This window comes from Diadema antillarum, unplaced genomic scaffold (genome assembly GCF_040938485.1).
Source record: "Diadema antillarum isolate AM-2024a unplaced genomic scaffold, OU_Dant_1.0 seq00000720_RagTag, whole genome shotgun sequence".
Classification (NCBI taxonomy): domain Eukaryota; kingdom Metazoa; phylum Echinodermata; class Echinoidea; order Diadematoida; family Diadematidae; genus Diadema; species Diadema antillarum.
This window is the reverse complement of record NW_027271624.1, coordinates 247,286-391,464: the sequence shown is the minus strand read 5'-3', so window position 1 is coordinate 391,464 and position 144,179 is coordinate 247,286. Positions and strand designations below refer to the sequence as shown.

Sequence of the window (144,179 nt, the reverse complement as noted above, 5' to 3'; positions counted from 1 at the left end):
CTATATCGACTCGACGGCTTTGCCAGATATCCTTGCGGACCTCACAAGGGAAGGAAAAAAATGCCAAAATGAATAGATAGATAACTTAATAAACAATAAAAGTCATCTCTACAAACTCTAGAGAGCAACAACGTACTTACATACGCAAAACTGCCTCAAAATATGAACAAAATTATAGAATATGAACCTTGAACAAACTCGTTTCAATCAAAATAATTACCGGTATACAAAATATCCCCTTTTCCACGAAGTTACCACTCTCCCCCCCCCCCCCCCCCCGTCTTGCCCTCCATGAGAAGAATATGAGAGTATAAACCCTTTACTGACTAGACATCAAAACCTCTCCACCTGGTGTTAATGAGCACACAATATATCGCATTATTTTCTGTGAATAATATCTCTAAATCTACATCGCAGATTTCGCTTCTGACCATGTATGCAACAAACATATTCCATATGCCATAACTAGATCAAGTGTTTAATACAGCTCTACTGCAAACTCACGAGACCTCTTGTACCGTTGCTGTTGTCTCCATATCCATCATACGTGGGCTATTTGAGTTATTCCCTCCTCTTGTTGGGGTCCGCATCGCTGGCGAATGCAGTTCCCGGCTTTCTGGTGGTAATTCCCTCTCATCGCGATCTCGTTGCCGGGCCCGCGGCTCTCCTGTGATTTCCATGATGAAACTTTCCTGATGTTCTTTCCTTAGCAACACGCGATCTACATAGAGCTTGGTTGGTTCGCTTCGTGAGAAATATGCCAATTTCCCCGCGCTTCTCGCCGCTTTCAGGGCTGGAATTTGGCTTTGTCGCTCCTCTATTCCACGTTTGGGTATGATAGGTCGTCTGTGATGAACATCTTGTCCCCGTTTCCTTTAAGATTCCGTGCATGCTTTTGAATGAGCACCTTGTCAGCAAATTTCACATATCTGGCTTTGATGGGGTTTGGTTGTTTCGCTGCGGGAACCCGATGAGCTCTCTGGTGTTCAATTCCCCTTGCTACGTCAGGAGGAATTTTCAGCTTCTGGACGTAAAAGTCATGCAAAAGTTCATCCACATTCTCTACCTCCGATTTCCGTGGAATGCCAAGGAAAACTAAGTTTTCCCGTGCTACATATGTTGCTAGTCGGTCGATCTCCTCATGTATAATTCTGTCCTTCTCCTTTAACTCCTTCTGCAGCCCCGCCATTTTCTCCTTTAAAACTTCCGTTTCCTGACTTTGGTAGTTGAGCGAATCTCTGATTTCTTGCAGGCTCTCCGAAATTTCTTTCCCGTGGTCTTCCAACTTTTTCTCAAAGTCTTGTAACTTTCCGTCTATCTTTCGAATATGATTTTCAAGAAGGGCACGGATTGACGGCATAGACTCTTCCGGGCTATGGGGTGAACATGGTGAATTCGGTCTCGGCCTCTTCGTCACTGCCGTGGGTTTCGGCGCTGTGGCTTTGGGCACCACCGACCTTGCAGCAGACATCTGCGTACCTGTTGCCATGTCTACCGTAACTTGCATCAAAGTCTGTGGGGAGGAGGAGAAGACTCGTTTGTACGTCCTTACTCCTCGAATGTCATAGGGTGCGTTTATCAACTCCTTTTCTCGGCAGAAACAGGTTATCCAAACAGCTTTCAAGGAATTTTCACGAGTTGATAAACGCAAAGCTGTTTTGAAAGCCCTTTAGGAAAGCCTTTTACGAAAGGGTGCGTTTATCAACTCTCCTTTCTCGGCAGAAACAGGTTATCCAAACAGCTTTCAAGGAATTTTCACGAGTTGATAAACGCAAAGCTGTTTTGAAAGCCCTTTAGGAAAGCCTTTTCGATAGCCCGAAATTTGTGACGATCCAAACAGGTTTCCTAAACAGGTTATCAGAAACCTGTTTGTAAAAGCCTTTCGAAGTTGATAAACGCAAAGCTGTTTTGAAAGCCCTTTAGGTCGCCCTACTGCGGTTACGCAACCATGCATTTCCAGTTTCTGAAAAGACGCGCGCCACGTAAAGTGCACACGAGTACGTGTATCACACAGGTGTATACATACAGCTGTGTGTAATGCACGCATATGCTTGGAACAAAGGTGTTTCTTTCACTAACAAGGTTTGAGAAATAGAGTAACAACAGTCTCATTCCCTTTGATCCCATGTCTCATGCCGCCACTCAGAAATATTTGAAGTATGTGCTAAACTGGAGCTGCCTCACATATAAGAAGACAATGATTCATGTGCCATTGTATCATGACTCGTCACTCTCAAAGGAAGATATGTCTTTATGATGGTACAGTGTAATTGCTTTTCGCCGTCCCTTCTTAGAAAACAAGCGGCACATTAATAGTACAGGCAGTCAGGGCTTTGGAAAGGGCTCTCGAAAGGGCTATCGAAAGTTGATAAACGCAGCCGACGAAAACAAGCGGCACATTGTTCAGGGAGTGGACAGGGTTTTCGAAAGGGCTATGGAAAGGGCTTTCGAAAGGGCTATGGAAAGGGCTATCGAAAGGGCTATCGAAAGGGCTTTCGAAAGTCGTTTAAACTGGGGAAAGTTGATAAACGCAGCCATAGATAGTCTCATTTGTGCCTTTCATGATCGATGTTCGAAGCCGCCGCCTTGCTGAGCAATCTAAAGATTCATTTTGAACGTTAACATAATATTGGCCATATTTTGCTTATTTATCAAATGAAATGAAATTTCACTTGATAATACATGTATAGCATGTAACACAAAAATCAATCCCGTGCAGAAATTTGTGCATAAGTGTAAATCAGAGCTGTATCATGTGAAAATGTTTAAAACTGTACCATCCTGGAAAGCCGGTTTTATCACTTTTCCGCTTAATTCCGACAAATAAAACTGACCTGGAATAATCTTCAAATATAATTCTTTATTGATAGATATATCAGATTAGTGCCCAGGTATGCCCAGTCGAGTAATTTTCATATCTATTTCAGCATTTTTTGCGCAATTTCTATTCGCACATCCTCGTGTCTGTACCACCTACCTTGTATAAGAAGGGATAGCGAAAAGTAATTACAATCACAAAGACATATCAATCTTCCTTAGAAAGTGGCTGGTGATTATGCAATGAGACACGAGTCAATTGTCTTCCTATCTGCGTGGCAGATCCTGTTTGGCACATGCTTCAAATATTTCTGAGCGGCGGCATCGAATATCTAGTAAAGGAAATAAGACAGTTGTGACTCCATTCTCTTGAACCTCCTTGATATAACGCCTAATATACTGTACAGTATCTCTTAAATGATGTCAGTGATTGTTTACATGACTTTAGCTCGTGCAAGCAGAACCACACACATAATGTTACATTGCATGGGGAGTCTCCAAATGCTACGGTACTACGTGTATACAGGTGTACATATTTTGTGCGCACTTTCAAATTAACTTTGTAAAATTGTGGCGATATGTTATCACATGATAGTGGATGTTGCAACAACAAAAAAGGTACATAATGTATATTTAGTTCGACAAACAAAGAAATTGATAAAAAGCAAAAACAAAAAATCTTCATATTTCTTCATATTTATTTTTCTTAATATTTCTTTACATTTTCTTAACCCACTGAGGATGGGCTGATTTTGCTACAATACGCATTTCCCATAGACACTTGCCCGAGTATACTTGGGACTCGTCCTCAATGGGTTATCATTCATATTTCTTTATAAGAGTCTCTCTTTTATTCTTATTATTATTTCATTTTCCAGACAGAAAGAAATATAAAGCATGATATACTGAGTAAATTGACACGTCAGTTACATAATGTAATTTTGTGGATACTCTTGTCACATAGGAACAGATCACTTTCAGGATGCATTCAATAGATGTCATCCATAGATCAGTACCAAAGGTTGCCATGACAACCCTGCATCTTGCTCATTTTAGCAAATGACAGTTGTGTATACGTTGTATTCCATGGCAATGTCCAAGCTTGTTGAGAGTTTTCTTCGACCTGTGTCATACACATACAATAAGAGACCGGTCTACTTACATAATTATACATGTACTGATGTATTCAAATTTTATACATACCTTAATCACAAAGGTTGTCCCTGACAACCAGGCAGCTTGCCCGAGGCATACCCAGCATAGCAACAACTAATGTATGCAAACTAGATTCAACATTGCATTGAGGATGTATAGGTTAATGGAAACCTGTTTCTAGATCTGCATAAGGAAATATATTTATTTATTGTAAAGAAATGCACCTGTACATGCGAGATTCTTGGTAATGTTTGTGACTAAGTCAGAGGAGAATAAAATTATTTCATCTGAATTCACTGAGAAACTGGCTCTTAAACGCACACGTGTACACTCAGATATTCCCTGAGAAAACAACAAGTGTTCATATTGCTGTACAGCATTTGAAATGCAATCATCACCATTATCATGATGACAAAATACTAGTATATGACTCATTATTAAAGATACACTCTCTGGCTTGGTATATTTTTTTTTCATCGTCTTTTACAGTTGTGCTGTACTCTAATTCCTAGAGTCTTATTCCACAAAGTTTTGCTAAAATTTGATAACTTAATCTGTTACATGCCACTTACAAACATAGGCAGTGTTGTACATACATACATACACACACACATGCATTCATACATTGTACATACCAATACATATGTACTTATACTCATACATGTACATACATTCATACATTGTCAATACACTTATTAATGTTGATTTGTGCATTGCCATGCATGTACAGGCAATACAATACAGACTATATATGTGCTAACACAGTTTAACATGAGCAAAATATGCACTTTAATTACTAAATGTCACTACTGTTAAATCAGCTAAAATTATTGTTTGAAAGATATTGTCTGCTGTATTTCTCAAAATAGTCTTATACAACAATGTACTTGTAAAATGTGGTGAGATTCTTCTATGTACAAATAAGGTACAAAAAATAACAACACAGCTTCTTTCACATTCACCTAACATTCAACCATGTACATTGTCTCTACATACCACTGTAAAACACAATATTTTCCCGGCATGAAATTTTCGCGAGTTGCCTCTAACATTCAATGCATACAGTGTAGATAAGAACTTCTGCATGCATTTTAACTGCACAAATCTTGGCTCTTGCAAAATTCGCAAAATTAAAATGCACACGAACATTCCTCGTAGTCAATTTGAGCGGTTCAGTTGTAAATTATGACCACTTCTAGGGATTGTCACAAAATAAATGATTGCCAAACATTCAGACTGCAATGTATTAACCCATTCTCTGCATGCTTCTGATAAAGCTTGAAGTGGACACATCAGGATCCTGTACGAAAAGGGTTAAAACAGAAGGCCTACCTTCATAACTACGGAGACTCAAAGGCAATGAAGTATTCTTGTAATAACTTGACACCCAGACTTCTTCTCTAAATGGGAAGAGGGAGATAGTGGGAGGGGGATGTGGTCCAAAGCAGACTCCTTGAAATTACCAAAATTGTCATCATTTTTCAATCTTATCCTAGCCTAGTTTAGCCTAGTCTAAGGCATGGATTCCATTCAACAATCACGCTACAGTACAATTGGCATGAGAAATACAATCAACCTTGCCTATAAGTTGAATCTATGAGGACTTAAGAAATAGCTTCGAAACAGAGAAAATTTGACTAATGAGGGATTAAAATCAATAGAATATAAAGAGAAGAGGACTTGAAATACCTTTGATTTAGAGGCAATTACTCGACTTGTGCGAGGTTGACTTAAGCAAGGTTGATTGTATTCATGAGTAATTTTCAATAATGAGTTGTTGGAATGTGTCACAAAGGAAATAAACAAAAATACACACTTGTAGGATTGCTTTCACACTGTATATCTGAAGCACCATGCAACCATGGTCTGAATTTGACATTTTATACATTAGACTCATTATTATAAAATCCTTGGGACTGGTAGTTTTTGTTTTTGTTTTGTTTTGTTTTTATGTTATATCAAAACTTTGCTGCAGTCCAGTCCAGAATAGTCCAGTACATAAACGATATAATATGGATGATAACTTTGTGTCCTGAATTTTTATTGCATTTTAAAGAGAATTTTAATCATATTTATTCTAACGGGAATGCACTGTAGTATCATAAACCAACTCTGTGCTCAACTATGTTGAGGGGTGGGAGGGCTTGTGGGGAAGGAAGACAATCCAATTCAAGTAGGGCTCCCTCTCTAGACGAGTGCAGCAAGGGCGCCCCCATCAATGGGTAAGGTGATGCCGTTGATCATAGCGCTCTTGTCACTCAGAAGGAACAGGACGGGATTCACAACGTCTTCAACCTCTGTTGTTTTTATTCATGTTGTATATCAAGCAAACCATGAATAAAGCAAGCAAACAATCATAACAGTGTCAGTCATGGATCTCACAAATAACACAAATGGGACAAAAGGAGGGATATTTCCAACAAAGATAAGTTTAGATAATTATCTTCACCAATAGGATTCAACAGGTAGCTTTAATCCGTGTCTAATGAGAGAAAGGATACCACACCCAGTAAATGCTAGTGAATCATATATTGAATCTTTCATTTTCATAATTCTTTAAGCAGTAATCCCTGTACATATATGCAAATTTGGAATTAAAAGAATCAAACTTTATCCTCTTTTTCACATATGATGAAAAAAAGTGGAAAATAAAATCAGTTCAAATCTTGCCTGTACTCAGCACTAGTCATTAGCCATCAATGCATTATCTGGGTCAACCATGTTAGAATACATCTAGTTACTAGTCAAATAAAAATAAAACATTGCTAACTCTTGGCAAGCTGTTACTACCATTCTGCTGCTCAAATGGAGCCATCTCAAATTTCCTGGCTTAGGATTATATAGGAAACTCATTAGTGAGAGTGAATTTGTGTGGGAAGGTACATTTTACAAAAACTGGATAAGCTCCTCAAATGACTAGTTAAGTATTGGTCAGCAGTAGGGCAAAAACATCTTTAGAGTCAGCAGAATCAATGCCCTTTTGCCAGATAACTAAAGACAAGGGATTGGTTACCAAGAAATCTTCCAAGAGGAATTCTGGCCAGCATGCTGTCCCTGGTTTCAGATTGCTCCCAGAATTTCTTGGCCATTGGAGTCAAGACTACCGTTGGGTTCACACAGTTCACTCGAATCTGGTATCAAAAGATAAAGCCAAACACACAGTGCTCTTGTTTAGCTATGAAACTCACATGATGAATGATATAGCAATCAAGGCTGAGCTCACTAGAATTTGACTTTCGCCAACTTTATTCAGATGCCCTTATAAAGTGAGTAATTTAAGAGTTTGCCAGCCAAGTACATACTCTATTAAAATCTCATGTCCGATTGATATTTTGCATTGTTTAATGACCCATGCAGTTGACCACGGAAAAAGGGATGCATGTCCTGCTTGACTGCTTTCACACTGGTCGATCAGCTACCTGTCAATTCTTTGACAATGGGAATCTCGTTTGAGGGCATCAAAGGTTTTCAGAGAATTGCGGAAGAAATGTGTTAAATCAAGAAGTATAACCTTCAGTGCTTTGCATCGTAATCATTGTTGTTGTCTTGCAATAACCAGCACAGGTGACTTCAGAAGGGTAAAAAGTAATAAATCATAAATCAAGTCATGTGAGAGCCAAAGAGTGTGCACGACAGGTGGAGTGTGGCTGCCATTCATCTTATACATGAGAGGTAAACCTAGGAGCACGAATGAGGAGACATTACAGAAAGAAGCTTTTCAGTATCGAATTGTGTTGAAACCTGAATTCAGAGAAAGACTTCACCTTGTGCTGTGCAAACTCCAGTGCTGCCACCTTGGTGTACGAGTCCAGTGCTCCTTTTGTTGATGCTGGAGAACAAAACAAAATGTCAACCACAGCAAAAATATATTAGCCAAATTAGTTTTAAGCCATTGGAGCTGTATATGCAAATAGTGTGGTTACTAACTACAGCAATAAAATCATCCTCGCTATGAAAGTTTCTGCCTGTCTACTGGTTAATGCATTCAGGAAAAGAAATGTTTCATCCTTGGTCACAAGCAATAATATTGGTATTCATGGAGAGATAGATAAAATGAGGACGAGGATGATACAGATGTCATAAAAATTATCATTATGATGACAGAACCAACAACAGTCTACTCTTTCTGCTACCACGGACTATGGTGGTAACAAAGCTAACTGTGCTGATAAAAGAAATATGATACAAATTACTTATCATTACAATATCACTATTGTCACCATTACTAATATTACTATTAATATCATTCATTATTATTGCTCTAGTATTTATGTTATTATTGTTATTTCTACTACAACCTGTATCATCATAATCACAGCAATGATATGAATTGCCACAACCATCACAATCGTCACCATGCCTCTTTGTTAAAGATAACACATGACAGATGTGGATCATCCGCATATTAATCTTTCTAACCCTTAGAGTCAAAAGAGGGCTTAGACACAAAGTAAAATGTCTTGAAAAGGATTCTTGAAATGGAAATGACTTGTGCACACTCTGTCAGCATTATACTGGTTATTAAGGTTCCACACGAAAATCAGGCATGCCCTAGGAAATACTGCTTCTTGGAAACTGCATACACATCAATTCAAATTGACTCTAACATATATGCTACAAGAAATGATCCAGAAAATATTGATCAAAGTGTGGCAAAAACTAGCTGTAACATATCAACACAGGTTTCAGCAGTAGCATGGTTTACAATCTAGTTTTGGTTGATTTGAATACTTTCAATTTGCATTCAATGAAAACAAATTCAGACTCCAAACTAATCTGCACCAACTAAAAGTGACTTATCTACTCCATTTTTCCAAGTTTATGTTTAAATAATGATTCAATACCAAATAAAAGTGAGTAATCTAATCCAAGGTTAGTTTGTCATTTATTAGTTTAAATAATAATTCATCCATGTCTCAGTAGAAGCAGTTTTCATAACTGTGTTGACAAATGATAGTGACAAAGCAATGTTAAATCCTCTGGACTTCATCAACACCTGTTAACTCACTACAAACAAGCTTCTGAATTTCCATAGACTGTTTTGTTTGCATCTATTCTGTTTCTCGAGTTAAGACAATATTTTGTACAATATCAAGTAGGATCAGATACACAAATGGTTAACAGTCCGGACTTTCCATTTTGAGGGCCCCATTCCCTCCCCCATGCTGACAAGCAGGATGGTTTTGGGTGTTTGCTTTTGTCTGCCATCATTTTGTTCAGAGCTTACCATAGACAGCATGGTTCTTGAGTCCTTGTAAGCTTGCAATGCTGGATAGGTTTACGATGGAACCACCCTGTCCCTTCTCAATCATTTTCTTTGCAACAATCTGAAATGAAAGAGAGAAAGCAAGCGTGTGTATGTCAAAGGCAAAGGAGAGTTGGTGGTAATCTATGTTGTATTTTCATTCTCAATTGGTCTTCTCTGTAACTCTATAATGCCATTTCACCACATGTTCTTAGATGATAAAGAATTTGCAACAACGTTTTACTACCATTTTGAAGCATTCAAATGTTTAATGATTGAAAAAAAAATCCTACTCCTTTTATACCCTATTCTTTCAGATTGAACTGAAAACTAATTGCATTATATGTAGGTATAGAAATCAACCTTTGTCTCCTTATTCTCCTCTCAATTATGGTTATTACAATAACTTTCGGAAACTTTGCAAACATTGCTATGATGGTTCGCCAAGCTAAACAGGCCTCTAAATGAAAAAGATGATACCTGGACTGGGATGTACCTACCTTAGTGATTTGCAGGCTTGCTCGGTGGTTGATCATCATAACGCTGTAAAGATCAAATATTATGCAAAGTTATGTAACCTTATAATGTTTGTAAAGAAATTAACACAGGATAATGTTCGTAAGCGAGAAAAGATCATTGGTTATAAACAATTATGCCATTCAAAATATGTTGAATGTCAATATGATGGCATACATTTGTACGTTTAAGAACAATTTGATTTCTCAGTGTATTAGGTGATGGTACATTGATATTATTCAGGACAACAGACAAACAAACAAACATCAATTACCTGTTCATCTTGCCCAAACAATTACTATATGAAACTCTGGTGATAAGTCCAGTAGGCATACAGAATAAAAGCGTTGACTCTTATGAGGCTAAACCCATAAAATTCTTGGCTGGATCCTTCAAGGGATGGTATAGAATTTGGAGGAGATGAGAATTGGGCTTTTAACTTTTTGCGAGATACCAAGAAATCACTTGTGAAATAGTACTGGAGCATACCATTTTAAGAGGAATTCAAAGTTTATTAGATGAAAATCAGTTCTGGAATAGCTGAGGCACACAAAAACAAAGTAAAACTAGATATATCGCTATGGCTACTGATATGCCTCCGCCATAATGCATGGTTCTCCTAATAGGTCTATAGTACAATGTCTTGACAATGTGTGATGACAGTTTCACACAAGTGGCAAAATATTAAAATAACAGGTTTGACACAAATGTGCTGAATGTTCACTTTCCTAGAACTAGGTTCAATTGGATGAATGATTAAAATGTCAGAGTGCAGGTATTTGGGGAACTGATGATTTTTACTTGACTTTTGACCCTTTCATAAGTTTATGCATTGAGTAATTTCCAAGGTATTGAGAAAAAGTATAATTTCAGTATCAAATGGGAAAATAGCATTATCTAAACCTGGCCTTTGACCTTTGACCTCACAGTTCCAAAGAGAATCACTGTTAGGTTGAACATGCATAAATATGTAAGTTTCATGATGATACCTTGAGTTACTTTCGAGATATGGAGGAAAAAGTGCAATTTAGCACTTTCACTTGACCTTTTACCTTTTGACCTTTGACCTTCTGGCTTCCCCAAAAATATATATTGGGTAATACATGCCATACATCAAGTTAAAAAAAAAAAAAACCTTCAGGCATATTGCATTTTAAGGAAAGTAGTGATATTTTGAGGAGTTGACCTTGACCTTTGACCCCCCTGACCTTTGACCCATGACCCCCAACTTCCCTAGATAATCACTGCCCATCGGTACAAGCATATATACTAAGTTCCATGAAGATACCTTGAACCATTTGCGAGATATGGAGAAAAACATGAAATTTCAATTTTTTTTTCACAAAATAACCTGTGACCTTTGACCTTTGACCCAGTGACCCTAAAATCCACACAAAGTATTATCCCCCAAGGATATACCCTCATACCAAGTTTGATGTAAAACCACCACACCGTTCTTGAGATATCGACAAAAACAAAACGGGACGGACGGACGTACGGACGGACGTACGGACGTACGGACGTACGGACGGACGGACGGATGGACGACCCGAAAACATAATGCCTCCGGCCACTTCGTTGCGGAGGCATAACAAAGCAATCCTGATGAAGGGTGGGTCCCACCTCTGATTTGGACATTTCAGCCATTTTATAACCGATTTTCATCAAATAAATATTGAATCCCTCTTGGAATTACATGCTCTTTCATATTTCATGAGAGGTTTTTCACTATCTCATCGAAAAATATCAGAAACCTGAAGTTAGGTCTCAACCAAAACTATACGCATCAAGTTTGCTCTAATAATGGTGGTGCAATATTTTACTTTTAAAGTTGTGTTTATTGCCACAAAACAATGACCTGAAATCACCGGAAACAAAGAGAATTTTGCTTACTCGTCATATGCTTCTGGTGATATTTCAAGACAAGATTCCGCACTGGATACACCTGCACTGTTGACGAGGAGGTCAAAGGCTGAAAGAGGGGACAGAAGCTTGTCGGTCTTGTTCCAGTCATGTATGTCTAGACATATTGTCTCTACTGACGGAATCTGCAGGGAAAGTCATAGAACATTGGCCTGCTAGACAAGCACATCATTGTGTCACCTTCAGAATAATTGCATGACACCTTTGTATCCTGGGATATCATATCATTGGTATGAAAATGATCAATGAGAAGTAAAGTAAAATACATATTGATACAGTGCCTGTCAAACTTTCAACATCTGCATCATGAACAGGCTGAAAAATTTTGAAAATCCTACTTCACTTCTAGCATAGACATACTTGCACATTTTTTAACCTCCAAAATAAAAAGCTGTTCTTTCAAATAATTTTTTAGTTCTTTTGTGGCACAGAAAAAAAAAATGTCAGGTTTAGAATATCTGACACAAACTGCTTGGAAAAAAATTGTTTTCCTTTTCCGGAAATGCATGATATTGTGTCTTGGTGACACTGACGGAGCCTATGAATATTTGAAGAAGTCTGGGGTGGTGGCAAAACTAGCTCAGTGTAGCTGTGCATACCTTTCCAATGACAATAGCACCGATTTGACACTTACCTCTGCTTTCAAGCTGTCCAGATCAGCCTGTGACCGCGTCATGGCAGTAACAGAGGCACCGCATTTTGCCAGGGCAATTGCAATTCCTCTTCCAATACCTGAATGTACATTATGTAAAAGTCAGATTAAAATGAGAGTAAGGGGTAACGTTAAGTCTTCACATACTGCAAGGAGGTATTGAGACACAGACTCTTAATCTTGATATTCTTGGTTCATATTAGCGCGCTGCAAGCACTCGGTCAGTCGGTGAGTAATATGCCAATATGCCTGAGGGCAAGTCACTTTATCCTCAAAAGCTGTCATTTAGTGTCGATTCCCCATTCCTACATTGTAACAAGTTTGGCTATCATTGGCATTACACATTGAATTGCTTCCTTTGTCAATGTTTGTAGCCACTTAAATCAAACTTAAGCTTGAAATCAAAATAGGCCACCACATAATTTAACACATGTATGTTACACTACTATTACTAACAGTTGCATCTATGGAATATGGGTAGCCGTAGCTAGCGTAGCAATAGGGCCTACCATGTACCAGTACCTGCCAAGCCTTACCAAGGCCAGGCCTAACTGATAGTGTCTAGACTATATGCCCAACAATCCTGTTGAACATTTGGTAATCATGTAGAAATGCACACCTACCGGTTTCTTCGCCGTATATCGATTAAATGTTGCGCACCTGTTGGAGGTGCTCAAATGAACCATGTGAGAGTATTTTCGTGGAATTTGAAAAGTCGAAAAGACAAAATTAAGAGAGAAATCGGAGTTTGGAATTATGTCGCTCGTGAACTGGGCAAAATTGTGAAATCGACCCCAGTCACCGCAGTGCGAGTGCATCCGTGCGTTAGCAAGCAAGGCTAGGTTAGGGTTAGGGTTTAGGGTTAGGTTAGGGTTGTATTTAGGATTAAACTGGCCATTAAATTAGTCGAGGGACATTAGGGATTCCCTCAAATACTAAAAAGTTGAAGACCAAAGAAAAAAACGGGAGGATGAAAGATGCTACGCTGTACAGCCTGTGGAACTCAGCCCCGCTGCTGTGTATCAATCTCGCGAAAACACCATTTGTGGGGGCCGCATTCACAAGTATTAATTATACTGTGGAAGAAGGCCCCTCTGCCGTGCTAATGTACCGATTTCACGAGTATGCCGTGAACTGCGCATGGGGCCTGGGCAAGATCGCTGCACTTTTTAGTTGGAATCCGGAATTTTGTACTTCCTTATTAATTAAATATTGACTTTCAAATTCCATGAAACCGTGGTACCGAAACCGTCTGATAAAGTCCATCTTATTAACATTAGCATGTCTGATAGCCATAAGAAATTTCATGGACAAATCATTTAGGGAATGGTAGGTACCCATGGGTAAGCATTTCTACATGATTACCGAACAAATAATACAATTAATGCCTTAATGGCCCCCTTGCCCTTTGAACTTTTTGAGAGATAATTACAACACCAATTATGAACTATTAAAGAGCATACAAGTCTAGGAGGAATTCAAAGCTTGTATGATGAAAATCGGCTTTAAAAAGGAAATCAGCAGAGGTAAATTTAAATTTACATACAACGTTAGCTTCCAACACAACACTGACACAGAAATACATACATGGGACCCGGTAGCAGACTGAACATCACACCCCGCCTCTCCATAAACAACCATGCCTCTCCAATAGGAATGTGCCCATTAAAATCTATATTGTGTAAGTACTCTATTCAAGCATTGCGTCTACCTTTTCCAGCACCGGTGACAAGGGCTCTCTTTCCATCGAATCGAATTTCCATGTTTTCTACGAGTTCCGAAATTTTCCTCCAGCAGCTCAGCGAGATCTCGACTTCTAGTTCCAGGGACAATTGTAATCGCGACTCAAACAAGACTAGACTGTGCCTCGATTACACATTTTGCATGTGATCGATCAGGCAAAACCTCGACGCGGGGAGCGATCCCTAGTTTGCAGGCACAAACCCTAGGCCTTGTTGGTCGTATTAGGAGTCTGCATGTGCCAAGACTAATACACGCAAAACTGCACTGCAGCCTCTCCTTGTTGGGAGAAGCTACAACACAGGGCCTAAGTGCCGAAGTGGTGCATATAGTAGTCTTGGCGCAGACTCCTCTACGACCAACAAGGGTTTGTGCCTGCAAACTAAGCGATCCCCGCCTTTGTGCATGCCTGGGTTGTTCCTTTCAAGAGAAACCTCACAGGGATCAATATTCACCACATTAATTTCTAACATGATGTTACTGATTGTTGTGAGTTTAGCTCGTGCAAGCATAACCGCATACATATTGTTATATTGGGAATCTCCAAATGCTACGGTACACGTTCTTCATAATCCTGTTACAAATACATATAGGCCGGCCCTACATAATCATCTGATCTTTTTTTTTTTTTCATTCTTTTATTTTTACGCATTCAAAATCATACATTACATGCAGGGGTACATTAATATCTTTGTGTTTTTACAATAACTGTGCAAGAAACGTTCTTGCAAACATGTACCTGAATTTGCTTGAGGTTTAGGCTCTTGTGTTTCGGATTGAAAGAATGTTTATGTTGTCTTTTAGATTTAATTATTTAATTTTTTTTATTTATTTATCTATCTAATGTACGCAGTATATACCGTACCTTCATCTACCAGGCACATTCAATCAATATAATTAAGCTGTTGCAACATCATGGTTGTAGGATTCCATAGATTTCCACTCAGATATCTACACAAAGATATGGAACATAGGCCCTTGACCCATTAACCGACAACAAGCACTACATGACACAACACCACACACACATATAGGCCTACAAACAAAAAATAAGGGTCATATAAATATATAAGAAATTAAGTGGGTCCTGCCAAGAATGGAATGGAATTTGGTGTACTCATTCCTACAGACACATCACCATCAGAACAGTTTTCCACACATGGATCATAATCCATTTTGATTTTTTGATGACACAAGATATATTAGTAGTATGTAATACACAGTACACCCTTGTAATACGAGTTATCTGTTTGGCATTATAGATATGTCTGTGTATTTTTTTTTTTTTTGTTATTTTTTAATTCTTTTTTAATTCCATTTCATGTACAGGTCTGCACGTGCCCATGCATAGACCTTGTTCATTTTCTTGCCTGAGAACCAGGAATGTTAAATTAATAATTTTCAGTGTCTGCTGCGGGCTTACATGCTGAAAATATTTCTGGATTCTGGAGAAAGATGACTAAAGGAATGACTGCGGACTCTATCTCCTCTCTCTTTTATTTTTCACGCATTTGTTACAAAGAAATACCACTGCAGACAAGCTTAGAACATTATTTGATAATCCTAATGTGTTGCTACATTTTTTCATCAGGTGCCTTTCCAGATGATGTATGAAAAAAAAGTACCTTCTTTTTTCTGAGTCAACTTACCCATTTCAAAGGTCCATCATAGGGTAACATGTTTCTATAAGGACCATATAAACCCATTTATGTATGTGCACAGTACCCAGGAACTACAGTTGTGTCAATTTCAAGTTTGGGGCTTGCTCATCAGGTTTAAACACTTTTCAGAAAACAATAATCTCTATTCAAGAAAACAACATTACATCGTAAATATGTACCCCTTCTGCTCTATACTGTTCTCACCACAAATCATATCATGACAATTTAATTTCTGTAATTACATTATAATCTATAATCAATCTCTATTTTACAGCACTTGAAATTAAAGAAGCAGTATTATGCAATATGTTTTTATCAGGTAGACATTTCATTTAATCTCTAATTTCACACATAAGACATGAAAATAGATGTTAACTTCCGTTAGACATAGAGATCTGTTGGTGTATAGCCCTACATCTGTACTGTGGAATTATATTGCACATTGTTACATTCCAATTGATATTCTGTCCCAATAATAATTATTTAAAAAAAGAAACAAGATAAATATTCAGTTTCATGTGATGAACCCACATGCCAAGATTAAAAATAGAGAAGTTGTTCAAATTGCTTTCTTAAAAAAGAATATATACAAATAAAAAAAAAAATAATTAAAAAAAACCACATAAAATTTAATGGTAAAGACTAGTGTTTTATCATACTGGATTTGCTTTATCTGCGGCATTCAAGAAAATAAAGTGTGCGCCCATACATATGTGATAAATTATCATTACAATTTCCTTTTTGACACAATGGGTTTTACTTGTAAGCTTTACTCATACACAGATTAATGTAGGTACATAAAACTTAACATCTTATTTTCTTCTCAACAAAAACAAAAAATTGCAAGGTGTTTGGGTGTGGAGATTGTTCTTGCTGTGCATGCATCATAAGCCAAACTGATATCAACTGGTTTATGAAAGCAATCCTCAACTTTCCATCTAATATTTCACAAAGTTGCTGGTTTGGGATACATGTCATAAATCTTAACAACATGTTTTTAACCCAACTATGCCCTATCAGTCTTAAAACCATCTTCCTTTGAGAAATAAATCTATTTGCAAATGACAAAACAATGACATTGAATTGTTTACTCTGACAAATGTAGGAGATTTAGAGTGGAATCCATTTATGATTGAATAATGTTTAAAAGATATCAAACTATCTGGGACTATTTATTCCTGCTCTAATGGTACACTGTATTTTTATATCATATAAGATGAACAAAGGACTTCATACAATAACAGCCATAATATCTAAGTACACTATAGTACTGATGCTATGCACAAAATCATTCCACAATTCAAAGCAAAACAAAACAAAACAACCCCCCCCCCAAAAAAAAAAAAAAAAAAAAGTGTTCGTAGTGTGCAGTTACTCAAAATGGGTGTTGCCAGTTGTTAGAGAAATGGATATCAATACACATAATTTGAATATGTCACTTTTACATCAATGACTCACAGTGTACATGTGCACATTTAAACATGCAAAGACATGAGAAGTATGACACAGGTACTGTGTGAGTGGAGACTTTCACATGATTACTTTTATCACTGAAATTTGTTGGGGAGAGTAATTTTGGACAAAATTCAATATTTTCAATACATACGTTTGTTTAATTATCTTAGTGCTAGCTTAGTAGCTCAGGAGATTTGCCAAAATTTCTCTACTGTCTAATGTGCCATCTTGACCTTTTATTAAAATGTCATCCTCAGAAAAGAGCAACCCTTTCCTACTCACTTTCCCTGCTCTAAAAAAGAATGAATTGTGGTATATGATATTTATGAATCAAAATGCAGCTCTTGAAAGTCACTCAGATATGGAAACTGGCAACTTTCTTCTGTTTTTGACAATGGACATGCTAGCACAGATGATTCCATTACATCAAGTAGTCTGCAAATCATTATGTTACAATGATCCTCCGTTTGCTGAGTTTGGCATCATCCGGAGACTGATGCTCCTTGAGGTAAGACTCAAGCAGGCGCATCATCTTCTCTGTCTTCTTCTCAATCTCCCGGCACTCAATCTCCACAGGGTCTTCATCTATGTAAATTAGGATCAGAGGCAAGAGGTGACAGATGAGATATACTGCACTGACGGATACAAACCAAAGAACAATTTGTCAAATGTCAAACATTTTAATAGTACAGGTGCATCTTCAAAATGCATCATGTCTCTCTTCTCCTTTTATAATACTAAAAACTAGAAATGTCGCTATGGCGACTGGTATGCCTCCGCCATAATGCATGGTTCTCCGAATAGGTCTATAGGATGTCTTGACAATGTGTGATGACAGCTTCACATAACTGACAAAATATTAAAACGACAGGTTTGTCACAAATAATTTGAGTGCTCACTATCCTTGAACTAGGTTTATTTGAATGAATGGCTATACTGTCTAAGAGTGCAAGTATTTGGGGATTTGAGGATTTGTACCCAACTTTTGACCCTTTTATAAGTTCAAAGAAGTGAAATTTAGCACTTTCCCTTGACCTTTGACCTTTGACCTTTAGGTAAGAAACTTCCAAGAGAATCTGTATTGGGTTATATATGCATACACTAAGTTTCACACACAAAAAAAATCCTGTAGGCATTGCATAGATAAGAGAGAAACAATGACATTTTAATGAGTTGACCTTGACCTTTCACCCCTGACCTTTGACCCATTACCCCTAAATTCCCTACATGATCACTGCTAGTCAGTACATGCATATATACTAAGTTCCATGAAGATACCTTGAAATATTTTTGAGATATGGAGAAAAAAGTGAAATTTTAATATTTTCACTTGACCTTTGACCCTTGACCTTTGACCTCATGACCCAAAGTTCTCTATGGGGAATCTTTATTTGGTAGTTTATGTATACACCAAGTTTCAAGAAAATAGCTTTAAGTACTGCATAGATATAGGGGAAATAGTGAAATTTTTAGCATTTGACCTTGACCTTTTCACCTTTTGACCTTTAGCATATAAGCCCAAAAGTTGATAGGCACAACTTCGCCCACTAATACATATACATGCCAAGTGTCATTAGGATACCTCTAACAGTTTTTTAGATACGCTGTCCACAAATTGATTACGGACAGAAGGACGGACGGACGGACGGATGGACAACCCGAAAACATAATGCCTCTGGCGACACTTCGTGGCGGAGGCATGAAAAACAAACTTTAAAAGCTTCACTTTTAATGAATCCATCATATGAGATATAGGTAAAATGAAACCTTCCGTACATTTTTTTTATACAAAGATCAAACATGTTAAAAAGTGATTTCATGAAATATTCCAGTTCCTTTCAAAATTGATTTCCTTTAGACCTTCTTGTCACAAGAATTAATTCAGTGTACTCCCCGTGGTTATAATAAAATTTTTGTCAACAACTAAGTAAGAATTCAGTTTCCTAAATTTTTATCTATATACATATCTCTATACTTGATTGTTTTTGCTTGGTTATTGCAAATTGTTAAAATAATGAAAGAAAACTGACTGTCCTGAGGACTTTGTTAGAACAGAAGTTGCGTGTCTGTGCTCACAATTATCACTGTGATTCAAGTCAACTGAAAATCTTCCCAATGCAGGGTAAGGGGCTTTTACATTGTCACTCCCATGGGAATTCATACACTATCCAGAGACTCCAACTCTCCCGCTTTCGACGGGAGATCTCCCACCGAAAGCCCATTTTTGCAGAATCTCCCGTTCTCCTGCTTGAGATTTAATTTCTCCCGCTTGAAATGATTTCTTACTTAATTTTATTGTATGTTGAAAAACAAGCCTTAGATAGCACAAGAGAGCATCTAGAACCCTAGACCGCAAGGAACCTCGTGCTCGTGATGTGCGCTTTGCGCACATCAAGTTGGAGTCTCCCGTTTGCTAGGGGTTTCAGGCGGGAGAATCTCCAGATCAGAACAATCAGATACGCTGAGATAGGAATTTAATCGTCATATGCAAATATTTATGCGCATTTGATATATACATGAATGAATGAATAAATTTTGTCAATTATTGCCACATTGTTATGAGATTCAACTGGATAAAAGATACATTGTAAAGTATATCAATTGGTCTCTCAGTCCCTAGCTTTATTTACAAATTTAGATAATGGCATACTATGGACTGGAATGTATGATACTGAAAATGTATTTCATGTGGCACTCTAAAGTCATAGGGGTCTATATTGTTTTGTTTGTAAAGTGCCATCATTCATTAAAACGTACCTTCAACGCAGTAATACGGAGTCTCCTCCTCCTTCTTTTTCTTCTTCTTCCTCTGGGCTGCTGGTCCATTGGACTGGCCCAGCCCAACCCACTTCTTGAAACGGTCCATCATGAAGTCGACGATCTCGAGCTCGTTCTCGGCCCGGGCGTTCTCCAGTCGGACCTGGGTGAAGGCCTCGTTGATGATGGAGAGGAACATGTTGAGGCAGATGAACATGATGACGACCACGTAGCAGAAGAAGAAGACGGGCCCCAGGTAGCGGCTTGCCTGCAGCATCTCATGGAACTTGAACTTTCCTGCAGTTTGATACAACAAATACTCAACACTGATGAAATTGGGAGTGCCAGATCTAACTTAGTTATTCTAATTTTCTAATTCAGTCTCTTTTAATTCAATCTATCATAATCTATTCAAGTTTATTCTAAGTTTATCTTTGTCACTGATTAACCACTGTTTATCAATTTGCTTGGTTATTGCAACTTTTATTTGCTATCTCCAGAGACTCCAACTCTCCCGTTCTCGACGGGAGATCTCCCGCCGAAAACCTATTTTTGCAAAATCTCCCGTTCTCCCGCTTGAGATTTGATTTCTCCCGCCCTGGCTCCGTGTCTCCCGGTGGAAAGGATTTCTTACTTATTGCTATCGTATGTTGAAAAAAATAAGCCTTAGATAGCACCAGAGAACGTCTAGAACCCTAGGAACTTCGCGCTTCACACACATCAACTTGGAGTCTCCCGTTTGCTAGGGGTTTCGAGCGGGAGAATCCCCAGATCAGAAGGTGCTTGGGGTTGGAGTCTCTGTATCTCAGCAATCACTGAATGAGTTATGATGTACTATTCCCTAACTAGGCCAGGGGGGGGGGGGGCCTCCGAGGCCCCCCCTCGACGTTCCGCGCGATGTATCGCAATCGCAAAAAGCTATCGCCGCGACGTTTCATGACTTTTTTCTTTCGAGTCTCGCGCATCTTTTGACACCAAATTTGCGACGCCCGGGCACACGGTTGTGAAGTTACGCATAAATATGTACATGCATGTCAGACCAAAAATTGCTCAAAAACGTGAATTCGTGTACAATTTCAATGCAAACTGCGCTTACAGGCAAATTTCATAAAAGCATGATTATTTTGGTGTTTTATTGATTAAAATCAATGAATAACATATTTTCATGTTCGGAGCGATGTCGCGGACAAATTTCATCGAAAAAACAATGAAAAACATAAAGTCGAAAAAACAAAGAAATACATAAGAAATTCAAAAAAACAATAAAATACTTAGGAATTTTTTCTGATATCACAATTTTTTTTTATTATATTTGCTAAGAACACTAAAAGGAATATTTACACAAAAAAATGTGCCTGTTTTGAGCTTTATTTTGTGATTTATACCATATAGTCTGATTTCATGCATCATTATGCATAAATTAGCATAATTTAGCATAAATGACAATTTTTTTAAAAATCAACTTCAAGATATTTTAGATTACATCATAGGCAATGTGTGTGCCAATTTTCGTCGCGATCGCGCGGTCGACGGCCGAGATCTGGAGGGGGGGCCTGGGAGGCCCCCCCCGGCTCTATCAACTACTTGTAAATAGCTCGGCCTAGTTAGGGTTAATACACAAAGAATTCACTGAAATTTATGTGTTAAAATAACTAGCTGCACAACACACATCAGATGTAGAATGATGCACTGTAGAAGAAAATGACAGAGTTGAAATTTTCTTATATACCAAATGGTATGGCTAAACCTCTCTTTTCATGATATCTGGCATATTTGTCATGTGACCCACCGAGAAGCGTTGAGAACAGAGTCTCAATGGTCGCTCCAAACGAGCTGAAACTGACGAGGTAGGCATTGTACATGGCAAAGGCCATCGTGCTGAAGGCCATGAAGACAATGCCGAAGACGACGAGGTAGTGGAGGATGTCGTAGCCTGCGCTCTTCAGCGTCATCGAGAGCAGGAGGAGGCGCTGGTTGAAGCGCAGCAGCTTCATAAACTTGAGGTTGGCGATGAATACCACCAGGCCTGTCATGTATCCATACATCTAAGATGACGAGAGAATGAGTGGGAGAAAGAGAGAGAATAAAAAGAGTGAGAGATAGATATATAGATAGAGAGGGAGAGAGAGCAAAATACCAAGAGTGACACAAGAAAAAAATTTGAGTTTATGATAAGATAATAAATCTCCACATCACATAAACAAACTTACGTATAACACTTTTATAGTCTCTACATACTCTACATAAGGCTTACGTTAAAGAAGGTCATTCCTTTTTATATCTTGTGACCTTAAAGACATTGTCAGCTCACACATTTGCATATTCATATTGACAGTTAAGGATCTGTTTCATCAAAATTCAGGAAACTTTATTCTTTCATATCTTCCCTAACTTTTACCTTAACTCTATCTGAATCTTTATTTTTATTTAATCAAATTCAAACTGTTTTGCTTTGACTTTTAGTTTTTCTTTTCAGAATAACTTATAAGTGGTAAGTACAATCATCAAGTAATAGCAACAGATATCAAGTTGCTGAATTTCAGTAGTACACTTACATGATTATTTAGCTCAATTTATAAGTAAAACTATCTGCCTAGTTTTAATCAACATGCTACTTTGAAGTGACAGCTCACCAGATCCCAGTGAGCAATGTACTGGAAGTTCATGAAAGACTCTGGGTCCTCCCTGTACTGGTTGACCAGGCGACGCCCGATAAAGAGTCGGTAGAGATAGAATGAGATGGCGGCATAGGCCAGGACCAGCGTCACCACCTCAAGGAGGTTCCAAACACTGCCAAAGTAGTCCTTTTTCTTCTTCCATAGCTGCTTCCCCTCACGGTATGTGAAGTACAGCAAGAAGGCCACATAGATGACCTCTCCCGCCAACACGAAGTAGGCAAAGTTGCCCTGGTAGCGGTCCAATCGGATCGTCCGAAAGCTAGTGTAGGGAAGGGCACCTGTGTCCAGATGATAAGAAGCAAGCAATGTCTTTCTTTGAATCTCACAGACTTTGATGCATTTCTGGACTGTCTGCCATGGTGTGAAAATATGTCTTCTTTGATAATCATCACTTTTCAATGTTGATATAAGTAAAGATCAGTATGATATTGCATATCATATGACTTGTAATGATTCATAAGTATACAATCATTATAATGCTTGTGTCAACTTGTCTGCCAGCATAAACAAAGGTATTGATCTTTTCAGTTAGTTGGCTTGATTTACTACATTCCTCTGGCATGCTTATTATTGTAAATGATTTTTAGACAAGAAAAGTAAAGTAGAAGCCAGTTAACCCATTAAGTTCTGGGGAATTGCACAGCAGAAGATTTCATCCTGTCCTCATTCAATTAACATGTCTGAATTTTACATTGTTATTTTGGAGAGAGAGTAAATAAACTGGTTGAATTCATTAAATTGGCACAAAATCAGACAAAAAGTTACAAATCCTCCACTGTCTAGTTTAAGAATCAGTTATGAACTCTGTGATATAGAGGCTATCACTACTTTTGCAAATGGTAGAAACAACAGTAGGCCCATATGACTAACTTATGACCATTAAAAGTGAAAAATGATTGTACTTCTACTTTAACCCATTGAGGACGAGTCCTGAGTATACCAGGTAATCGGGCAGGTGTCTATGGGAAATGCACGTTATAGCACAATCGGTCCGTCCTCACTGGGTTAACAAATACTAACGAACAACTGAAATCATGACATAGGGGCAAACTATAAATCCACACAAATGTGGCTTCTGGGACTCAATCAGTCAAATATCTTCATCTTTTGATAAAACAGCTCTAATATAATTTCCAGAACATATCTCTCTATTCTAAAAATAATCAATTATCATATTGATGACTATTGTATTGCAAAGACATAAGTCACTACTAACATAGATATCTATGTGAGATATAGTGGAGCGGCATAGCTTGAAAAATTAGAGGAATTGTGCATTTTATGATAAAAGCACCAAATTTCACACACATGTTGACAATGACATTTGAAATAAATTCAGATATTGGGCCATCGTAAATAGCGCCCTCAGCGGCCATGGCAGCCATTTTTCAAAATGGCCGTCATAAAATGCCATTTTTCATAAAAATTTCAGAAGGGAAAATCAATAAGATTTTGCAAACGAGTGGGAAATAACATTTGAAATAAATTTAGATATTGGGCCGCCGCAAATTGCGCCCTCAACGGCCATGGCAGCCATTTTTCAAAATGGCCGCCATAAATGCCATTTTTCGCAAAAAATTAAAAATTTCAGAAGGGAAGATCAGGAAGATTTTCCGAACGAGTGGGAAATAACATCAAAAATAAATTCAGATATTGGGCCATTGTAAATAGCGCCCTCAACGGCCATAGCAGCCATTTTTTTCAAAATGGCTGCCATAAATGCCATTTTTCGTAAAAATTTACAAATTTCAATAGGGAAAATCAATAAGATTTTGCAAACGACTGGAATTTAGCATTTAAAATGAATTTAGATATTGGGTCATCACAAATTGCGCCCTCAACGGCCGTGGCAGGGATTTTTCGAAATGGCCGCCATAAATGCCAGTTTTCGTAAAATTTTACAAATTTCAGAAGAGAAATCAGTAAGATTTCGCAAACGAGTGGGAAATAACATTCAAAATAAATTTAGATATTGGACCATCGCAAATTGCGCCCCATAACGGTCATGGCAGCCATTTTTTTTCCAAAATGGTCGCCATAAATTCAATTTTTTATAAAAATTAATTTCAGAAGGGAAAATCAACAAGATTTTGCAAACGAGTGGGAAATAAAATTCAAAATAAATTTAGATGTTGGGCCATTGCAAATTGCGCCCTCAATGCCAATGGCCGCCATGTTTAAAATTGACTGCCATAAATACCACCTTTTTCTCTGAATTTACTAATTCCAGAAGGAAAAGTCAATAAGATCTTGCACTCAATTCAAAAATTCCGCTTGAAATATATCTTGCGCCTATGTATTACATTATTGTGAATAGCGCCCTCAATGGCCATTGCAGCCATTTTTCAAAATGGCCACCATGAATTCCATTATTTTTTATTTCCTGATTTCACCAAAGGAAAAGTCAGTAAGATTTTGCACACAATTTGAAAATTATGTTTGAAATAAATGTTTGTATTAGAAAACTATAATACTGCTCTCAACGGCCATGGCCGCCATATTCCAAAATGGCTGCCATTGTCATAATCATTTTGTTTTAAAAAATGGTAATTTCTGAAAGAAAAGTTAAAAAATGTGTACATAAATTGAAAAATCATGTTCTAAATCAAACAATATATCTAGATTACATTAACTCTAGAAATTGTTCCTTCACAAATTTTCAAGAAGAAAAAATTGCTAATAACGGCAATTGCAGCCATTTTCCAAAATGGCTGTCATAGATGCCATTTTTTTTAATGAAGATGTCCTAATGCCGGAAGAAGACAATAAACATTTTTTTTTTTTTTTTTTTTGCGCAAGTTGACAATTACAAACAAAGAAGTTTAGACATTTAGCCATCATAAGCTGTGTTCTCAATTGCTATTTCAGCTATTTGTGAAAATGGCTTCAATACACTCTTCTTTTTTCTATCAAAAAGAAAAGAAAAAAAACCAGACATCCATGGCGGTCAGTATGGCCCTTGAGGGCGCCTTCTAAGAAGACCTTATACTTAAATCTATTTTTGAGCATAATTTTTAACTTGTTTGCAAAGTCTTATTGACTTTTCCTTCTGACATCAGCAAATTTTTGCAAAAAAGAAAAAACCAAAACGTGGGGGAGGGGGGGACATCCATGGCAGCTGTTTTGAAACTTGGCTGCTACGGCTGTTGAGGGTGCACTTTTGGATGGCCTATTATCAAATTCAGTTTGAATGTAATTTTTCACCTTTGTGGAAATTCTGATTGACGTCTGCAACACTTTACGAAAAAAAAGACATTCATGGTGGCCATTTTGAAAAATGGCTGGAATGGCCATTGAGGGGGCAATTTGCAATGGCCCAATAAGTTTACTTTTTAATGTAATTTCCCATCTGTTTGTAAAATCTCGTTGGCTTTCCCTTCTGATTTCAGTAAATCTTTTCGAAAATATAGCATTTATGGCGGCCATTTTGAAAAATGGCTGTCATGACTGTTGAGGGCGCAGTTTCCGATGGCCCAATATGGAGATTTGTTTCAAATGTCATTTCCCATTAATAACCAAAATTTCATTGACTTTTCCTTTTGAAATTAGCATTTTTCTTTTTAAATGAAAAAGTGACACTTATGGTGCCCATTAACTCTTTATGTGCCACGTTCGCACCTCTGACTCAGTCGACGGCGTGCCAACTTCGCATATTCTACTCAACAAACAAAGCCGCCAAGACCGATCGATAAACCGCTAATTACTGCTAATCCCGCGGCACAATGAAAGCGTTTCTCGTGCTTTTGTTCCTCTCATATACGGCTTGCATTCTATGTGGTGATCGACAATCAAGCGATGTTCCCAATTAGATTTACTCGTACATTCTATGTTTCTGTCACGGTTGTTCATTTTCCATCTGTGAAGATGGCTGGATAGCCCATATTCAGCTACACTAAGCTGGTCTTCCATGGGGTCCAGTTGGATGTGGGGTAGGACCACTTCACCGGGTTAGACACCCTGCTCTTTGCGATGAATGAATGAAGCGGGATCTTTTACGTGCATGAGCTGTGACTCTCTCATACACGGGACCTCCATTTTATGTCCTATCCGAGGGACAATGTTTAATGTGCGAAAGCCATGCCTTTATAGTAATGTAGCAACTAGTCATTAAAAGAAAAATTTGAAAATAGAGTGGGCATACAATTTATATCGAAACAAAGCTTGGCATTCCCCTTTAACTTTGCCTACTATTACGCCCATCTTAACAGAAATTTGTAGAAGTTATACAAATTATAAAAACAGAATTCTTTCTCAAAGCATGACTACCTTCGTGTCTCAGAATAACGTGGCACACAGGGGGTTTCCACCATGGCACATAAAGAGTTTTAAAAAAATTGGCTGCCATAGCCATTGAGAGCGCAATTTTCAATTGCCCAATACCTTGATTTATTTTGGATGTAATTTCCCGCTTGTTTGCAAAAAAGAAAAAAAAATGGCTTTCCCTTCTGAAATCTGCATTTTTTAACGAAAAATGGCATTTATGGCGGCCATTTTGAAAAAAATGGCTACCATGGCCGTTGAGGGCGCAATTTCCAATGGCCAAATATCTAGATTTATTTTGAATGTAATCAACATTTATGGGCAAAATCTTATTAACTTTTCCCATCTGAAATTTTCAAAATCATCGAAGAACTGGCACATTATTCTGTTATTAGACAGATGGACGTTGAGGGCGCAATTAACAATGGCCAAATATTTAAATGCATTTTGAATGTAATTTCCCACTTGTTTGCAAAACCTTACTGGCTTTCCCTTCTGAAGTTAGCAAATATTTTGAAAAAATGACATTTATGGCGGCCATTTTGAAAAATGGCTGCCATGGCCGTTGAGGGCACTATTTCCGATGGCCAGATATCTAGATTTATTTTGAATGTAATTTCCCATTTGTAACCCAAATCTTATTAACTTTTCTCTCCTAAAATTAGCAAATTTTACGAAAACATGGCATTTATGGCAGCCATTTTGAAAAAATGGCTGCCATGGACGTTGAGGGCGCTATTTTCGATGGCCCAATATCTAAATTTAATCGAAACGTTATTGTCAACATTTGTACGAAATTTGGTGCCTTACAAAAATGCACAATTGTTTGGCTATGCCGCTCCACTAATATGAAATTAATGTAGCACGTGTGCATAAACCAAGAAACACTGGATCAGAAAAAGCTCATAATGCAGGTGGTATATTTTCAAAAATACGTAAGTGTCAGGCATCAACCAACTTTAACTTTAAAGTAATTCTGTTTAGATAATGAATATGCAGTTGATAAATATTATGCCACTTGCTATGATTTTTCATCCTTTTAACAAACTGCATAACAGAATATATCTCTCACAAACATGATGATCCTCACCACCAATGGCAGGAAATTCAACCAGAAGGAATGAAATGCAGAACATGTTGATGACTGGGTTGTAGGCGACAAATTCTATGAACACTGCCCTCGTGTACTGGTCTATCCAGAGTGAATTTCGAAGGTACCTAGCTTCATCTGAAAACAAAGAAAACGGTGGTGCATAATACTGCAATGCTAAAGATTGTATACCAAAGGAGGAGAGACAGAAATATTCTACTTGTGTCTTCAGGGTCTATAAAACACTTTTTAGTGGTGTGATAACATGCAAAAGTTTCAATATCTCATTGCAATCAGCTGTAACTTGCGTCATCATGTACACTCTCAAGGACCAATATTGTAAACAAACTCTAAGTGTATTGTCACAACAGTTTGTCTTCCAAAGAAATAAAGATAAAATTCTAAAGTAAGACAAGGCAATGTGAAATACATGTACATAAAACAACGGAATGATGAAACATTGCCAAACATACTGAAATGAAGACTATAAAAAACAGAGTATGAAGCAAAAATAAATCAAGACAAACAAACTGAAAAAAAAACTTAAAAAGTTAAATGAAATAATATATTATACAATAAATTGACATAAAATTAATTTAAGTATAATAGGATATATAAAATTAATTTAAGTACAATAGAATATATAAGATAGATATTAAATGTACAATAGAACAGAATTGAATAAAACACATAACAATCAAATTAAATTGAATCAAAATAAATGAAACTGAATTGAATTAAAACTCAATAAAGATACCTAGAATGAAATGAAACAAAAACACACTATATCACAATCATGACACAAAACAAACATCTGTAAAATCATGCCCCATTACCCAGTGCAGACTGTGGGGTACAGTCAAGTGGGGCCAGATAACCCCCTCCTTTGTAGGTTGCTAGGATGCCCCAGTACGGGAAGGAGTCGATGTCCGCCCAGTGATGGTGCTCCCACACAGAGTTCTTCCAGACAGTGTAGTCAGGAGGACCTGTGGATAGTAGAGGGCAGAATACTCTAAATTACTGAAGAGTTCCATTGTACAGAGATGGGGATAACAAATGCCAAGACCTCAAAACTCTCCTCTTGACTTTGTCAATGATGGATAATCTGAAAATCATGTATTGTTTCTCGATCACTGATTTAGTATCTTAAACATTTACTAGTGAAGAGGCATGACAACTCTAGAATAATCTGGCATAAAGAGTATCACTACAGCATTTGTACCTCCATTTCAATCAATTCTAAAAAATACAAAATTTGATACAGATCATGCAATGGTTACTATGAGAGATGGAACTGCATATCAATTCATTCGACTTTGATTCAACTTTAAACACTCATGTGGTCACAATTACACTTAAATTCAAGTTTGCAATTAAAAAACAAAAAAACAAAAACAGAATTGGGAACAACACCTGGCTGTGGGCATTTGAAATAGACCATCAAATGTTACAATGAAACAACAATTCAGTGATACAAACATTTTACTAATAATGGTCTATTCTGAACATGCTTGCACCTGTTGTCTACAGGACTTTTCATTTTTGTTTTGTTTTTTTCATGATATAGTATAGCTGAGTCCTTGAGCATAATTTGACTTCTACCATGGACACCAGGTGCTTCTTCTACTCAAGTTCACCTGATACATTGGCTGGTATCCATCCCTCAGAGAAATCCCTCTCCTCATCGTTACTGAAGCTGTATGTTCGCCGACACCTCAGATCAGACTCCTTTATGGCATCAGGCACCTCACATGGCTCTAGGCCGGTACAAAAAAGTCAGGTATTCAATCAGGATTTTTATTTTTCACAGCAATTGTGATAACTATGCACAGGTTTAAGTCTGAATTAATTTCAATTTTTGAAAAGAAAGTAATCATTGGACCAAAGGCTTACACAACAGGGGCGTCACCAGCTTTTTTTCAAGGGGGGTGCGTTTTGACACTAAATGTAACGAGATATTTTTTTTTTTTTTGACACACATTTGGAATATAGGAAGCTCTCAATCCCTAGACTTTAACTGTTTTTTTTTTTTTTTTTTAGGGAAACCAAGCGGGGAAAGGGCACCGGCGTATCTAGGATTTCATCTTGGAGGGGGGGGGGGGGGGTGGGGTGTTAGTATGCGAGGGAGCGAGCAAGGGGGGGGGGGGGGAGGGTGTGGAAGTGCCTGTTGTCCCCCCCCCCCCCCCCCCCCCCCCCCCCCCCCTCCTCCCACGGTGAGAACTTTTTGCATTTTGATGTTGTAAATGGTGCAATTTGATGCAGGCTTTTTGCGTGTCACACTTGTTTAAGGTAGCAGTACATTTTGATGGAAATTGTTGTTGAACAAATTACTGGCAGCAATATCAGGAGAAAGGCATAACGACTACATGCGAGCGAGCGGAGCGAGCGAGCATGAAAATTTTGACATTTTACAGTCCAAAAACAGCCATTTATAGCCGTATTTTTTGCTTTGGAAATTAAGGGGGGGGGGCGCACCGGGCGCAACTGCTGGCAATTACTGGCAGCAACATCAGGTGAATGGCATAACAATTAAATGCGAGCGAGCAGAGCGAGCGAGCTTGAAAATTGTGACATTTTACAGTTAAAAAAAAACTGCCGTTTGTAGCTATATTTTTTTCGCTTTGGAATTTAAGGGGGGCGCATCGTGCGCAACTGCTGGCATTTACTGGCAGCAATATCAGGAGAGCATAACGATCACATGCGAGCGAGCGGAACGAGCGAGCTTGAAAATTTTACATTTTACAGTGCAAAAACTGCCGTTATAGCCATATTTTTTCGCTTTGGAAATTAAGGGGGAGGGGGACACCGGGCGCAACTGCTGGCAATTACTGGCAGCAACATCAGGTGAATTGCATAGCGATTAAATGCGAGCGAGCGAAGAGAACGAGCTTGAAAAATTTGACATTTTACAGTAAAAAAAATGCCGTTTGTAGCTATATTTTTTCGCTTTGGAAATTAAGGGGGGGGGGCGCACCCGGGGCGCAACTGCTGACAATTACTGGCAGTAACATCAGAAGAATTGCATAAAGATTAAATGCGAGAGAGTTTGAAAATTTTGACATTTTACAGTCCCAAAACTGCCGTTTGAAGCTATAGAAAGATCTTTTTCTTTTTTTGCTTTCGAAATTAAGGGGGGCGCACCGTGCGCAACTGTTGGCAATTACTGGCAGCAACATCAGGAGAATTTAAATGCGAGCTTAAAAATTGTGACATTTTACGTCCCCAAACTGCCGTTTGTAGCTATATTTTTTCGCTTTGGAAATTAGGGGGGGGGGGACACCGGGCGCAACTGCTGGCAATTACTGGCAGCAACATCGGGTGAATTGCATAGCGATTAAATGCGAGCGAGCGAAGAGAGCGAGCTTGAAAAATTTGACATTTTACAGTTAAAAAAATGCCGTTTGTAGCTATATTTTTTCGCTTTGGAAATTAAGGGGGGGCGCACCCGGGGCGCAACTGCTGACAATTACTGGCAGTAACATCAGAAGAATTGCATAAAGATTAAATGCGAGAGAGTTTGAAAATTTTGACATTTTACAGTCCCAAAACTGCCGTTTGAAGCTATAGAAAGATCTTTTTCTTTTTTTGCTTTCGAAATTAAGGGGGGCGCACCGTGCGCAACTGTTGGCAATTACTGGCAGCAACATCAGGAGAATTTAAATGCGAGCGAGCTTAGCAAGCGAGCTTAAAAATTGTGACATTTTACAGTCCCCAAACTGCCGTTTGTAGCTATATTTTTTCGCTTTGGAAATTAGGGGGGGGGGGGGGGACACCGGGCGCAACTGCTGGCAATTACTGGCAGCAACATCGGGTGAATTGCATAGCGATTAAATGCGAGCGAGCGAAGAGAGCGAGCTTGAAAAATTTGACATTTTACAGTTTAAAAAATGCCGTTTGTAGCTATATTTTTTCGCTTTGGAAATTAAGGGGGGGCGCACCCGGGGCGCAACTGCTGACAATTACTGGCAGTAACATCAGAAGAATTGCATAAAGATTAAATGCGAGAGAGTTTGAAAATTTTGACATTTTACAGTCCAAAAACTGCCGTTTGAAGCTATAGAAAGATCTTTTTTTTTTTGCTTTCGAAATTAAGGGGGGCGCACCGTGCACAACTGTTGGCAATTACTGGCAGCAATATCAGGAGAATTTAAATGCGAGCGAGCTTAGCAAGCGAGCTTAAAAATTGTGACATTTTACAGTCCCCAAACTGCCGTTTGTAGCTATATTTTTTCGCTTTGGAAATTAGGGGGGGGGGGACACCGGGCGCAACTGCTGGCAATTACTGGCAGCAACATCGGGTGAATTGCATAGCGATTAAATGCGAGCGAGCGAAGAGAGCGAGCTTGAAAAATTTGACATTTTACAGTAAAAAAACCTGCCGTTTGTAGCTATATTTTTTCACTTTGGAAATTAAGGGGGGGGGGGGGGGCGAACCCGGGGCGCAACTGCTGACAATTACTGGCAGTACACGTATCCGCGCAGCGCTCACTTAGTTCGGCGCGACTGGAAAAAAAAGGAATGCTGCGCGCATGCGCACACTGCACCTCTTTGTTTACATTCATTTATCGTCAAGTCACGTTTTTGTTGTTTTTCAAAGCAATTCTAAAAGGTGATCCTTGTCCAGTTGAGTGATGAACCTCGTACCTACCTTTTCACAAACTCCCATTTTTTCTATTTCACTATAATAACATAAAAATACGTACTATTTTATTATCATTTTCGATATTTTTAAATACCCTTACTTTCGTATATTTCAAGTTCATGGAATTCTTGAAATTAACTTTTTTTTAATAATCTTCAAAAACCAAGAAAGGAGTTTTTCACACTAAATGAGTAACATATTCTGAAAGAGGAGGAAGTTTGACGTCGTACAATGCATAGGACATGTAATCCTACATTTTTTGCGTGTTCCTGAAAGTGTTAGAAGTCTACCTGAAATCGTCAAATATCGTACTGAAGGTAAACCTGAAGTGCACGGGAATCTGTGTTTTACTGCACATCAATCTCACATTAGTAAGTCTCAATGACTATTTTCATCATATATCGTCGAATTTCATTTATTTATTTTTTTTTTCGTAATTAACGACTTCGCCTCCCATGTCTGTGTATCAGCATGCAGCAGTACAGTTGCATGTTCACCGGTACATTGCGTATCGTACATGTACAGTCAGACCATTATGTTATGTTACTCCCGCACGCAGTGCGCACGGGGCTGCTTCGTGCGGCTGCGTGCAGGTTCGTGCGATCTCGCACGGGAGCGTATGGCTCCGTGCGCCCCTGTACGCGCCCGTGCGTAGTCGTGCACCTCCGTGCGGATCTGCACGCCCCCGTGCAGATCCGCACGCCTGCGTGCGAATCTGTACGCCCGCGTGCGGATCCATACTCCCTCGCACGGGCCCGTGCGAGTGTGGCGCACGGACCCGTGCAGCTCTGCCGCACGGACCCGTGCGGCTTTGGGGTGCGATTTCGCACGGCCCCGTGCCGCCAGTGCTTGGTTCCCGCATGATCCCATCCCAACCTCCCTGGTTCCCGCGCAGTGCTTACATGGTACATGTACAGTACGTGTGTGTTATCAGGCGTGTACCGCGTGCGAGTCCATGCGCCATTCCCCTCGGTCGGCATAATTATGAAATGAGACGATTCCCGACAATATGTGCGTACAAGGGTTGTTATTTGCGCATTGCCAGTCAGTTGGCAAGCCGAAAACCCCGTCTAGAATATCCAAGTTCTCGCACGCGTGACCACGAGTTGACCCCGCAGAAGATGATCAGTGAATTACGTTTTCACATGATTTTTTTTTTTTTTTTTTTTGATTTGACAGGTTACGGTTAGAACCTGAATGCAATACTGTTCAAATTTTCCACGAACGACATGAAAGACCATCAACTTCGAGCATGGCAATTACATTGTATTCATTACCGATGTACGGCACCGGAAATTATGGGTTCTCGTACTCGTCTAAAATTCTCCCACAAGTCTTCTTTTTCATCGTAGGGCACCAACGAACGTATATAGTAACATGTAAACGGAAGATTATGTAAGATGATACCTACAAGGTGTGACGTGCGTGATGATTAGATGGGTCAACAGCCAGCTGAAATCATAGGGATATCGGGATATCATGCCTTTACTCTGCACGAAATCGCGAAAATATCGTACTGTCCCACATATAGAAATTGACGTTTTCTGGATGCCCTTGTTTGTGTGTTATGAGCGACCCCAGCGTAACTGACATGGTCAGTTATAAGCGTCTACTAGCTGTGATATACTGTACTTGTGTCTGTGGTTGGGCATTATGTACAAGTAGCCTACTGCCTCTTTCTTGGCCTCTCTCTCTCTCTTTCTCTCTCTCTCTCTTTCTTCGATTGTTTGTCTTCCCTTGATCTTGTAATTCATAATACATTGTATGTTTATTTGGTTTGTTTTTGTCAATCCTGATGATTTCTTCGACTGGAAGTGCTGTCTGATTCTCAGTTTCTTTCTCCACGGTGAAAATCCAATTGAATTCCCACTGAAAATAATGCCACCAATCATTCAGTCCACCCTCTCTCAATTCAAAGCATCCTAGGCATACACTCAATTACCAGTATACTATAACTACTAGTTATACCGTTCACTTCCGTGAACACAGTTACATTACCCGTATATCGAAATTCCGCTTACATTATCCACTCTGTTATTGTTTTTTGTTTTGTTTGTTTTTTCTCGGTGAAAACAACATTTTGACGTAGCAAAAGAAAACTGCTGATCCCAAGGACTGGTACTATGGGAGGCCATTGTATCTATTCTCACTACATTAGTAGGCCTACATATGAAACTAGGCAAAGAACCTTTGATACATCATTACACATACCTTTATCATTATTTAGTAAAATACCAGTACATTCTTTTTCATTATTATTATTAATAACAGAGAAAGGAGCACAATCGACGAGTTGTTTTCCTTTATAAATGTATATACATACACGTGTATCCATATATTTATTACATGTAGGTGTTGAAAGAACTACATTGTAGTAAAGTTTCAAGGTATCCATCAATCTTCATGGCAATGTATCATACCAGTACACATAACAAAAATATGTATAGTATGTTACCAAAAGTAAGAGCTGTATAAGCAGTTTTTCTTACTCTTTAGCAGCATAGTCAAATGTGGTTTATACTATTTTATTCATTAATTGATTTACTCATCTATGTATTTATTCATTCATTTATTTTTGTTGATTAATTTTTTGGTGGTGGCCTTGGTCTCAGTCTCCAGCTAAGTCACATGTAAGACCCTTATGCAATTAAGGTACAACTGTCGGCGATCTTGTGAGTAGGAATGCGAGTAGGAACAGTCTGTCTCGACTACGACAGTGATGTACAGTGAACATAAAAAAAAAAAAAAAAAAAATATATATATATATATATATATATACACCGTGTATATATTCGTCTGGTGCAGCTCATGTAAAAGGCAAAGGCATGTACCAGCTAGTTTGAACAATTGCAGAGCTACACTGTGTCAAGCAGATCTATGCAAATAATTTGCCATCAAGTTTTCACACTGGCAATAAACTACACTATATCATGTTACACAAACAGGATTCTGAATATTGCTTGAATATTTGTAAGTGAAAAATAAAGCTAGAATATCACAAATGCTTTTGAGGCAATACCATGTAAATTACAACATTGTACATGCCATCTGCACTTTTGGCAAGGTTTTACTTAATTGAGACAGAGATAACTTCAATAACAGTCCAAACTGCATAAAGGTTTGAGGGGGTAAAAATGCCCTTGAGTACTCTGAAGGCAGGTATGTGTATCTACTAGTACAGTGTATTCACACCCCCAAGGTTACACATATACATCAAATAGAGGGTCACATAAACCAACAGCTGCAAAAGAAATTTGAAGATGTGCATGACTACATATGAAGTGTATTTACTGTAAAAAAAATAAAACATGTTCAAAAAATATGAACTTCATCAACAGTCCAAACAGCAAAGAATTTTTGAAGGTGTTGTCTGTAATATGAAGCATGCTTATTGGAAACAAAACGGATATAACTTTGAATACACTTCAAAACATCGATAATTACTAGAAATCAAAGGAGAAAAATTTCAGTACAAGTGACCCTTATACGTGTAGCACCTGGCAAAATATTTATGTGAAGAGATCTTTCATCCCAACTTTACCATTATACTGTACACAATCTTATCTGAAATGTCCATAGGCAATCTAATCGTCCAAACATCTGTATTAACTGAATACACATGTACTGTTAAAGTGAAAATTTTGTGGTTCGAAATGTACACGCTTTCCGCGCAACCAGAAACTAGCGCGAAAATAAAAGCATGCAAATATTTTTGCTTGCCATATGTTTCTGTGCCTGATGTCCTGATTCCACAGATTTAAAAACACGTGAAGCTCTTCTTATCCGGCCAAATGCGAACAATATGTCGCTAAAAAATATATATCCACTTTTACAGTATCAGTACATGTGGACAAGCAGTATCAGACACATTTAAAATACATGTATACATGTACACAATGAATGTGTGTCATTTTTTCATGGACCTTATGAATAAGTGAATGATATTTGACCCCGTTACCAGTAACAACACTCGACTTGTGGAGTATTAATTGGCCTACATAACTGATAAGAACAAGTTCGTTCATGCGAACATACAGGCAGATTTGGTGGAAACTTTTTGTACACATTTGCACATGTAATGTATTATCATCTGTCTAACTGCTGTGTCAGAATCTTCATTTTCCTTATCCCTTCTTGACCGTTCAATTCCTTTTGGTGACAGACCTTGTGTATTTACCTGTTAAAAAACAGAATTCTTACATCTTTGAAACCTCTTCTGAAATGGGTCAGAACCCAGATATCAACAATACAAGATGAATACTCACTAAACCTCTTATAGTGCTTCATTGGTGATGTACAAACATACCTTCAGCGGCAATTAAGACATGCCCCCTGTTGAGTATTGGCTGGAAGTGCAGCTACTACTTCATATACAGTAATGTACTCGCTTTCATAACGTTTATCAAGGATATCATAGTTCCATGCATTGAATATCTGTAATGGTCGAACTTCACATTTACTACAACACCCTTTTGCTTTTCAAAGGACATAAATGTACCATCGTCTTTACTAAAAATTTGAAAAAAAAAGTAAAATAAATGTTCTTGTAAAGATGAATGAAGAATTAAGTTGATAGAACATATATGTTTTATCAATTTCATTCTTCTTGTTGTATCATACCACATATTTAGCACCTTTGTGAGGTAGATTATCGTGATCACATACTGTTCATGGCCGGTGCAGCCATGGGGGCCGTGGGGGCTCAGTTTTTGTGCACCATACAGAAGGTGTCAGCACTTTGGGCCCCACACTTTTTTCAACCCGGAAATAGGTACCGGTAAGTGGCACTAAGAAAAATATAGATACACCTTGAAGTATGGTGGTGGTAAGGTTATGTTCTTTCTCTGAATAGCTTTTTCTTGCTTGTCAGGCGAAAACACCTGGAAGTGGACTGGTAGAGGTGAGCCGAGGACCTTTTTTTTTTTTTTTTTCGCTTGTCAGCCGAAAAAACCGGAAGTGGATGGTAAGAAAAGATATTGTGTGTTTTTTTTGTCATCTTGTTGTTGGTTGTTTTTTTTTTTTTCCTGCTTGCTAGCTCATGAAACCCGGAAGTGGGCCCCCACACTTTTTTGAAAATGCTGTGCCGGCCATGCTGTTCTAGGTTTTTCAATGAACTGACAAAGTCTCTTAATCAATGTTTCTGTTCTTGTTAGAAAGTCATTAAGCGCTTGCAACAACAGTGCTCTACGGTACTTGATAAAATCTGTCAGAGATTGAATGGTGTTCATCCAGGGAAACAAAATATAGCAGTGTGCAATATGATAAGTAGATCTTCTCGTTTATGTCCTGCAGGTTATCCTGGAGGCCATAAAGAGGAGAATCATCATAAATATGCACGGTCAGGTACCGGTACTGTACTGTGGTAACCGCAGCAGCGACCCCAACGCTACTGGTTACGACGCCCCGCGCCGGGGTTAGTACTGGGGATACCTACATGCAAGTGTACAATGCGACACAAATAGAGAAAGGATTAGAAAATGCATAACAATTTTTCCAACCATTACTCAAAATTAATCATAATTAGATGATATTCTAAACCATTATTCATAATAACATGTCCCTAACATTATGTTGGAGTAAACCCCAATTCAAGCAGAGGCAACTACAGACAGACATTGTACAATGTACATGTACTAAACATGTACACGTACTATACACACATTTACCTACAAGGAGTGTGATCTGAGAATTATCAATCATAACATATTTTTTTTTTTATCTCAGTGTCATTGACAGCAAAAAAACAATCAAACAAACAAAAGTAATAATTGATAACTCAGCTCACACGCCTTGTAATTGAAACCTCTACCAGAATAATTCAGACTACACTCTCTTAAACCTAATTGTCACAAGTGTGGAAGACTCTACATCTCTATGATTTACTGCAAATATACCGGGTACTTAAAAATTAAAATATGAAAAATTAAAAAAGCCCACCCAGTTCTCAGTCACTATACGTCCATTGCAACAGGGACAGCACTCGATGATTTCCTGAAAATTATCTATACCGTTAGTCAGGGCACCAGCTTGCCACATCTACAGGTAGGACCCAGGTTTCGACGCCCAGCAGATAATTCTTATTAAATTTTATACTCAATACAAACGTCTGACTTCAACAATCAACAAAGTTATCAATCACATTTCTAGTTTTTATAAACCCTGTTTGTCACTTGTCATCCTAATCTGATGGTGGAATATTTAGGGGAAAAGCAACACAGTGTCAGCAGAAATGCTGATATCAGCCATTTTTAGGGGTTCAAAACAATATGATGCATTTTGTATGACAACGCCGTAAAATGAAATTCACTCATGACCATTATTTTACTTTAGTATCAATTTGTTTGCCATATCCTGATGTTTGATTTCTGTAATCGCCTTAAGCAATTGCATGACTGAAATTCGTAATTAATGAGCAAACTTGTAGAAGGCGTTGGCTTTGAGAATGTGGCACCAGATTTCGACAATGAAACAACAAGTTCTTGCGCTGGTGTGATTGCTGGTTTGCGTTTACAATGTAGTGTATGCGTACTGTATGCACCATGTGTTTTATGTGTGATGCGTGCTGCATGATTGTGCGAAAAATCGCTTAAAATTGAACAGGAGCGCATTCAAATGGGAATTTGTTTAAGGCATATCATTATTGGCCTTTTAAATAGCTCAATTTCATATCGAAATTCTCAGGTAAAACGGTGCAGTTTTGATGGTAAACAAGGAAATGTGCTAAAGTGTCGAAAACTAACTACGACAAGCAGCCCCATACGCATCTACGCTGTGCATGATAGAATGGGCTGCCGGTTGCAGTTACGAAAACTGGCACCCTAGCTGTATACTAGTATACAGCGGCAGCGTAATTCTGATCATTCTTTCTTAGTATAGGTGATCCCGATGAGCCGTAAAATCCAATCCATAATCTCAGGGCCGCCAACATTGGAAACTAGTAGTAGATCTAGTTGTAGTTCAGTGTTAGACTCCCATGCTATAATTTGGGTGTCAAAATGAGTGAGATCAATAGAAATGCATGCAAATGAAATGAAGCTTTAGACGTGTAAACTGAGCAGTCAGTCTGAGGATGATGAGGTGAGTGAGCTGTGAGAAAGGACCAAAATGAGCAGAGTTGAGCGAGTCTCACTCTCAATGTGAGTGAGAGTTGCAGTTGGCATGAAATCTAACCTACTACTACTAGTACTAGATTCTAGTACATCTTTGCACACTGTACGGCTAATGAGCAGCGCTAAAGTAATTGTAAATTAGATGTTCGGTCATGCCATCGCCACATAGATTACACATGTATGCAAATATCACACATGATGTCCCCTGTCCCCCTATTCCCACATCCTCTCCCCCTATTCCCAATACTGGCAATAGTCAATTCTGATGTCTGGATGTGGGATGAGCAGTAATTAGGCGTACCAGCCTGTCTGCCTTGCCTTTTTTTTTTTTTTTTTTTTGAACTGACGATACAGTGTAGATGAGGATAGACCTGGAAGCTCGACTGCTGCTATACAGCAATCTTCCAGTATCTTCGGTAAAGGTTTAGTAGGTAAATGATCACGGGCATGGCACCACGGGCCACGGCCATCGCCGGCCACGGAGTTTCATTTGACGAATTAGCAACGCTAATTTCAATGTATGGGACTACCTCCGCACAAATCGTCATCATCAGCAGCAGCACGGATAACTACAATACACAGCAACAGAACGAAAGTTCCATTACGCTGTGGTCAGGTGGAGATTTGACTTACAACTTATTTTAAGCGGCTTTGAATTTATCTGTGGATGGCATTGATGTATCATAGCAAAGGGCAGATCTGATCCAGAGTCCCGTATGGTTTGCTAACGGTGCATTTGCGGTCAGTCCTAAAGTCGACCCGCCTTTTGTTTTAGACGGTACAGATTGGGGACCCTAACTCTAAACCTAACCCTAACCATCAAACCCTAACCCTAACCCTTATCCTAACCCTGGCCATAACCCTAACCCTAACACTCAGACTCTTAGGCCCTAACCCTTAACCCTAAACGCTAACCATAACCCAACGTATTTCCCATAGGTCTAATATGCGCCATGCCCCAATCTGTGCCGTCTAGGGGAAAAAAAAAAAAAAAAAAAAAGCAGGCGGGACACAGAAAAAATGCCTTCGTTCGATCCAACCCGGTACCCGCAGAAATGGTTTGACTGCATGGGGTGGTCGGTTGGACCCTCTGGAACACCCGTAGGCAGTATGTGATTCCAAATTATGGTGTTCATGAAATTTTACAGTCCACTTAGAAGCGACAAGATCAAGATCTTATTGTTCGAAAAAAAGGTCTGCGCATTATAAGACTACTACTGTACACACAACAGTGGTACCCAGTGAACCGTTTTTTTCTTTTTTTTTTCTCTTTTTTTTTTTTGTCCTTGTCGCAATCACTGGCTAGCTATGCGCCCTCACTCGGCTTAGAGCAGTTGATGTAAGAACAGAAAACTGTTGATCCCAACATGGACCTACAGGTCCATGATCCGAAGGACTCCTTTACAAGGTTACAGCTTGTTATTCCAAAGGCTCTTTATTCCTAAAATTCGTTATTCCAAAGGTTCATTGTTCCGAATTTCATTTTCGGATTAACCAATCTTCAGAATAACGAACCTTCGGAATAACGAACAGCACCCCTTTACAATGGGAGGCCATTGTACACTTTCTCTTTTCTACTACAGGCAAGAACTCTAGATACATTACTACACATGCCATATTCTCATAAATTAGTAACTTCCATACCGTTACCTTCTTTTTTCATTAATAACAACAATTATCTAATACATGTAGGTGTTGACAGAAATACAGTGCAGTTTAGTTTCAAGGTACCCGGTACTAGAGTCTATCCATCAATCTTCATGGCAATGTATCACACACATAACAAGAATAATACGTACACTACTGAAAGTAAGAGCTGTATAAGCATTCCACAGTTTTATCTATTTTTTTTTTTTAGCAGTATAACCAAGTGTGGTTTAAACTGTTTTTATTGATTGATTGATTGATTGATAGATGATTGATTGATTGGTGATTGATTCATTGATTCATTGATTGATTGATTGATTGATTCATTCATTCATTCATTCATTCTCATTTACTCATTTATGTTTGGTGGTGGTTTGGGGCTCAGTCTCTGGTCAAGGGACATGTAAAAGACCTATGAAAGGTACAACTGTCAGCGGTCTGGTGAATAGGACAGTGTGTCTCAACTACAATAGTACTGAGTAATGTATAGTAAACATTTCAAAAGATAGTTCTTCTAGTGCAGCCCAGTATCAAGACAAAAGTAAATGCTTGTACCAGGTAGTTTGAACAATACCATTGCAGATCTACAATATGTTGAGTAAATACATGTATGTACCAATAATTGATGGACTGCTGTTTATGTGGATCCCCGATCACATGTTTTAGGTCCACCACATACACACACACACACACACACACACACACACACACACACACACACACACACACACACACACACACATACACACACACACATGCGAAAAAATCCATGCTGAAACACATACACACATGCGAAAAATCCATGCTGAAACACATACACACACGCATAGAGACAACACACAAAACAAAATGTACATAGCAGGTGTTACAATCTCAATCAAAATTACAACATTACTCCAAATTGGTTGGCTGCAATGTCTCAAATTTATTGTTAGGGCAGAGACTTAAGCGATGAAAAGTGTTACAAAAGTTCACACATTATTGAAATCTGTAAAATAATCTTCTTCATGACAATATCATTTGACAGATCAATGCTCTCCTCGCTGCTGCAAGACAGGAACACCATGTCAATTTTTCATACAAATTGAAACTGAACAGTCATTATCCCACATATTCTCAAGAACACACAAATATATATAAAAATAGTAAATGGTAACTCTTTTTGTTTAAGGATTAAGGAATGTTGAGGCTTTTCCATTACAGACACTTATTAATGCATTAACTGTGAGCCACAAATTCAGTCACTGCTGAAAGAGCTAGGAGACTACTACAGTGTATGATGTCACATGCGTATTAACTATCCATGAGGAAAATAAAAAGAAAATTTCACAAAACTTTTTGAGTAAAGTTCACATTTCTTCAACATGCTACTGACGTATGTTAAGGGTAGTATATTACAAGCTAGTTCGGAGTTCCACTCTGCGCATGAGCAGAAAAAAGGTCATTCGGACCAACAGGCACGTTGGTTTTTAAAGTCACTGGGATAAGCGTCTGTGATGTATTATTATGTATAATGATTATTCATGTAATCCGTATAAATGCTGCTTGCCAGCACATCCACCTGACAGCAAAAGTGGTATTTGGCAATATCGATAGAAAGAGGTTGTTCTTACATTCAATGTAAGATAATGAAACGGATGCTTTCCCAAGTGTTAATTGACGGATCATTCTGGCCATCTGGTCTATGCGAGTTCATTCTTTGTTTAAGCAGGATTGATGAATACCATAAATCGTTGCGTAAAGCTTATGCATTATGTCGCTCTGAAAACGAGTGAAGAGCCCCTTAACCGACTGAGAAAAAAGAAAGGTCATTCGGACCAATGTGCCCATAAGCTAACTCCGAAATGGCTTATTCCCCCTGCCTTCTGAAAGAGAGAAGTTGAGTGTTGTTTTGTTATGCGAGAAAAATGGAAATATGTTGAATTTTCTTTATTCTTTCTTTATATTGTTGCACTCATGTGACATCGCAAGCTATAGTTGTCTTTTCATCCAGCCGTGACTGAGCAGAAACTTCAAAAATTCATAACTTTTGAACGGATTATCTTTGTATCGTTGTACTCATGTGACATCACAAGCTATAGTTGTCTTTTCATGCAGCTGTGACTGAGCAGAAACTTCAAAAATTCATAACTTTTGAACGGATCATCTTTGTATCGTTGTGCTCATGTGACATCACAAGCTATAGTTGTCTTTTCATCCAGCCGTGACTGAGCAGAAACTTAAAAAATGCATAACTTTTGAACGGATTATCTGATTTTGCTCAAACTCTCACTGATGTGTTCTACTATTATTGCTGCATTGTTCACTCAATCCACATGCCTATGAAGGTGAACTTGTCCTTTAACTTTTGTACCTGCTATAATGGGAGCTGCTTTTGTTCCTCGAAGCGAGAGGGTCAGCTTTCTTCTGGTGGTCAAGTCTTTTATGCTTTTTCATCTTGATGAATTTCACTAATCGTCCCCGATGCTATAACACAAAAGAAGAAAACGTTTTGTTCTTGTCTATGCGTGCCACGCGTACATTGAACAGAGCAGAAAAGGACCCTTGAACTATGCCGCCAGTGAGGTGGTACCACACGCACAATGTATATTCCCCAGCTGTGTGTTCGTGTGTTGTTGTCGTCAGTGTTCGTCTCCTAAGTTCGAAGAATAACTGAAGTCATTTAGACATGTAATCGATCAGGGTAACATAATATTATGGCATTAGTATAGAGAGTTGAAGATTGTAGGCCTAGTTATTTCGCTAGAGGCTAAGTATCAGAATAAGGCCATAGGCAGTGTTCGCACCAGCAATAAGTGTATGCACTATTAAAAATCAACGCTGGTTTTCACCCAAAGCCGATTTGGCTCACACTTACTATAAAGCACTTGAAATAATGTATGTGTATGTACTCGTATATGCATATGTATTACTATACATGTATGTGTACATCGTCCATTGTGTTGGACTTGGAATAGCTTTATAAGAAGAGGAAATCTCGAGTAAGGCATTAATTTTGTAGTTCCAGAAAAGTTTCCAATAACAAAACTTTCTAGAAGGCTGGACGCGAATGACGGCTTTCAGAGGCGTAAACCCGCCTTCATACAATGTATCGCACAGGGCGTTCTTTTAGTGAGGGTTAGGTAATATCATTAAGATTGTGTCATTTATTTATTTATTTATTCATTTATTAAGTCTTCTTTAAAAGCAGGTCAAGTAGTCCCATTCAGTGCCACAAAGGCCTGCTTTACAAGGGAGTCCTGTGTCGCTGTACATCGCAACATTACATGTGCACACACGTGGGTAAATTTAACAAAACGAACACACTATAGTAAATGGGATACGGCTAAATAGCAATCGGTTTGTAAGAACATAAAACACATAGGAAAGAACATAAAACGAGCAGAGGAAAAAGATGTATTCAAAGTTCATACACTTTGCTAGTGCAAAGGGTTCATATCAAATGAGACTTGAGAGATTGATGTTGGCGTACACGATTCATAAATGTTTGCAATGAGGAGGCTTTTTGAATACAAATGGGTAACTCATTGAATAATTGTTACTTGCAGCACGTGATAGAACATTTCTTTATTCATATTCATGATTAAGTTTGGGTATATGTAATTGGCAAAAAAGGTATAAAAATATCAAGATTAGTGGCAGAGTCAAGTCAAGAGAATAAGATGAGATCCAGTCTCACGAAAAGCGAACAAAGTAAAGAAGGTTTCAAAGAAAAATAATTTGCGTATATAATGTATGCCCCCCTTTTTTTCATTTGTGCACACTGAACATTGTCATATCTGTCGAAATCATTGATGAATACTTGTGCTGGCTAGGCATATTGTATTTCAAGAAGGATTCATGTTCAAATGGAAGTATTGTCTTGGACAAAGCGCACGTATACATTGGACTGTACATGTAACTTCTCGACGGAACGGAGTGTATAAGAGAGATTCTTGTTTCCTCTCATTTTTTAGAGGGGCAATCCTGACAATTTTTTCAATTTCACATCATGTATGTACATAAATGAACAGATCAATGTGATCCTTGAGCAGATGAGCCTATACTTGGAAAAACAAAAACAAAACAAACCCTAACAAATTACAATGAACAATGTGGGTGACGTATAGACTATAGGCAGATAGGGATGTCTACGCGCAATTCCGAAATGAGAACGCTTGTTCTGTGTGTGATTATGATATGCATAAGAAACTGAAAAACTCGGTTCCTAGCTGAAGTGTCATGTATCCAAAACTAAAAACTAAAACTGCAGTTAATATTTGTATGCCATTACCTTATTGAATGAGCTTATGAAAGAGTGTGGAACACTGACAGACGTGAACAGCGTCATCTCCGCATATAATGGCAAATGCATGTGTTGCGTTGTTGTTGTGTTGGTGTTTTCTTATTCTTGTTTTACCAATTTTGGTGCCATAAAGCTTGCTCTTTCATTTTAAAATTTGTGAATGTGCTTGTGTGTGTGTGTGTGTGTATGTGTGTGTGTGTGTGTGTGTGTGTATGTGTATGTGTGTGTGTGTGTATGTGTGTTTTTTCGACTGGAAATACAGGTCCTACACAATATTATTCGTCATACTTTTAAAGACACTCAGTCGTGGCGAGTGGTTTGTGCGGCACGGAGACGAACGCAACACGCTGCCTCCCCCATTCTGTATCAAACGTAGTGACCCCCGAATGAGAATAGCGCTGGCTCAATGGGTCAGCGAAAATACGGTAGGCTACAAGAGAGCTCCCTGTGCTTATCTCCCAACCCAAAATGGCTGTCCCAGCGAGCCACGAGAGCTTCCGAATGGACGCACACTCTCAGTGCGCATGCACATGAAGAGAGGCCGAAAGAGCCACGCGTCTTCTGGCCTCTCTCCTCCAATCACCGCAGCTCGCGGTGACAATATTTGTGTATGATGCGTACACACACACGCACACACGCACACACGCACACACACACACACACACACACACACACACACACACACGCCGCAGCGTCTTCTGGCCTCTCTCCTCCAATCACAGCTCGCGGTGACATTGTTTGTGTATGATGCGTACACACACACGCACACACACACACTTGTCTCAGTGGTAGCATTGCGCAATTGCATGCACAAACTTCGGTCGTTCGGAGTTTACGTACCATTACGGATGGCGATCGGCTGCCTTTAAAGCTTGAAAATCATTCTCAATGATTTTAGAACGCTAAACAGTATCAACACCCAGAGTAAAACATGGGTATGGTGATCGTGCTTTTTCCGTTATGGGACCAAAATTGTGGAATCAGTTACCTCTTCAGTTAAGGGAACTGTCATCGACAGAGTCATTCAAATCCAAACTTAAAACTTATCTGTTCCTTTCATACTGAGGACTGTAATTGCTGTATGTCATTAATATTGGATCAATATTGTATTTTTAATTGGTATATGTTGTATTCTTTATTTGGTATATATGGGATTGTTTTTGTTTACCATTTTCTTATTTGTTGAAATGTTTGAATATGTATATGCATGTAAATATATGATATCTTTTCATTTTTGAAGCGCCATGAGCACTGAAAAGTGGACCTGTGCGCTATACAAGTAGCCACTATTATTATTATTATTAGTAGTAGTAGTCATGATCATGAGCACACACTTACAAAGGGGATATTTATGTACAATGCATGCACGCACGGCCCCCAATGGATTCGCACGCAGGATGCTAGTCCACTACCAGTACCTGGACTGCCTTCGTATACGGTGTGTACTAGTATGGTGTGTATGGTATGAGCAATATCGCACACGGAAATACCGTCGTTGAGGGCGTGTAGTATAAGGAGAGACCCCGTGCAGATCTTTTTTTTTTCGAGGGCAGCAATTAGGCCCCCCCCCCCCCCCCCCCAAAAAAAAAAAAAAAAAAAAAAAAATTGTTGTATTGGCGTAACACACCCGACCCTACTTTCTTTATTATTATTTTTTTTTGCTATCGATATCAAGTATCTTGTTGATTGCGATCACGATCGCAAAAACCCGGAAGTGGAAAAGGCTCTGGGGACATCGGATGTACGAGGAAGAGATCTAGCTTGCGACTCGACTCGCATAGCCTCGCTTGATCAGTACTAAGTACTAGTATGTCATCTGTTTCCCACACGGACGCGTATCTATATATATAATACGCGAAGTTGTTGTTGTTGTCGCGACCTTATGTACATTGTATTTCCTGTTTTATTCCGGCGTTGCTGGTTTGTCTATCTCCTCCCGAGCCGTCGGCTCCGGGCAGCTGCGACCGGTGCCGTCGGCCGCAGGAGAGTATCCTGCATCGAATGGCGCGGGTTTCGTCCCCTCTCAGCCTCCGTGTCGACGTCGAGGATGAGAAAGAAAAATTAATCAGATAGATGCATAATGCATTTTTGTGCGTGACGAAAGAGCCGAATGTTTTAATATTCACCAATCCTGCGCTGGACTCCTACTTTCTCGATACACAGTAGTGCATCTTTTAGCTTGCAGAGACAGTGGGATACTAAAGATAATGGGTGCAGCGAAATTTCTGACATCTTCCGGCGGACACGCAGGCATGCACACAATGTACTCTCGGGTGGGTACGGTATGCCAGTGTGTGGCCTGCGCCTGTGTATGTATTGACGATGGTCACACGAAACACTATCTGGGTGCGCGTGATATGTACACTCATTATGGTATAATACACGGCGCGGTCATACAGGTACAAGGGCATTTACGTACAGCGACGTTCGCCATTATTGGCGTGCCCAAATGAAAACAACGAACGCTGTTATTTTATTGTATTTTGCACAACTGCAGGATACTATGCAGCTCAGGTATGTCATTTTGTTCACTCTCAAGTCGGGTATCATTGTACTCAGACTGTTCAGGACGGCTAAATATCCACTTAAATTTTGTCCTTGCCGATCGTACCCTTCCATATCAGAGTACACGCGCCGCTGTTCTTTCGTTTACTGCATGCATGCATGGCTGCTGTAAACATGAATATTCATGAGACAAGCGGACGCGGGGGAAACCCTCGCTTTGCTGACCGCCAATTTTTGAAGTTACAAGTGGACATCAAATGTGTGGTTCTATGGTGCATCAAACCAAGTTTTGGTGACAAAAATAAAAAAGAGGGAGCAAATGACGACAAAAATATTCTTCTTTCTCCCATAACGTGGGAAAAGAAATATTAAAGAAAAAATATGAGGCCCTGAGACCCACGGATTCCAATGACAATGATCTCTCCCTCCTCAAATATAACAATGATGATTATAATGATGATAATTATCATAATAATAAAAAAAAATGATAATAGTGATAGTTATAATACTAATAATAACAATAATGATGATAATAATGATGATAATGTACAGTCTGAAGCAGAAGAAGAAGGACATTCATGATTATGATAATAATGATAACAAAAATGTACAGTCTGAAGCAGATACGCGGGTGGTTCTATGATCCATCAAACAAAGGTTTGGTGATAAAAACAAAAAGAAGAGAGCAAACGAAGACGAAAATATTTCATTTCTCTCAGCACAATAGTAACAAAAACACTAGGGGTCTATATATGAAGTAGTCCTCAGCACAAGATTACGTATGTTAGTGCAGTGAGCAGTTTTGGACAGTTTGCGCAGGACTGTCTTCAGAAAAGCTTTTTATCAAGAGCAGAAAAATGGGGGATACAGATTTTTACAATTCTTAACAAATTAACATTTCCGCCTCCTTTGGTTGATCATTCCTATGTTATGACTCTACCATCTGTCTACTCTCTCCTCTCCCCTAAATAATATTAATAATTTTAGTAATAATAATGATAATAACAATGACAATAATACACTGAAATAATGATGATAAAACAATAGGCCAATGCAAATGAACTTGTGGGGAGGGGATGCTATGATCTATAACTTAAGAGTGGGCGGAAGAGACACAAACAGGTACAGGATTGTTTTGATGTTTAAAATGAATTTGCAATGATAATGAAGCTATTTGAAATGTATATCAGTCGTAGAGTAACCTTGACATGACGGAAAAAAAGATATTCACTATCCTTGACCGATAAACTTTTTTCCTTAATTCCCTTGATTCATCCCCATGTCAATGAATAATATAAAATGATAAAACCGAATGACTATGATCTCCCCTCCCACAAAATAACAATAGCAATAACAAGAACAATAATAATAATAATGATAACTATGATAATGATGGCGGGAACGATCCCAACCAATGGACTGGATCGCAGGGCACGTACTACAAATGTAATATTAAATTTTTGGGAAGGGTGGTCATTTAGAGGACAGCGCGTCACAATTAACGAAATGAGAAAACTTTCCTTTTTCAATTTCTTCAATAAAAATGTACAAAATCGTATCATGAGAAAAAAGAATAAAACCACTCAGACCCGAGGATTTCCACGGGTGCTGCTATAATAATAATAATAATAATAATAATAATAATAATAACAATAATAATAATAATAACAATAATGATAATAATAACAACAATAATAATAATATAAATCGTAACAATAATAATAATAATTACAGTAATGATAATGTACAGGGTGAAGGAGATAAACGGGTTAGAATATGTAGACATACATATTCATAAGACATGTGCGGACGTGGGGAAAAAAGGGGGGTGTTCTATGATCTATTAAACCAAGGTTTGGTGATAAAAACAAAAAGAAGAGAGCAAATGAAGACGAATATATTTTATTTCTCTCAGTACAATAGCAACAAAAACACTAGGGGTCTATATATGAGGTCCTGCTCAGCTCAGCTATACCGTTTTGCTTTTGTCGTTTTGGTTATTTTTCTCTGAATATTTGTTTTTGTATTTTGTTCGGGGGGGTGGAAATGTGTGTGTGGGGGTGGTGGTCATGGGTAGAAGAGAGCACACTTTACCAACGAAAGGATGAGAAAACTTTTCTTTTATTTCATCAATAGAAATGTCCAAAATCGTATATAATCCTTATTATGAGGGGAAAAAATAATAAAACCCCTAAGACCCGTGGTTTTCCACGGGTGCTGCTAGTTCTATCAAGATTTATACAGTGTATACTTTGCATTCAGACTGCAATGTACTAGTATTGTGCAGCGTTTCGCCATAGGTTCTTCTGTGGAGAACTTACGCGCATCTCTATATGTGGGACTGTATAGAGATCGCCGTGTGCGATGAAAAGATCGTACACATGAGGTCAATTTGCACCTATCTTATCTCATTCAAAATAGTAAAATATGAAGTGATAACATTCAGGATAGGGATTTCAACATCTTTTAATTCTGTGAAGGGGTATAATTCCAGTAAAATCGGCCCCATAAATGATTTGTAGAATAGAGGAACGCAGCACATTCGGTGCGGCAGTTGTAACTGTTTACTGAGCACGAGTTGTACACGTAAAATGCACGTAAAAAAAAAATCAGCCCGCCCGACCCTATTTGAAAATCTCATGTTACGCCAATACAACTTTTCTCTCTCTCTCTCTCTCTCTCTCTCTCTCTCTCTTTTTTTTTGGGGGGGGGGGGGGGGGGCCTTAGTGGACTCGCGCGATGCGAGGACTGTCGCGATCGAGAAGACCTCGCGCTACCGCCAATGATGGCGTATGAGAGAATGAGAAAAAAGAAAAGAGTCCCGCATCGGGACTAGCAGGATGCTGGATTCGCACGGATTCGCACGGTAGCGTGCCAACACCACGCACGGTACCGTGCCAACACCTCGCACGGTACCGTGCCACGCACTCGACGGTGGCACGCAGCTGCACGGAGGCGCACTGACTGGCACGCAGCCGCACGGAGGCGCACGAGGGCGCACGAAGGCGCACGAGGTCGCACGGGGTCGCACGGGGGCGTACAGAAGCGCACGCACCCGCACGAGGCCGTACGAAATGGCACGGAGCCGCACGCACCCGTGCGAAACCGCACGAAGCAGCCCCGTGCGCACTGCGTGCGGGAGTAACATAACATAATGGTCTGACTGTAGGCCTAGCTACCTATTGACTGATTGAAAAGCGCTCGATTAAGTTAAACTGGCCACCCCTGCGTCTCGGAGAAAGATCAAATAGGGTCATCAAGGAACAATTGACAAGTAATTGAGCAGGAAAGAAAGAATATTTGTCAACTGTTAGTTTTGTCATCGTGTGTGTCGAGGTTTGTAAAGGGTTTCTTTGTGAGATGCTGCCTTGAAAAGTGTCGGTGCTAATGATCTGGGGTGACACTTGAGTAGTTGGGAATCAATCCACAGACTGTGCTACCTAGACACCAGTGGCCATGGGGTGATCAGGGTCACACCCAGGTAAGGCAGGAGAAAGTGTTAGCGTGCTTATCTAATTTACTGAGCTGTAGGTTGCCATTCTCTACCTCCAAGCGAGCAGCCTCTTTGCACGACACGTTGTCCAAATGGTTGGCTGGCAGTGATTCAATTTGACGCAATACCTGAAGTTACCTGCCATGAAGCTGGGTTGTGGGATAGCGTCTTCCCTTTTCGTTGTTTTGTTTTTTGTCCGTTTTCAAATGAGTGCTAGAGACTCGTATGTGCAATAGACACGAATCTTGGAATGTCACTTAATGATGAGTGCTCAAAAGTGAATTCTCCATTAAACTGTGCTCCGCTTTGATGACAAAACTAGCTGTTGTTGTTGATTTTGAACTGTCCATTTTTACAGCAAGAAATAGAGCAGTAAAAACAAGAAATTGCGTTAGAAATACGTCTGCGTGCACCTTTCTCTCATGTTCGCCTTGAGTCGCGTCTGACTTCAAACGTTTGACTAGCAAAGGACATAATTTTTCAATCATTTTCGTACTTGTCTGATTCTTATACACCATCTTTCATTATACATAAACATACCGTCCCCTCTAGCAAGAGGCAAAACACTCTGTCCCTCGGATAGGACATAAAATGGAGGTCCCGCGTATGAGAGAGTCACAGCTCATGCACGTAAAAGATCCCGCTTCATTCATTCATCGCAAAGAGCAGGGTGTCTAACCCGGTGAGGTCCTACCCCACATCCAACTGGACCCCATGGAAGACCAGCTTAGTGTAGCTGAATATGGGCTATCCAGCCATCTTCACAGATGGAAAATGAACAACAACAACAACATTAGCGGTGGAATGAATTATAGGGTTTAAAAACACCTTTCTTCTCTCTCTCTCTCTCTCTCTCCCTCTCTATCACCTGCATACACACACACACACACACACACACACACTCTACCCTTTCTCTCTCTACTGGAAAGAACACAGTGTCCCACAGTGTGTTCACAGTGTGGTCACATAGTCGACATGTGAAAAACTCGAATTTAACAGTGTGAAGACGATTTCACAATGTGGTTTGGTTTTCACAGAGTGTTCATATGGTAATGTTCTGTGTCACACTGTGAAGTGATGATTCACAATGTGTTCACATTGTTAAAACGCTCGAATTAAATAGTGTGAAGAGAATTCACACTGTGTTCATAATGTGTTCACAATGTGTTCACACTGTGTTTCTCACACTGTGGGACACTGTGTTCGTTCCAACAGGTTTCCCTCTCTCCCTCTGTTTTGTTTTGTTTTTTTTTTTTTTTTTTTTTTTTAAGGATAAGTCTGCTTGCGCTAAACTTGTTTTTGCTTCTCTCCAGAACAACAAAAATGAGTTTGGCTCTCAGCGGCCCCATCACTTTCCCATCTTACCTGTCCGCAATACGATGGCATATCATGGCCAAGCTGAACCTCACAATATGTTTCCCTCGAAGGCGACCAAATTCTAGATATTATTATCGTTATAAGTTTTTGACGAAATATCTTTCGTTTGGATGACAGAGGGTGCGATTTTTCTTATCTATAATATACTCGTTTGGAATTTATTTTCAATCAATTTGTTTGTTTTGTAGTTGTTTATTCGCTTGTGTTTTTTATTTTCATTAATGTATTTATTTTCAGGAAAAATAAAGCATGCTTCTTTGTTACGCAGAAAAACTCTCAGTTAACAGTGGTAAAGATGATTTCAAAATATATAACTGACAAGAACAGCTCTCCTTCAGTCGACTTAAATCATCAATGTCATCTTAAAAACAAACACACAAACAAATAAACAGATGTACATTTCCAGAAGCTTGCAAGTACTCTTCAAATTATTGCATCCAATTAGGAAGATAAACATACCGTGAAATACATCTTCAAGCCGAAAGTGAAGATTTTCTCTTTTTTTTTAAACACTGGGAAGGCAGCACCTCCACGAAACGCTCTGTCTGAAAACGGTCTCTTTCCAAGTCGCCTTCTTCTTCGGATATTAATCATTGTCGGAATCTCTTTCGCCCTCGTGTATTTCTCGTCTAATAATATATGTTGAAACAGGCGATCCATCGCGATCGAGTTCTACGCCTTCATTCTTTGCCAGCCCGTGAATAAAATGAATCGGGGAGTCGAATTCAAATCGTGCATATTTACGGTCAAAATTCTGACCTGAATTTTCTAGAATCCCTCAAGGGTGAAGGCTGCTGCAAGGATCAATCAAAGCGTCCCTATCTCTTCTTCACCTGTCTCGATTCTCGCTTCTGGATTGTTACAAAAGTCAATTTACGTTTTCAGTAAACCACGGTATCAATAGCAAAAAGGTGAGCGCATACATCTACTATTGATATTACGGAAGAGTCAGCATTATTACTGTAGAATTCCAAATTTTAGTCATCGTTGTGAGAACACCCCAGTGGCAATAGACTTGACACGAAATCAGCAGCAAGAACCAAACATCACCTAGCTATTGTAACTCTCGATGACACGTGTCTTTAACTCTCTAAGTCTATCAACTTCATTCTAGGCTGGTGTTGTTGTTTAATTTTTTTTGTCTATTAATGCAATACAGGACAGCTAAATAATTAAAGATATTGTTACATCATGGCCAAGATGTCTTTGATTCAAAAAGTACAATCACACGAATAGAATGGTAGGCTACATCAAAATCAGACACAAAATGGGCAAATGAAAAAATAAGAACGAAATTACATTTTTATGGTCTTTCGTATTTTCCACGAAACAGAGATATTAGGAACAACCCCATACAACATAGTACGTATATATTCAAAGAGGCGATGACGTCATAATTTGACATGTCTCTTACTAACCTGTGCATTAATCTTGACTAACTTTCCTTTTTGACATGAACCCAGTGAGAATAAGTTGCATCATCAGCCCCCCCCCCCCCAAAAAAAAAAACGTTTGTAGTCGTGTAGTCGTGTAACAACGTTGCAACGACATTTAATTTCAAGGGGTATAAGGGTTGTATAGTTGCTAAAGTATTTACCAACACAACACGGCTTCAGTTGGGTAACGACAAATATTCGAAATATTACCCCCCCCAAAAAAACAAAAAAACAAAAAAAACAAAACAAAACAAAACAAAAACAAAACAAAACAAACCCCCCCCCCCAAAAAAAAAAAAAACCCAAACAAACAAAGAAAAGGTACGCCGACGGTATTGCAATCAGAGAACACATCTGATCGTGGTTGCTACGCAATATTTTATCAATAATCGACAAATCGGGCCATTTTTTATTTGTTTTGTCTAAAGATATTTTATTCTTCATCGATGACACAAAGATTGTACAAAACAGAATTAAATATCTTAAATTGGCTTCCATGATTATTGCAATTTGATAATCATTTCGCAATCATAACCGATGGAAGTGATTTCTGCAGAAGATATTGAAAGGGACAGCGAACTGCGGCTTGCTATGTTTGTTGTAATCGTATATTCTAAGGTTGTGATTGAGGAATAATGCATACCTTAAATGCAAAAGTGCTCTCTTTTGTCAAAGCAATTTATTCATACTTACGATAGATCACACAACTTCTACTCTCTATGGGAGAGATTTTGATTTCTTCACCTCGCTGGTTCTACCTTATCCAATACTTCAACTATTTCTGTGTCTTCTTCAGGTATTGCATAGGGCTTTACGTGATGTCTAGCTTACTTGTGCTGATTGTCGAGGCAGTGAAGTAGTCATGACACCGCAATGCGACACGTTTATCTTTCCTTATGATTAGTTGCTTTGTTAAATATGTGACGTTACAAAACGAACATCGCCCACCTGAGTAATGGAATACGAGAGAGAGGCGTATTTGTTGTAACAAAGCAGCATGTGAGACTGAGATGATCCATTTGGGTTATTGGTGGCCGACCGTAGGCCATATCCATTACGTCGTCTTCATTTACACCTACCTCCTTCACCTTGCTTTTATCCGCGCTGCTTAAGTAATTGGAAATCTCCAGCTTGAAGGAGATTATGGAACTTTTAAGCAGAAAATGAATTTTCTCCTTCTCTCTCTCTCTCTCTCTCTCTCCTGCTTTTTTTCTGCTGTTTGTTATTTCTATGCATGAAATCGTTACTTAGGCAGATGTCAGTCTGATCTACATAACTGCATGCAACATTAGCGAAATGCGAGGGCAACTTTTTTTCATCAAGGTTTGAAAGGATACAAAATACAGATATACTGTTCGAGTTTCCCTTCCATTCTTTTCATCGCTGGGTTAAGCGAAAATTATAATTCAGATAGACGAATATTTGTGTTATACTATCCGTTCTGTTGTTTGTTTGTTTGCTTGCTTATTTTTGTATAGTGGAATTTCCATTTGTTTCGGTGTTCAGCTGTACACGGATGGGTGAAACAACATGTGGAGGGACTAACAATTCTCGTTGCACGAGAAGAAAAGTACAAAGATGAATGGGTCACGCTGCATCAGTCAAACTGTGGGAAACATCCAAATGATGGATCACAAACGGTATGAAATACTCCACGAGCTAGCCCCATTCGTTAACACACATCTTGTGTTCTAGCAAGGTTGTGCTCTATGCAGATGGAAGAAGAGGAAGACAGAGTAAGATAGACAAGAAGTGTAAACAGATAGAAGAGAGTGATAGATTGATGAATTAGGAGGAGGATAGAAAGATAGGCAGAAAGAAAGAGGGCTGGAAAGAAACAAAGAAAAGTATGCGTTCAGAGACAAACGCCTAGACCCATCTATAACTCAGAAACGGTAAAAATACAGACCATCAGATTTTGAGAAAATTGGCTTTGGGGTTCAAATGAAGTCAAGCGTTTAACATAAGGTTTAGATGTCAATTCTAAGCACCATAAAACATCTTTATAACTCAAGATTTGGGTTACAGAGTCAAGCTGCATTCATTAACGATAATGTGTGGAGCTCCTATGCCGTGCCTCCAGCCACATCATTTCCTTGTGTCTAAAAAGACTTACGTCCCATACCTAGTGAAAAGGGTCAGTAATGATAATCTTTTGGGATATCAAATTGATAAATGGTGCTACAACCGAACGAAGATATAGGTCTATTGATATGGCTACATGCGCGAGGATCATTGTGGAAGGCATGAAAATGCGACTCGATTTCACAATGTGTGACGAGGAAGCATCTGCTTTTTTGTAGGTTTTCCCGCACATTATCTTAATTTCCCAGTATGGATGTCACGTACTCTAGCCTGATTTAAATCCATTCAATATCATGTAATATTATCTATAATCTATGTGCACTGAATTTTCAAATATTTGTTACTTTTCACTGATCTCTAGGTGTTTGTTACAAAATTGTGTGGAAACTCAATAAATGAAATTAAATGAAACGAAGGAACAAAAAGTTAAGCCTTATTCAATTTGACAATAAATAGGAACAGGTGAAACAAAGCCGATGTCATCACAGTCACAAAAGATTGTATCTTGTTTTGTAACAAGAATTGTAGTCATAGTCACTGCATCTGTCCAATATCAAATGTGTTACCAAACCTCTCTCTGTCTCTCCCTACATTTTCTCGTTCGACGTAAAATGGAGGTACATCACATGCATAGATTTCATTTTGTACATCACCTAGAGTGTTTAACTGATAGCCTGTGGTTCCTGTGTAAAGTGTACAAGGATTTGATAATTTTGCAGGGAATGGGTTAAGATTCTTCTCTTTCCACTGTCCTTCATGCTCACCGTCTGTTACTTGACTTTTTATTGTTGAACTTTCATCACATTTATTTCATCGCTAGAACAGCTCGCACAGTTATTAATTCCTGATACATAACAGAGGCCCGAACGCGCAATGAACACTTTGAATTACTTTGTCATCTAAAAGCTTTCGAAGGCCAGATGCTCCAAACAGAATGTTGCAGTCATAAATTTCGAGGGAAGTGTTTGCAAGATTCCATGTGATTTGCAGATAACATAGATATTTTCCCCCCCTGGCTATAGGTAAACTGAGCTAACTACTCAGTGTTCATGTAATTTACCATTAAAGGGATAGTACAGTATTGGTGGAAATGAGAATTGGGCTTTTAACTTTTTGTGAGATACCAAGAAAACACTTATGAAATAGTACAGAGCATACCATTTTAAGAGGAATTCAAAATTTATTTGATGAAAATCGGGTTTGGAATGACTGAAACATCCAAAAACAAAGTATTACAAAGCGATCGTAATAAAATGTGGGTCCCACACTTTATTGAATCGCTCTGTTTTGGATATCTCAGCCATTTCAAAACCAATTTTAATCAAATAAACGTTGAATTCCTCATGGAATTACATGTTCTTTCATATTTCATAAGAGGTTTCTCATTATCTCACCAAAAAATGTTAGAAACCTGAAATTAGGTCTCAACCAAAACTATACGATCCCTTTAACTTATTTTTATATGCGTGATCTTTTGACCTTCGCATATAGGTTGCGCGACACACGTCTCATAAAGTTAACATCTTCTCTTACTCGACGACAGAAAATAAGCCTAAGGACATGACCAAAACTCATGGGAGCCTATTCAAAGTATTGCGGTGGAGATGGAACAGATCCTTAGTGGATGAGGTTTATATATTATTGGTAGCTTTGTAGATTATCATGTCTACTAGAGGAAAAAATAAGGTTTCTATCTCACAGAACAGTCTAATTATAAAATGGACACAAAGGCCTACTACGAGTAACAGTTTTGATGAATACTCTCAAATTCTCACAAAATTTCCACGGTTTTCACAAGTTGTAGATGATGAACAAGCAAACACTTTCTTCAGATTCTGTGTTTCAATGGACTAAAACTGCCTCCAAGTTTTGACGTTGGTCTTACTAGAATTATGTTGTTAGTTGCTTCGGTTAACATTCCCCATCTCCACGATTTATAGGGGGGGGGGCAGATGACATGCAAGACAGGGAAACGAAGTCTCAAAGGCAAGTACATGTAGAAAAAAAGACAATATTGTAAAAACTATGGAACCACACACGCACATGCAAACCGTGACAGATAGCATCCAGGTCGCACGAGTACCAGGTCTCTTGTCATTACAAAACCACCTGTACACGATCATATTCCATGGTGTTTCCCATACAAGCACGGGTAATGCGATGCAAAATCAATTCAAGGAAAAGTTCCATCAGGAGGAGTTAATGGCGTTTGGTGTTCAAATCTGATGGATCCGACGAATCATGATTTTTATGGTTCATGTGATTCAACCAGTTGACAAAGAGCGCAAAGCTTAAAGGTACTCATTACCATTGGGAACAGTGATTGGAAAATGTTCGAGATATCACAGTTGATGCATATTATGTGTAGGTCAGTTGTATCACAAAATATCCTACCATATACAAATTTCGTAATAAAGCCTAAAAGATAAGAAGATGTTGCTATTTTTTCCACTAAACCATATTACTGTATATAGACGGTTTAGTCTACATATCTTTATTGTAATTATTGTTCACATTTTGTATATTCAACAATACTTAACATTGATTACACTGACTCAAAATTTTACATTGGTTGTTTCTATCCCTAACTCACATTTTAGGACTAGCTTGAAGAACTAAAGCTGGGTTTTTGTTTCATCTACAAAATAATGGTAAAAAATGTCTTTCAGGTGAAATATTTTCTGTTTACTCCACATCTATGAGAAGGATGAAGACGATCTATTCTTCAGCTTACTTCGTATCCATTCTATAATCATTGCTAGCATCATCAATTTTGTTGTCATGTGATTTTATGTTTTCTCAATCCGAAACCTGCTACTCATATAAAAAGTTCTGTTACACACTACTACTTTCTTCCTATTTCTCTATCATTAAGTTACATATTGTTATTGTATTATCTTTTTATATTATCATTTTATCTATCTATTATGTTATTATATTATCATTATATTATTCAACTGTTGTACGGGTCAATAAATATGATCCATAGTTAAGAGGTCTGTAAATATATACATATGTATATATGTATGTATATAGAGTACACAGTTACTTTTTACACATCTTCATAAGAGAAAACCTTTTAGTAACAATTAATGTGACTATAAAACCAGAGAAGCTGAATGTGTATGATCATATTACTCTCTTATTTCAGCGCGAAAAGCAGAAAACTTTCTAAAAAAACCACGATGAATTCTCCACGAGCAAATGTGATACATTTTTTTTGTTTATGTTTGCCTTTAAGAAAGTTAGGCCTATGATTTGGGTGTGAGATGGGGGATTGCAGATTTTAACTTTTTGCGAGATAATTATAAACCACTAATGAAATACCAAAGAGTATACAGTTCTAAGAGGAAGTCTAAGTTTATTTGATGAAAATTATAAAAAAACCAACTAAAAACAAAGTGGTCCTAATGAAAGGTAAGGCTTTTATTAGGACCTCTCTTTTTTTTTGATACCTCCTCTTCGAAATGAATGCGTTTTCATATTTCATAAGAGGTTTCTCATTATCTCACAAAAAAGTTGGAAAACTGAAGCCCCTTCTCAATCCAAACTACACCATCCCTTTAAAGTTGGAAACCTGAAGCTCCATCTCAGCAACTACATGATCCCTTTAAAGTTGCAAACCCTTAAAAGTCGGAGGATGGAGCCCCATTTCAAACAAAACTACATCATCCCTTTGTGATCCCTTTAAAGTCGGGGATGGAGAAACTTTACCTTTGAAGAGCGGGCAAATCTTCCAGACTCCGAGACCACCAAGACTGAGGAGCTGACCCAGGGACGTCTCGAAGAGGAACACCGGGATTCCAGCAAAGATCAGGGTCAAGAGGTACGGCACCAGGAAAGCACCTGTAATGATAACGAGACATCAGGATCATTGCTACATAATGATATCACTTTATAGAAGAAAAAGCTTAAGATCCGCATATAATCATATGAATGCACATATATCACTTATTTGTTTATCTGTCTTCGCAGACCTACAAATTTACAGTAGTATTTCTAAATTATTGTTTTCCGTCCGATTTCTACTATTGTGCTATTAGAATTATAAAATAGGGCGGTTAGTTAATCAATCACGATCCAAAGGACCCCGGTTCGATTCCCTGGTCCCACTGAGCAATGAGAGGCAAAACACTCTGTCCCTCGGATAGAACATAAAATGGAGGTCCCGTGTGTGAGAGAGTCACAAATCATGCACGTAAGAGATCCCGCTTCATTTTATTCAACGCAAAGAGCAGGGTGTTTAACCAGGTGAAGTGGTCCTGCCTTACATCTAACTGGACCCCATGGGAGACCAGCTATTGCAGCTGAGATACGGACTACATTTTATTGAAACTTATGTGATTCAAAGTTCCTTAAAATAATATGTACTCATGTAAGCGTTATGTATATTATTTTGTATTACTTTAAATGGAAATAAAATCATTTTGAATTTGAATTTGAATTTGACTATCCAGGCATCTTCTCAAATGGAAATGATACAAACAAACAATTAACAAGTCTGTTACGCATCTCAGTTCTTAACGAATCAGCAGTTGTTTTTGTTTTTTGTTGTTTTTTTTAACACAGAATGATAGATGAGATATTGAGGAAGAAGCTGAGTATGGACATATTTTATCACTTTGTATTCCTCTACGCATGAACGTTTTATTTGGAAAAGCCACACGCAACTGTTATCGCATGTCGGATTATTTGAGCTTTCTCTCTACCAGCGGCCTGATTCTACTTCAAGAGATTGTACAGATGGCCTTCGGTAATGATCGTGAGAACGGACTCGACAAATAAATGTTTCAATCCTGAGTTTCGATACACGTGGTCCACCCCAGAATGAATAGAATCCTTCCTTTCCATAGCCCCTCCTACATTCCCCAACTTATTCCCAGCTTATCGCACACACCTACATCGTTATAGACATGCACACACACACACACACACACACACACACACACACACACACACACACACACACACACACACAAACGCACACACACACACACACACACACACACATGGTCATTGCATATGATATTTACAAATTTCATATCGATGGATTTCTGTCAAAGTTCAGGTCTCCTGGTGGGCAGAATTGTGGCAAAAGATAAACATTTGCAATGTCAACCGGCTGCTCCCCAGCTCACCACGGGACGACTCCTGCCGACCCCGGCACTCCCCCGTGCGGCATTGGTAAATCAATGATATCTATAATCCAATTTATCGAATCACCCATTCTAACGGGATGTCTTCAAACGGGGAGTTGACAGATGATGGACTCTGCTTTCATCCCCGGATCGTTCGAGAAAGGTAAAGAATCGGAAGGCATTTGGACAATATTTGCACCTCGAGGTAAACAAATAAAATAATTCATCTAGACGCGAGTGCTTCACAATTTGTTCTCACGGAAAATTTGAGACAAAATTGGTCTCGCCTGCATCGCTTCTCTGAAAAAAAAAAACCACACAAACTGAAAAGGTTTGACAAGAGAGAAAGGGGGGGGGGAGCTAAACGACGAGAGAGGGAGAGAGGGGGAGGGGTGGAGGGGTAAGGGAGAGAGAGTCACTCTGACGTCTGAAGTTAGTGTACATGATAGCACCAGGTGAGTCAACAAGCTAGTATCTAATGACTGTGGTCTGTTTGGATTATTGTCCAAGTAACTGTGAATTGTGTAGCTAACTTCAGCATATCGGTTCTACGTTCTCTTAGCGTGGAATGTTGTTAGAAAAAACTTGGTGTGATCATAAAGTACTGAAATCATCTTCGTGTTGGTTTTGGAAAATATTTCTTCCATCTAAGAGCATAGTGGAAAGACTTCTGAGACATTCGGACATGAATTCACAAAAGCCTCCTCGCATGAAACAAAATGGTCAAATACTAAAGCACTTTCAAATATGATTGCTTCGCTTTCAAGTTACCGATGTATAAGATGTGTCGATAATCTATGCAGAGGTTTACTACTGTTGACAAGTGAGGAAAAACCTTGATGAGTGAAAAAGTTGGGAATATGTGTTACCGAGTTCATACTGCGTAATCTCAAATTCATAGACACCCCAGCACGGTTTATACATGTATCATGAAATGCTTAGAAGTTCGCTGGTGACAACCCATATGGATAACAGTTCTATGGGTCGGACTTCCCCTTCCTACATGATCTCTCCCCCCCCCCCCCCCCCCCCTCCTTTCCCCCGCCCCCTTTCTCACTCACATGTGGAATCGTGACAGTAATACTTTGGAGAAACGATTTATGGCGTATAAGAAACTGCACTGAATTGTAATCTTTATTTGCGCTACCCTCGAAGAGTCAAGGTCGAAAATATGGAGTCAATCATGAATGCAGAGAAGCGAGTCTCTGGAGAACAGGCAATGTTCAGAAAGAATAAAATACCATTACTGTGCAGGTCTTTTCTTTTCCTTTCTCTCTGGTTACTCCAGGGAGGAAAAAAATGAATTGAGATGCATGATGTTTGTTTATGAATGGAGAAAGATCTGTTGAGAAGAAAATGCTGAATTCAGCGTTTAGTTTGCCGCGGTGAGAATGATGTTGGTCAACATTTGGTTTCAAGACTATATTGATCCTCTGATGTACTGAAATTCCGCGCAGTTGTGTTGTGGACGAGGGTATTCATACCATTTATTTGGGGCAATTACCTATTTACCTTTGCAAACGCTCGATTTGCTCCCTGATTTGTTGTACATTTTCATACAGGTGGTAACATGAACGCATAAAATCATTCCAAAAGTTTACAATTTTTTTTTTCCTGTGATCGGTTGGCAGGTTTCGATTTCTTCTCTTATCATCTGTCATAATCTACTCATAGAGTTTGTCATAGCACTTTGATAATAGGGTATACACTATATTAAATTGTGAGCATAGCCAAATATTAGGGCTTACACTCAACTTAATCTGGTGGAAGAGATGCTATGCAGATATTTTCTTTCTAACAACAATCGTTGCGATCTATGACAAACCAATAATAGGTTGCTGAAAATCATCCTAGTGATGGGTTCGGTAGATAAAACGAGGCAAATCTTCTGCAAGGCTGAATTAATACAATACAGAGCACAGTCGTGATAGGCCATTGTCAATCGTATTCTCCGATTAGTACACATAATGTATAGGCCTACTGGAAATGTGTGTCGCTGAGGTGAAAATAAATGAGTCATACACTTACGATTATGAGAGGGTAAGTCTACGATACTATACGTCATATTATAACCAGGTCTATCAAGAGACACGTTCACTTCAGCACAGACAGAGCTTTTCGATATCTCATAGAGAAAAAACAAATCACTCTGTCTATCTTCCAATATTCCTATTACGCAACTCTGACGCCAGTGAGATATAATGATTACGGTATAAGTTGTTAAAATGATCTGAGATATCATGAGATATTATCCAAGAGTCGTCACGCATCGAGCAGTTGGGCGAAAAACACATCATGTCATGACAAAAACAAGATGTCCTATCGAGAAAGATCTCTTGCCTGACTTCCAAAATGTTTCTACAAAGCGGTATCCTTTTCCAGCAGGTTTCTTATTTCTATTTCCATTGATCTACCGAGTGACTTGCTATTGAAAAGAGGAATGATTGGAACAAGGACGTTAGATCGTTGATGCAATACGCTATTCTTGTAGTTTTAGTGGTTGCGATGACAACTGCACAACGATAAATTTGCTGAATTTTATTATTTTTATGTTACCATTGACTGACTGAATATCACCATTGCTAAAATCTTTACGAAACTATTTTATGCAGAATATTTAACTGATTAGGTGAACTGCGATAAGATAGGCCTACACAGCTTCAAGAAAACTGTTTGACGTGAACAAAATAGGTCAAATCTTAAGTGGAAAAGAGGTTGTGATCTAAATCTCTAAATCTTCCACAGACCGCGGAAAGCTTGAAAACATATTTCAAGTTTTGTGATTGGAAATATATAAAATACACAACAGCTGTAAGCATATTATACGCTTTTATCGTGCCCTTTCTCTTGTTATTTTTATATTCGATATAACCAATCCTTTCATATTCGTTATTCAATTCTCCCATAGCAAAATATCTATGGATAATAAGTTGTCGTATACGAAGAAAACATCAGATAACAGCATAACCAGAAAGAGGCCCTATTGTCGAAAAGGCGCCATTTTACAATAGATCCCATTAAGTATCACTTTACCAACTGATTGCACAGCACGTCGTTCTAACCGACCGATGTCTTCCATCACTCTTTTTAACGAATTCAACTCTGCGCGCTTTGCCCCGATTATCGCAAATAGCCATCTAATCCATCGAAATTGATATCGAACTATTGTCAAAAAGCGCGGGAGAGCACGAGGGAATAGGAGACTGGAATCCCCTCTCCAGTTGGCCATTCAAAAACGTCACTGATATATCACTTGGGCTCAGTAAACCGATCAAGAACACTCGATCAGGGGCTGAGGAAAAAGACATTGGTTCAATTACAAAACTGTAACGCACAATGCTGCGGTTGAGGCCACATTATTGTATAACTGAAGTAACGACATTAGACGATTTTCAAACTGTCGAGTTGTTATTGGTTTTGATTGATTGTCAATCCTCCACGAAACGAATGAAATTCACTGCACCATGTCAGATTTCACCGTGTGCAAACTCGACGACTATTATTTTAAATGAAATTTTGGAAAATTACATGATATAAACATGACTTTTGAAAAGATCTGCTTATGCCGACATGAATAAAATCAGTGATTTATTACGCTGCAAGTGAGTGGTGTTTAAAAAAATCTTCCCATAAAGGCAGTGTAACAGAACTGCCTCATGAATGCATGAGAAATTTCAACAAAATATTCCATACATTCATGTTGCCGCCGATTGTGCCTCCGTACACCGGTTTGTACCGAAATGGCGTCACGTCGCGTTGATCGGAACCTCACAATGTATCCATCCTCCTCTCCCAACGGTTTTTCGGAAAAAGATTTCCTCGTCTTAGATAATTTCAAATACATTTGCCTGACCTATTTCACCAGCCTGTCTCGCAGTCAACCATTTGCAATGTAATAAGAGATGCATGCCCACTGTAAGGTGACAATGTGACATATGTATGTCCATTTCTAAACATATAGGTATCTAAATAATTGATAAATGTTGAAATAACATGAATGTACTATAACCTTTGACCTGCAAAATGTCATCACGTTTGCTGTCATCTTTACACATGTGTCAAATTTTAGCAGAGACTTTAGGTCGAATACTCCTTGGGTTATTCCATGATCAGGGATTGCTTGGAATAAACTGACCTTTAATTCCGACTTCGCCTAAATTGAAAATGTGATCAAATCGTCATGCCATAACACGTCTTGATGAAACCTATAACGTTGTTTATGTTTTGCATTAAAGAATATACCTTTGACGTACACCCATGACCCGTAGCTTTACATCAGAACTGCCCAAATTTTCCTAAATGAATAGCACTGTCGTTCAAAGTCCATGTCCAAAAGTTTGAGTATAATCACATGAAAAAAAAAAAGAATTCAGGATCTGGTCACGAACATTGGCCTAATGATTTTGATTGCATTTTCAGCAACTTTGATTCCTTTATTGACCTCGGTTTGTGTGCATCTCATGACGCAGGCTCCATTCCCTTGACATTCATTTTCAAGTCCAAGTACAAGAAATGTAGTTGCCTTATTCGTTCAGACGCGTTTGGTACAAGTTAATGCGTATACGTTTGAGATCAATGATGTGTAGAGAGTGTGTAATCAGCAGGACTTTCTGTATCTATTTAGTGTGTGCGTGGTGGTGGTGTGCATGCATTGAGCCTGTACGAAAAGTGACAAAGAGCAAAAGGGTGCGTGTAAGAGGCGGTGGAAGAGGGAGAGTGAATATCGCACCCTTATCACATGTGTATTTGATTTCATTTGATTCGATTTGATTTGATTTGATTTGATTGATTTATTCTCTGTATGACCATCACTTTACTATTCGTTATTTTCAGCAGTTTCATCGAACATAATATACACATAGGGGTTGCCTATATGAAGAGCTTATTTGCAAAAGGGGCTAGATCCAATTTTAATGAAAATTTAGTTATTAGCATCCCCACACAGAATTCCATGTGAGTTAGTTACATCGAAAATTTCAACTCCAGACGACCGTTTGATTAGAGATTGTTGCAAAATTAGATTTAGATTTTCCATACACTTGTGTACAAATTCTCACAAACAAACCAATTTTTCTCCAAAGTACTAAAAGTGGATCTAGCCCCTTTTGCATATAAACCCTTCATATGGTGCTACACACCAAGGTTATTTCCTGCAATTTCAACTACTTTCATTACAATACATTACATCTGTGACATGATTACATGCGTTACAGATTTCCATACATAACGGTTGTGGTAACCAATGATACATAGCTTTGATAATATAACAAGGAGGTCCAACATGATGCTCGTGGAAGAGAAGGATAAGAAGAGAGAGAGAGTGAGAGAGAGAGAGAAAGAGAGAGTGAGAATAAGAAAGACAGGGAGGTGATAGAAATATCCCGATAGTCACTGCCTCGCAATACATTACAGTGCAGTGGCGGATCCAGGAATTCCGTAAAGGGGGGGGGGGGGGCGTAAAAATATTTCTGGTGCCATTTCCGGATTTAGTCATCTGACAAGCAAAAAACCCGCAAGTGCCCCCTTCATTTTTCTCTTTATCCTTTTATTTTCAAGGGGGGGGGGGGCTGGCGTGCCCCCCCCCCCCCCCCATCCGCCACTGCAGTGATGTATTCATGTACAGCTTGACATAATAATAGTGGTGCTATTGTCAAGTAAAAGTTATCTGCATTGAATTTAAGAAGAAACAGCAACTAAGAAACACACACAATTCAAGATAGTATATCGGCCTAGTAGGCAATGGCAGGGAAGAGCATTACTTGGTTGATATAACAAGAATAACAAACAACAGAGTGAGGCGAAATGTATCCTACAGTAAGAGGGGCGCAATATAGGCACAGGCTGGTGCTATGTATTGTGAGAGAACATTTTATGATTTACCCCATGATATTATCCTCTGTGATAGAATCTAGTTCTATTCATGTGTGTATGTATATCACTTTTTCCTTCGATACCAATACTTTTTTGTAACCATCCTATCAAATTTTCTTTTTTTATATACTGTGCATTTTCTTGGCAATTCATTCTTGTGACTGTTAGACATGAATATTTCAATAAAATATGTAAGTCATTTGTACCATGCTCCTTCTTGATAGATTGAGTCGTTAGAGTAAATACAGGTGTATTTGAGGTTTGAGTGAATCGTTCTGTTTGATGTTACAGAACCAAAGCAGGATGGTATCCTGGCAAAGAAATTTGCAATAGGTTCAACTGTAAGTCTGCATGTGTCATTGAAGGTCCAGTTTTCCTTCTTTTTTTTTCGTTGTGGTCATGGTGCCAATGCATTTATGTTTTATTTGCTCTTTATAGCCCCGCAAATCTAGATGGGTGGAATTTCCATAGTAAGCCCCAAAAGCTGTCTTGACCTTTGAGCGTAAAATGAGAAGGTGAGAAAAAAAAAGTCCTATGTGTAAATGTGACCAGACAAATTAAAAAACATTGCGACCAGGAGGCACCTTCCTGTTCGTGCCCTTCAAAACAGATGTGTGTTGCGATGACATGATTCATGCTGCTAGAAAGTGTTTAATCTTGTGAATGAAGCATGCATGTTCACATCTACCGAAATTACGCCTGAAACACTTCTTAGTATTGTGAAATCAACAGAACACCGACGAGTTATTATAAGATGTTATAGTGTTTCTTTCATTGAGTATCATAGTACACCGGGTTGAATATTTGCCTGATCGATGATAATGATTATGATCATATTCATTCAGTATGATCATAATCATATTCAATCCGATCGTTTGGGTTGAAAATCGAAACGATCCATTAAAACAATGTAAAGCTACATTCAACACGTAAAAATAATCCATTACACAATAGAGATGTAGCACCATGCACACCTCACACACGAATGAATACAAAAACTTATAAACACTTTTGCATAGGCAGTAGATAATACCCCAAATCGTAATAACACCAACAAATTGTGTATTCAATGCATGATTTATCACATGGTTGGTGTTTAATCATGTCCCTTGAACAACTGAGGACACGAGTTTGTCCACAGTCAGCAAATACATTTTCATGATAAGTATGATCCAGATTTGCCAGTGTATTTTATGTAACTCGCGGCCCACAATACAAAAACAAGCACCACGAGCAATGAGTAGTTCCTACATAGAAATACGTTCAACTTTCCATTAGTCATGTTTCTCAAAGCCATTAGCGGAAAAGAAAGAGTGGAGGCAGCGTTCTCGGATTAGAGACGCCACAAAATGTGTGTGTGTGTGTGTGTGTGTGTGTGTGTGTGTGTGTGTGTGTGTGTGTGTGTGTGTATGTGTGTGTGTCTGCGTGATCAAATGTTTGCATCAGTATAGCGAATAACACATTTGTCTGTTTACAATGATGCAAACATAAGTCACACATGAGAAATCGTCTTGACCACTATCAGTCAATTCATGACATAAATGCGAACAACATGAATATCAGGGCACTGTTTTATGAAGAGTTAGAATTGATGATAATATATAGTTGATTTCTGTCTATGGAAGCTTGCGCAGTAAGGGAATTTACAATCGATTATATCTTTTGATAAAACGGGGCCCAGGTTGACACCACGACCGAACATCAAAATGCTGACAGAAGGATAGAAAGCTGAAAGCCATGAGAGGACCATAATCATCCAGAAACATATTTGCAAGGAGGAAATTCATGACTCAATATACAAATCGCCATTATGTACATAATGAAATTTCTTTCTACATATTTAATATGCCTCAAAAACAAAGCAGGAGTTTTCACCAATAACGCTGTAACACTGTCTTCATTTTGTAGTGAGGAGATCTAAATCTCGTCTCTTCGAAACCTAACACCTCTTAGTTTGAACCAATAAACGAGACCAGTCACCCTCAACCAAATTATCGGAGGGAATTGAATTTTCATCTTAAATGTGTTTAGATTGTCATCCCCAGGGTTTCGGCACCTGCTTCGTTGCCTTCTTTCAGACGCTGAAAAATACGCGAAAGAAGAAGAAACACTACTCGGAGACTCTGTGAATTTATCTGTGAAAGCTGGTCTGATTACTTCGTATGTAACCCCCCCCCCCCTTTTGCCATTTTCGATACTTGTTTGTATTCTGTAAAAATTTTTTTTGCAATTGTTATAACTTTCTTACGTTATGTCCAAAGTATATTTGTTTTTGCCATTCATCGCTTGCCTAGGTTATAAGAGCTCACAAAATTCTTTAACAACGATTAAGTTGTCGTCAAAATATTACCGATGAAATAAAAAGAAAGTGCACAAAATAACAGGCTTACTATAGTAGACACAAATTACTGAAAAAAACACTTCCACACATTATCTACTTTAATGATTCACACAATACAAATACAAACTTCTCATCAATGACATTTATATGCCTCTTAATCTTAAAAGCGAAGAGTTCATACCAGTCTTCTCTTCGCACTTGGTACCAGCTTGTACTTTTGTGGAGGCAACTTTCCGTAAAGATTGGTTGATAGTTTACCACTATCTGACACGAAATATGAAGTTTATCCAACTCTTAATTCTTTTTTTATTCCAGTGGTGATATTGGTTGCAAGGACAGTTAAGCAAATTAGCTGATGTGATGATGTCATCAACTTAAAACTCTTCCATTGGTTTCTAGACAAAAAAAAAACAACAACAACAAAACGCTTCAACACTTTCCTTCAATAGTCATCATCAATGTCAAGAAAGAAAAAGAATAAGTCCTTCTTTTTCATTCCATGTAAATACATATCATAAAGTGAAGATTTAAACGTGTGTAAATATATTGGAAATTTGGCAAGCTACGAAATCATCACCATTTTCTATTGCATAATATGTGATCGCTATTTGTGTCATGGTTTGGTGAAAACGTGTGACCCTTTGAAATTTGGTTTGTTTACTTTCTTTTCTACTTATTTTAGCCAGCCTGAATGACGTGTAGAGTTGCGCTTTCAAATATCGTCCACGTTCTAGGTCATTGGAGAAACGGCGTCAATAAGCTATGATTTTTCTTTCTCCAAATACCAACGACATTACTACGCTTTGTATAAAGCCCACAGGGGGAAATGAGGGTATTACGCTACGTCAGAAATACACCATTTATTAACAATCATGGATAAGAGAAAATATTACATTTTCTCTAACCTAGTCATGCTTTCTTTTTTTTTTTCTTTTTTTTTCTTTTTTTGGTCATGAAAGTATTACCTTTAATGGTCTTTAAAGCCCTTTCATAACGAAAAGCTGAACAGGCAAGTAAAACGTATACGTTGTATCAAGAGAGAGAGAGAGAGAGAGAGAGAGAGAGAGAGGGGGGGGGATGCGCAACCGAACTTTTGTTCTACAATGTGCCTTATTTAATGTGAAGAAAAAAGTCCTGTTCCAATTTCATACCATGAAACTTCAGAAATCTGGCGTCGACCCAATCTCTAATGTTTAACGAACTCATGGGCGCATTTCATTCAAATGGTATACCAAACTTGGTACGCGTATTACTCGTCATGGCGGAATCATGCGGTTCCCAGCTTTAAACGGGCTAAATTTAGCCGTACGGTCTTCGACAATCGAAAGCTGGGATTCAAGCTCCTCAAACTCTGGAGAGATTGGTGTGGAGCTCTGCGTTTGGCAAGGATGACTTCTGCAAACAAGGTGATGATTCGGAGACTGCGGCTCCATCGATCAGTGCCACATTCTTTCACTGCCTCCCGTCGATTTGCGCGGATGGTTTCCAATAAAACAAGGAAGAAAAAAGGGGGAAAGTTCCTGCCTCATGGAAAGAAGAACAGTAGGAAAGATCAAACGAGCAGAAAGACACACCTGGTCTTATGGAGGAGAGCATGCAGTACAAAATAACAGCCTACGTAACAGACAAAAAGGAAGAATTGAGCACACAGAAAAATGCACAAGACAGGCAGTGACACGGTGACCAAAGGTTTTATCAGAACTGGTTCTCTTGAAAGTGGGGGGGGGGGGGGGACAGATTCAAAGATCAGGGTGATACTACTAGATACAAACATCAACAGTGTGATCGAAAGAGTTGAAGTCTCGTCGAGTGGTTATGTTGAGAGCATACAACATCACAAGCTGAGAGAAAGGAAGGAAGAAGTACGTCGAGGGTAGTACCACAAAGTGACAGCTACGAACGCATTGCAAAGCATAGAGAATGGAAGAGAGACAATCTCAAATCATGAGGGGAGAGGAAAAGGGGGAGAAAGAGATAGAGGCAGAGGATGATGAAGATGAGAGGGCAAAGTGATTGAATTGCTAGAGATGGAGAAATGGTTTCTCTGGTTGTTTAATCAGCTTGTGCTGGCTAAACTCGATTTCGATCGCTGCAAGTTTAATCAGGCTTCGTTCGATGCGCCGCAAATCGGTTTGTTCTGAGCGATTAGCGACATTTTCTTCTCCCATGGAGGATCCAGGCAAGACGGGGTATAGAGGTCCCCTTTCCACCACCCTCTCCTCCACTCCTCCTCCTTGCTCTAATATTGCCCTTCGTTCTTCGTCTCTCCTTACCGTATTCATCTTTTGATTCTCACTCTCTTTTTCTTAAATCTTTTTTGATAATCTTCTTTTGCTGAGGTATCATCTTTCCTCATTCCGATTTTGCTGTCAGACCCTTTTACTTATACTCTTTATCAATTTATATATCATTTTTTACATGTTTTCTGCCGGTTAATAGTTTGCACCTATTAATGATCGCGTCACCTGTTACAGTAGCTTTTCATCTTTGTTCTTTAAATTTTTGTCAGATATGAAGATGTAATCAAAGAGAAAAATAATCAAGATTGATTCTTCTGCTTTAGGAGCCCCAACCCATTGTTGAAATTGATGAGTAATGTTTGTCTGTTTCTAAGTAAGAAATATTGATTTCCATCTTTGTTGAGGGTTTGACCTGGTTGCAGTTTTGACCTCCTTAATTGGGTATGGGATCGTAACAGGAATTTTGGAGCTAGGAACTTCTCCTTAATTCCAGACCTGCATTCTCATCATACAGCAAACCTTGGCAGTTCCAAAACGACTTTGAGTGTACATAAATAGTGTGATACATATACCCTATTTCATGCTGTCAGTTTGAAGATAAAAACTTACGAAAAAGCCCAATATGCAAATTTGGCATCTTTTTTTTTCTTTTTGTATATAATCTCCAGTGTATACAAAACAAGACTGCTTTCTCATAAAATATCTATAAAATCCCCTTATTCGTCAGACGTATCAAAATAATGACCAATATTTTACTCTACCATCAGTGACATAAATTATTATTAGTGCAAGATAAATCCATAATGTCGTTACAGGTGCATGAATGTTGTGCACTGAGCGAAACACGGATTGCCTCCGAGGGAGCGGCCATTCTTCGAGCACGAAATCCCCCACCGTAGACGGGTAGATGGAGGTTAGAGATTACGAGTCGTGGTTTTTAGTTCAACCAGACCTAGATTCCGCTTTGCGTTCCCAGCTTATCAGCCAACAATAGACATGAACGATGTGACTTTGTTGCGATCTTTTGAAAAAAAAAAAGAACATTGATTTTTCTGTAGGATGCGGAATTCCGGAGGATATGGCTTGTTATAATGTCTCTGTTTTCTGGGTAATCAATACGATATTAATATCCCGCAACTCTGATATCAAATAAAGCGCAGTAAAAAACTCTTATGTAAAACGTTTACTCATGGTTTGTACAAAATAGTCTTGCACAATCTGTATGATTCATATTTCTATTTGTTTCCTTGGTATGTATTCACTAATAAATATGTATAGATATAAATGAATAAACGTGTATGTTTGTATTTCATACATTGTCTCAATGCGACCATTCATAAATCATGACGTTCAGGTGGTTAGGTATTCTACTATCAAAAAAACGGCATTTTTCTCTACGATGGACGGAGTTAAAAAAAAAAAATGTCTCCACATCTTCATAAGATCCTGCCTCCTTGAAGTACATTTTGAGCAATGCCTTTGTTGTCATACACCAGTGATCAATAGATATGTTCAATAAAATATGAGGAAATAAATATTCTATGAGTCCCTCACGGGAGTACGTTTTAGTTGATCTTCCTTGCAGACTGGTTTACGGACAATGTGCTGACGCAAATGGCGCCGCCACTGTCCGTACAGGTACATTATGGTTATTCTAGTCAAAGAATTAAATGGAAAAAGAAACAAACAGCATCTTGTGTGCTACCCTTTAACGCCGATCACTGGGAAATATCTCCCGAGGAACCAGGAGTGGGAGGGGGTATACCATTGCCCTTTGACCCCTCCTTGGAATAAAAAAGAAGACGTTCCGAGGATCCTGTAATGTAGTGTGGGGAATAATCTCGATTCTTTGCCAAGTAATCTATGGTTAGATTCCCTCACTCTGCACTGTATGAACATATTATACTAGGACACCTTCGTATCTGATCCACGATGTTCTTCTTGAATTTGATACAACAATGGTCAGCTGTCAAAACTGGAGTGTGACCATGAAAGAGCCCAGAGGATTTGAGACCAGTTTTAACACTGGTAAGTTTCGCGGGTCGTGCTTCTACATATTGCCTTTATCATTATATGATTTAGCGTATGTATTAACAAAAGAGGATAACTTTTTGTTTCATCACGGAACTCCATGGTTCCATCAGGGGTGGACAGTGGTCCATTAACTGGTCTCATTGTTTCATGGGTTACCATGGTTCCCTACATGAATCATAAAGGCATATCTCTGGGTACTCGACAATAACTGAACTGTACCAGACAAGTTTAAATGCATTATTTACCATTCGCAAATGGAAACAAAAACCTAGCTTTAGTACTTCAAAATAGTTATAAAATGTGAGTTAGGGATAGAAACATCCAATGTAAAAATGTTAATCAGTGTGACCAATATTAAGTATTGTTAAGTACTGTATACAAAATTTGAACAATAGTTTTAATCCATTGTTTCTAGAAAAAACCGTCTACGATTATGGTTTATTGAGAAAAAAAGTGACATGTCAACATATTTTAGGTTTTATTGCAAAATGTTTATATGGTAGGAGGTTTTGTGATACAACTGACCTGCACATATGCATCAAGCGTGATAACTCGAACATTTTTTAAATCACTGCTCCCAGTGGTAAACAGTACCTTGAGCAAGCAAGCGTGTGTGTAGATATGGTATCAAAGTTTTAAACATTGTTAAACCCCGAAAGAGTTGAGAACTTTCACCTTAACTACAGAATAAATGTGAACATAGCTAGCGAACAGAAACGTTACCAAAGTGGTCAAACTTTTTTTTTAACATTTTGATGCTGGGTATAAAGGTAGTGGAATATGAATATTTCGATATTACTTCCTTAGCTGGGGTGTTAGCTACATTTGAACATTAAAACCTGTCATTCTCATCTCGTTCGGGCTGCTAATATTCTGACTTCGAGACATCTTGGGAAAGCTTGAAGAAATTGTTACCTCAAATTGTGTATCAGTCGTATATCCTATACATGGCAAACTTTGAGACTTGTTTATCATGTATAAATCTCTATCGCACGCTTGTTCAAATCACTCTGCCTCGTTTTGCCATCACATCGAACAGTTGGTGTCATTCTCTACGTTACCCTCTCTGACCTATCTCATCACTTGCTACAAACTACCTCCGGCTAAGATAGAGTGTTCCTTTGTAAAGAAAGAAGACGTAGTGGATGACAAGATCCTGTCAAATCATGAGAAAGACCATGAAGACGGTTAAAAACGAGAATTAGAATGACAGCAAGTGAAAAAACCACCCAAAACACGTGGGAAACCTGTTTGAATGTGCCAGAAATGTCTCATACATGTCAATGGTTTCACTGTGTGTGTTCTAAGGATGACAGTTCGCAATTGTGGCTAGCTGTCATCATAGGATAACCTGACGTCATCTATATCCACGTGGTTCTCTGTAGTTCACCATATTCAAGAGCTGGAATATCTTTGAGAATAATTCCAGAAATCGTTATCTTTTTCTCTCTTGTCATTTTATGCTTGCTTCTTATTTCTTTTTAGGGAGTCAGTTTGTGTTTCAAACAAAGAAAAAAGTTCGCCATATTTAAGTGTTTGAATGTTTGCAAACATCTTTCAAAAAAAAAGTTGTCTATTACTCTTTTGTTTTTCTTGATGAGGGGTGGGGATAGAGCGGATGGAATCCGTATCCTCTTACATTGTTTAGTTAAATGCGTATTCTTTGTATTCTTTCGCACCGTTTCGTATTGCAGGTGTGGCCTTTTGTTGACCTCTTTTACGAAGTCTTCCACTCAGCCTCTAGCGGTTGAGTTCTCTTCGAGGAACCTCGATGTTTCTTGGTACAGTTAAGGTATTCCATCTCGGCGGGACACTCGATTGAATTCGACTGACAGTGCCTGGCTGAGACATCAAACGGAAGCAGTTTATCCAATTAATGGCCAGAAAAAATCGAAGAAACATGGCAGGGGATTTGGACGTGGGCGGAAGTGGTGGTGTATCAAGACCTCAGTAGTGTGGACTGGTTAGCTATCACGGTGCGTGAAAGGGGTGACAAGTAAATGTTAAAACAATACTGGATAACTCGTATATAAGAGTAGAAAATTTAAACATTTTCAGGAGGGTAAGGAAATGTAGGTTAAACTCTCAGGAGAAAGAATTAAGGGTTCTTTTGCTCCTGTTAATGGATGAATAAACCCACAGAACGAAATCTGAATTTGGGGTAATATGGGCACTACTGTTTCCTTCGCACAGCAGTGGGAATTTTTACCTTCGAGTAGAAAGTAGATTGGGGCCCTGCCTCCCTCTGCCTTGTGCTCAGCTATTGAATACATCACTAAGTCAAAGAAATATCTTTTTGACAAAACGTAGTGATAATTCATCTTTGAATGTAAGGTTTTCAAATATATTGTAGAGAATGAAATTAATTCTTCTATCCAAGTGAAATTACCAGGCCTACCTCAAATGGGGTAGGGTGAGCGATGCAGTACGATTTCGTTTTATTCATTCTACCAATCTCACTAACTCTCCAATCTGTACGACAGTCACAGATGAAAGAGCTCCAATCATTCAAAACCCATCACTACTCGAGTCAAAGATATGACATGATACACACACACAAACTCAGATTTTATTGAAATGTAATGGTATTCAGGTATTTGCGTGAACGATTAACAAGAAACGTTTCCTCGCTCCACGGTCAACATTTATGCGATTCACTTTGGAGGCTTAAGGAAAGCGATTAATCTTACTCCTGTAGGAGATTAGAAGTTAGAAGTGACAAGCGAATGCTTGCTGTCGTGAATGCTTTTCCATTATGGGATTTCGATTTTTATACCACTGTGAGTACCAACTACTAACATCTGCACGATAAACCGACCCATACTGAATACTGCGTGCCTGGTGACGGCCTGCGCTTTTCGAGTACATACGGGGATTTCGTTCCTAAACGTACGCTGATCACTAATCGAATATCCCCAGGTTCGTTAGAACAGGTGCAACAACTAGATAGAGCAAATAAAAATGCACACAACAAAGAAAGCTGCGAGCGAGAGTAAATGTTGCGTGTGGATTAAGTGAAAGTCCACTGTATGTGCTAGCGCACTGTGATACTCGGAGTAAATTCAAACAAAATGCAGTTTATTCAAATCGGGCATGTCCGATTTAATGAAACACGTACCTCCTATTCTGCTTGATTGATTTTAGCTATAGCTCAATATGGAATGACCTTCAACTTCAGTTCTTTATATGACTAAGCACATGGTTAGGCTTAACAATTTAAAAGCTTGTGTGTATCATATCTCTGTGGATCAGACCGACATGGCAAAGAATCATTTCTACTGTTGTTATTTTCCTAGCAGTCCACTTCGTTATCCTCAATCTATTTATTTATCTATTCATATCACTGCGCTCTTTTGAAAGACATCTTAGTATGATGATAACATAGTTTGTATTGCTTCCAGCTTTATGCTTACCTCAATAATGGACACAGTGCTCACTTTGGTCAATTCGGATAAAATACTGGACTTTTAGTGAGGTACGTATTCTCCTGTCTCAGCAATAAAACTGTTGTCTGTACTTTAATGTTCGTTGCTTCCGACATTAATAGTTATATTTGCATTCCAAATGACTAATCATATACTCAAGCGCTGTTACGTGTCACTTGCTTTTGGTTTCGGATTCAGTTAAAACGAATGCATTATGCATGGCTATCATAATTTCATGCAAGATATTATGCATCATTTGAATACGAACTCACAATGAAGGAGTTTCTCAGCGGTCCGTGTGTGCCCTTATAAGGCACCCCCTCCCCTCAACAAAAAAAAAAAGAAGAAGAAGAAGAAGAAAGAAGTGATACTAAGAATACATATCGTTAGTGCCATGCACTATTTAGTTTCCACTAACCATGGCAGTGTCTACCAATGATATAACGGAAAACATCTTTCCATAACTAGAAAGAAATATACTTAAAGGCAAATGACAGGGCCTATCAGCGATGGGCACGACCAAACTTTGACTTCCAAAGCAATGAACTTTTCATTAAAAGTTCTTAAAACGGAGTTCCTAAGACAATGTCTATGAGAACTCTGGAACGCACGGACGAATGACAGCCATAGACTGATAGAGAGGGTACCCAATGCTCTCACCTCGAGTATTACCATCTGACTTTACTAACAACCAAACTCGAGTTCATTTGCTAGTTATGGCATCTCTATTCTAGCAAAAATTCAACATCCGAAATCATACGAAACTAATTTACATTTTTTTTCTTCCTGCTTTTGGTAGACGTTAACCTTTGATTTCATGAGTGACAAAAGATTAGAATGACTTTCAATGCATAAGGGAAATATCGTACAGCTTTTTGGAAACAATTGTTGAGACAGCGGTTAAAGTGCATGCACCTACATTTTTGTAATGCAATGAAAATGGCAATTTCATGTTCAAAGAATACATACCTATTACAATGTCTGTACAACAATAAAAAAAAAACTGACGAGGTCAAAGCTTTGTGCATGTGGGAAACAGACTATTTGAAAGGGCAAGATTAAGTGGAAATCTTTCAAATAAAGTTGTCAAAGTTGGACAAAGAGACAAGAAATAAAACAGATCTTTGTAAGAACGCTAAAAAAACACTGCACATGAAGAAAGGAAAAACCATCATTCTGACTCTATGGCTCGTGTCATTTCGAGGTTGGTAAGGCTTCTTTCTCTTCAGATGAGCAGCAATTTATCTTACATTCTTCAGCAATAGGCAAGAAAAGAGAGAGCTGAAAACTATTCAGCTGCTGATCATTGAATACCCTCGAGTTTCTCCACAATCACGAAGGAAAAGAGTGGAAAGAATCCCCATTGCTGCGGCGAACTAGGTTCCAAGCTGCGTTAAGTACAATTTGTTCAATACAGAAGAGGACTTTAACAAATCATGTATCTCCTAGGGCTCTTCATTATTCAGAGCTGAAAACGCATTACTCAAAAAGGTAGTTTATGTCAGGATCTGCTAAGAGCTCTCCCCTGCTCCTTACCCCTCCCTTTCCCAGTCATTTGAAAGGTTAGCTTCTTTGGGATAGACGTATTCTGTTTGAAATTCATATCCTCGTATTTCATGTTGCCTTTACAGGCAACAAAACGATTTACATTGATAGAATTCTATATATGGCTGTGACGATTCCCAGAATCTATATACAAGATATACGGACAATAAAATATCTTCCTTGTAGATATATACACGACAGCTTGGTAGTTTGTTATCGTCTCTCTGATAAGATCGGCACAATCTCATCCCTATATAGCACGTCACCATTGAGACATTAATACTGTTACATTAACAACTGCTACGAGTTAACAATCAATATGCAAACATATCTCGCGGTGTTTCTAACATAACGTCTTCTTTTCCTTTTTGAGCATAATCGCACATTTATTTCAGGTTTAGCTCTTGATATCGCTTTTGCTCGACAGACTTCGTTAGTTTTCTTTTGTCCAGATATCGTACGTTTGTAAGAAAGATATTCCAATAGCACAGAATCAGGACGCTGGATTATAGGTGAAATTGAGTGAAGGGGCAAAGGTTACGTGCAGTATTGAGCAGAATTGTTCTATGGGAGCCGCTTATTAATGGATGAATGCTGCTGGTTGACATGATGGAGGGAAAAGAGGAAAGTTTGACCCGTCAACCTTGATGATTATTGTCGTGAATTTGTCCTTGGCTTGTATCACTTCGACACAAGCATATACGATTTCACTACACACTCTCTGCGGGAGTATAGGTCATTGTAAAAGACCAGGGTGGTCTCATGATATTGAATTTCAAGCCCATTCGTCTTTCGGAATATACGTGCTATGGGAGAGATCGGGACTGCGATGCCCTTGGAAATTTTCGCATTTCAGTTAAAAGTTAATCTCACAAATACTAGTTACCAGATGGCTTCTCCATTCCCAATATCGGGGTCAAAACACCTTCAAATCAAATCAGCATAATAATCAAAACTCTGTCAAAACTTTCAAAACAAGATTATCTATCAACTGTCGTGACATTCACCCTATTCTGCTACTACGACTATAAATTTGTATGAAAGGGGCTATCAACTATATCACATAAATATGATTCATATTTGCGTGAGTTCTATTCCTATAATAGGCTACATTTCATCTCCTTTATTTAGTTCGCCTGATGTTAAACTTCACAGAGGGGATGTTCTGTCGAAAAAGACGTTACCCGGACAAAGGATTCTGGAAAAATGGGAAAAAATCATGATATCGGCAAATGTATACCTTGATTTGGTATTGCCATGACCTCTGATTACAGACGTTGCTGAGTATCACGGTTTGTGCCTTAAATGTCAAGAATAATCAGGAACTCGGGCCATATTCATGTGAATCCCCGGACAGACCCCCGTGGATCCAGGGATCTTAATTCTTCTCCCCAGGGCTACGAGGGCTATATTATTAGCCACAACCAACTTGGCATATCGGCATCCCCTCTAGCAAAGTTTGGTAAAGACTTTTCTTTCCTTTTTTATTTTCTGATTTGGTTGGTTGTAGTATTTTGACTCAAGTTCAAGATGAATTTTATTAACGTAATTCGCTCCCACTCCTTAAGGCGAAATAAGAGGTGGTGGCTAGATAAGAGATGCTTCGATGACCATGTCACTCCAGTGTGCAGAGGCGATGGGGAGCAGGGGGAAAAGAAGCGTGACATGATGTAGGTCAGAGGTACTGCAGAATATTGACACAGCCTCGTCTGATTGTTCTACGGGTGAAGTAACAGTTTATTCATGGTCTGTCCAGGGAGGTGGAAGAGCCACCTCTCTGGTCTCTCACACATTTCCTCACATTACGGACGTTATGTACTTTGCATCCTTGGCTCTGACCAGATGCAAACTTAATTTCAGAAAACAAATATACGACTACAGTTTCCATGGACGGTCTGGACGTGTATCTTCAGCTGATTTTACCAAATACAAACTAAAGACGAAACCTATACTCAGTGGTGAATAAGTAAATCAAAGCTAGCTGAACTACACTGAGGGCTTAACGAGCTTGACATTCCCGATGGTAATGTTAGTTTAATCTCTCCATTTTCTGTCTGTTTCATTTTGAGAACATCACCTCCACGGGATCTGACATACAGGGAAATGAGGTATCACCAAACGTTGCCGGCGCGCTGTGGCGTTGTGGAGAGTACCCCGATTCTTCAAGTAGACTTTATGAGTTTATATGCCCATTGAGTACTTCTATAACTTTAACTGTGATTAATTCTGACGTCACCATCGTTAATCAAGGAGTGTCATTATGAACCTAATCATCATTACAATCTTCCAGCGTCCAGTGATGATGCATCTGATGATTGGTCAAGGATGCAGCAGGAATCTGCGCGAGGCACTGAGCTTATAGACAACTACACATCTCATCACAGATTGGAGGAGAGTGAGCATTCGAGGGGAAGGATGACATATCTGATAGGAAGACAACCATTCTATCCATCCCACTGAACGTCGTCTACTTCTCCTCAACAGCCCGGATCGCAGCGATAGGGGTATTGGGATGCACCTGACCTTCCCTCCTCCTCCACCTCCTCCTCCTCCTCCTCCCTTCTCGTTTTCCTCTCCAGCTAACTCTTCTACAGAATGCTCTTCATCTGATGTTCCATCTCTCATTGATCCAGGGTATGGGTCTGAGATGAGCGGGGATCATTTAACGATTTGCCCTATGACGAATCAACAGTCGCAGTTGACATTGAGTCCCCCATCTGTGCAGGTGGTATAGACTAGCTGCAGCCAAGCTTTCACACGCCAGGACCCTGTGAGGACGTTTCTGCATCTGCACTGGCTCTAACCTTGCAAGATTTCTCTCATGTTCGTGGCTGCCATTGACACGAGTACATAGACATCGAAGGAAAAACCACGCCATATTGAGGGGGAAGTATGTAGAACTGGCGCTACACAGAGTCTCTGGGGACCTCTGGATGTTTGCCCCTGACCGAGTTTTGGATCAGACACCATTTGACAACCACCCCCCCCCCCTTCCCGGCCTGTCCTGTGCGTTAGTCAGTAGATCGACAGATGTTATCAATCATGAAGTAAAAGATCTATATTGAAATACATTGTACCTAATATCTTGCTGTATGTTTTTTACGTTTATCATATTTCTGATATAGCCATGAGATGGAAATGTATTACCGTCAGTTATCTCCAGAATAGCATAATATGAATGATTTTATTCAGTGCTTAAATACTTGAAGAACAATTCTTGTTCTCTGAGAATACCAGTACGTGTACAACCCTTCCCTTCTCATATTTCCTAGTGATATTAGGATCTTTCCATCTAAAAAAAACAAACAAGAAAAACCACGAAACTCTACAAGTCTCCGAGGGAGATTCAAAAGCTATTTAGCAATATACTATAGATATAGAACACTTTATCATACGTCATAATATGGACAAGAGACACATTATAGAAAACGAGCCGTCGATTCAAATTTCCTGGATCTTAGCATATAAAACTTAAAGAGATTGCACTAAGACAGCAATTTAGTAATAAAGTGTGATAGCCCGTAACAAATCTGCCTTCCCTTTTACTTGTAGGAAAGCGTTAAAAAATTCATATTTTCAACTTCTGTGATTTTTTGTTAGTTTAGTAAGCTGTTCACTGTGCATTCCTATTTGTGACCATTCATAATTATGATCATTACAGTTATTTCTCGTGATTAGATTTATAAAATTATGACAGCCATTATCATGGGGAGGCAAGTGTGTGCTTGTGTATGTGTGCGTGTGTGAGTGTGTGTGTGTACATTTGAAGGAGCAAGACACACACACACACACACACACACACACACACACACACACACACAAGAGAGCTAATACAGCGTTGTCTGACATGGGTCCTATACCTCGCTGACAAGCATGTAGGGCGTTAAAAATAATATATCACGCGCATGTTTGGGGGAATGGCGTGTAAGTAGGCCTATACAGCGCAGGAGGAAATTACTGACTTTCATGCATGATTGTTTTTAATCTAAAATGATATGTTTGTTTATTTTCATCCCACTATTCATCTACTGTAACTAGTCACCATATCTGAACTCTCTCACACAGGAAACGTTCAAACATTATTTTGATTAAGATTATAAAAGCGATGCACATGAATCAGACCAGGAGTCTGAACTATTGATTTAGTTTTGTGTGGAAACACATTGTTAAAAATGGGGGTGGAAGGAAGAGAGAACAAAATTCCCTTACTTGCTAGTCGGTGAAAGAGGCTTTCAGTTTGTGCGAAAATACATGCACCAGAGATTTGCTTTCTTTTTCTCTCTCTCCTTTAAGCGTTCCAAGGGCATTCTTTGATTAGGCGTGAGCAATTCAACACCATGTCGTATTGCATGTAGCAGAGTGATACGATTTGAACCTGAGAATAATGGAACACTAAAAATTGCACACGGGTGCAGAGGATATCGCTAGTAGGTGTTACAGGAGCAAATTATTGAATTATGTCTCCGTTTGTTTGCACATCGAATATTTTGACGTTTCAGAAGAATGGCGTAATTGTGTTTCCGACACGAGCTAGGTCGCTGAATGAGAAGGTCGCCTGCTGAAAGCAGACCCCTGCTATGTCTGATGGCGTGAGTGAAGCATTAACAAGCTTACAGGTGGTGAAGTGTCCATACCAAAGTTGTGATTCTACTAGAAGCTTTGTGCACACAGACGTGCGTACATATCTGGTGTAGGACCTGCATTTCCCTCCATGTACACACTGCCTGTTTCATTTTGAAGTTTGTCAATGATTTTCTTATTTCAGGCTTGTTTTTCAATTCTTTACGAGAACACACGATCATAATAGACTTGAATCAAATATTTCGAGTCGAAGAGTAATATCAACCCGACTCTACAAGTAAGATTCCCTGCGAAATGATAACAATCCCCTAATTGTCCAATTCAACTTTGTACACATATCCTTTTTCACGTGTACACCCACGTGCTTTATCAACTCACTTTTGCTGAAAACAAGAGTGAACCTTCATAACTATCCCTGCGTCTTTACCATTTATGACCAGAGTATTATGAAGCTCTGTCGGTCAGTTAAGGGATTACTTCAGTTTGATTATGACGCACTTATAACTTTGTAGTACTGTAACGCAAGCACAGTACCTCGATTCATTATACTGAAAATATGTAATACTAGTTGTTGTTGCATCCGTGGAAAAGGTTTTTACATGACGCCCACACATTCTGTCGATCAGCAGTTTCGGTTGCATGTGCGTTTTACACTCTTTGACAAAGGTAACAAACAATACGAGCCCAGGAATTCCAAACACATGGGACCCGTTCAAAACATCTCAACTGAAGCTGCCTTTAGAGAAAACGTTCGCTATTTTTTTCTCTTACATGTAGCTAGAGTCCAGTAATCCTAATCCCTTTTCTTAATGGAAAGTCATTAACAACTCACTTGAGACTGCAGATTGCATAGGTACAAGTTGTTCTGCCATTATTTAGAATAAGTCAGGCGGAAAAGGAATCCATTCCGGTGGAGTTATACAAGTAAACTCTTTTTTTTTCTGTGTAACAGAACAACGATGGGCATGAGAATAATTATGTAACAGAAATTACAGCAAACGTTTCCCGATGTCGTCACAGAAATGAAAGATCATATTCGTGATTCAGATTTTTTTTTACATGTAACGATGACGTCTAGCACACAAACACAACAGTCCCAGTTTGATTTTTTGTTTAAAATTTTCCTTCTCGTTTTCTTTCCTTTTTTTAAATCGATTCTAGCATATATTAAAACAAAAGCATGTGGATCAATGTTGTCCTTGTTCTGATCAAAATTTTTTCTGACAAGTTTTACACTGTCTCCACAAGAAACAACATAAAAAAAGATCGTTAAATGTCCATTAACGTTAGCTCTTTATACCCCATTGCATTACAAATATATAGATTAACACATTTGATATGGAAACGTTGATAGGTTTTGCAAAAGATACGTGGTATTTTGGTATTTTACCCAGTTTCAGTTTAGTTCATTCGATTACGACAATTTGCTTCAGCAAAGCTGTTCTTCTGCAACATAAATAGAGCAGAAATACATACAGACTGAGCACAACAATAGACTAAGTGACAAGAGTCAAGTAATAACAACAAATATTAAATGTACAACCAAAAAAGAAAAACAAAACAAATATCTAAGCTAACAGTAACATTGAACAAGATCAAAGACAGAGAAATAGAAAGAAGGAAAATAAAAATCCTGGGCAGTTTCTTAAACTAGCAGAGATATATCAAGAGCTCGTTTGAAACTGAACAAAGAAAGCTTACTTTTGAAATCATGAGCTATCTGATTCCAACTCTGGACACCTCTAAAAGAGAGTATTCTTTTTCCAAATTACTTACACAATTCAAATTTCTTCATACTGTTTCTCAAAATATAATTCGTTATGGGTTCTTCAAATTATCAGTTTCATTAGAAGTTACTACCCGATGATCTCATGAGGGTCTCGTAGTAAAGAGTCGCAACTATTGTCATGCAGGATCATTAGAATGTATAACGATTATCCATGTACAGTTCCATGTGATTCAGCAAACGTCCTCTATAAGTCGAAAGGAAATTATGCTAATTATCAATTTTTTGATATATTGGCAAAAAGACAATCCCCTAGATGCAATACCTCCAGCTAGGATCAAAGAGATACTTCGAAGTAACCTTTGACCTCGTCCAAATTACCATGCATGTACCCGGCATTATTTTCTACTCCATGGAATACGAGGTGAAGAAATAATAATTGGTCCCGTTTCTTGCTCTTGACAGGGATTCGTTGAGTATTGAATAGATAAATACCTTAATCATGAGGATAAAGTGATTGGGAAGACATTGCTACTTAAATTGAATTAAATAAGAGACGTATAAAAACAGTGGATTTACTACCCCCTCCCCTTATGGGGAAGACAGAATGACTACCGTGTGATATTAAAACACTGCGCGCAAATTGTGTACAAACCACAGTAAACTTTGTGGTATGACAGTTTGACCACAAAGAAAACGACATTTTACCCTCCTCCTGTTGTGTCAAAGGAAGAAAATTGCAATATCTCGTCGTCTGGCGATGTGAACATAGCGTGGTCGACTAGATTTACACACTGTGATTTACACACTGTGAAACGTGGTTTCCTTGCCTTTGTTGCTCGAATACGTCCTTAAGTTTTTTATGATTAAAACTCCTTGAGCTTTTTTGTTTGTTTTCACACAGCTGCAAAAACAAGGTCAAATTATTCTTGATAAATGAAGTGAAAATTGCATTTGTGAAGTTAAGAGGTTTGAAAGAAGTGAAGCTAGTGAAATCCCATCTATATACAACTATTAAGAACTAATCCAGTAAAATAATCTGAAGGAGATTAGTCATAGTCAAATCATTAATTTGATGTAGTGTCAATAAATTGAATATATTTTCAAATGTCAGATTTGGGAGTTCAAGAAGCTTAATTAAAACACGGTCGCTGAAAAAACATTGAAACACATAATTGCATCTATATTTTCATCCGCTTCTCTCAATAGGCTTCGCTATGGCTGTCACGTTCACCGAAAGTGTCTGATACTATGAGTGTAGATCCACTTATTGCATAGACAGGATCATGTATGAAACAAGAGTGTGTCACCTCACACAGTCGATGTATTGAGATCCAAGCTGAGAATAGTATCTTCACTCCATGCAGTCCTCATTTCTATCAAATTCAAATCTCAGGCAGCAATTTCCAATAAAATGACAGGTGTTCTGTACGGTTTCAGGCTTTTAGTACCAATGTAAATCATCGTAAATATATACTTAGTTTTGGAATGTATACTAATCACTTGGTGTAAATTCTATCTGAAAATATCGACTTGAGATATATGGCATGTTTAAGACAACAGACATTAGCCAGTTAGTTATGACTTCATTAAATCAAGTCCTGTTTGAGATTCCTGCAAAATTCATTTACTACAACAGATTTACAAGAAAAAGAAAATGAAAAAGACGATCAAAGCGAGGATCAAATTAAACGCTGTAACAAGTGAATCACAACTGCTGATCCAACAATCCTGATTATATTCTCCATAGCACAAGATGCAGTAGCAGTGCCAATAAGATTATCTGCGTGTCACTTTTTTGTTCATAATGCATACTGGCAGAAACTATAAATATCTTTTCATTCTGATAAGCATTTTTTTCTTCTTCTTTTTACTTCTTACGTTCTAGACGAATGATTTCTTCCCGTGATCTTTTCCTTTCTCCATTCATATTACGCCTCAATGGTCGATCTACGTTGTTGGTCCAGCAGTCTACCATTCATTGCCGTGGCAAAGACGTCAAAATTACCCTCTTTCTCTCTAGTCGTCTGGCGTAATTCCCAACCAATTTCACATGACTCTAGCCGTAATCAATATCGACAAGTATGCCAGCGGGGGTGGTAGAGATCTCGCAAAGATAACGATGCATCTGCTTTCTAGCCGTACCATGAACGAGTCATGGATTTGGGGTTTTCATTGCAGAAGATCTAAAATGATTAAAATGCCTCCCTTTGTATCATCAGTACATTAAATGCGCACATCAACTCATTTGAACACGCCTTTGACGAATCAGTGGAGTAAATTTCCTGGAGCTCAATTTGGCAAATTTGATTTAGATAATAGCATAATATTTCGTGCAAGTTAAGATGCAATACACCGTGAAGAAACATACAGCTTACTGTCAGATAATGAGGAAATTACATTACTGGGATATTTTACATCACATAATAATTCTATGATAACACGAATACTGGTTTGGGATTATAAAGGCCTAGCTGTATTTCATAATTTTGCTAATCTGTGATAAAATGGTACAATTTTAGAATAATAAATGAAGACATTCATTAATATCCTTGCATCTCTCAACATTTTCTTCTTTTTTTCATTTTCTTTTTCCTAAGAGGGGCAAACTTATTTTGGTTTTGGATCATATCTTTTACTCCACATATTAACCTACATAGTTGAATGAAATGAATAGATAAATCAAACACAATCCTTTAGTCAATGTTTGACGTTTGTGTCCATGAAAGCTTGATCAATGGATTCCATGAATTCAGACTTCAGTAATATTTTGTCTTCTGAAAGAAAGAAAAAAAGATGGATAAACAGCGGAATGCTGTGAAGGATGCCTTGGTAAAATTACAACGACCTAAAAAATTGCGCTATTTGATAGATTACCCATTCTTCTTCCATTAAGATAGATTCGCATCAATATTTAATGTGATTTGATTTATGCGCACTGTTATAGTTTCACTCTCAATCTTGTCTTTGACTCTTTTGAGGATGAAATGCCTCAATGATTTTTCGATGCACACCCCTCGAGCATAACCACTTAGTCCAATTCATTCCTTCTTCCTACCTGTCCAGTATGCATTGCACCTTTTCATGATTTTAGGAAGACTTAGGTTTTTGTCATTCACATATAGGACTGCAATCTCGAGGAATCGGGAAACATAATTGCAGCACAAATTGCTGCACGATGCAGCCTCCACTGTGCATGATGTAATGTTCTAAGACCTTGACGTACTTATGATTGTGAAGATGATATGTTTGTACATTATTTTATTAAGATGATATTGATTCTGATGTTAACAATTAGTGTGGACAATTGTCTTATATTGTCGATAGGATACAAAGTGATGACAACCATATGCATGACATACTTTAATAAGAAGGTTGTAGGAGTCATCTGTTACATCATGCAACTATCAAGTCTGTCTTGTATTGTTACTTTACAAGCCTGTCAATGTTAACGCTTGGTAAAAAAAAAAACAGTTATCCACTGATATCAATGCCACTCAATTTGAAATCTGAAATGTGAAAATAACGTCAACCTATGTCACAGTGAGTCATTAACAAGATTGAGAAACTCAATACTGATAATAATCCGAGGAAATACACATGCACAAACACACACACACACACACACGCACACACACACACACGCCCACATACGCACACACACACACACACACACACACACACACATATTCAAGGGATGAGTTTTGTATCATGTTCTGCACCCTCATTTTGTATCTGGAATTTAAAACCAAACCGCATATCTATGAAAATTTTTCATTGCGCAGCCATTTCATAAATACTATTTACACACTTTAAAAATGTTTCCATCATCTGTATATAAATATAGTTATTGATGTAGTCCTACATCTTGGCGTGTTCGTCTAAACTATTTATATTTGCCTGGGAAATAAAATACTATTCTTGCAGTCCTTCTGATGCGGCTGATACAAAAGTCTAGAGGGAGGTTTGCCGTTTCAGATATATTGGACAACAAAAAACTCTGTCACCAGCGTGCGACGTTTAGCGACACTTTATTCACATAGAGTGAACAATTAAGGTGTAATCAATGAGAACATTCCAAATGGGCGTCATTTCCTAGCGCTTTGCTAGACTGACCATGCAATAATAGGCTTTCAAGACTCAAACTATTGCCATTGCTATAGTATTTCAATGAGGTATTTATCCATATTGCTTCTTTCTAGTTAGGTGTATACCAGCGGCAGGCTACAAGCCTCCATCTAGAGGAGGCAATGAAATCTCTTCAAGGCGTGATTGTGGGGCACGCCATTGTACAGGACTACAGGTGTGCTCTAACCACGGATGATCAGGTGTTCAGTCTAGGAAGTCACATGGAATCCGTACCTCAGACCATAGGTTCACCCAGGGAGGTGAGACGTACCTCCCTGGTTTACCCTAGATATACTGCTGTTAACTTCATGTTTAAAGGTTGATTTTTTTTTAAAGTGAACGAAAATAGCTTTGACCTCCATGTTACTTGGTAAGATGACAAGCGACGAGTGTGGACGGAGGGCCCCACTGCCCGACCCACATTGTCCGTAACTCTATGGGACAGTGATCGAAAATCTTATGACTGCGGAAGTAAGAAATTGATTGGAGATTCGCTCCTGTCTAAATTGATATATAGCTCCAATCATAGGTTCCCACTATCTTCATCAGTACCGAAAACTTGTATGCTTCACTGACACACAAGACAGTGTACCGAGATAGCTGTTCAAGCGAAGAAAGAGAAAGAGAGACTGGTAGGGAGAGGGCCATGTATAAACTCAATATACCAGGAAATAATGATACATTTCTCGCACAGTAACCTCTAATTTCATTAAAGTTCTGCTTCCATAAACACGAAAGCTACCGTGGATTGATTTGAGCAGCATTATCGTAGACGGGGTTCTCTTATCTAAATAAACATAGCCTTCGGGAATATTTCAACCATATAATTGGCGCAAAAACACAGGCGAGGGTCCTTATATCATCTTAGAGACGAGGCTCTGTTGAGAATATAAAACCCTTACATTATATGCAGGTCTAGTTGTAAAAAACGCTTCGGGTACACTAGCTGTAACTATATTTTGTTCCATCTCCATCTGAGCTGATTTTCAATTGGCATCACCATGAATTCTCTTTACGTGTGATAAGCAATAACTCCAGGAGCGAGGAGGGCATAATGCAGGGGTGCAAAATGAGTACTCAAAAAGGCCCTCCATGAGCATGATGAGGATTTCCATGAAACAGATCAAAACAGCGCTTCTAGAAGTATTATACCGTGAATACCCATGGTGTTCATATACCTATCAACAGTCAGAAGAAGACAAAGTAACACAAAGCAAAGTATATATCTTAAACCATTTGTAACATTTCTCTCGCAATTTTACAGAATGCATTTTCTATGCTTATGGGAAATGCTTAAAAACAGACCGGAGCATCGATTGTTCGAAGCAACAAAGGCTTTCTCTTTCTCTCTCTCTCTCTCTCTCTGTGAACTACTTACTGTCGACTGTCGAAATCAACACGAGTTATATGACCCAGCTTTAAAGGGCTCAATGTGGGAGATTCATAAAACTTTTGAAGCATAAAACTTTTGAGCAACACAGGAATACTACAGTATTATATTGTAACAAGATTCAGCCAGAAGAGAATTAGATGCCCAACAGCATTACGCCCCCTATTCCTTTACGTTGAGGACAGACGTCATCTATACTGGCATCATGGAACACTGACATTTTATCAGCTCATCCCTAAATGGCGCCACATGAAAACTTCTTAAAGAGGAAATCCACCCCAAAATAGATAAACTCTAAAAGAAAGAGAAACAAATCCCTAAACAGGACGTTTCAAAAATTAAATGACAAAAATTGAATAAGAAATAAGGAAGAGGTGACATTTTCAAATTTCACATTAAAAAAAAAAATTCTTGACCAGTTCTCATGAGAATTCAAATGAACGAGCTGATGATGTCATGACCTCACAATTTTTCATGTGTGTTATATACAAAATTTGGATTAAAAATGTTATTTTTAGCTCATGCAGGTAAAAACATATATCCCTATACGAAAATATATCTGAGTTAACATTGGTTCTTTTCATTTTGGGTGGTTTTAAGGCAAGTTGTAAATTCACACAGCTGAAATATGAGATTTTTTTTTTCATTTCTGTAAATGAAATAAATAACAAATTGTGAGAGCTTGACATCATCAAATTGCTGATTTTGATATTCATAAAGACTGGTCAAGAAGTGTTTTCAGAAAAAAAAATGAAATTTCAGAATGTCATAACCTCCATATTTCTTATACGACTTTGATCATAATTATTTGCAATATTCTGCGTAGAATATTTTTCTCTTTCTTATGGAATTGATAAATTTCTGGAGTAGACTTCTTCTTTAGAGCGACATTTCGCTTAATGTTTAAATGGCCTTAAGTTACAGAGTAAAATCAGGCAAACAGAAAGATAAGGGCTTTACCTGGACATGGCATACAAGAGAAATAGGTTCAACTTTACACCATTACGTGTAACACAATCGCGGAATCTTTGCTGGTGCCATTTTGCACCTTTCCGACCAAAAAGGTGCAATGTTGCACCCGTAAAGGTACTGCAAATATGTCACACGTAAAGGTGTAAAGTTAAACCTATTTTTCTTAAAGTGTAACGTTAGGCAGTTGTGAGGTTTCCAAAGTTCAAGTGTTGGCGAAACGTTGCATAACAGTGCGAATCAGAAACAAAACACACACACACACACACACACACACACACACACACACACACACAAAACAAACCTTTCTCATCAGTTTGTATATATAAGGCATATTGTTAAAGTCTGCAACTACTTGTATAGACGGCCCCACCGTAAGAGCTATCATGATACATTACCACAACTCATACCAATGACTTTGATATTGATATGATTTAGTCTTTTCATTTCAATCAAACCTAATGAGAAATTTGGTGAGGATATGTGCAAATGTTACAACCTTTATCACTGTTTCATACAGAAACGAGATGTTTGAAAATATTATGACTTTCTTTACATTTGTCCGACTTTATCGAGCCAGGGAAAAGATCTTCTGCATGATATTATGCTGGACCATATTTCTGAAATGGACCACATGTGCTCATAGGAAATAGTCGCTTTCTGTGCACCTGTATTACTGGAAATCTACTATGGACATGGCGTGCAGTTTCACTTCAAAATTCCACAGCAGCTCAAATGGGTAGAAAGCATGGAATGCGCACTTCTTCTGATGCGTGCTTCCTGCTGTGACGCAGATCCCATGTTTCTGACCTGCATAAGAAAACTGGAGATAAATTATTGAATTACGCGAAGTGCCATATTCTTAATCACATCAAACTTTCCACGAGTTACCAGCACATTGCAAATGTAATTGTGACATCATCTTGGAGACGCTGATTTATAAACGTAATTACCAATTACGACGGTATTTGTACGGCCATTTTGTTGTCGCTTTTGCTGATGTAGCGGTAAAATGACTGTAGCAGCACATATTGGACAAATTGTACATTTTAGGAGGACCCAATATCTAACCGAAGAATACTTTAAATTCTGAGTGTTATGGACGTGGTACTGCATACTTCTCACTTTTATGTTTGAGAGAATGACATTAAATGCAACCGCCATCTTCCACTGAGCGCGAGGAAGCGTTAAGTATGACCACTGTGAACAATGACTAGAATAAGACGAAAAGAGTGCGTTTTGAAGTAGAAAATGCACTCTCGACCCAGAATTAGTCATAAAGACTATCTGGGAATTGAAGTGCGATCCCTCCCGATGGGCTGAGATGTCTGAAAAAGAGCAGACGAAAAGTGTGGGCACAGCTTGAAAGGAATTTTATCGCTCGTCATGCAAACTCGTCTTGCGCAGTCTATTTAGTTCAGTCACCTCTCTAGAGTACAGCTTCCAGAGAACAAAAGACATCAAAATGAAACAGTGTAGATGAATGGTTCCATGATCAACTTTAAAATTCAACTCATCACAGACCAAGGAAAAAAAGAAGTTTGATTTATGCATGCAAAGAGACGATAAAACACTCACAAAATCACACGCACATACACACACACGCACGCACACCCCCCCCCACACACACATAAACATGTATGCTAATCAACAGACCCATAATGTGCATTCGCTCGCACCCCCCCCCACAAAACACATCCATAGTACATAACCACACTGATGCCCAGACCTGTGCATGTTGCATTGTATAGGAACACTTTTAAAACAAAAGTTAAAAGGCCTAACCGTACTTTGCACAATGCTTCTACACAAGACGAGACAAGTGTCGTGTGAGCAAAGGTTAAGGTTCGTTATTACGAAGATACGTTAATCCGAAAATGAAATCAGGTTCGTAATTCCGAAGGTTCGTTGATCAGAAAATGAAATAATGTTCGTTATTTCGAAGGTTCGTTAATCCGAAAATGCAGAGGTTCGATTTTTCCGAAGCTTGTTCGTTAATGCCAAAATGAAATAAGGTTCGTAATTCCAAAGGTTGTTCAGTTCGCACCGTTTATACTTTGCAGATTAACGAACCTTCGGAATTAATAACTTTAATCCATTTTCGGATTAACGAACCTCCGGAGTAACGAACCTCATTTCATTTTCGGATCAACGAACCTTCACAGTAGCGATCCTTCGGAATAACGCCACAACTGTTAAGATTAACAAACCCTTTTTTATTCCCGGATTTAAACGAACCTATATATAATATACAGAATTTGTGTGTTTCGGAATAACAAATGTTATTTCATTTTTGGATAAACAAACATACAGAATAACGAACATCACCAGCAAAGAGAAATAAGTATCTAAACGGATGATGTTTGTCATTCCGAAGTTCGTTCATCCGAACATGAAAAAGGGTTTGTTAATGCGAAAATGTAAAGATCGTGCGTATTTAAGAACCTTCAAAACCACAAGTCTTATTTCACTTTTGGATCAACAAACCTTCGGAAAACGAACATTTGGAATATCGAATTGTTTGTTTGTTTGTTTTATTTCCGTACTAAAAATCAACATATTCCATACATAAAGGTCAAGAAAAGAAAAACATACGGAGGGTAGCCCATTGTAACCATCAAAACAACCATTACCAAGAGCATCCCAATGGTTCTCACACTTACAGATGCGCTTCACATGAGACGCATGAAAATGTGTATATACACGGACACACACAAATATAAGTATTATTCAAGGATAAGAATTTCATTTTCAAATTAATGAGTTTCATAGAAAAATACCGTTCTGCTTTGCATATAACTTTCTCATACAACTATTTGAATGAAACATAAAAAAACCATCTACAGACAAGATGTAAGATATCCATGTCGATGTAACATTGTGGTAATAATGCCATGTCAATGCAGCTTTCTACGTGAAAGACATTGACATCTGAATAACAGAGCTCGATATGCCTCAATACCAAGAGAAGAAATATTCCTCTTGACTAAATTGTGTATCACCCTGGTGACAGCAATGTGGAATGATAATACAGGAAACATTGTCTGGAAACACAAAAAGATCACTTCTGTCATTTATTTTCATATCTTAAAACCATTTCCCTACCTCGGGACGATATCCGATCATACAAACAACGAAATCCTTCGCACATACATACAATCATACACACATACACATACACACACAAACACACACACACATGTACACAGAGATATACATTAGTATCTTTAACTTTGGGAATGTGAAAGTTCAGTAATTAGACTTTTAATGCATTTTAAAGGTTGGCTTTTAACGAACATTTTGATCCGATCACATTTCATGTGGGATTGTCTCTTTCTTTTTGTCCTTTGCAGTGATGTGCATGTCATCCTTGTTATTGAGCACTGTAAGCATTTCATACAAAAACAGTCAACTTCTGTAAAATTCGAACTTATATTCGTTTCAGGAGCAGCGCTAAAAACATACTCAAAAGCTTGAATGACTTCAGTCTTCCCTTTTATACTTCACAAACTTTTTGGTACGAGTTCGGTACCAGGGGGAAAAGAATGTTCTAGGGGGAAAATGACATCCTATTCCATAATTGCTGCGCGCAGGTAAAAATTTTTAGATACCAGAAGAAAGACTTAGTCCTCAGCTCCCTATAATAGAGGAATCCAATGAGGTAACGTATAAACTCTGCCCGCGTGGAGTACAAGAAGGAGGTGAAGATGGAAAGTCACAACGTCACGGCGCAAAGCATGACGTATACATACATCAGACAAGGAGCGATGTAGCGATATTATACATGTCGCTTGAATTTTGGCTCCGGACCATAGCGTTATCTGCTTACTGCTGGTGTCGTAGCCATATACGGATTGCTTTTAGATTTAAAGAGCGAGAGAAAGAGAAATATTAATTAACTTGAATGTATGTGACATCATGAAACGTGAATTGTGGATCTTTTTTTATTTTTTTTTAAATTTTTTGTAGGGGGGAAGGTTGGATACGGAAGGACTATGGCAATTTTGATACTTCTCATGTCATGGTGAACCTGATACAGACATTCGCATTTGCATTAAATCAACTCATGTAGAGTGTGTTTGACAACAGGACAAGGCAAACATAGATGCAAAAGTATGAAGGGAAGAGGTCCTACACTAGAAGCATCAAAGACAAACATCAAGTCTTGATAGCACATTAATATCTACAATTGGGAAAAAAAATCCGTGATGTAATGCGGCCCTGGAGAATCCAAGCTAACAAGTATCAAAGTGCCATGAATATACATTTATGATATATAGTTTCTTACATGTGTGTATGTGCGCGTATTTGACTGATCAGGATGGTGGCGAAGTTTTCATGGATGTGACAGAAAAGATCTGAAAAATGTCAGATTTTTCTACGCAGTGCCTATACAATATACTTAGCTGTTGATGAAACACAGAAAAAAATGCCAGAAGCTGCTGATGAATAAGACTAGAAAATGCTAGAAGTATGTTTAAGCACAACACACCAGGGGGGGGGGGGGGATTCTTTTCTCACACATGTGTGTATGTGGGTGTACAACAATTCCTTAGTATCACGTATCATGTGTGTGTGAATGATACACAATATAAGTCGATAATAACAGTATACAATATGTTCGATTGTTTTGTGTCGGCTATTGTACGTAAATAAACAATGAGTCAGCGTGTGTTAAAATTTAAGTTCTGGAAACTTAAGGACGGAGATCTAGAGTGGTTGAAGGAACCTATTTACGCCACAGAAATTGTCGAGTTAGAAGAGTTCCTCCAACACCATTGTTCTGAGAGTACATGTATTGTCACATCCGGCTCTGAAGTAAATATACACAGCCCTGTCGCTGTATACAAGTGTCACGAAATCTGGTCGGGCTGGCTCTGAAGTAACTTAGTCCTATACTACTTGCTGACATGCCTTTTGCGGAGATACGGCCTGAATAAAGTGATTGCCTAGCTGAGGAGGGTTGAATTGCCTATATACATTTTAATTCATGTCCGGCTCCATTCTTATTTAATGTGGACTTTGCTGGGTTGAATCTGTGACTTTCTGGATTGGATCATTCACCTGTGCATCAAACGTCATTTTTCGAACATTTCCTAGATACAGACTTTATGGAACTCGCCAACTCGGGGATATCAAAATTAGCCGGAACCACATTCGAACTTTAACAAGGGACGGCACATATGATTATATTGAAGTGAAGATTGAACTGAAGTGATTTTGCCCTGAAAATATTATTACTAGTACACTGCCTGAACATTCTCTGTTTGAAAGAACACAGTGTCCCACAGTGTGTTCACAATGTGTTCACACAGCCGACTGTGTGAAAACTCTCGTAATTTAACAGTATGAAGAGGATTTCACACTGTGTGGTTTTCGCAGTGTTTACGTTGTAACGTTCTGTTTCACATTGTGAATTGATGTTTCATAATGTGTTCACAATGTTGAAACGCTCGAATTTAACGATGTGCAGAGATTTTACACCGTGTTCTCAAAGTGTTCACACTGTCTTTCATATTGTGTTCCACAATGTGGGACACTGTGCTATTTCCAGCAGGGTTAATTTAGAGTTTATTCGTGCGATCATTTTCAGTATGAATGCTGTCATAACACAAAGTAAATACATCCACGTAAAGTATAAAGAGGGAGATATTAGCTTTGTTTGCCGAAATGTAATCTGAATGGACCAAACCCATATTGTACGGCGAACAAGCGAACAACAATCAGTTTATTATTAGTATTTGACACGCTGTTATCCTTACAACATGGATAAATGTTCAAATCTGAGAATTCTTCCTTGTCGGGATAAGATGCTTATTTTTGATATGTGTTCATGTGTGTTTTGCATATATTTATCAGTGTGTTGATTGAAAGATATTGACAGGTACAGCTTTCAAATAGAATCATGATACTCATGCTCACTAACCTATAGTATACAATTACATCGTGTAATATCGGTTCAATAACTTGTGCAAAAAAAAAAACAATCTGTACAATCATTTACAATGGTTGAAAAGTATATTCTTTTCTTGTGCTTTGTACAATGAATTTACACCACGTAATGAAGTAACACTCTCCAGCAGTCCTATGCAAGGTGGGTCCTAACTTTTATTAGGACCACTTTGCTTTACTTTGTTTTCTGATATTTCGGCCTTTTCAAAATCGATTTTCATCAAATAAACTTTAAATTCCTCTTAGAATTGTATGATCTTTCATGAGAGTGGTTTCTAGTTATCTCGCAAAAATTTAAACCCTGAATCCCATCTTGACCAAAACTATCGATAATGCCATGCCTTTAACGAGAGAATTACCAGGCTCGACTGGACTGAAAGTGTGTACCAGAAAATGTACAGGACGTCTACTAAAGTAAATGCCTTTTTTTTTCAAACGTGTAAGTCTTATGTGACCCTTTTAAAGCAGCAGGCATACAACAACACGCTCAATTGGGGTTCAAAAATTGCGATCCAAATGACAATATACTCACTGAGTCTTTGAAACACGAATACAATGAAACTGAACCGTGTACAATTTGGACCTGTCAACTAGCTCGTTCCGCGGAAGCAAACAAACTTAATAGTCCTGAACATTTCAAAAGCTATTATGTCGAAGACGAACCTCATCACGGGAAATTACTCTTTATTTGGACCCACTTCACCACAAGCCAAACTGAAATCCATGAAATACGATTTCCCTCTCGACTGTTTTACGTTTCATGTAGCTTGTGAAACAAGTTGATGAAATAAAAACACAATATATGGCGACCTGACATCAAACAGCAACAAAGGGATTATTATTGATTGATGTGTGTAACGCATTTCTTTATCCAAGCTTAATAAGTAGACTGTAAAAAATAATTTATAGTCTCAATAGAAGAACGATGTACCTTCAATTCGGAAAATCTAATGCAATGTCAGGATGTATATTCTTTTGCCATCTTAAACATCTCGCAGGAAAAAAAAAATGAAAGAATGTTCCTAGTTTGGAGTCAATTTCCAGCTCGGAACAGACTTCGGCGTCACTATGAGACCCCAATTTCGTCCAGGTCAAAGTTAATACCATCAGCAAATAGTTCCTCTGATCCTCTTTTCAGGCGGGAATAGTGTCAGGAGAAGGAGGGTTTGCTGGATGGATCGGGCCTTGAGAAGGTTTGAATCCTTGACCTGATGTGATGATTACTTTACACCTGATGACCACCAATATCTTTCTCCGGCTATCGATAGTTGTTTTAAATGATTATTGATGGATAATACACGTAATGTTGCTCTTCGTAATATCAAGCATGGCATCTTAGCACCGCTATGATAGCAATAATTGATATAAGCTTAGTCATATATAATTATATACATACTGTAGGCCTATAATATACGTGTATACATATATATATATATATATATATATATATATATATATATATATAGAGAGAGAGAGAGAGAGAGAGAGAGAGAGAGAGAGAGGGGGGGGGAGAGAGAGAATGAGAGAGAGAGAGTGTGTGTGTGTGTGTGTGTGTGCGCGCGCGCGCGTGTGTGTGTGTGTGAGTGTGTGAAAGGTGTGTTTTCAGTTGTTAAACCCCTGGGCCGTCGCATCTTTAGTAAGTAGTGTGTAGGTGAGAGTAAGGATGAGACGATAGACGTAGCTTGAATCCTCACAGTTTAATTTTTTATTCTCGAACTTTCGGGCCCTGCCCTTTATCAAGACTGAGGATCAAAGAAATCGGACAAAACAATGATGATGGATACAGAACATGATATAGATATTGTATACAAAAACTAATAATGATAAAGACAATGGTGAAAATTATAACGATAATGATAGAGGCAGAAACAGCAGAAGATAACAAAACTAATAGGAGTGTATATATGCGTCAATCATAAAATAATATAACATACATACATACAATCACAAACAAGCATACATATACACACGTACAACCAAATACATGTGCACACACATGCACATATAGATAGAAATATGCACGTACATATACAAATGCATATCTCCACACACATGTGAAGACAGGTAACCATATAAACAATAACGGCAATTAATGAAAATCATAATAGTAATTAGATTGAGGAGTGTCTGTATAAATAAACTGAACATAGGCACAAAAAAGAGGAGGGCACATGAATAGCATTCCCAACCAGAAACATGTGTATAATGGTGTGTTTGACAACAATCACAGATACAGGAAAGGAAAATGTTCCGATTCCATCATTGCTGCCACTGTGTTTAGATGTCCGTTAGCCCAACTCTGTTTTTTGTTTTTTCATATACCACCCAGAATGTTTCCCGCAACCGGTTGCCAACTGATTGCCGGCTTGCAACCAGCCCAAATGTGAATTGTACATCACATCGTACGTATCTATGGATTATGTAAATATATATATTTGCTTTTCCTTTCCTTTCTTTGATCCTCAGTCTTGATAAAGGGCAGGGCCCGAAAGCTCGAGAATAAAAATCAAACTGTGAGGATTCAAGCTACGTCTATCGTCTCATCCTTACTCTCACCTATATATATATATATATATATATATATATATATATATATATATATATATATATGTATATGCCTATAGGAAGAAGCAGCAGGTATAGCTATCTCGAGATTTCAGCAGGCAAATAGAATACATGCTGAAATCCAGCTACACCTACCGCTACTTCCTACTTCTCACTATATATCATGGCTATTATGAAAAAACAACACTGCATCTGTAAACACAGAACATGCCCTTCATCGTTCATTGCAATATATATATATATATATATTCATTTATTTATTAGAGGAGAGATATATACATATAAACCTACAATGATGGATTGGTCATTGCGATGCCGCTATATCCAGATTTACAATAGCTATAGGGGCCTACATTGCAACTGCAATATGACACAGAAAGTCCCGGCGACCTATCAGTATATATGCCAGTCCTCCAAATTACCTCTTGTTCTTGTTGACATGTGGCCTTATTCATTCGTTTAGTGCTACTTTCCAGCGTTAAGTGGCTGCCTTGCTTTGGGTCTTGTTTCACACACAAAACCCATCCTGATGTACAATTGAGTATAAACGGTCAGAGATTTGTGCTGTCAACGAGTTGTGTGTCTCAAGGTTCGCCACCGCCAATGGCCCGGGGACATGATCAGGCCTATGGCGGATTTAGGCCAGCAAAAAGCACGCCATCAATTACTCGGTAATAGATTTTAGATGTATGGGTGTGTTGGTGCACATGCAAAGTCCTACGAAAAAGAGAAGAATTCGTCGGACGAAAGAGAAACGGAGTGGACTGGATGGGCTGATGAATGAGTGTATGTGTCACTACGACTGTGTACTATAGAGACGTGGAAATGATTAGAAGAACTTTCAGTAACTGGTACAAAATTGTTGTAATTCTCTCCACGCTTTTCCTCCGGCTATTTAACCCGTATACGTCAGTCACAGGGAACAATCTTGTAAACTGGAAAAGAAATTGCTCCATTATTACAGCTGCATTATTGTAGTCCTGATTACAGATTGTAGTATTCTAGTCCTGAATGTAGTCATTGCAAAATAGGTTAGCTCATAATGTACAGAGAAATTTATGTCAGTTTCTATTACAAGCCCATCAGTAGCGAAAATACAAACACTCTTCTAAAAAACCAATAAGCGTAAGAAAGCGTCCAAGGACTATTTCACAATGCCTAATTTATTTTTGTTCCCCAATAGCTTGTCACAAAATATGCTACATTTCACGCAACACAAACTCCAAGACTTCTATACTGAATAGTTTTCAAAATAAGTCAATGAACCAGATCACATCAATTATTTTTTTCCAGAGCGTCGAGATAATTATTTGTTTCACTCTACGGCGACCAGAAAAAGACATTTATAATAGTGTATGCGCATATCAAGTCTATAAATCTGTTAGGCCCTCTTATGATACATTTTCCTTTTAATCTCTTACAGTCGTTACCTAACCCCCCCCCCCTCCCCCATGAGGGAGAGGTAACTACAAGGAGTTATCTTTACACTCTTCTTTGGGAGTCGTCTGCTATTCAGACCCGGCGACGAGAGTGGGTCTCTCCTTAACAATGAGTTCTATTGATATTGCTGCATTCATTCAAGTCACATGCATATTTGGGTCTAATTCCGCTTTAAACAAGCTTGTCTGCATTATTCTCTACATAAGTGATCATCAACAAAAAGGAAAGGCATCATCACATGAGGCCGAATGTGGGAACGAGCTTTTCGCCATTGCTGCAGTAGTGTTTTTTCCCATGTTTAGAGTTTTTTTTTTCTGTTTCCTCCTCTGCAAATTATCGCAGGTCTAGAAATGATAAAGACCACGTGACAAGGCTTTTGTCAAAGAAAGTTTCACATTTCGGTTGGTAAGCCCAGAAGGAAATGGCCATGATGTGAAAGAGTCTTGGTGCACCTACTTTTACTCGCTGAGATGGAGAAAGAGAAAAGTTCGTCGCCTTTCAAGAAAAACATTGCAGGACTCATTTAGAGATGGATTAGTTTCTGGTTTCAGTGCTGGAATGCCTCCGCCTTGAACACCTAGCACAGTTTCGCTAGTCGAAATGCGAATTCAAACAAGTTAAGAAGCGGGACAAACCCAGTTTTCCCCGTTTGTAGGCCTGCAGGCATTTCATGGAACACGAGCAATAATTTGGTCACTGTGCACAACGAAGGAAGCCATCAACACTATCAATGGGACATACCACTATAAGATCAAGGAGATCTACCTCCTTGGTGAAATGTTCTCTAGATATTTCATGGAGAGGGTCATTTTTGATTTCTTTCATTCATTTTTTGCCGAGTCGCGATGATTTTCAAAGTGTTTTGTTTTCCTTATCAGAGTATTTTAAACTCCATGTTCAACTTGATTTGAACAGATGAACAAAGGAAGTGCGGTTGCAAATCGAGATCCTATCACCCTGTAGGGATGATAAAATTTGACCATGTGTCGAATAAACTTTGGAAAAATGAACAAATCATACTTGTACGTACACGTCAGTTTAACTTGCTCCATTGATAAGTGACGTCAGCATAATTCATTGCATTCGTCACAGCGAAAAAGCTGCTTTTCAACTAGCCTTATTTTCAGTTGTTCCCATTTTCCACTTGTCCTTGAAGAAGCGAGTGTGACCTTTAACATCTGGGAAGGTCCAGCTCCATGTTTTCTCGGCGAACCACCTGCCCTCAAATCTACTTTATGTATAATGCTTCATACGCCAGCTGAAACCCGAGTAAAGGAAATGCAAGTTAAAGGACGGACGTTCATCTGGAATGAAACGGAGTTGATTGTTAGTTGGTTACAAAGAGTGCACAACGGGGGAATGTTTACTTTCCATGAATCTTGAAGGTATGAGAACTGCGGGAACCTGTATCAGTCAGTATGCCAGGGAGTCGCAATGTCCAAAATATTCTTGGCAACTCAAAGTTCCTGACGAAGAGGAAAGGAAGAACTCTCGTCCACATTTTACTGGCTCTAATGCGATTGACTCTTTTCAAGCCAGCGTTACACTGCGAGAAAAAAAAAGTCACTCCTGGTAGGGAGAATCACATTATGCGACATTGGAGGAAACAAAATAATATCACGTGTGAGAACATTTCATTTCTGGCACATAATTGGTGGTCTTTTTGCCAGCTGTATCCGAACGTCTAATGATGTACAGAGGAAGGTCAACATTCGGCCGCTGGTGCCCAAGGGAGCGCCTGGCCCAAATTACAACATTCAGTAACCCCGTTTGCCTTATGTTGCTGCGCCTTTGTTCACCTGTGTTTAACTAGAGCCCTTAGTGTCAATACTTAGTAGGTCGCGCAGTGATAGAATTCCCCCCGTAGCTGGTCTCCTTGCCTCCCCTGTCGGCTATAGCCCCATTGTTCCCCTCACCTCGCCACAGACACTCCACCGATCGAAAATGTAGACCGCTTTGCCATGAAAGACATGAAAGCTTGCCAAATCCCTCCAGCGACAGGGCTTGTTTCACGCCACAACGCGACTATCATCCTCCCGTTTGTTTATTCTGCATCGGTTTGTATGTCTGTTCATGTGATGAAGGCTTGAGGACATGAGGTAAAGTTTTCCCCAGGACCACGAGCAAAAGACTTCTTAAACATGTGATTTCCATTTCAAACCATGGAGGACAAAAAATATTGGCGAAAACTACGACGCGCGTTTCAATGAGAACTTTCTTGCCATCGATGTGCCAAGTTATGCGGTATTTGACATTCTTTCACTGTATGATGGTCGAAAAGTTGCATACGTATTCTCCTGGGGACAACCGACAATGAGACGTGATCAAGGAGAGACGAAATTTATCACCTCATCTCTGTAATTCAAGACGTGAAGTTCAGACTTGTCTGAACGTGATACGTCATCGAAGGGCACAATAGCGAATCCAACCATTATTTTTTTTTTATCCTTGGACCTTAAGCTTTTTTTTATTAAAGTTCTAAAAACAACTATACATCCAAGTCATTACATTAAGTAATTCGTACATCTGAAGTGGTAATTGAGCAGACGTACTTCACGTAAATCATGGCAATCTACAAGTGAGTGCGTGACACATAATTATATTCTGTTCTGTTGTTTGTTTGTTTGTTTTGCTGTTTGTTTGTTTGTTTGTTTGTTGTTGTATTTTGCAAGGGTTCATACCCTATGTTTGGTAGCATGCAAGCAGTATCGCTCTCATAACGAATGTAACAACACCAAGAAAATTAACTGCACCAAACTTTTAAGTAGTAAACCGTTTGCTTTAAGGCTCCTCGGTCGACGTGCTCAGGAACCCAGAATGTCTCCTCACAAAAGAATCACTCTTTCCCGGTAGGCGTGAGAGAGAGAACACCTCCCTGCTCTTTCCAAAGTAGGATGTGCTGTATTTTACCATGATTTTACGGAGGGGGTTGCAAAAGGAACAAAGGTTCAAAAACAGCTGCCTAATGCGGGCTGGACCACTCATATCCTAATGTCACATCTGACAGGATCGCTGGAATGACGCCATTAGCTTTTTTCAATGCATTAGAAGTAGCTTTTTAGTTCTTGACAACAACCTCATCATGAAACAAAGGTAGGACAGACAGGACTTGAAATCGGCAAGCTGTCTTCTAAAAGAGAATACTCAGTAGGCCTATACGATTAAAAAACGATAGCGGAAACCAAATTCCCTGAAGGTTGTAAGCGAAGCAAAGCAGTCATGAATATTCTGGCGACAAGGACATTATTATAAAATGCATATCATTATTTTCATAATAAAATATCGCAAAGTCACTCAGCTTCTTCGAAATAGTTGTCATAGTCACTTGATCAAAATGATATGTGACAGTAACGTTTGTGGCAAAATGCTACTCTGCTATTATGTTTAATGCACATGTTGTCTCTATAATCATTTTGTCTTAGCGACAGTCTTCTCTCTCTTCTTTCGTTCTTTAAAACAACAACAACAACAGTCTTACCGATTTCACAACTCTCGATGTGGGAGTGTTTTATTGTTTTACCTACGCAAGGCAACACAAATAAAGTTGTTTCCGGCAGCAAATTCTGGGAAATCAGATTTGACCATTTCTAGGCATAATTTACTTTTGATTCCGGGTTAATTAAGCGGAGGACAGTGTTTTTCGCAAACATAAAGTCCTTAGCAGTCAACACGTAATGTAATTTCTATCTGATTTGCGCTTTAATACAGTAGAAAACACTGCGCTATAAACACTTCAACTTGTTTTTAAGATAAGAAGTCTCTTAGACCCCGTTTACAGCGAGTGAAAAGGTCGGGCTCGGCCGCGGCCGAGCCCGGCCTTCATTTCACTGTAATTGCGCAAAAGGCCAAATGCGGTACCAAAATCAGCCGCTGCATTTGGCCAAGCTCCAAAGGCCGGGCTCGGCCGCGGCCGAGCCCGGCCTTTTCTCACTGTAAACGCAAACTGGGCCAAATGCGGTACCAAATTTAGTATGGCTTCCAGACACTCTGCCCGCACTATCTCGCTATTCAGGATATCAACGCCCTCAACATTGAAAACGAGTTAATTTAAAGGTAGTTTTGTCCTGCAGAGGTCTTTGCCTTCGGCGACGTTCGTCGCCGCAGAGTCCAGTTGGCAATGGGTCTGGAAACCAGACTATACCACAATGCGACCGGCGTAAATATTCCTCGAGGAATGATAAACGCCAAATATATTCAAATAACAACAAAAATAACAACAACGGCGCCCTCCCAATATTAGTGTTTGTTTACAAGCAGAGCGCCACTACGACAAAATATTGAAAGGTTTGAATTAAAAGCCCGGACCGAGCCCCCCGGCACTGTCAACGGACAAAATCGCGGGGCCGAGTACCGCAATTGAGGCCGGGCTCGGCCGCGGCTCGGCCCGGCCTTGTACTGTAAACGGAGTCTTAGTCTGAGGTGAGTACAGCTTTCACTTCCCAACAAGACCACCAAGGTGATTCATTACACTAACACCATACAAATAGGGTGTTTCATACACCGGTGTCCTTTTTAACCTGAATAAATGAATCGATCAGAGTCTCTGAAACTCCTGGGGTAACCAAAGGGTCATTAGGGAGACGAGAGCTAAGAATTGAACAGACCATTACTGGCAAAAGAGACCAATAAAACACCACTGTGTCGTCGTCCGTTTCAGTGAAGTGACGTATAGGTGATAGACATTGCATAAATCCACACACACTTTACTCACATTCTATCTTGTGAGAAAATTGAAAGACAGGAAAAAAATGAGAGAGAGATTGGAGGGTGAGAAGGTGGTTACCGCATGTGGCATGGGCAAAATCAAATCAATAAACATTAACAAGTCACGTGACTATACTGAGTAGAGCTTTCGTTCAGAGCGCGCGAAGGTCAGTAAGCGCTTGTGCGAAGTGTAGAAGTAGATGGAACATGGAGGTGTGTCTGTCACCCCCCCCCCCCCCCCCCCCCCCCTTGTTGAAAATACTTTTGACATACAGTATGAACCCAGTAATGCGTTTGGTATTGAGATCAAAGAACGCATCATCAGTGCACGTAGCTGTTCGGGTTTGCTCAGCATCTGTCTAAACAGATACAATGGCTTCTGTACCAAGTTGATTCCCTAAATAATGATGCTAGCAATGAAGATAAAGTGCTTTGCCAAACAGCACTTCTCCTGAGCTGAGACTCGCACATAGAAAATATTATCCTTTAACCGCTAAGTCATTGTGTACAGATCCCCAACGTGTTTCATAAAACACAAAAAAAAGTTTCAAACGTGAAACCATTCTTCGACTTTAAAACTAGGGCAAGTGGTAGTTCATGTATTAAACTGTTGCTTTTGTAAATGATTTGTAAAGCTTCCTTTCAGCCAAATCACTTTATTTCACACATTTCCTGGCTTCAATAACAGCGACTAGCTTTGATCATTGTAGCGAGGTGTTGGATCTTGATTGGTCAGCTGAGCTAAGGTTGGGTTTGAAGGATCGTTTAAAAAATTTCATGAGCAAACAATAACAACGATAACGTTAACTATTCAGTTGGACGAAGTTCTAAACGAGGTCGTATATTGGACATTTTCTGTGCTCCATAATGCAATCCATGGCCTAATTTTCACGAGGTCGCACCTGTTTCTTATTCAAAGTACAATGAAGTTTACTACCACAGATAATCCTTTGTTACATTCTATTTGATTTATAAAAGTATAGGGCCTACATTAGACTTACCTCTACTCTGAAACTTTCTGCGGGATACATTTCCCACTGCGTGCGGACAAGGCTACAACAGCATGCATAGATGACTGAACGATGATGAAAACGGTTTACGCTACAGTTCAATCTAAGCAAAATACGTGCTTTATATAGGGCATAAAGCATTGATCGTAATATACGTACCTTTCACTGAATTCCAGCGTATGACAATAGACCGTTTGTGCAATATATTACAAATATTTATGGATGTTTCTTTTCCAACAGCCACAGCATTTCATTCACCTGCTCCCTGCCATTAAGTTCCATAGGCAGGAATTCGCTTAGTTGTTGCTCGGACGGGTAAGCCTCCGGCAAGCTTTGTGGTTATTAAGGGCAACCTTTGTTTACAAAGCATACATAAAATTTGAATACATTACAGAATTGCTCAATTTACAGAGAAAAGCTTGAAGCAAAAAGAGTTATATTGTCACATATGCTTCACTGGTAAAAATAATTAAGTTATATCGTAGAAACCGGTAATCATATGCAAAATTGCAATATCTAAACTATAACTATTTGTGTGCATGACACACGAAAACATGCTTGAATTATGTCAGACAGTAGTATCAAAAGAAATTCAGTTTCAGGCAATATGAACCATGGCCCTGTTATAGAGGGTGTCTGTTATTGAAGTAGCTGAGGGAATAAATTTTGATATTGCCAAGCGACTAGTTCATAATGGGGTTGGATCATTTCTACCCTTACCTCCACCATTTCTGTAGCACAGGTATGGAAATCGCCAAACATTGCCGAGGCCGATGGCGTAACCGATGCAAGCCAACAGAAAGTCTAATTTCCCCGTCCATTTGCCGCGTTTCCCACCAGCATCCTCAACCTCTTCCTCCTCGTCTGGCTCTGGATGGTGCTCGGGTACCTTCCCATCGGCGACCACCACACTGCCGTCGATGTCGGTGCTGCCATCACCCTGGTCCTTGGACTCGGTCCCCTTCAGGTCGTTCAGGGGGATTTTTTCGTCCGGATTAGCGATGGGAGGCACTCCGTTGTTCTCCGATGTCATGATTTCTTTTTCTGTCAACAAAGTCCGGTGGAGTTAAGGAAGTCCCAACGTGAGCTCGTGATGTGTGTGTTTGGAGCTATCGAGTCAAGGCGTGCGATGGTTGTGTTAAGATAATCAGTCAAAGTTCCAATTGACGCTTTTAAGACGATTCAACAAGAAGTATAAAATACCGAAGTCCGGCTCTTGAAGAATAAAGAGTGGGAGCTGGGTAGAGGTAGGAGGACAGAATGTAGTACCAAGGTGATCAAGCGTAAATGTTGTGAACTCCTAAGAGACTAAAAGGGTGGCATACATCACCTGTAGAAGTGTGAAGCTTGCTGTCACCGGTGTAGGGTGAAGTGAAAGAGGGAAGGGAGATGGAGACAGGTGTAATGGTCCTGGTACTGACAAGTGACGCTTGGGAGCGGAATTGAGATAATCCTCAACTCTGCCCCTGGCTGTAGGCAGCCTTTTCCCCAGACGTCTAAACTTGGCAAGTGAAATTTTCAAAGAAATTTGAGCTGGAACCGATGCTAGAATCCGCCCTAGGTAACTATTTATGCAATTGCCAGCTTTGCATAAATTTGATCTGTAAATTTGACGTCTGAGCAACCAAGAGAGAAAATGCTCTCAACGAGGACAATTCACACGACTAGTCACAGTGGAAGTATGCACATTCTTTTTCTTTTATTTTCAAGTTGGCGTTCAACGTAAGTTCATCGCTCAATACAAATGATTGAGAGAACGCGGTCAAAGAACTTCAAAGCTTGCCGACTGCGAGCGGAGTTTACAATTTCCTAAGAAGGAAAAAAAAGGAGAGAAGAGTGCAAGATAACAAACAAAGCAGACCGACGAATTGTCAACTTGTCAAGTTCAAGTCCACTCCAGGAACCCTCCCGCTAGGCTGCACTAAGCGATCCCGTGCCCACTAGCCAAGAAGAGTGAGAACAAACGATGGTATATTGACTATTTGCGCGTATACGGAACGCACACACATTCACCAGCACTGTGCTCACTTCCCTCGGAAGTTTTCCGCGAGTGTTCTACTTGGGCGCTAATTCATGTATACATCGCGATCCTGTATCGAGATTGACTCGTATTACCTTCCCTGTCTCTCGCCCAGGTCCGTTCGATCTTTTGCTCGCTCGCTAGGGAACAACTTAACCTAACTTGACGCTCATTGGTCAAATTTATTTTCTTGGTAGGCATCAGCAATCGGCAGACATTCGGTCCCAGCAGACAGCATAGCGTTGAAAGTGCGTGGCGGGAATATTGTCTAAATAATCACTCACCAAAAGGAAACTGCGAAACTAGATTCAGGATTCCCTCTGTTGGAGTTATCTGCAATCCCTTCTTGATGGCGTGCTCCACTCTGAGAGGGCGTATGTTCTGTGTCATGACAAGTGACCATTTCATTTGGAGAGCGATATTTCCATAAAATAAATCTTTGTTTTGATGACAAATTTCTTCGTCCAAGGACTCTGCATGTTACGTACAATCGTTTTGAAGGTGCCCTCTACTTCCACAGCGAGCAAAGGTCGACCCCCTTACGATTTACACAACATTGTGTACGCAATATAAAAATGAAATAAGTCTCCCTACTAGGAGCTGTTTACACATCTCGCGGGATGTGTGTAAACCAGCGAGTTCTGACAACATTACAGTTAACAGAGCACACGTTTGCTGAACTCGAGTGCGTGTTCAGCGAGCCATTATTAGGCTCAATTATTCTCAGACTGTACACAAGTACCTCGTCGTTTATTGTAACGTATATGCAGGCTAACTCGTTTGCTCAAAAGGCGAAAACTCTTGGCATGTTCTCATCACTAGTTCCAGTAAATTCTCTGGAGAATAGCATACAGAAAGTGATGATACTGATGCATCTTATGTTGAATTGAAATGGCTTATTGATATCAACATCGTCGCAGCCAAAGGCCGAATTTCACTCCCTCCCTAATCCCTCTTTCCTAGGTATGTTTCACTGTGTCTATATTTCCCTCCTTTTCTCCCTCCCTCCCTCTCCTCTCATCTCCCTCTCTCTCCCTCCCTCTCTCTCTATAAATAACTCAATATTCATATCAAATTAAAATCATTCGATATCAGCCAATATGGTAATTCTTCTAATACTTACATATATATGACAACAAAAATATTTTCTATATTGTATACATTATCATAGATATCTTATAACTTTGGATATTTCAAAAAATACACAAGCCATTATCAAAATCAGTGACAAGGACCCGAAAGTGTGAAATAATAAAAAACCAAGGATACCACTATTACATGACTATTGTGTACAAAATGATGTCCTAACCCGTGTATATCATTATATCTATCAGTTACACAAAAAAAGCACCGTATACATTTAAAAAATGCTAGGTATTGACCTCCTATTCTCCTTCAATATCCTATGATATCATCGAATTCATATAGGATAAAACATATTCTTTTAAACAAACTCAAAATACAATCATACAAAACTGATAAACAAAATTCACTGTAATTGTAGTCATACAAAAGATTTGCCGTGATCAAAAGGGAAGAACAAAAAGGAGAAAGAAAGAAAAAAAAAACATGAGGATATTCAAAAGATATTCCTCATTGTGTTCCTTGAAGTATCAGGAAACCACATAAAGGCATTCCACATGCACAATCACTTTATTTTTGGTAGGAGAAGGGATCTAATAATCTTTATTTTTTGCCCATGTTCATGTTACAAAAAAAATGTGCGCATTATATCTACCTCATACAGTCAACCAAATTTTGTACAGAAAATGCAGATACATCAGACGAAATATGAACAGGCGCTTTGGGACAGTTTCGATCCAACTCATGTAAGAAGAGAAGTGGAAAAGATGCTATCATTATTTTCTCATCTCGACTCGGTGGCCTAATCGCGCGTTACCATGGTGACAGGTGTCACTTGAATGGTCAACATCCTTCTCTTTGTGACATGAGATCAGTCATCAGATAAAGTCATCGATACCCTCATCATGTTACAAGTACGCTTCGACGAGAATATTAGGACAATAATTACCTCACCGAAGACGTACAATAAAATGTACAATGTACGATTAAATGTACTTTTGTATGGGCAATGACAGACAGGGCCAGTGTAGCATCCACGGCATGTTGCACACCGTAAAGCGATTCGGTTTCGCGCCAAGAAAGCAAAGAAAAAAAAAAGAGTTCATGAGAACTCGATATCCAGAAATGCACAAACCGACTTCAGCTGAAATGCTACTTCGGAAGCCAGACAGCAATGAATCGCTCCTAAAACTGAATTAATTTTGAGTGTTTGATAGGTATATATATATATATATATATATATATATATATATATATATATATATATATGTATATATGTATATTTCAGAAAAGAACACCTGAGAAAGAACGAATCGCTCGAAAATTTGTGTGCCGAAATAAACTGTTGGTGAATACATTAGGAACTTGATTTCAGTTTTATTTTTGATGATATTATCACACCAACACGTGGACAATTTACACACACTCTCTCTCTCTCTCTCTCTCTCTCTCTCTCTCTCTCTCTCTCTATATATATATATATATATATATATATATATATATACACATATATATATATACATATATATATATAGGCCTACATATGTGTGTTTTACAGTCAAAATGATATTAAAAATATTTACAGTAATGTTACTCTTCCTTACTATTACATCAACTTGTGTTAATTCTATCATGACTACTGCAACATAATTACTGCTATTACTGATATTATTATTCCTGCTTAAGATAAAAGTTAAAATAAGAATTATAATGGTAACAATAACAGGAAACGTTTCTCGGACTGTGTTTACATGTGCTTTTTTTGTGTGCTTCAATGTTTAAGGTTTCCAGCGAAATTGTAATTTTCGGAAATCGAAGTAGATCTGAGAAGACCTGAGTTCTCTCTTTCACTCTTTGGCTGTACTGCGACCATTCAAAAGGTACAATGTGTTACCTGCAACTCTTCATTATTCGTATATTCTTACAAATTTGATAATCAGTTTCTTATTAAGAACTGTAAATCCATTTGAGACTTTGTTTCAAAAAGCGATTACCGATAAGCGATGGTTTGTTCCTGCGCTTGATGCTGGTATGATTCTATGATGGTATAGTTCGTCAGATTCTTGTAGTCACTTTCTAAAATGCTCCCCATGTTTAAGTGGTATAGTTATAGATTTATATAATAAGAACAATAATGATGATGCTAATGATGATTATAATGATAGTCATACTATCATAAGGATGATCGTAATAATGATAATAATGGCATAATAGTGATCATCATGCTAGTAATAACAATAATCGTGACAATGGTAACAGGAAGAAGATGATGATGAAGAAGAAGAAGAAGAAGAAGAAGAAGAAGAAGAAGAAGAAGAAGAAGAAGAAGAAGCATGATTATTACTTTCATCAACACCAGCATAAGCAGATTTACCATTATTATCATTTTTATCGCAAGAAGCAGAGGCAGAAAAGCTTCAGATCAGATAGGTATGGTTGTGAGGACTTAAAATCTCGTTATTTGTGCAGGCCCAGTAAAAGCCAAAGTTCAAAGTCACGGCTCTTTAAGTTTTTCCCTGCGTCGGCGTTGTTTTCCTTTACACGAACACTTCGCCTGCCATGCTTCAAGATTGGGCTTCCAGACGCTTTCACTCAGAGTTTTCACATTGGCTAATGCGAATAATCCATCAGTATTTGCATATTGTAAGCCACAATCAAATAAAGAAAACATGGCCCGTTTTTCTGTCTCCCTCTCCATTTGTAGACAAGACAACCCGGGTGTGAATCTTGGGTGGCCAAAGTAAATTCACTGTCCTCATTCTTATGCACATCTCTGTTTTCTGGCTGTTCTCTGTGTGTGTGTGTGTGTGTGTGTGTGTGTGTGAGTGTCTTGTGTGTGTGTGCCTGTACATCTGCGTGTCAGGACAGGAGTGTGCGGGTGTGTGCGTGCAAGCGACGGTGTGGTGGCGTGTGTGTGTGAGTTGTATCGCTATAAGATGTTTCCCTCCAAAATATAATGTTTTTATTTCTTCTTTGATACACGCGTATAGAAAAAGATTAGTCCAATATCTCCTTCTTCTTCCTCGTGTCTGCCTCCTTATTCTCTCTCCGTCTCTGCAATCTCCTGGTGCTTTACCACTTTACTTTTTCCTTTTTTTTCTACTAGTCACGTCGTTTCCTTTTTCTCCCCTATCTCAAGGTCTACCTTCTGATATTTTCCTAAAAACTGAACTGTTCCTCGATTTTTTTTCAATCTTTTATTTTCCTTTCTTTTTCCAATAAACAATATACAAATCAATTCATGACAAAATAACATAAATTTCATTACAACAACACAAAATTCCACATTGTCAATATTACGACTGAAAAAAAAATTGTATGTAAAAAATCACATCAAACAGAAGGGAACACCCCAACCCAACCCCACATCCGGTGACCCCGCTCACAATCTCACTTACTCAAATGTTTAAATTCAAAAAATTGTAATGCTGATACTGCCAGGAAAGTATTAATCATTGGTGTGCAAGAAAATAGAAAAACATACAAACAACACCAAAACCTCAAACAATTACATCCTACAGTCTGCCAGACAAAATGATAAAGAAAAGTTCATAAAAACAAGTCCAGACACTTAAATTTCCTAAATGCTTAACTCTTCCCATTTACGTAGCCCTATCTTACCAGTTTTAATCGCTAATTCCTTTTCTTGATCTTTACAATCTATGATCATCATTAAAATTGATTGCTTCTAAATTCTTCGTCCCATGCGCGCGCGCGCGCGCGCACACACACACACACACACACAACAAACAGTTCAGTTCGGTTTCATTTATTTTCATATATTCCTTCTAAATTCCTTGTCATACACACACACGCACGCACACACACACACACACACACACGCACATACAACACGCTTTGGGGTTAATGAAATATTTTACAGGTGGTTAGTGCGCTAGAAGCTAACAAAGATTTCATATTTTACTGCTATTCTACAAACATTTCTTTTTTAACACTGGCACTGTTTTTTTTAAAGATCTACCTGGTTTATACTAAGAAGATATTTAGTTGCATTTACACAAACAAAACAAAACTAAACAAAACACTTGAGAAGTTTTCTGTTTTGAACGCTGCGATTAAATAGTGTCTGAATAAGTATATGACCATTATTTTGTGACATCATTATACGGATCATTATCAAGATTCCGTATGTGTTAGAGATAAGGTGTATTTAAAAGCTCAATGAGTGGTGATATGTTGTATTTCCAAGAAAGCAATCGTCTATTTGCGTAGATTGGTCTCAAGCTTTTGTTGTAATACCGTACCATCAAATGACTGCTATCAGTGGCCGATGGGTTTACAAAGATGTTTATTTTCCACGAGAACTTCTCAATTTGATTGATCTAGAAATCCGACTCCAGGCAGCTTGGTCAATGCGGTACCCCTTCCTGCTAATAGGTATACTTACACATAATCTGTATTACACAAGTCCAGACACATCTACACCCATACGTACATGATACAAAAACACAGATAGCATAATCGTTACCTAATGAAGAATATTAAGAAACTTGCCGATTTATACGGCGCACACCGTTCCACAGAGAATCTCGAATATCTTATTCTCAAATGACTGAATTATTGATATGATACAGGCATCGATTCGTGTTTAACTCTCATAAAACTTTGAAAACCTTTCTTCAACAACCATGCCGAGCAGTAATCATCACTACTAAATTTGAGTTATTTGCTGATTTATGTAGTTGCCAGAGTTCTGGGAAAGTAGCTCATGTTTAAATGTATAAAATCCGTTACACTTATTATAGTAACGTTAAAGTGTATAAAATATGCAGTTGATATAGCAGCAGAAATGAGTACAGATTACAAATTTTCTTGGCAGAGAAACTGCTTTGTTACCTGAACACATTTCGATGTTTAGTGAGAAGTCGTTGAAGCTGCTGCACGTGTCCTTATCAAATGCTTATGGAGTGTTCTGTGTGTTTGAGATCCATATTTCTTTCATAGAGAATCAATTATAATGAGAAAGGAGACACTCTCTTAAACTATTCTGCTGCTGTTTTACGCCGCACATCAGTAAGAGCATTGTTTAACCTCGTTTATCTCCCCTTGCATTGAAAGAAATTATACAACCATCTATGTTGTATTCATGCAATGGGACTTGTTCTCTGTCTCGCCTGTAATAGTTAAATTGCATGCATTAATGATTTCCTTGCATTGAATTGTGTGCTCATATCCACGATGCTGACGCGGTTGAAGCCCAGCATATAAAATGCCACGTTTCAAATGATGTTGTAGGAAGATTAAAAATGTGTATTGTATAATATTTCTGGCCCTACACTCACATTCTCTTTCGACAACTCGTACAGGTAAACATGACATGATGGGACGGTCTTTTGATGGAAATGTTTTATCTTTCTCAGAACGGGAAGTCCTGTCTGAACTGTCAAGGCGGGACGTCTCAGATTAAACGATAACATTCACTGCATCCTCGATTTCTCCTTGGATGTCGATTTGATTGTCGATTAGGCAACCGCCTGGGTGCTGCTGTGACGACAGCTGACACGACAGTTCATCCACGGCACGCTCGTCATCGCCACTGTGGGAAGCAAGCATAGGTTAGTGAGTTCCTTTCTCCCGCACGTTTTCTCTCCCCTCTTCCTATTTCTCTATCCATCTCTCCCTCACTAACCCTCCCTCTCTCTTCCCTCCTTAGACATTTTTTTTTTTTACACGTACGTCTCAATCTTATCACTGCTTTTTATGTTTTATTTCACGAAGATATCTCCCTAGTCACAAAAAAATACATGAAATGCGATGAAATATAATGGGGAAAACAAGTGAAAAGGCTGTACATTAAGAATTTAGTTACTTTTCTATCCAATGCAAAGGGAGCCAGTGTGTCTGAAAATGACGGAATCGCTTTTTTCGAATTATATTGTTGAGATTAACGAGCGAAATATGATTTTATTGCATAGGTATCTTATCTCATAAAACAATCAAAATTGGACCACAATAAAACTGAAATATAGACTCAACATGACAATGGAAGTGATCATACGAGAATCACGGCCAGCTGAAACAATGACAGATTTTTTTTTTATTGTGTTTCTTGTATTTCCATAATCAGATTAAAAAAATCAAGAGAGATACAAAGCAAAACTGACAATCAACAACGTGCATTAAAGCTGCAACTGCATTATGGACCTATTCATTTAATGGACACTTAGCCATTGTCACCAACGTCAAGAAAACTTGAAATAAGTAGTGTATCATTCACTTAATATCGTCCTTAAGTTATTTACACATGTGGGGCCCTACCCAGCACATTACTTATACAGTGTATTTGTGGATATCCCATGCTATTTGATAATGAATTATCATTACCAGTGATTACTGTTTGCAAGCTGCTGATTACTTCAGTTGGTTGGAAAAGGCAAAGCAACATTTTTATTCCGACACTTAGTAATGGTGTATTATAGATCTTATCACACTTCATTATACTCCTCCATATTCACACACATACACACACACACAAACAAGCTCACACACATATACACACAAAAGACACATTCTCACTTCTTTCCTACTTTTGACGGGACATGATTCAGTGGACGGATATTGAAATAGGTGTATACTGCATCAGATGAAGACTAATAACCCCTTATAGCAATGAACCCTTTGAATGGTTCATACAGGCCTCCTGGAGTGCATGATAATGATGTGATACATACCAATGTGAAGACCATACCTCATACAATTCTCTCACTTTGTTTGCAGTCTTGACCAACTCTCACACACTTAAAAAAAAACAGTACACAGTACAAAATTGATGAAGAAATGAGGCACCACTCGTAGAGATCTGTCCAATGAAATATATTGCCATTGTATAATTTACAAATCACATGTTATTTCAAATAGCATCCTCGCTCTACATGATAATCAATGGTACCACTGCACTGTTTACAAAGAAGATCGGTGCACAGCGAGGAAGTTATAAACTTATTTGACATCGCTGCACACATGTAATCATTCATTGCATAAAAAGAGTCATCTTGAGTCTGTATAGTCTATTGTGCACTTGTTATCACCAGGAGATCTGGTTTTATAATTGTAATGCAGGTACCCTAAGACAGAGTGGCAAGACACAGTGCTGAATAATGTCACTTGTATTAATTTGCCAGAGACACACAAGCACAGTCAGACCTCTGGGCACTGAAATTATTTGATTTCCTTGTGAACAGAAGACTCTTCTTGTAGAATAACAAGACGAACAATGTCTTGTCCAAATTGTGTGTGTTTATGTAATGTGGCTTCACATGGGAGCATGTGTGTGGGGGTGTACATTGTTACTATGATGTTCCAGGGAATAATTTTCCAAATCAAATTTGATTAACAATTTTGACCGATGAACAATACTTCAAAATGGTATCCTGTACACTTCTATGGAAGAAAACTGCTACACTGTACACAAAAGTTAGTTTGTGTAGCAGTGGTATTCTTGCGGTCGGCTACACGTCACTTCCGGTTGACTGGAGTGAAAACAAACAGCTTGCACGCGCTAAGCTTGCATAATGCTATGCGCATACTGCATGCCCTGCATGTGCGACGCGTTGTTTTATGTGCAACTCTACGCAGACATGGGGACTGTTTTTCATTATTCATTTTGTCATTTGTGCCATCATTCATGAGATATGCATGCATCATGTCTTGCCAGCAATATTCTAAAAATCTGGATCCTTTCGATTGATCGGTCCCGGTATTTTGCCAAGTTGAAGGCAGTCGGACTGGACCTGTGCCCGTATGAAATCGCGGCAGGACTCTGGATCAACGACCCGACAAAATGGCCAGATGTGCAGTAGAACCTCTTTGAGTAGGCCCTACCCCGATATCTACGCTTACTTAGTACCTCATAGAAACTTCAGGTAGGTCTATAGGCCTAACGTTAGTACTGTAGTAGGCTTAGGGTAGGGCCTAATTTAGGGTAGGCCTAGGGCCTAATCCTGCCGCCCGCACAGCTACAGTAGTACAGCTTGCGATAGCGCTATGCTCGCGGGGCGCCCCGGCAGAAAACACGTACAGCGTTACCCCTCCAGGCTCACGCGACTGTTTGTTTTCACTCCACCGCTATCCATGACCCCGTGACACGCAAAATACCCGGATGTCCGACCATGAGAATAAGAATGCATAGCTAATTGTGATGCGATACCAGGAAAATTACTCCCGGTGTTCAATCCCATTCTCAGTTGTATTAATATGTTGTCACCATGATGGCCTAATATAAGTCACAGAACATTGAAATGTAAAATCGATGCAGTATTTTGATACTCCTCTGACTGTTGTCATAATACATCCTCTATCCCACCTGTCTACAAAAATCTACTAGAAAATACAATCTTTTAGTAGACAACCACAAATACAGACAAAAATACAACCAGAGTTCTGAGAACATGGATTGATATCATAATGTGTGTAGGAGTTTAGGCATCAAACACAGTGGGAAAATCCCCATGACATCATACCTCATATAGACTGAACAGTTTCCCATTTTCCAGCACTGCTAGGCTTTAACCCTGTATCTTGGACAGGAGGTAGCACTTCACATAACATAACTACCAAGTTTGTCATGTCTTTCAAGAAACCTCCCTTTCATATTTATGATGAAGATAAAAGTTATCTGATTTGCTTCTCACCTTCATGACCTCAGGAAGGTGGTCCACCTTCCTGATGACCTTCATCTCTATGATAGTAACATGGAGAGACTTTTCAGGTCAATATTGACTTTTCATTATCATCTTCAGTCAGACCAAATATTCTTGTTCACTGCAAACCTTTACCTACCATCATTATCATAATAATAATTAAAAAAATATCATATGTAGTTGTTGCTATATTTAGGCAGGTCTAAGATTTGGGAATTCCAGTTTCACATGACCATTTACCCCTCTGCCTCCCCCCCTTTTTTTTCTTGCCATGCTTTGTTTATAGAGTAACAATGTAAATAGAGAGCGCATCTGCGGTGCCATCCCCATTAGGCCGAGGAGAGTTTGTTTCATAATGTACCTACATACACCAGCTGGAAGTTGTCCATTGAAATGTATCTTGAAAGACACAGCATTGTGAAGCTGCAGCTTAATTCAGATCAAATATTTAATAGTATTTAAGTACACATACAATGTATGTCTATGCTGCCCCCGTGAAAAGTACACAATGAATAATACATATAAATATCAACACTTCTAATGATCAGAATTTACAAATACATTATTTGACCTCCTTTGATGTGCATAGATGACTTAGAACTTCCCCTAGTCACTTTGAGATAATAATGAATTAAACTTCTTGTTAGAGAACCTTTCACCTCTTTGCCCACTCATTTCCATAGATGCATAGTAATGACTATGACATTCCAGTAAAGTGCAGAAAATCCCAACACAGAATGTGTGCAGTGCTTTATCTGACATTAAAATCAACCACCAAACATTACACAAATATACATCACACACACAATCCTAAAAACATTGCGTCTTGGTGCGTAACCGTCAATATTTAACACTGCATGAACAAGCCAAATGATATTCACAGCACAATATAAAGTGTTTTCAAAATAGGCTAGGAATACAGTGCCTGAGTGATAACTGGTAAGACTGCCATAAGTGAACACTAAAGGTTGAATGCTAGACAATATAGGATGAACTTCTCATTTTACATCCTGTCGGTAATTACAAAGATTTCACCAACACTTGCGAAAGAATTAACAATGCCGGCAAATGCTTGGTTCTGTGGATATTGGTGGCTAAAAATTCAAATTAACAAAGGGTATGCAACACAGGCACAGACAAATTTTGAAGTGACCACATCAGCTTAGTTTTACACATTTCAGACTACACAATTGCACTCTGGTGAAACACAACATGATCTGCCATTATATGTCTTGTAGGATAAAACCACTTCATCCTACATGACCTCAATGCTGAGAGGGCTTGGGAAAAGAAATTCTCTTCAAATGCTCTTCAGTCCATATTTCTTCTTTTTCTTTCATTAGCATCTCTAATTTCAACTGCAGTATAATCTGATACCAGCATGAAAGGTGAGAAATCAACCACCATTCCTGATTTCTACTCTGATTATGAGTGCTGGTAAAAGTTGAGGTCAATCTTAGCACACCAAAGCTGTTAATCTCTTCCCAAAACGTGGTATCACAGATTTTACAGCACAACACAGCACTGGACAGCTTCGTTTCAAGCCAACCAGCAGCATGTAGCTTGGCATATCATTTGCCTGAAAGTGGCAAGCACATGTGCACAGTTTCATACAGTATGCAACATATTATTAGTTACAATGTACAAATATGTACATGTGGTGCAGTTCATACAACCATGTGTGAGACTATCAAGTTGTTTTAGATTATCACACACTAAAGGAGTAAAACCTAGTTGTGTAGTACTTGCTAAAAGCTACAAAATCCACTCAACTCATATAATCATATCAACTTGTTTGTCATTAGTTATGGTATACCACACCCACAAAAAAAAAAAAAAGCCACATCCAAACTAAAAGACAATCTGGAATCAAATGTAGATGTGACAATTTACAAAAGAAAATTTAATCAGGAAAACAACAGATTATTGTCTGAACAAAAAAACAAAACTGCATTAACAGCTAATTATCCAAATATAAGCCATTTCTTTGTCTGCAATTGCATTATCATCTGTTCTTAAATGTGCTCTTCTTTTTGCTTAGAAAATCAAACATATAGTTACAAAAAAGAGCGATAAAGAACACCTCATATTTTATGTGTACCACAGAAAACGAGCAGTATCATGTACCATAGGCCGGTGTCTGGCATGAGATTTTCACATAACATGACATGACATTTTCAAATGATTTCTTTGAGAAATATCCAGGACACCAGATTGCGGGAATACATTCATATCTTGTCAAACTTGCACTATTAGGGATAAGCACTTCCCCATGTAAAGAAGAGACATTCTTGCATAGCTTACCAGCATCAGTCATTAATTAGGTCTGTTTTTGTTTACACTGATTTAAACTATTGTAATTCTTCAATCACAAATCAACAGATTTTGTCCACAAAAGTTATTGTGAGGATGCTATAGAAGAAATTAAAGCTCCTTTCCATCTAACGTAACTATAACACAAAACTGTCTTCTTGCTGATAAAGCTAAATCTTGACCTTCACTAACTACAATGGATGTAGATTTATTTCACAAATTAATACGGAGCAACAGAAATTAATTGAGAAAAGTAATCAGTTAAAAAAGTTATTTCACTGTTGTACCTGAGACCTTGCAACATATTGAGAAAGAAACTTGTTGTTCCTATTTTTCTGCATTGCCTACAAATACAGTTGCAGTAAAATACTTCCACTCATGGTGAAATACATCACCATTTGCTTAACCTTGAACCTTTAAATGGATACGACTTATAACATCTACTTCCTCAGATCACATAAAATCTTCCTTTTCCTTTCTATCTCTTGTCTATCTACCTCTGCCCTGACTTTGTTTCTAGATCTTTTGTCTTCCCTCAACTGATTGTCCCCTTGGTTAGACCTCTAGGCTGCAGTGCTTGAAATGGACTCCATTTTTGCTTTATACCAAACACTAATTTTCACTCCAATCGATTTGCTCGTACACCCGCTTCAAGATTTCTCACTTCACTTAAATCTGCAATATCCTTCCCACCCTGTGACACGATGACCCAATTCCGTAGCCACGACAACAATGCATTTGCTGTACTGAGTAGCTGTCGACGGCACCTAGTACTTCTTCTTCTTGCTGCCTGCAGCCTTCTTGGGGGCTTGCTGCGATGCCGCTGCATCCAGACTGGCCTGCGCTGCACTCAGATGGCCAAAGCAGTAGATGACGTTGAGGATGGGGACGATGATCCAAGGAATGTTCATGGTCATGAAGTAGAACCAGAAGTAGAGTGGGTCGCCATACTTGCAGTGAATGAGTTCGTCGCGGAACTCCGTCATGAAGAAAATGATGGTTCCTGAAAAGAGACAGCCATCCAGGAAATAAAATGGTAGTGTATTTGGTTAGGAGTTTTCATCTGAAAATTATTACATCATCGTAAAAGCAACACGTCAATTGTAGATTGACATGGGGAACTATGACAGGTTTATTTTGCTATGATACAGGGAATTCTTGGTATCGCCAATGAACATTAAACTTCTGCGCATGATGAAGAGCCTTGTCACAGATGCATTGTTGGATTCCTCGGTGCCATGGTTCATTTCCAATTGTCTTGTGCGAGTCACAGTTCCCATACAATTTCAATGGAGTTATTTGTCTGCTTCTCCGTTGTTACCCCTTTTTTTTCTTGGCTTAAATTCAGCTTAAAAGAGTTAAAAGTTTCAGAATTTTACTGATTTGCGTTCACTAGAGTCATGGTTCACTACTGCATGGCTTCAATGTACTGGTCACATGATGGAAAGTGAAGAAATCTTCAAAAAAAAAAACCTAGAAATGTCGCAATGGCGACTGATGCCTCCGCCATAATGCATGATTCTCCCAATAGGTGTATAGTGCAATGTCTTCACAATGTGTGATGACAGTTTCATATAACTGGCAAAACATTGAAATGACAGGTTTGTCAGAAATATCTTGAATGTTCACTTTCCTTGAACTAGATTTGCTATAATTGTCTATTAAAGAGTGCAGTTATATATATGTATTTGGGGAATTGGTGATTTTTACTTGACTTCTGACTGACCCTTTTATAAGTTTATGCATTGAGTAATTTTCAAGGTATGAAGAAAGAGTGTAATTACAGTATAAAATAGATTCTTTTTTTTTTGCATTTAAACCTGGCCCTGACCCTTAACCTTTGACCTTCTGGCAGGAAATTTCCAAGAGAATCTCCATTAGGTAATACATGTATATAAAGTTTTAAAAATAACAATGCAAGCATTGCATAAACTAGTAAATGAGGGAAATTGTAAAATTTTGAAGAGTTGACCTTGACATTTGACCCTGACTATTGACCCATGACCCCTAAATTCCCTATATAACCCCTGCCAGTATTAAAGTACATGTGTATGTACCAAGTTCCATGAAGATACATTGAACAATTTGCAAGAAAAGTGAAATTGTAACATTTTCACCTAACCTTTGACCCTTTGACCTTTGACCTTATGACATGAAACTCTCTCTGGAGAATCTTTATGCAGTAGTACATGTCTACCCTAAGTTTCAAGAAAATACCTTCGGGTATTGCATGGATATGGGGGAAATAACAACATTTTAAGCATTTGACCAGGACCTCTTGACCTTTGACCTCTTGCCAATGTCACTAAAATCTACTCAACTAATTGCCCCATCATACATCATCCTTGGACCACGTTTGGTGAAAGCTGCTTCATCCAGTTTTGAGTTATCACGTAAACTGATAAATTTCAGGATTTGACCTTGATCTTTGACCTTTGACCTCTGTCTAATTTCACTAAAAAACTACTCAATTAATTGCCCCATCATATATCATCCTTGGACCAAGTTTGGTGAAAGTTGCTTCATTCAGTTTCGAGTTATCGCCTAAACAGACAAATCTTAAGATTTGACCTTGATCTTTGACCTTTGACCTCTGTCCGATTTCACTCAAAAACTAATCAAGTAATTATCCCATCATTCATCATCCTCGGACCAAGTTTGGTGAAATTTGCTCGATCCAGTCTTCAGTTATCACGTAAACAGATACAATTTCATCATTTGACCTTGACCTTTGACCTTTGGCCTTTAGCCGATTTCACCCAAAATCTAATCAAGTAATTGCCCTATCATACTTTATACTTGGACCAAGTTTGGTAAAATTCCAGTCAATATTACTCAAGTTATCGCGTAAACGAATGCGGACGGACGTACGGACGGACGGACAGACAACCCCAAAACATAATGCCTCCGGCACCACTTCGTGGCGGAGGCATAAAAAAAACCCTGGAAAAAGACAGAGTGTGATCTGAGTGCAAGTGCAGCCAAAACTGGGGCAAGTTTGTCCCCTGAGCTTTCCCATTATGCATCTAAAACACTGCTCTGCACACGGCACCTAGGTATTGGCGATACCAAGAATTTGTAACACACCATTATGTTATGGATGTGTTTACCCTTTACATTCCAAGAGCATGTTTAATTACCCTAAATGGGGGGCAATGTTTCATATTGTTTTATAGTGGAGAGCCATGTACGTGTACCTGTTTCCAAGCAATCAGCATAAGAGTCGTGACTCTCACAACGTACCTTGGAAGATTGCACTACTCACATGAATGAATCCACTGTTAAGTTAATCGCCAGAGAAGCAGTTGTAGCTGTTACCTAGTTAGCTAGCAGTTTGTGAGCCAAGAAGTCCTGCTGGAGTAAAGTGCTGTTATTTTTGCAAAGTTTTCAAATAAACCTGTAACACTGGGGCAAGTCTGATGGTCCCAGACTGGTAAAAAAATCACTGTACGGCCAGCAACTTTACAGGAATTGCCAATTTTCCTGGTCTGATGTGTCTGGTTAAAAAAAAAAAAAATACATAGTTGGGGCATTCAAAATGTGCATCACAAAACGAACAAAAAGTCGCAAGCACTGATTTTGTGGGAGGACTGAAAATAGGTGAAATGGGTCAACCTAACCAATCTTCACTTTTTCATATATTCTGAAAGAACAATGAAGGGATTATCAGATTAATTGAAATTGAGCATGTTCTATCAGCTCATTCTGTCCATGATTAATACCAACTTTCAGAGCAGTAGCATCATCCTTTCTAAAGTTATTAGAGTTCAAAGTGAATAGTGTGTACAAGGTTTTTAAGAACCTTAAAAGGGGACTCCAAAGACACATCTAATCACACTATTCTAATAGAAAAAAAGTGTTCGAGATAAACTGCTATGGACACACTTTCCTGTTCGTTTTATGATCCCAAATTTTAGCATAATGAAGAAGAAGACTTGCTCTTTCAGAAAATATGAAAAAGTCTAGATTGGTTAGCTTGACACATTTCACCTATTTTAAGTCCTCCCACAAAATAATAATAATAATAATAGTGTATACTTTTATAGCGCAACAGTCCATCAAAAGATGCTCATGGCGCTTTTAGTCTTAAGGTTAGGAGAAGAAAGAAGAAAGAAGAAGAAGGAGAAGAAGAAGAAGAAGAAAAAAAATAATTATGTGACATCTTCACTTTTTTTTTGTTTCCTACAACATATTAAACAGATATGTTTTTAGGGACGTTTTAAATGATTCCACAGAGGATGACTGGCGAACAGTGACAGGGATATCTTTCCAAACTTTTGGTCCAATGTAGGAGAGAGAACGAGTTCCCCATGAATGCTTAACCTTAGGTATCTGAAATGAAAAGGAAGTAGATGATCGAAGTCTGCGAGGAGGGTTATAACAATATAAAGAATTCTGTGCTTTCTATTTTTTTGCTTTGTTTTGTTTTGTGATGCACAGTCACAAATGGCCCAAGCTTGATTTAAGGCTGTTATTTGGGGACTAGCACTAGCACCAAACTTGAAATCACCCATTGTCCTACAACTATGTTAGGAGTGTTAAAACTACACCAGGGCACTGTTTCACGAAAGCTATGAGCGCTGACAAGTTGTCAGTCACTGACAATTACCATGTAACAGTCAGTGACAAGAGCGTCTCAACCAATCAAAACCACAGATTTTACTGAAACAGTCAGCGCACTTGTCAGCACTGACTATATTGATGAAGCACCCCCCTGAAGTATATGAAAATGTATCATTGTGTCAATCTTAGATGCCCAGGAGAGAGAAAAGGAAGATGGTTGAAGGGAAAGGGGAGTACTGACCATAGAGCTGCCCAGTGGAGACCAGGAGCTGCAGCAAGTAGCGGCTGGGGAAGCGGTTGATGTAGGCATAGATAATGAAGAAACAAACAGGTCCCTCCAGCCACGCTGTCACTGTCTCCACACAAACTGTGCAGTTGTCACCACTATAAGATATTATGCAAAGTTTATAGAGGTATACATAAAAACATCATTGTCATTATCAGTGGTCCAGAACCTTTCTGAGATCAAACAATAGATGGCAGCAAACTTAGCTATTGCATCGTATAGTTTTGGTTAAGACCTAATTTCAGGTTTCTAACATGTTTGGTGAGATAATGAGAACCCTCTTATGAAACATGAAAGAGCATGTAATTCCACGAGGAATTCAACATCTATTTGATGAAAATTGGTTTTGAAATGGCTGAGATATTCAAAACAGAGCGATTCTAATAAAGTGTAGGACACACATTTTATTATGATCGCTTTGTTTTACTCCGATTTTGGATATTTCAGTCATTCCAAACCCCATTTCCATCAAATAAACTTTTAATTCCTCTTAAAATGGTATGGTATACAGCTTATACAGCATGTGCTCTAATGCCCTTGCTCATGCTCTGCTGTGGTGAGGCACCGCATAGCTTGAAGCTGATGACATAACAAAAGGCTAATACATGTATTAGGAAATTGGGTGATTTCAGCACACATGTATAATGGGTTGAAAAGAGCTGCTTGGAGATCTGCACTCTACAAGTGCTTCTCTTACTGTATGTCCCTTGTTTTTGTATCACATATCTGTGTAATACAGCCACATTACTAGCAATGAAAATATGTGTTGAACAGCTGAGTGACCTCACAGTGATAGCCTGCCCCTCACATGATGAAAAATCTCTTCATGTATGCTGTAATAAAGTGAGAAACCAACTGGGCATAGACTGATTTATCAATTGATGACTATATAATGGGAGAGTAAAGGTCAAGCAGAGAGAGGCCACTGTCTGTAGAACAGTCCATGGAACACCTATCATACACTTTGGCCTATTAGCAGTGCTCCATAAGAGGCATGCGCTATTCATACTGATGGTAAGGCTTGTAATGTCCATATAGCACCTATCAAACACTTTGATCTGCTACTGTTCTACACATGGCATGTGCTCATTAACTGATAGCGAGGCTTGTACAGTCCATGTAACACCTATCACACACTTTGGCATACTAGGGGTCTATAGGAGGTATGCCCCATCAGATAGTAAGGCTTGTACGTCCATGTAACACCTATCAAACACACAAGAGGTTATGACGTATGTGTGGAGAACACTATATAAAGAAAATATAAAGAAAATTCAACAAAAATTCACTCTTCTGGCAAAATGAAAGAGCACCTGTCTCCTCATCCAGCAGTTCCAACACCAAAACTTAAAAAATTCATAACTTTTGCATCAATTGTCCAATTTTCCTCAAACTTTCACTGATGTGTTCTACTATTAAATGTTACTGCTTTCCCCTCAATCCATATTTCTCTTTGGGTTTGGGTCTCCTTTAATACACCAAGTTGGCATACATACTTCAAGAGTTACAAATGGGCGATTTTCTCCACATCAATGAATTTTATTTTGAAGATCCAGATTTGAACAATGGACATGTTTATGCATTATAACGGGGATCTGAAGAATTTTGCTACATACTCACATGACATAGCGGCTGTCTCCTTTTCCATACTCCTTCCCTGCCAAAATGAAAATGACAGAAATTGACAAGTGATACAGGTCTGTTTTTTCCAACTAATAAAATAATTTCTCATTCTCAACATAGATATCCTCTAATGCTATGAATGAATCGTGCTTTAGAGATAATGTAGAATTTCTGGAAGCCAATTTTATTTGATATTATTAACATACTATTTCAAGTGTCATTTCAATCTCTTATCAAGTATATATAAATCAAGCAAACAGAGTAATCATGTAACTTGAATTAAATCTACAAAAAAAGCACATAGAATTATTTGAGGATTTTACTACTTGGTTTACATGCCAATAGGCAACAGTCAATAACTTTATTCCTGTCAGCCTTGGTCTACATGCTGTTTGAAATCTTGTCTATTTATCCCTTTCTAGATCTCTTGTTCTTGTATAGTATGTTTTGTATCCATTTAATTTTTAGTTCAATAAATAACGACTGGATGTCATCAGGTTATACGGAAGCTTACAATTAAGTGTAAAGGTCTACAAACTGGCTTTGGACCTTCACTCATCAGTGGAGACAATAGCAGAAAGATTTTGATGATCATTATTTTTCAATGTGATCATCTCCTGTAACTTTTCAAAGTGCTCAATCTTATTGACATGGTTGACACTCACATACTTGACCAAGGAAGTCAGTTTTGCTGGGAATGCTTTGGTAGAAGATGCTAAAGTACCCCTCAAGAAAGCAGTGTATCATGCCACACAGCCCAAACCAGGCAAGCATCAGTCGCTGCCCTGTTGGTATGGGGCGCCCTCGTACATCCTTGGCACTGATGAACCACACAACTAGGAAGATGACAGCAAAGACTGGAAGAGCAACGCCAAGGATGGCTAAAGTTGACAATGAGTTGGGGACATAGTCCTTGACGACCATTGTTGATGGGTTGAACGGGTGGCTTTGGTTAGTTGCCATGGTGAATGGGTGGCTTCTTGATCTCTTTGTTGATATACACTGTAAAAATGACCACTACAATGCAAAGAAATGTAAAGAAGGAACAATAATGAAATTCAATACAGGTGCAAAATAACTTGATTCATTTACAATGTAGATAAAGTGCTGTATATGGTTGTGTCATTGACAGCAAAATATCACACAACACAGCATCACTTCAAACAGATCAAAAAGTTTTACCAGCCAATGAGAGTGGACAAAAGAGATGAGTGGTGCCTATTATGTAGTGTGATTCAATTCCACAAACACAGTTCACTACAACAGTGTACAGTTCACCAACCTTCAACAAAATTTGCAGTGTGTTAACAGCCCCTTTGGAATGCTAGGGGACTATACAGCAGCACTTATGTGATACAGTCACCACAATTCTCAATACTCTCTGCCACTACTGATGTATGTCTTATTCACTGACCTTTTCAACTGGCCAGCCAAATGCAGCTTTGGAGCAATATAATATAATTGTTTTGAACTGACTTGTGAATAGATAAGATTGTTAATCACTCCTGTAACTTGCTAAACAAACATGTTATTACAGTTAGTACAGCATCCACTAAATGGACTTTGAGTAAACTATGATATAAGATCAGAATGCAAACACAACCTTTAAAGGAACACAAACACACCTATAGCTTAATTTGTGCATTCATCGAGTGTGAAGAACGCACCATGTCATGAGAAAGGTGCATCAGTTGGATTTTTCTTTTTCTGTTAAGGCTAGCATACTTATTCCAAACAAATCCCGCAACAAAAGCAACTAGAAATGTCGCTTTGGCAACTGGTATGCCTCCACCATAATGCATGATTCTCCTGATAGGTCTATAGTACATGTGGACAATGCGTGATTACATTTTCACAAAATTGGCAAAATATTACTGCATGTTTGTCACAAATGTGTTGAATGTTCACCTTCCTTGACCTAGGTTTAATTAGATGAATAGGAGAGCATGTATTTAGGGATTTAAGGACTATAACTTGACTTTGACCCTTTCGTAAGTTTATGCATTGAGAAATTTTCAAGGTATGGAGAAAAAGTGCAATTTCTGTATTGAATAGTAAATTGTTACCATTTTCATCTGGCCTTTGACCCTAAAATTCAGAATCACTGTCAGGCAGAACTATGCATAAATACAACTGTATGTACTAAGTTTCAAGATCACTTGAGTCACTTCCGAGATATGGAGGAAGAAGTAAGTTTAGCACTTTCATTTGATCTTTGACCTTTTGACCTTTGAGGAAAAAAGAAAACTTCCAAGAGAATCTCTATTGGGTTATACACGCATACACCAAGTAGAAAAAAAAATAATAATCCTGCTGGCATGGCATACTTTTTAAATATGAGGGAAATAGTAAAATTTTGAATTGTTGCCCTTGACCTTTGAACCCATGAACCCCAAATTCCCTAGATTATCACTGCCAGTCAGTACAAGCATATTATATACTATGTTCCATGAAGATACCTTGAACAATTTCCAAGATACGGAGAAAAAAGTGAAATTTAAACATTTTTACTTGAGCTTTTGACCTTTGACCTTTGACCTAATGACCCCAAACTTTCATCAGAGAATCTTAAATGGGTAATACCCGTATACACTAGGTTTTAGGAAAATATCTTCAGGCATTGCATGGATATGGGGGAAATAGTGAAATTTGAAGCATTTGACCTTGACATTTTGACCTTTGACCTTGAGCATGTGCACCCAATAGTGGATAGGCACAACTTCACCTCCTAATACACATACATGCCAAGTTTCATTACGATACCTCAAAAGGATTTTTAGTTATGCTGTCCACAAAATTCATTACGGACGGACGGAAGGACGGACGGACAGACAACCCGAAAACATAATGCCTCCGGCCCCACTTCGTGGCGGAGGCATAAAAACTGGTCGGCCTGACAAATGGGTTGATAATACATTTTCTCCTGTCATTGGCCACTTGAAGAATGTGCCATGTTTACACTTGCCCAAGACAGACTGCTCTGCATGAGTGTATACACATATCTGAGGGGTGTTTCATAAAGCTGTTCTTAAAGTTACAAATGACTAGAGAAAGACTGGTGATCAGTTCTGATGTGCTATACTTATCAGAATTTCAATAATTCAGCACAAGAACTGATCACAAGTTTTTCTTATTAGGTAAAGTTGTTCATAACTTTAAGAACAGCTTTATGAAACACCCCCATGGCGGTATCTTTATACATTGTACACAAACTAGATACAATGTAAGTTTGAAACGGAAGAAAGGAGATAAATATCCAAGCTGTGCACAAGAAAATGAGATGTGGGTAATAGATAATGCTTGTACCAAAATGTGTTGTATCTTGTAAGGTTATCTTCAACACACATAATTTTGAGCCCTCATACACTGTACAGTACATTGATCAGCTAGTGTTACCAGCAGAACCAGTCCTTTGTAGTTCTTGTGTACAATATGCACGTGATATGTGTCAAATATTATGTCTATGCAACGTGTAAAAGATGAGAGCCTTACTGCAAATCTGCTACTGCACAAGTTGAAATTTCTGCATACAGTGTTGAGTACTTCTTTACACTCTGCATGGTACGATGAATTTTGTGTGTTTGAAATTCATGAAATTTAAGTATAAAATAGTATCAAATCTACCTCAACCTGTATGTATTCATGTAACAAACAAAATATCTGAGTGTTTTTATTTTTGCGCTACTTTTATTTTGCACAAAAAAACAAAACAAAAAAAAAACAAACAAACAAACCACACACTGCAAAATTGTATACTTTATATGAAGTAGACATAGTGAACCCCTTGCCCATTTATCCTATACTATAATACTCGAAGTTGTTGTTGTTGTCGCGGCCTTATGTATTTCCTGTTTTATTTCGGCGTTGCTGGTTTCTCTATCTCCTCCCGAGCCGTCGGCTCCGGGCAGTTGCGACCGGTGCCGTCGGCCGCAGGAGAGTATCCTACATCGAATGGCGCGGGTTTCGTCCCCTCTCCGCCTCCGTGTCGACGTCGAGGACGAAAAAGAAAAATTAATTAGCTATATGCATAATGCATTTTTGTGCGTGACGAAAGAGCCGAGCGTTTCAATATTCACAGAACCTGCCCTGGCCTCCTGCTTTCTCGATCTTCCATCTTTTAGCTTGCAGAGACACTGGGGGATACTAAAGATGATGGTGCAGCGAAATCTCTGACATCTTCCGGCGGACAGACGTGCACGCACACACACAATGTACCTCGCAGAACTCTATACACACTCTACACTGTGTGTATATAGTTCTGTGATGTACCTTTGCCTCCGCCTGTTACGTGTACTGAATGTATTGACGATGGTTACACGAATCTGTGTGTGCGTGATATGGACTACAAGGGCATTTACGTACAGTTCGCCATTATTGGCGTCCCCAAATGAAAACAACGAACGTTGGTTATGTAATTGTATTTTGCACAACTGCAGAATACTATATGCAGCTCAGGTACGTCATTTAGTTTGCTCGCCGTTTGCTCTCAAGTCCGGTGTCATTGTACGCAGACTGTTTAGGACGCGGCTAAATATATTTGCCGATCGTACCCTTACATATCAGATTACACGCGCAGCTGTGTCCATTCGTTTACTGCAGAGCTGCTGTATCATACATATTCATAAGATGAGCGGACGTAGAGGAAAACCTCGCTTTGCCGACCGCCCATTTTTAAAATTGCAAGTGGAAATAGAATGTGTGGTTCTATTTTGGTGACAAAAAAAGAGGGAGCAAATGTAAAGACGAATGCAGTGATGTATATATTCTTCTTTCTTCCGTAACATGGGAAAAATATTAAAGAAAAAAAATACGAGGTCGTGAGAACCTACTCACACGGGTGCCTATTAAACCTGATGACTATGATCTCCCCCTCCCCAAATAATAACAATGATGATGATAATAATAATAATGCTAATAATAATAATGATAAGGATAATGATAATAATGATATAATAATAACAATAATAGGAGCAATAATTGTAGGCCTAATATTAATTATGATAATGTACAATCTGAAGCAGATGTAGTTCTATATTAATATGATATATCAAGCCAAGTTTTGGTGATTAAAAACAAAAAGGAGGGAGCAAAATTATGAAGACGAAAATATCTTATTTTTCTCTCATAACGTGGGGAAAAGAAACATGAAAAAAAACACCACAAAACAAACCGAGGCCTTGAGACCAGCCGTGGATTCCCGCGGGTGCCCGCGTGGATACAAGAGCAGAGGGTAATCAAAGTCATAGTGTTAATATCTTCCCGTTTCGACGGGAACAACCTGTGGGCAGAACTTTCGGGGAATCTCATTCCCTGAATGTTTTTGTTTTTTGCCCTGCGGAGGTGGAAATGTGTGTGTGCGTGGGGGGGGGGGGGGGGAGGGGTGAGGGGCAACAAGACAACTGTTGGACTTCAACGGGTGCAAATAACCCCTCGAAACTCAAGTTCTATGATAAAAGCAAGTAGTGGCGGGAATGATCCCTACCAATGGACCGGATCGCCTGGCATATACTACAAAAATGTATTATAAAATTTCTGGGAAGGGTGGTCATTTAGAAGACAGCACAATTAACGAAAGAATGAGAAGACTTTTCTTTTTATTTCTTCAATAAAAATGTGCAAAATCGTATTATGAGAAAAAAAAATTAAACCCCTCAGACCCGTGGATTTCCACGGGTGCTGCTAGTTTCATAATAAATGAACAAGAAAGCAAATGTGCGAAATCATCACTGTGTTACTTTTTAGGTCCTCTTATATTAATGAAACTTTGTTTTGTGTTTCTACATAAGCTTGCTATAACTACAGATGTGTACCAAGTGAGTTAAAGGTGCATGGTCCCCGTGTTTAAACCAATATGCGTACACGGGCGCACGGTAGAAGTTTCCTATAGAGACCTATGCTATCGACTCCTCTTTGGCGCTCTGATTCACTGTAGCCAGTGGTCCGATCACAGTTCGGCTCATGATTCGGCTGAGGGGGATGACAGCTTTAGCAAACTTCTTTTGTGATGTCATAATAAGAAGCACATAAAATGCAAGCACATATGCACGCACCCGTTACTTGGATAGTAACACCTACGCACTTTACTCTTGATGACAGCTCAACTCCGCTAATCTTCGTATCAATGCTAACGGTGATCGGCAGTATCATCAACAGCGCCCTCTACACTACCAGGACTATGCACCTTTAAATAAGATAAAATCTGAACGGGGAAAATCTTCTCACACAGAATGCAATCCAATTGTTCCATTGTTGAATGGGGTTTCTGAATCATACGTGGACACATATCAAAGTGAACAATAATGACATACAAAATACAAATAATGCTTTTGCAAAGAGCTGTACAGTGAAAATGTATCGGAGCTAGTGTGCAAAGTCTCTACTACTACAATCTAAAGCATATACGACTGCCCTGCTAAAAACCTACAATAAAGTAGGCTAGAATGCATTTCTACTTTTCTACATAGGTTTTACAGACAAGCTTTATGCTTTAAAACACATTGTAACTTGTTGAAAATGAACCATCCTAACCCATTCAAAAAGTGAGTGAAATTTAAAAAAAAAAAAAAAATTAGGCGAGGTTTCACAGAAAAGGGAGAAAAGAGGATTTAAAGATTTGGGTCATTCATGCATGCTGTAAAGAAGTGACAATGAAAATCTGTTTTCACTTTTGACTAAAAGCCAGCGAATCCTCAAACATACTGGACAATCATCTTTGGCAACAAAGGACAGCCATGGCATAGGCAAGATTTCATGTTTTCCCCTCCCCCATCCTCCACATAACCCCCCACTTGCCAAATGTGTGAGTGCCTGCATCTGTGTGTAAGCTTAATGGTAGGGTAGTGTAGAGTGGTATAATGCAAAATTAGTGGGGGTGACATAAGGAAGTCTTTCCAAGTCGTACATATTTAAAGGGAAAGTAAACCCAAAGAGCAATGTGGATTGAGTGAAAGCAGCAACAGTAGTAGAACACATCAGTGAAAGTTTGAGGAAAATCTGACAATCGTTGCAAAAGTTATGAATTTTTAAAGTTTTGGTGTTGGAACCGCTGGATGAGGAGACTACTAGAGGTTATGACATATGAGACGACAACAATACAAAGAAAATATAAAGGAAATTCAACAAAATTTCATTTTTCTAGCATTATGAAAGAGCACTTGACTAACCGCTTTCAGAAAGCAGGGGGAATAATTGCTACCCATAACATATGTCAGTATCAAGTTGACGGAATTTGTAATTTTCATGAAAAATTGATTTTTGTAGCATTTTCTTTATATTTTCTTTGTATTGTTGTCCACTCATACGTCATAACTTCTAGTAGTCTCCTCAACCAGCGGTTCCAACACCAAAACTTTAAAAATTCATAACTTTTGCATCGATTGTCCGATTTTCTTCAAACTTTCACTGATGCGTTCTACTAATGTTGCTGCTTTCATTCAATCCACATTGCTCTTAGGGTTTATCTTCCCTTTAAGGCCAAGTAAAAAAAATAACAGTAGTTTCTCATCCCTGTGCAAGATCAGATTTTGGTGCCGCATGAACTTCTTTACTCTATTATTTTTCAAAATGCCAATGAAAGTATCTGAAATTTCTGTTCCATGTCCCAGTCCACATCCTTCTGAGTTGCCACATCAACTTTCATGATATTTGCTACTTTTGACACCCTCCCCCCAAATCCAGATGAAAAACATTCTTTTACCAGACACTACGCCCTAGGTTTAATTAGTTATACAAAGATCTACATTAATTAAGAGGTACAAATTAAAGGACAAGTTCACCTTCATAAACATAAGGATTGAGAGAATGTAGCAATATTAGTAGAACACATCATTGAAAGTTTGAGGAAAATCAGACAATCCGTTCAAAAGTTATGAATTTTTGAAGTTTTTGTGCAGTAACCGCTGGATGAGAAGACTACTCCAGTGTATGAATAACTTAGATGTCACATGCGTACAACAATATAAGGAAAATATAAAGAGAATTTCACAAAATGCCATCTTTTGAAAAAAGTACACATTCCCCTGACTCGTTACCGACAAATGTTACGGGTAATATTATCCCCCCTGCCTTTAGAAAGAGGCAAGTCAAGAGCTCTTTTATTATGCGAAAAAAGTGAAAATATGTTGAATTTTCTTTTACATTTTCTTTATACTGTTGTACGCATATGACTCACAAGCTGTAGTAGTCTCCTCATCCAGCGGTTCCAACGCAAAAATTTTAAAAATTCATAACTTTTCCATCGATTGTCCAATTTTCCTCAAACTTTCACTGATGTGTTCTACTAATATTGTTGCATTCTCTCAATCCTTATGTTTATGAAGGTGAACTTGTCCTTTAAGTTACAGCTGTAGGTCAGGTGTACAAACTCTAAACATTTACCTGAACTTAGTGATTCATGAATTAGACAGTTTTGCCTCTTCTACCTACTTTACTCTAGAAACTAGCTTTACTACAGCCTTTTATTGAAGAGCAATCAGTATGAAAAATCTAGAGTAGACAAAGATCTAGATTCTAGAAATGAGCTCATGTGCGAGTGTCCTGATATCTACACCTGTACAGTAGCTGCCTGAGCTACACGTGCTGACATACGACAGAATTTGAAGCTGACCCGTGACTGCAGAACTGAAGTGAAGCCACAAAAGGCAGTCAGATCATCCCGCCTGCCACATCCTAGTCACTCCTTAGTCTTACAGTTTTACTTTGTCCCCATACCTGTGGTCGTACAGTATAATCGACAATTTTAAACTACAATTTATTTTGATACAGTGTATGCCTGGTACCATTGTAGGATCTTCGCTGGGGCAATTGTGCACTTTACGGCCCTATTATAGAACTTAGTAATAGTAGCTAGGAACCTCATTCTCCGTAAGCCAAGGCAAGCAAGGTAATTGTAATATCCCTAGCCCGACCAGACGCCGTGCGGTAGCACGGCATCTGACGGTGTGTAATACATATATCTACTAAACCCCTCGAACACGGCCACACAACAACAAAACTGTTGAAAATTTCGACATTCTTATCACAAATTTTTAAGAATCCCTCACGTGAAGTGAGATGCTTGGACTATGAGCATTGTATTTCAGTCCATAGTGAGCCCTCACGCAACATACACTGAGCAAAAAGTCCAATCTTAACCCGGAATGCTGTGATCATCGCTGGGCGATTCAAAATAAATCTTTCCCAGCTTTGAACGATGCAAATTGCGCTGCTAGAGTTTGTACGTCCGTGGGGTCGACAGCGCCTCCTTTGCCCAGTGCTGCGCCGACATTTCGAATCATTTCTGCACTTTCTACGATTTCTGCGATGTACAGGATTAAAAAAGGTGTCATTTTTGGTAAGTTGTGAAATATGTATGTCAATATCAATAGCTGAAAATGGTAGCTAAATAAATAAAGTTTTCATCTTATGTAAAATTTAGTCTTAGCGAGTAACAAATAGATCTATGGTGCAGTAAATTCAAAATAGAGTCGGCGCCCCGGAATTCTAAGATTACGTAGTGTCCACACGGTACAGCCCTGTCGCGACTATTAATACACTTGTGTACAGCGACAGGGCTGTGTATAGTTATAATATCCCATGAGGCATGAACACGTTGAACCACCGTGCACTGAGCAGCTGGCAAGCTTCTCTAGCTGTAAAGTTTTTGGAACACTGTTTGACAAGTGACAAGGTCACTAAAAGCCTGCCCCAGTCACTACCCTTACAATCTAAAAGTAAAACATTGTCTAGCTGCGTATAAGTCTGACGCATCGAACCATACGAATACTGTTCGATCGCAATAGAATCTATTGCATGCCTTCTAGGCTTCTACTGGCTTCAGCTTTAATTTAACGTTAGATTGCTCTCCATTCCAGCAGGATTATCAAGCTTTACATTTGTGATGTAAACTAAATAACCTTCGCTGGTAGTGGTAGTGAACAAAACTACAAGACTAGGTCTAGAACAATACCACTTTACTGCTCTTGGCACTGCACTGCAATGCACGTCACTGCACTGGTAGATTAAAACAGAGTCTAGCTCTACTGAATGAATGAAGCTGAACTTCATCAACACAGCTTGTAAAAACAAACACCTAGCTGTGCACCTGGGACTATGGTGTATGGATATGTGCCGTTTCTTGCTCGGTCTCGGGGGCACGTGCTTGGTATAAATGCAACATTCTCTTATCTGGACATACGATTCACACAGATGAGCCAATAATACACTTGTAACACTTATAATTATGTCTTGTATGCATTATAAGAAGTGGAGGACAGCAAACAAGGCCGTAAAACCATTGCAAGTTACCTTGTTCTTGAGAAGCTCGAATACGCCGGTACGCTACTGGTAGCCAGAACTTGTTGAGGGGAGGGCCAGCAAGGTTACCGGTTGAGCAAGGTAGTCTAATCTGCATGCATGCACTGCGGATGCCGCCACTGCGCCTGGCCCATACCAGGCTTCAGAAACCGCTTGCGCTGTGGGAAGCAGACAGCAACGTGAGTTTATGAATGGGGAAGACGTCGTACGACTCCAAGCAACCAATCAACAACGTCTAGTTTTGTACACTATGTCAAGGGTTCAGCAGGTGTACTAAATCCTAGACTTGCTACCAGACTCTTTTGTAACTTCCATGCATAACACCACTCAGAGTGATAATCATTGGCAAAGTCTCAGGAATAGTATTGTATATATATATTCTAAAGTCAGGATCAATTTGCACAAAATTATAGCAAAATACATCGATAGCCGCGGCAAATTCCTAGGGCAAACTGTGCTCTTCTTTAGGATTAATCAGTACAGCCACAGGGCCTAACTTAAAGGACAAGTTCACCTTCATAAACATAAGGATTGAGAAAATGCAACAATATTAGTAGAACACATCAGTGAAAGTTTGAGGAAAATTGGACAATCGATGCAAAAGTTATGAATTTTTTAAATTTTTGTGTTGGAACCGCTGGATGAGGAGACTACTACAGCTTGTGAGTCATATGCGTACAACAGTATAAAGAAAATATAAAAGAAAATTCAACATATTTTCACTTTTTTCGCATAATAAGAGAGCAATTGACTTGCCTCTTTCTAAAGGCAGGGGGAATAATATTACCCATAACATTTATTGGTAACGAGTCAGGGGAATGTGTACTTTTTTTCAAAAGATGGAATTTTGTGAAATTCTCTTTATATTTTCCTTATATTGTTGTACGCATGTGACATCTAAGTTATTCATACACTCCAGTAGTCTTCTCATCCAGCGGGTACTGCACAAAAACTTCAAAAATTCATAACTTTTGAACGGATTGTCTGATTTTCCTCAAACTTTCAATGATGTGTCCTACTAATATTGCCACATTCTCTCAATCCTTATGTTTATGAAGGTGAACTTGTCCTTTAAAGGGATGTCTTTGTATAAAGATACTTATAGACACCACTCTATAAAGAGCATGAAATTCTAAAAGAGACATTTAAAGTTTATTTGATGAGAATCAGTTTTGAAATGGCCGAAATATCCAAAAACAAAGTATAACACTGTGTTTGTAATAAAAGGTGGGTTCCGCTTTTTATCAGGATTGCTTTGTTTTTTATATCTCAGCTATTTCAAAACCTATTTATCATCAAAAGTTAATAAACTTTGAATTCCTCTTAGAGAGATATTCTCTTACATATTTCATAGAAGGTTTCTCATTATCTAAAAAAAGAATACAATCCATCAAAAAAAAAAACGTTGAAAACCTGGCATCCTCTCAACTGAAACTCTGCCATCTCTTTAATAACAATAATTATAACAATTGAAATAAGGGGACTTTGTAATAATTATAACTTTTATTGTCGGCATGAAAAAAAAATCATAATTGCATTATCATCAACACTATCATCAGTTCATGTCATAGGTTTTGCACTTTATAAATTGATATATTATTATCATTATCTCAGTCCTTATTCCCCGCGAGCGTTGAGTGGTTGAAACTGCACCTGATCGAGATGAATAATCAATTATCATTCTAGTGCATGGGTAAAAATATCTCGTCCAAAGGACGGATGCAAGTCAGCGGCAGGATTCGAACTCGACAGAGACCTCTGACTGAAAGTCATGTAGGAGTCCTGCCCATGCAGGCCCTAAAATGCCACATTGCATGCCCAATAATCTGGCATCATGACGATAGCTGCATGCTGGCATAAACCCTTTCTTTGCCAGGGACTATACTTTGCACGATGTGAATAAAATGATAACCCTACATGATTTTATTTGCCAATACAGGCACTCACAGGACACAAAGGGTGAAATATAATTATTTACTTTTTTTAAAGAAGATTTCTGGCCATCAGGAAGATTGCTATGATTCTTTTTGATATCTTCTACATTGTTCCGTGCATGTCAACCGATCAATGTCTGATGATTCAAATTGTCTTTTGGATAAAAGGCATCCGATCATTATGTCGTTATCACGCACGCTGCCTTTATTCACCATCCCGCAAGATGATGTACTTGCACCACTTTAGCTGTTTCATACACCATCACCCTTATAAAACTATCTCAGATGTTACATGTGTTGGATTCATGATCCGCAAGATGGGAGGGAGTTTATTAAAATCTTTTTCGGGAAAAACCTAAACGATAAAGCTATATAATTAGCTAGGCTATCGTGTTTCAGTTTTTGTATAGCCCTACGAAGGATCACATTGCCGACCAATAGGTTTTACAGGACATGAGATTTAATAGAAATTTGGCTCTTATATTTTTCTATTGTTTACTGCAACTCTATTCCATATCTATCACCGAGATCAAAACTCTGTTTTCACGGGTTCTCCCATAAGACCAATTCATTTTCCAATACAGGCGACGTTATGCAATATACAGGTTTTTGATTTCATTTCGTTTATTCATTCCAATATCAGTGGTTACAAAACACACAAAACAATGATCAATCAAAATTAGATAAATGACATAATTCATAAAGACAAAATTAGAGTTAACATAATAGATTGTCATATCAGACAGTTCATGGACATGAAAAAGAGAACTAGAGCAAAGCCTTGAGGCCTTGTATGAAATAAGTTCTCTCAGGTGAGAGTACTGGAATATGGAGGCACACTGAGTGTTTTACAATTTCGAGACAAGACAAACAACAAAAACAAAAACATCTAGATGTAAAAATCATATGTTATTATGAAAAATGGGAAAAAATAATATATATTTCAGTATTGTCAAAAAAGTACTTTTTAAAAGATTTTTTTAAACATCTTTAGATATTTTTGACAGCGTATATCATTTGACAAAGAATACAACGGGGAGATTACAAGGGATAGGTTTTTTAAACAAAATTTTAAACATCCTTATAAATTACCGTTAAGAGTATCATAATGATCGATGCGGTTATTTACGCAAAACATTTGAGAAATATTTGGAGGGAGGTAACAGATTCTGAAAATGCAGAAATCCAGTTATTGCTGTATAATATAAAACAGATCATTCAAAATATTCTACTTTTTATATAAAGAGGCTGAATGAGCAACATAATCACTACCAGTGCAATACGAACTGCTTTAGGTTTACCCTTAGAGGAAAAAAGGGAGCAATAATGTTTTCCAAGACACTTTTATTGTAATGATACCAAAGTTTTCTTTGGAATTCACATTGTTATGCTCTTCTGCTATTCATAATCATGCGTGTTGTTTTCTAATTTGCGCGACCCCCGGCCTTGGCGGACTCGGGGATTGAAATTGGAGCTAGGCCATTAATCCAACTTTATGAGCAATAGGCATTGATTTTGATAAATCAGGATATTATACCGTTATGACCATGCAGTCACTGTCTTATCCCAAATCAAAGAGCGCCCTCTCACTAAAAGTCGCCTTCCTCTGAACCATAACTGGTCAGTAACAGAAAAAAAAATATTATACAATGAACACGCAAGTTGCGACGTATCTTATTTGCTATTGTGAGAAAGATTTTTGTTTCTTTTATGACCAGAATTTTCTGACTTACCTTTACGTTAACTAGAGTAATGGATTAGATTTTCCTTTCCGTTTTAAACTTTTCCTCTTCTGAGATATAAACCAAAATGATTATGAGTGTTATTTTCATTTCAAATTCAAGGTTATTTGCAGAATTTGAACGAAAGAAAATTTGCTGTTGTTTGAAAATAGATTGAAAACTGTTGATTTTTTTTTTGTTAAAGAATGTTCAGATGTAAATGACAGTTATAGTAAGCTTATTGAAAAAATAAATTTGTTATATTGCGAACGTCACCATCAGTTTTCCTGTTAAGATTATTCGTAATTATAAAAATAAATGAAGGAAACCTTGGATTACTCAAAGCATACTCAAATCTATATATTGTAAGAATAAATTTTATAGGCAAGTTTTAAATATCCTGATGTTAAACCTATGTCTATATAGATATAAGAAGTACAAAAATAGACTTAAGTAGTTTAAAAAAAGTATTACAGTGAAATGTTTTCTTCAACACAGGGTGATCTTAAAAAGCAAACAAACTTGGAGGCAAAAAAATATCATTCATAATATCGTAGGGAAGAAAAAACACAATGTTATGCCAAATGATATGTGTTTTGAAAATTTATTGTTAAAAACAGGACATTTCGAATCAACTCAATTCATTTTTTTTTTCATATTGGTGAAAAAACTGTCAAAGTCAATATCTGCCCCATCTTATTCATTTCAAGAGTTTGTGACATGTCAAAATGTTAAATCTTTTTATGTAAAGCCACCATCTTCTCGTGAAATTATAAAAATATCAAGCCAATGGGCCAGATGATATATCTCCTCATGCCATCAAAGATTGCATTCAATACATTGTTGATCCATTGTGTACATATCTGTAAAATGCAGCTGGCGTTGTGTCAAATGAACAAACTTGTTTAAATAGTTCATTTGTTTTTAAAAAGATAATCAACTTAATATTGACAATTACAGACGTGTAACTCTCCTTTCTATTTTATTGCTAAACTGCGTGACAAATTTATGTATGACATCAGGCTTTATACAACAGTATATCATCTTACCAAGAAGAATATTCTAATTCCTGAACACTTTGGTTTTCGGAAGAAAAAAAATTCCCGTGTTGAATTTAATATGTTTTACTGATTATGATAAAGGTAATTGCTGAAGAGTAGGCCTATTCATTATCGACGACCACCAGATCCTTTCACAAAAATATGTTTATATGGAATAACAAGTTTACCTCTACAGTGTTGTCGTTTTTTTTTTTAATTAGGGCCTACTCGTTGAATAGAAAACAACTTGAATGTGGTGGTCGGCGCGATGGTGTCGAATACACGTATAAGGAGTGGTAAACCTCGATGTAACTCAAGTCTCTGTACTGGGGCCACTGTTGTTTTATGTAAATGACATAGTGAATTGTTCCAAAATGTTGAAATTTTCCCTTTTTGCTGATGACCCTGTAAATTTTGGCCTATATTCTAAGGAAATGTAAACACAATATGTAGGCCCTAGGTCCTATCTATTTTGAACGATGAATTAAAATGTTGAATGTATTAATGTAATAAGTTATTTGTGAATGTTATGAAAACAAGGTACGATTTATTTCACTCCAAGAGAAAGAAAATTCCTTTAAATTTGAATTTGATTAAACTTGAAAATGTTACCTAGTCGTGTAACCTATCACCGGATGGAGGGGGTCGACTGAGCAGGGGTGGGCGGTTCCCTCCCATGTGAGGGATCGTTGACAGTTCCAGTATTTACATTCAACGATCTGGCGCACAATTTTAGTGGACTGCATCTGAGGAAATTTGCCAATCAGAGAAGTCCGTGGAGGGAGACCAAACAGAGGAAAGATATGGAGGATGTATGAATTGTATCTTACTATCTTATTGTAGGATATATCCTACAATGTACTGTACTTCCCCCACTACATTCTATGAAAGGGAAGGGGCCGGGGTTGGTTGGAAGGGAATAATAAGCTTATCCTAGGGTCCAACATGAGGAATTTAGAAAAAAAAAATAGACCTAATAATTATGGGGATAACAAAATTTTTGTTTGACCCCGCCCCACCCCCTCCCCCCGTCATTTTCATCACTACGGGGGCAAC

At 38.5% G+C, this 144,179-nt stretch overlaps 5 protein-coding genes across 5 annotated transcripts; all 5 read right to left on the bottom strand.

Annotated features, from left to right (window-relative positions):
• Positions 1-6,159: 6,159 nt before the first annotated feature.
• On the bottom strand, positions 6,160-14,071 carry LOC139738093 (L-xylulose reductase-like). Its single transcript, XM_071648756.1, has 8 exons — positions 14,020-14,071; positions 12,291-12,388; positions 11,627-11,781; positions 9,718-9,760; positions 9,200-9,299; positions 7,737-7,801; positions 6,986-7,103; positions 6,160-6,269 (listed from the first exon to the last, which is right to left on the bottom strand). The coding sequence occupies exons 1-8, from the start codon at positions 14,069-14,071 to the stop codon at positions 6,160-6,162; spliced, it is 741 nt and encodes a 246-aa protein (XP_071504857.1).
• Positions 14,072-17,609: 3,538 nt separating this feature from the next.
• On the bottom strand, positions 17,610-21,954 carry LOC139738092 (polycystin-2-like protein 1). Its single transcript, XM_071648755.1, has 3 exons — positions 21,711-21,954; positions 19,922-20,218; positions 17,610-17,749 (listed from the first exon to the last, which is right to left on the bottom strand). Exons 1-3 carry the CDS (start codon positions 21,952-21,954, stop codon positions 17,610-17,612), a joined length of 681 nt encoding a protein of 226 aa, XP_071504856.1.
• Positions 21,955-22,524: 570 nt separating this feature from the next.
• Positions 22,525-29,634, bottom strand: LOC139738068 (polycystin-2-like protein 1). Its single transcript, XM_071648729.1, has 4 exons — positions 29,577-29,634; positions 28,786-28,935; positions 27,950-28,087; positions 22,525-22,877 (listed from the first exon to the last, which is right to left on the bottom strand). The coding sequence occupies exons 1-4, from the start codon at positions 29,632-29,634 to the stop codon at positions 22,525-22,527; spliced, it is 699 nt and encodes a 232-aa protein (XP_071504830.1).
• Positions 29,635-60,045: 30,411 nt separating this feature from the next.
• Positions 60,046-110,036, bottom strand: LOC139738091 (sodium- and chloride-dependent glycine transporter 1-like). The gene is made up of 2 exons (XM_071648754.1): positions 108,308-110,036; positions 60,046-60,374 (listed from the first exon to the last, which is right to left on the bottom strand). The coding sequence occupies exons 1-2, from the start codon at positions 108,618-108,620 to the stop codon at positions 60,139-60,141; spliced, it is 549 nt and encodes a 182-aa protein (XP_071504855.1). The 5' UTR covers positions 108,621-110,036; the 3' UTR covers positions 60,046-60,138.
• Positions 110,037-121,266: 11,230 nt separating this feature from the next.
• Positions 121,267-129,163, bottom strand: LOC139738090 (3-beta-hydroxysteroid-Delta(8),Delta(7)-isomerase-like). The gene is made up of 4 exons (XM_071648753.1): positions 128,801-129,163; positions 128,133-128,169; positions 126,468-126,610; positions 121,267-122,666 (listed from the first exon to the last, which is right to left on the bottom strand). The coding sequence occupies exons 1-4, from the start codon at positions 129,096-129,098 to the stop codon at positions 122,431-122,433; spliced, it is 714 nt and encodes a 237-aa protein (XP_071504854.1). The 5' UTR covers positions 129,099-129,163; the 3' UTR covers positions 121,267-122,430.
• Positions 129,164-144,179: the final 15,016 nt, after the last annotated feature.

What these genes read in the sequence shown, in the direction of transcription:
- LOC139738091 (XM_071648754.1), bottom strand. Translation starts at nt 108,620, where the DNA reads ATGACATCGGAGAACAACGGAGTGCCTCCCATCGCTAATCCGGACGAA. An exon ending in GTGCTACAGAAATGGTGGAG is followed by an intron (nt 60,375 to 108,307) that starts GTAAGGGTAGAA and finishes TTATCATTACAG; the next exon opens with GTGCTTTCCTGGTGCCGTAC.
- LOC139738093 (XM_071648756.1), bottom strand. Translation starts at nt 14,071, where the DNA reads ATGGAAATTCGATTCGATGGAAAGAGAGCCCTTGTCACCGGTGCTGGA. An exon ending in CAAGCCTGCAAATCACTAAG is followed by an intron (nt 9,300 to 9,717) that starts GTAGGTACATCC and finishes CTTTCATTTCAG; the next exon opens with ATTGTTGCAAAGAAAATGAT. An exon ending in TGGAGTTTGCACAGCACAAG is followed by an intron (nt 7,104 to 7,736) that starts GTGAAGTCTTTC and finishes TTTTGATACCAG; the next exon opens with ATTCGAGTGAACTGTGTGAA.
- LOC139738092 (XM_071648755.1), bottom strand. Translation starts at nt 21,954, where the DNA reads ATGACAGGCCTGGTGGTATTCATCGCCAACCTCAAGTTTATGAAGCTG. An exon ending in TCTGTTCTCAACGCTTCTCG is followed by an intron (nt 20,219 to 21,710) that starts GTGGGTCACATG and finishes ATCAAACTGCAG; the next exon opens with GAAAGTTCAAGTTCCATGAG. An exon ending in TCCGTATTACTGCGTTGAAG is followed by an intron (nt 17,750 to 19,921) that starts GTACGTTTTAAT and finishes TAATTTACATAG; the next exon opens with ATGAAGACCCTGTGGAGATT.
- LOC139738090 (XM_071648753.1), bottom strand. Translation starts at nt 129,098, where the DNA reads ATGGCAACTAACCAAAGCCACCCGTTCAACCCATCAACAATGGTCGTC. An exon ending in TGACTTCCTTGGTCAAGTAT is followed by an intron (nt 128,170 to 128,800) that starts GTGAGTGTCAAC and finishes TCATTTTGGCAG; the next exon opens with GGAAGGAGTATGGAAAAGGA. An exon ending in GGAGACAGCCGCTATGTCAT is followed by an intron (nt 126,611 to 128,132) that starts GTGAGTATGTAG and finishes AATATCTTATAG; the next exon opens with TGGTGACAACTGCACAGTTT.
- LOC139738068 (XM_071648729.1), bottom strand. Translation starts at nt 29,634, where the DNA reads ATGAGGAGAGGGATTTCTCTGAGGGATGGATACCAGCCAATGTATCAG. An exon ending in AATGTATCAGGTGAACTTGA is followed by an intron (nt 28,936 to 29,576) that starts GTAGAAGAAGCA and finishes TACTATCCACAG; the next exon opens with GTCCTCCTGACTACACTGTC. An exon ending in TGAATTTCCTGCCATTGGTG is followed by an intron (nt 22,878 to 27,949) that starts GTGAGGATCATC and finishes ATCTGGACACAG; the next exon opens with GTGCCCTTCCCTACACTAGC.